Source organism: Pseudorca crassidens, chromosome 6 (assembly GCF_039906515.1).
Source record: "Pseudorca crassidens isolate mPseCra1 chromosome 6, mPseCra1.hap1, whole genome shotgun sequence".
Taxonomy (NCBI): Eukaryota; Metazoa; Chordata; class Mammalia; order Artiodactyla; family Delphinidae; genus Pseudorca; species Pseudorca crassidens.
Window position 1 is genome coordinate 56,882,189 of NC_090301.1, and position 132,812 is coordinate 57,015,000.

General features: G+C 36.2%; 1 protein-coding gene and 1 pseudogene across 2 annotated transcripts; both read left to right on the top strand.

The window, feature by feature from the left end:
* Positions 1-20,332: 20,332 nt before the first annotated feature.
* On the top strand, positions 20,333-103,280 carry LNPK (lunapark, ER junction formation factor). Of its 2 annotated transcripts, XM_067741471.1 has the most exons (14): positions 20,333-20,462; positions 26,075-26,164; positions 27,792-27,833; positions 28,611-28,798; positions 42,347-42,405; positions 49,257-49,297; positions 56,287-56,370; positions 56,453-56,504; positions 77,654-77,866; positions 91,928-92,033; positions 93,311-93,381; positions 94,279-94,449; positions 95,800-95,882; positions 101,706-101,849. In XM_067741471.1, exons 2-14 carry the CDS (start codon positions 26,138-26,140, stop codon positions 101,712-101,714), a joined length of 1,146 nt encoding a protein of 381 aa, XP_067597572.1. In that variant the 5' UTR covers positions 20,333-20,462; positions 26,075-26,137; the 3' UTR covers positions 101,715-101,849. The 2 variants fall into 2 exon arrangements, with proteins under 2 accessions (XP_067597572.1, XP_067597571.1); XM_067741470.1 differs by lacking the exon at positions 95,800-95,882 and having other exon boundaries at positions 101,706-103,280.
* Positions 103,281-116,751: 13,471 nt separating this feature from the next.
* LOC137226809 (protein cornichon homolog 1 pseudogene) lies at positions 116,752-121,430 on the top strand (annotated as a pseudogene).
* The last annotated feature ends 11,382 nt before the right edge of the window (positions 121,431-132,812 follow it).

A 132,812-nucleotide genomic window follows, 5' to 3' on the forward strand; every position in this document is an offset into this window, starting at 1 on the left:
TCTTTTATCTCTGGAAATCAAACCCATCACAAACGCAATTTAGTTTGAGGTCTTTAGGTCCAAAATAAAATATTCCAAGTAGCACAAAATGTTGCTACAATGCCTGCACTTAAAAACTAGTCTGAGGGACTTCCCTGGTGGCGCAGTGGTTAATAATCCGCTTGACAATGCAGGGGACACAGGTTCGAGCCCCAGTCTGGGAAGATCCCACATGCTGCAGAGCAACTAAGCCCGTGTGCCACAACTACTGAGCCCACGTCCCACAACTACTGAAGCCCACGCACCTAGAGCCTGTGCTCCGCAACAAGAGAAGCCACTGCGATGAGAAGCCCGCGCACAGCAAGGAAGAGTAGCCCCTGCTCTCTGCAACTAGAGAAAGCCTGCGCGCAGCAACGAAGACCCAACACAGCCAAAAATAAATAAATTAAAAAAACAAACAAACAAAAATAACCAGGCTGAGATACCTTGCAATGGAGGATATAATGGAATTGCTTCGGACTATTTTATTAACTTTGGCTTTGAGCCCCACAATCTGTACCCAGTAGTCAAATCAGGGTTTGAACATCTGAAAACTATATTTCCTTCATCCTTTCTCTAAATGCAATGCACAATTTATTTAATTTTAGGGGAATGGTGTTTTCCAGTTTTAATATACAGACTACAGTGACAGTAATTCAGAGATGGCCCAATCTTTGAAACCGCATTTTCTTTTCTTACTTAACTTTTCTATGTGACAAAAAGGGAAGCAGAAGTTGGGTATCTAAATAGAAACAAAAAGACAGTTTAAGTTACTCTCCTTCAGCTTACAAAAATACATTTACAACCTCTCAATAAAATTTTACTTTTAAAAGCCATTTAAATATTTGTTATCTTTTTCTGAGGAAAATAAGCGGATGCTTTTACATGTGGATCTTATTATGTGAAAACTGTCTAAACCTGCTATTGAACATAATCATATGAATTACGAACTGTGACTTTATTTCTTTTATAATCTTTGTAGTTTTTGCCGTTACTTTTACATGTCTATGTCTGGCATTATGTAACTTTGAAACTACGCCAAAAATATTTATTGTCGTATATCTGGTATTCTCATACTATGTGGCTGAGTTTGGTTTCCAAGCTGGGTAAAACTTATTAGCAGATATAGTTCTTGGCATTTGTTTGAAAAAAATCGTATGTAGTTTAGTACCCCTCCCCCCCCCCCCGCCCCCCGCCTGTAATACAACCTTTCGCACTCTTCAAAACATGTATGGAGTTGAAATTCCAGTGCTTGAGCTGTCTCTTTTTCCAACTTTGAGTAATTCTTCGGTTATAAAGCACATAAAATGGAACAAAATAACAGCAACAAAAGAAAACAGAAAATAAAAGAATGACTTTAACTGCAAACCAGGACATTTTGAAATACTTGTATGGATGGTCTCTGTAAAATATTTCCCTAGTGTGCAAATCCTAAGAAGCTGGGGAAGGGTCTGAATGATACAGTGAAGTGCTAGTACTTTGTTACATGAACTAACAATAGTGATAAAAAGCAAAATATGTAAGAATAGTTTTTTTAGGAATCTGCAGCTTGACTAGTAAAATTCTTTAAAGATGTATATTCAGTTCCTGCTCAGGCATAGCACAGTGTTCATGTAGTTCATTCTCAATACATCTTTGTCAACATAAATAAGCTATTAGTATTATTTAAGATGTTTTTAAGGTATTAAAGCATATTTTCTAAGAGAAGGTAAAGTCATGACTCATACAAATATAAACACATATCAAATATCTAATTTAATGCATTGATTAATGAGGGAACCAGTAGAATGTTATATGCGTTTCAAAGGAGAATTCAAAGAACCACATACATGTGGGCAGTATGGAAAGCTAAAATACATTTACATATGATGCAAAACTGATCTACGCATAGAGCAATAATCAACTGCATTCTACTGGATATAATTTATTTGCATTTCTAAGGACAAGAATCATTTGTATTATCCATTTTCTATAATTTACAGAGTAGTGTATAAGAATACTTGCACCATGTACTTTTGATGGTAAAGATTTTAGTATTTGAAATTTAATATAAATTATTCTGTATTTATATATTCATGAATTTTTTTTGGTCAACAAAATTTTTTTGAGTACCTATTATGTGTTAGGTATTGCATTTGATGCTGGAGATACAACAGTGATCCAAAGTAGCCCTCACAGATCTATAGTTTAGTGTAGGAGACAGCCATTAATCAAACAAGCACAAAAATAAATGTACAATTGTAACTGTGAGTAAAGCCACAGGGCCTCAGAGGAGTCTGCAGGGCTCCAAGAGGGTAAAATTTGTAGAATTTTACTTTAGCATCTCTAGTTCCTGATTTTTGTATTTATCAAAGGCAATATTTTAACTTAGAAACCTACTTAAAAAAAATTCTATCTTGCTGTGTTAATTACTCATACAAAACCTAGTAATTCTGCAACACACAAATGTCTCATATTTACATACTTTAATATTACTGTAAAAAATACTGTGCAACATAAACTTCTGTGTTAATTTATTAATTAAGATTATAGAAGAGAATCACAGTTGGTTACACTTAGTAAAGTCAAAACTAAATCAGCTAATCTTTTGCCAGTTGCTTCTTCTGCAGTCCTTCTGCCTCCCCATACCCAAAGGCCCGCACAGTTTTCCCTGTGGTTCAGCAACCAGTACCCTTGTTCAGAACAATTACATGCAATATTTTTGGGCCCCCAAAAGATGTCACTCTTCGGTGCTTTAGAATCCATGATATCTTGCATTTGGAAAGGCTCTAAGTACCTGTGGGTTACCCAGTGCTGAGGTGTCGCTGAGCACTTTCGTTGCCCATTCTCTCTATTAACTTAACTGTATTCCCTTTATCTTCAAAGATCCAATTAGAAGACTGCTTTTATGAAGCTTAATTTGATAATATACAAGATACAAATGCATGCACTTTTTGAACAAATTGTAGCTATCCACATCACAAAAGCTAAATTTATGTATATGAATGTACCCCTAGCAACAGAAATACACATTCTCATTTGTTTGTTTGTTTTTTTCCCACAGTAGTGGTGATAACTGCTAGCTAAATCATTCATACTTGTCCAAATACTCTTTTTGATCGTATGTGTGAAGCCACTGAAAATGATCCAGCACCTTTAACGCTTTACCTTGTGTCTTAGATTAGGTTTCCTAGAAGCAGATCATCAGATGAGGATTCATGTTCAAGTGATTTATTAAGAAAGTACTCTTGGGGGAAACCAAGAAGGGGATGTGGAAAGCAGGACAGGAAAGAGAAGACATCCAAGCAAGGATGAATCTCAGGCCAACTCCCATAGAGAGTAGCTTCAGCCTGTGCTTACATGGGAACTCTGAAATGTAAGTTATGCCTCAGAATCATCCTGACATCAGAGGGTAAGGGGGCTGGTCTTTCATACTCCTGCACTCATCAGTTCCCCCTGGGTGAGGTAGAGTGGGGGGAGGTAAATTCCTAGAACTTTCCAGTGCTCCTAGAGCATCTTCTGAGAAACAGTCCAGTGTTTGACATTGGAAGCAGAAACACATAAAGAGGTAAAACGGGATCTGAGGCTATTGGGGAGAAACATCGTGGAAAGAAGGGGTAGTTACGGAGTTTGGGATTGACATGTACACATTGCTATATTTAAAAAGGATAACCAACAAGGACCTACTGTATAGCACAGGGAACTCTGCTCAATGTTATGTGGCAGCCTGGATGGGAGGGGAGTCTGGGGGAGTATGGATACATGTACATGTATGGCTGAGTCGCTTTGCTGTGCACCTGAAACTATCACAACATTGTTAATCAGCTATACTCCAATATAAAAAAAAATATATATATATTTGCCTTGAAATATTTTTTATTAAATATAATCATGTATATGCATTGCATTGATAGGCAATTTTCCATTTTAATCGATTCTTTATTTTTTGAATTTGTTACAACTCAATGAAAATTTGAAAATATTTTCTTTTTCTCTTTGTCCTGGAAAATAAAAAATTCTTTATATTTAAAAAAAAAACCCAAATCTACATTTTAAAAATATTTATTTGGCTGCATCAGGTCTTCACTGCGTCACGTGGGATCTTTTGTTGCATTGAGCAGGCTCTTCATTGTGGCGCATGGGCTTCTTTTTAGTTGTGGTACGAGGGCTCCAGAGCGGGTGGGCTCGGTAGTTGCAGCCCTCGGTAGTTGCAGCACACGAGCTTAGTAGCCCCATGGCATGTGGGGTCTCAGTTCCCCGACCAGGGATCGAACTTGCATCTGCATTGGAAGGTGGATTCTTAACCACTGGACCACCAGGGAAGTCTCAACGTTGATAGTGTTTGCAACTCCCTATCTGGGCCCCCCGAAATCCATTCTCCTCTTCTTCATGGGCACATGGCTAGCCAGTCTCTCTTGCCAAGTGTGGCCCTGTAACTGTGTTCTCTTCATTGGAAAGGAGTGCAAGTGATGTGTGCCATTTCTGGGCCTGGGATAGCTTCATCCATACTGTCTTTCTCCTCTCTGCTGGCTGGAACTCTGGGTCACCCAGCTTATACTATAAAGATAGTGACAATGACCTAAGGTTTGATGACGCAACATGATGGAAGGACTGGCATCCCTGAATGGCTTTATGGAGCAGAACTTCTTGATGACAAAGCAGTCAGGGTGGACTGTTGGTAAGAAACAAACCTCTTCTTCAAACCACTGAATTATTGTTGGGTCTCTATCACAGCAGCCTAGCTTTTTTCTAATTCATACAAGGTGCTTTATTCTTATCATAGCGTTATATTATATTGCATTATAGATCCATTTTTAATTGCTTATTCTTGATTTCTTCTATTAGAATATATATTATATGAGAGCAGGAGATCTGCCTATCTTTTTCTTGCTGGCACAAAATATTCAATAGTACTTATTTAGTGAATAAACAAAAGTGTTGTTACCTTATCCTACAATAATTAAAAATTTAAAAACCACATTACAATTAAAGAACTTACTATAATGTTAAATTAGGGGTGATATAGAACAAATGGAAAGAGTTTAATGATGGGCTTCCCTGGTGGCACAGTGGTTAAGAATCTACCTGCTGATGCAGGGGACATGGGTTCGAGCCCTGGTCCAGGAAGATCCCACATGCCATGGAGCAACTAAGCCCCGTGCACCACAACTACTGAGCCTGTATTCTAGAGCCCGCCAGTCACAATGTGAGCCCACGTGCCACAACTACTGAAGCCCGCGTGCCTAGAGCCCGTGCTCCGCAACAAGAGAAGCCACCGCAATGACAAGCCTGCGCACCACAACGAAGCAACTAGAGAAAGCCCACGTGCAGCAATGAAGACCCAATGCAGCTAAAAATATTAAAAAATTTTAAAAAGAGTTTAATGAAAAGTAAGCCAAATGTTTAATGAGACAAAATAGTGATATAGAGATAAAATATTGATATATTAAAAATGGATAGAAGATAAATTGTGTAAACTTGAAAAAACAAGGCTGAAGGGCACCTTGTTAACTGTCTTTGCCTATTGGAAAGGTGATTATAAAGAGGTTGCTGACCAACAGTTTTCCATGTCTGCAGAGGAAAAACTAGCAGGAAAGAGCTTAAGCTAACCTGACAGTAATAGTGATTAAACATTAGAAAAGGCTCCAGAGTAATACTGTAGAATCTCTGTCCCTGGTGAATTTTAAGGACAAACCATCTGTCTTAGACATTTCAGGCAGAGCCTTGCAGGAAGAGAGAGGTCTGGATTAAATGACTCCGCAAGCTGGCTCCTTTTCAATTCCAGGAGTCTGTGCCACTATATAGGTTATCAGGGGATCTGGCAGTGACATCTTTCACTCCAGTGACCAGCCGGATTGATTAATTGGCATCTCTTATCTGTAACTTGAGAGAGCTATTTCTCTGGTTGAGGATGATTGGTTGGGTGGAAAGTAGGGAGTAAGAAGACTGATTCCCCCCTCCCAAAAAAAAGATATTAAAAATACTAAGTATTTCCATACTATCAATACAAACTAACTAGAAAAGTTCTAAGATTTTTGATACATTTCAAGTGCTAGATTTTACTTAGTAAGACTAACTTCTATAACAATGATTAAAAGATAATGGTAGGGCTTCCCTGGTGGCGCAGTGGTTGAGAGTCCGCCTGCCGATGCAGGGGACACAGGTTTGTGCCCCAGTCCGGGAAGATCCCACATGCTGCGAAGCGGCTGGGCCTGCGCGTCTGGAGCCTGTGCTCCTCAATGGGAGAGGCCACAACAGTGAGAGGCCTGCATACCGCAAAAAAAAAAAAGATAATGGTATACTACTACATATGAAATAGATAACTAATAAAGACCTACTGTATAGCACAGGGAACTCTACTCAATACTCTGTAATGACCTATATAGGAAAAGAATGTAAAAAAGAGTGGATATATGTATATGCATATAACTGATTCACTTTGCTATACAGCAGAAACTAACACAACATTGTAAATCAACTACACTCCGATAAAACTTTTAAAAAATTAAAAAAAGAAAGAGAATGGTTTAATGCCAACAGTGAAATGACATAGAACAGAGGGAAACATTACTATTGACATTCATCTATAATGTTTTTTTACATTGGTGTTACAACTTTAGCAACAATGTAAGAATGTTATTTATGGATACTGCATTAAAATTTATACTATACTTATGTTACTCATCAATAATCATGTTAGAAGGTCCCTAAAGACAAGCTTTCATTAGAAGAGGGATTTTCTAAGTCTTAGAAGTTTACTTTTTATTACTGAATAATATCACAGCTATTGTTTTGAAGGAAAACATTTTTTATTGGTTTTTGGGTGGTTTTTTTTTTTTGCATTTTGTCATGGAATTGTGAAAAGCAATTCAAATTGAGCATTTATATACTGTGGGGATTTCCAACTTTACTAATAGATAATCTCAGTGAAATTTCACATCTTTGTTACAATCCAAAGATAAAGTTTTGAATTCTTCCAGAAAAGGTGGAAAAACTCTGCTTTTATATTCTAAAGTGTTGTAATGTTTTTATTTATTTATCTATCTATCTATCTATTTATTTTAATGGTAGCTGTTATAAAGCTACAACTCAGTAGGAGGGTTTTTTATTTCTTTTCATTGAAAGGAAAAATATCTAGTCAAATTTGGAAGGAAATATTGACTACTCTTTACATAATGAGCCTTGAAAGTAAATGTTGCTCTTAAACACATGAAGTGATGATCCACCGCCCTCATAATTAGAAAAAATACAAAACTATGATGAGATACCATTTTTAAAAATTGAAGTATAGTTGATTTACAATGTTGTGAGATACAATTTTTTAAAACTATCATACTGTCAAAAAAAATTTTTTTTAAATGGCTTTCCAATCTGGCTTCAACCTTTTATTTTTTTAAAATTTATTTATTTATATTTGCTGTGTTGGGTCTTCGTTTCTGTGCGAGGGCTTTCTCTAGTTGTGGCAAGCACGGGCCACTCTTCATTGCAGTGCGCGGGCCTCTCACTGTCGCGGCCTCTCTTGTGGAGCACAGGTTCCAGACGCGCAGGCTCAGTAGTTATGGCTCACGGGCCTAGTTGCTCCGCGGCATGTGGGATCCTCCCAGACCAGGGCTCAAACACGTGTCCCCTGCATTGGCAGGCAGACTCTCAACCACTGCACCACCAGGGAAGCCCTTAGACTCTCCTTATACTTTCTACGTGGGCTATAATTATGGGTTATAATTAATATTTATAATATGAAAACACACCTCAAAACAATTTTAAAATATCACCCTATGTAAAGACCACAAGTTATTCTTTTCTCCTTCACCTTTAAAGTATGAGGTCCTTGAAGCCAGGGATCCTGTACTCTTTCACCTAGAAGGATAGAATGGGAAAAAATACACTTAAAAATTATTATTTTAATTATAAAAGTAATATGTGCCATGCATATTTCAAATTTGGTGGTTATGTTAGAATTGACCTTAAGCAGGTACCGATTTATACTTTCACCAACAGTGTATGAGAGTACACATTACAGAGTATATCTCAAGCAGACTATCTGAAGTGTTTTACTCCATCACCTCAGAGAAATAGTCATAAATAAATTTGGCTAAATAATTTAGATGGAAAATAAGAACAACTTACTGTATATAGGTAGAATTCCTAAAGGAAACATAAGATCTCTGAAGTACTCTGAAATGAGTCATGTTGCAAAAGGTTGAGAGTGAAATTTAAATAGCTTCAGTGTAGGAAAAAATGGAGTAGATCATTCTAGAGTGAGGTTATCTGTAATAGAAATTGATTTCCAAAACAGTAACCTACTTTTCAATAGAGCAAACAATATTTCTAAGGTAAAACAAAGATAATTTGTTCATAATCATCTATTGTGGAGGGCTAAGGTTTGATGCTAGAAAAATTAATACTGGAGGTATTGAAATATGGCATCTGTAAAAACAACTGAATATAAAGAGAATAATTTAAATGCTATGCATAGTTATAAAAAATAATCTTTCAAATTCTTCCATCAAGTTTTGATCACCAGTTCCAATGTGAGTCATATTGGAGCCTAACGCAAAGGAAAAATCAGTAGTACTGATCCCATCGTTAAAAAAATTTTTGATATTTTGTTCATTATGGATTTTTTTGCACTGATTTTTTAAAAAATATTGAATTTATATTGATTACTGAGTTTTTTGACACCTCCCTATAGTTTGGACCTAAGGCAAATGTCTCACTCACTTCATCCTAGTTCCAGTTCTTTTGATCACCCAAATAATAAAATAATGCTAAAAGAAGAGAAACAAATCATTTAAAGCCTCTCTTAAGCACCATTTTCTCAATGTTTCCAATATTCTATGCAGAGATATTAAAATGAGAAAAAATAGAATTGATGAAATTGCTAAATTAAAAAAAATTCTTACAAGTCAGCAATGTATATATATTTTATCTGTATTTTATATATGAAGAAATTGAGGCTCAAGGAAGTTAGTACTTTGGTTGTGACACACAAAGAATATGAAGCCCAGCCAAGATTGAAACCCTCTATCTGTCTTTTATCAGAACCCAAATTCTTTCCAATACACTGGGTTCTTTCTCAGGGAATTAATGACATTTGAATTAAGTCGTGAAAGAAGAGTAGAGATTTGCTAGGAGTAGAAGAAGAGATAAGACATTTCAGGCAGTTGGGGAAATTGTGGATAAAGCCTGGAAGTAATGTCCAGAGGCAGATTTACCAAGAAGCTAAGGAGGTTGATGTGTCATGACTCCTTGGAAGAAAATGTTAATAAAGCTTCTTGATAGGGACTCTAATGACGTGCTCCCCAAATTATTTATTTTCGCAAAATTTGCCCAAGTAAGATGTTTTAACTCCAACCAGTGAAGACTGCTGTGTCTTTCCTTTCTGGCTTTCCCTTCATCACACTTCCCCTTGTGTTAGGTGGCTTTGCAATTGCTTAGGCAGTTTTGGGATCCAGCTTAGAGGTAGTTGATTTGGAGATATGCTATTTTAGGTTTAGTGGGATATATTTACATGGTTCACAGCCACTCCTATGGTTATTGCTAAGCACTCAGGGTAAGAATAACCTCTCAGCATACTTCAATTGCCTGTTCTACCTGCTCACTTGGCATGGTGGTATGAAGGTGCAAGGCCAGAGGCTAACACAAGATGAGTGGTACCTGGATGGTGGGATCAGGCTGTTAGTGGAGGAGAAACAAGGTTTGCAACATATGGAGCTAGAAGATAGTCTGTGGAAAATTCTTTCAATCATCAGATGAGTAAAATTATAAGTGGAAAACTGAGTTCTCATGAAGAGAGTATCCTTTTGGAAGCAAAAAATTTAAACTGAAGATTCACAAAAGCTTCAAAATATCAAAAACTTTCTCATTAGCTTGGAATGTATACTAAAACTGCCAAAATCATGAAGAAAAGAAAGCATTCATTAGAGCCAAGAAAATTTAGATGATTAAAATGACAACAGAAGAGATAAAGATTATGAGAATCAGGGCACTCCCAAAGAGGAAATGAAAAAGTAGGAGAAATAGAAAATAGTCAAGCAAAATACAATCTGTATAGTCAACAAAGGTTCGCAGCAGTTTCATGTTGATGACTTCATTGACCTTAATAAGGACCATGGTCTTTTATTATGGCCCTATTGCAAAAAGTAATAATGTCATTCAGTACTTCAATTAAAGAAAATTTTTTCCTTCAAAATTGTGATTCCAATAACATTTATACAGAATCAAACAGAACATAAAATGGGCAAGAGAGATGTTTCTCAAAAAGATATTTTGAAAAAAAAAGTTTTAAATAGTCATACTCTTATGAGATTCTAGCTAGTTTATGCCAAGGCAAAAAAAAGATCATAAACATTGTTTTGTTTGTAAATTATTTTCAACAAGACAGACATTACTTACACGGGATGGGTTTTCAGACTAAATGAATATATCGAAAGCCCTCAAAAGCTGTGACTATTCTATGGAGCACAAGACAACTATCTTTTCTTAGATTACCCATAAATCAAAAAACAGCTGAGTAAGAACATTCCATATTATTTTGAAGAGCTGAAAAGAGTAGTTGAGGTTATTGCATTTTTAAGGGAACTTTCAGAGGTCATGATGAAACAATAATCATGATTCAATTAACAGAAATTTAATGGGAATCCTAGAAATAATTGTTAAATTTAATTAATTTTTGCATGAGAACTTGGAAAAATGCCCAAAATAGGAAAAAAAAGTAACAGTTTATGAAGAATGAATAGAAGTAATGGGAAAATATTTATATAATGGAAGGGTTAACAGATAAATAAACCAGAAACCAAATACTACTCCATTAGTTGGCCATTATTGTGCTCTACTGCTGTTATCGAAAACTCTACGTATAGTTTTAAATTTTTTCACTGACTGAAAACCAGCTTGTGGCTTTATCCAACAGTGTAAAATAACTTTTGGAAATAGTAACCTGTGGTTGAAAACATTCATGGAGTGTTGTCCAACAAAGGTGAGGAAAAGGGCTCCCAGCAGCCTTTAAAGAATGTTAATAAGTGTGCAGGATATACACCACATGCAGCTCATTCCTTTAATCTGGTAAGAGAAAAAGTTACTTCACAGTTGTTAACCACCTCGGCATTTTACAACAGTTATTTTCATTTCAGGTTCCTCTCACAAATGGAGTATTTTACATAAACATATCAACATGGATTAAAAAAAAAAGTCTAAGAGTAATATAATGGGTTATCCATTATAAAGCTGTTCAAGCTTTACAACATGGGTCAAGAATATTTTACAGACGCTAAAATATATTTTCAAAGATTTGGAAGAAAAACCCCAACACACAAGAAAAACCAAAAATCTTATTCAAAAAATTGACAACCAGCAAATACATCATTATAACTGTAATACAGAAAGACACTTTGAAGTGCTTCTATATTTAAGAAATTGCAATCACCTTATTTGAATTACATAAAGGGGACCATCTTTCTTCATCTTTAAATCTATTTATAAACAACTGAGAAAAAATTCAGATAAAAAATTAATGGAATATGAAACAAAAGTGGAAAAGGTAAGCAATTAAATTAATAGAAATTGTTCTGACATCAAGAAGAATTTGCAACAAAAAAGGTGTCAAATCATCACCAAAAGCAGGAATTCACTAAAGAAAGAGATACATTTCAAATAGAAGTGATGAATAGGTTCTTGGATTGTTTGATAATGCAATTAATGAGAGGAAGGGATCATATGAACACACTGGAAAACGATTTAAAACTCTTTTTGATTAGACACAAAATGATTACTTTGAAAAAAGTAATATAAAACTCATAATGTGCTATTACAACAAGGACATCAAGAATGAGTAATAACTGCTATTGATTCAAAGAATATTTTCAATTAATTACTGCACAAAGAAACATGAAAACCCTGACATCTTACAATGCCTATATGAAAAAACTAACAATCTGATAGTAATTTTCCCACACTTGACAGCCATTCTTAAGATTCATATATCGGGCTTCCCTGGTGGCGCAGCAGTTAAGAATCTGCCTGCCAATGAGGGGGCCTGGGTTCGAGCCCTGGTCCGGGAAGATCCCACATGCCGCAGAGCAACTAAGCCCATGAGCCACAACTACTGAGCCCGCGTGCCGCAACTACTGAAACCCATGTGCCTAGAGCCCATGTTCTGCAACAAGAGAAGCCACTGCAATAAGAAGCACGCGTACCGCAACAAAGAGTAGCCCCCACTCGCCGCAACTAGAGAAAGCCTGTGTGCAGCAACGAAGACCAACACAGCCAAAAATAAATAAATAAATAAATTTATTTAACAAAATAGTACCAAAACCATGAAATACTTAGATATAAATCTAACAAAAATATGCAGGATCTATATGCTGAAAACTTATAAAGTAATGATGAAAGAAATCAAAGAAGATCTAAATAGATGGAGAAATACTCTGTCCTTGGATTGGAAGACTCAATATTGTTAATATGCCAGTTTTCCTCAAAATAATATATATATTCAATGCAATCCCAATAAAAATTACAGCAAATTTTTTTCTAGAAATTGATACATTTACTTAAAACTTCATATAGAACTAGGATAGCCAAAACAATTTTTAAAAAGAGCAAAGTTGGAGGACTCACACCACCTCATTTACTTACTGTAAAGGTAGAGTAGTCAAGATGGTGTGGTAAACAGCAAAAATATAGAAAGAAGAGGGAAATAGACACACAAATATATAGTGAACTGATTCTTGACAGAAGTGCAAAGGCAATTCAATGAAAAAAGATAATCTTTTTAACAGTTGGTGCTGAAACTGACATCTATATGCAAAGAAAATTTTTAAAATAAACTTCAACTCGTATCTCACACATTATATATAAAATTAACTCACTATGGATCATAGACCTAAAAGCAAAACCTTAAAGCATAAAACTTGTTGATGAAAACTTAGGAGAAAATTTTTGTGATCTTGGGTTAGATAAAGATTTCTTAGATATGATACTAAAGGCACAACCCATAAAAGAAAAAAAATGATAAATTCCCTTCATTAAAATTAAGAACTCATGCCTTTTGCAAGACACTTAAGAGAATGAATAGACAGGCCACAGACTGGGAGAAATATTTGAAAGCCACATATCTGAAAAGGAATACCCAGAATTTATAAAGAATGCCCAAAACTCATTAGTAAAAAGACCATGTCATTTAAAGATGTGCAAATTTTTTGAACAGATAATTTCCTGAGTATGACCTGTTTGGTGAATGAAGAGAAAACTGTACCTGCTGTGTCCACAAAGGTAGCACATGGAGATGGTGTGGGCCCTGAATACACTGCACAGGAAGTTGGCCTTTATCTTGGAGAGAAATATTGGGTCTGATTTCAGTATTGCCATAGCATTGGGACTTTCCTAGAACACATGTATATATAAAGAAAACTACTGCTTTTGAATATATAGTCTAAAGTGAAGTTCCTTTTACATTATAGCTAAAAAATATTCTTAAGCTTTTAAGTTGTTCACAATTCAGCTGCATACAGAGTTGCACGGAATCTTACTTATATATACATATGTTATAGATGGAATAATTTGGCTTGAACAAGAAGTTTGGTTTAGTGTCTACTGTTTGGGAAAATTAGCTCTTAAACTTTATAAGAAATGAATTGTATAGTTAGGATTTCCAGTTGTCTAATTTCAGAGGTTTGTCAAGCAAATCAATCCTACGTTTTTTCTCATGTATTGGTTCATGCCTCACAGTGGCAAGTCTTTTCTTCTATCTTCATCTTCAGTTTTTTCTCCTTCCTCATTTCTTAGACCTTTGTCTTTCATTTCTCACATCTCTTTTTCATTCTTCCTTCAAGCTTTTGCAATCTTTTTTCAAATCCCTGGCATTTCTCAATTCTCTGTTTTTATGACATCTTTTTTTTTTTATACCCAGTCTCCCATTGGTGATCACTTGTAAATCATCATGACTTAATATTTTTCCTGTTAGCTACTGCCTACACATGTTTTACTAAGCTCCTCAGGTCAGAAAATTTGTCTTCCATATTTTATGCTTTGTAAAATCCCATGTACTCTTACGACTCCTATTAACAATAAATCTCAGTATGAATTAGCTAAAGCTACATCTTCCTTGTTTTATGTGTAAGCTTTACATGCATACAAGTGAAGACTCAAGTTTCATTAGCTCCCTGATTTGTCATGTGTGTCATTATTTTTCAGGTAGCATTAGAATGCCATCTTTTAGAATTACTGGGCAGCAAGCCAATAATTTATTTTAGCTTAGTTTATATATATATTTTTCCAGAACAAGCAAAGTTTTTTTTGTTTTTTTTTTTCATTTTAAGAAGGAAATGTTCCTTTCTTTTTCAGTAACTAGATTGAGCTCACATGGAACTATCTACATGCCAGGATACTTTGTGTTCTAATTTTAAATTATGCCTTTCAGACACAAATGGTCTCTGGAATTATGCATTATTTATGATAATGGATGAATCTTTAATGTTAGACTTGATAAATGTCAATCTTTATTTTCAGTTATTTCACAGCAATCTAGCCTTTATTTCTTCTTTCACTTTTTTATTTAGCATGCATTTGCTTCCAGAGCATGGGCTGGACGAATCTAAATGTGAAGTGAGCAAACAGGTTGAGGAGCTGCAGTGTTCCTTCTGCTGCACCGCAAGCTCTTGGCTTTTGTTGCTGTGCTTTCCCCGCCTTGTCGTCCCTCTCCTCCCAAGTAGTATCAATCTACGAAACCCAGCTTCAGAGGCAGCTGAGAGTAGCTTCAAGTGCCACCTTCAGTAGATACACGTGCATTTTTAGTCTGGATTCTAAAAGGTGAAGTGATCTCAGCTATAGGACTTGAGTAGTGTGACCTCCCTAGTATCATCCTACTTCGAGTAAAGGCTTACTTGATGAGTCAAAAAGATTTTTGCTTAATAAAAAGGTGTGTATTAATTTTCTTTTGCTGCCATAACACATTACTGAAACACTCGCATCTTAAAACAACACTCATTTATTATCTTGCAGTTCTGTAGATCAGAAATCCAGGCATGTTGTGGCTCATCTCGAGTAACGGCATGTGGTTAGCCTGGTGCGGGGCCCAGGCACGGCAGTATCTGCCTCCTGTGTCCCCCAAGGATGCACAAGCACAGCCTGGGGCTAGAAAGGTCACTCTAGAGGCTGGTTCTGGATGGAACCTGGTCCCCTCCTGGTCCACACGTGCGCCCTCCAACCTGAACATGCCCTTCAAGGCCCAGTCCCTGGAGCTCGGGGTTGCCTCTTTTACATCCGTAAAAGGCCTTCACAGCAGGACTATTGTTTTACTGGCTAACCAGGGGATGGGAATCTTGGAGGGCCATCTTTAGAATTCTACCTATTATAACGTATGAGACTCATATGATGAAAATGAAAAATGTTTTTGGAAAATACATGAGGACACTTGAACAAATGTAGAGTTATACAACATTCCAGAAAGGGAAGGCTCATGTGGAAGGATATTATTCTCCCTGAAATTAATACATACAGTTTAAGAAATTTTAATAAAAATCTATAGCGACATCCATATGGATGAATCTTAACTTTGATTAAAAACATTCAAGACGTGAAAAAACCTTACTCTATGATTCTATTTACATAGAGTTGAAAGACAGGCATAAGCTATATTGTTTGAGTAATTAGTCAATAAAACTATAAAGAAAAACAAGAAAGTGAATATGTTAATAATCATGACAGTGGTTATTAACCCTAGGTACTTGGGGGTTATAAGGGAAGGGGCACTTTGGGGCCTTTTGGGATGTTGATAATGTTCTACTTTCTGACCCAGTGGGGGTTACATGAGTGTTTAGGTTATATTCTGTTTAATGAACTATTCTGTGTGTTTGCTGTATTTCCCATCACAAAAAATAATTTTAGAGGCTTCCCTGGCAGTCCAGTGGTTGAGGCTCCACACTTCCACTGCAGAGAGTGTGGAGTGTGGGTTCGATCCCTGGTAAGGGAACTAATATCCCGCATGCCACGCGGCACAGCCAAAAAAAATTCTAATCTTCTCTTTTCCCCCCATACTTTCTGATTCTTCCTCTACATCTACAGTACCTCATAGAGAAATAGAGATGTTACAGTGACACTAACAATTCAGTCTTTAAAAACAAAACGCTTACAAAGTAGGTTCTTGAGAATAAAAAAAACTTTGCTGAGAGTGAAACATAGCATTTGAACGTATTTCTCTCCCAACCCTGGCCAGATTAGCTAAAAGAAACCTCTGAACTGGGAGGGGTATATGGAGCATGACACGCATAACACCTTCCCCTGGAAGGGAAGGATGAGGTTTGATAGGAGTGGCAGAAAAAGAGAGCATTGGAATAGGCTGAGCACCATTTCAATGGACAGGGCGGGAGGCCTGGGCTAGAAGCCAGGAAAGCTGTTATCATACCAGCCTGCCAGGGCTGCCTGCTGCCTACATTTGCATCATACAACAAAGGACACCAACTCTTCTCTGAACTGCCTGGTGGAGGGCCTAGGACACCTCTGCCATAGATGGTGAAATCTTGGACAACCTGGTACTGTACCATCTTCCTTTCTCCAGTCCTCCCATCCCTAGAGATTTTAGTCTGCAGGGCCCAAGAGTCTATATTTTAATAAGCACTTAGGATAACTCTCATGCAGGGGGCCTCTGGCACTGGAGTACCATTGCCCAGAGAAAATCACTGAGAGGAAGAATCACCGGTGGCACTTGTTAAAAATCCAAATTTTGAGGCTTCATACTAGACATGTATAATCAGAATCTAAAGGGTAGAAGCCTGAGAACTTGTTTTCTTCAAAATGAAGTCCCCAGGTAATTTGAAAGGAAGTTTGGGAAACAGCTCTAGAGACTTCTTTTTCTTTCGTTTTTCCACAATATTTATAATATTTGCATTTTGAAAAAATAAGTAGCTTGTGGAAAAGAACATATTACAAACCGTAAAATACTTTTTCTCCGGCCCAGACTTCTCCTCAGTGCTGCAGACCTATAGATGTTTACATGACATCTCTCCTTGAAGTCCCGAAAACATCTGAGACTCAACATGTTTCAACTGAAATCATCATCTTCCCCCAAATCCGACTCTCCTTCAGTGTTCCCCACACCTCAGTGAGCATTGTTATCCACCCACTGGGCCTGCCAGAAATCCCATCATTTCTGACTCCTTCCTCTCCCTCAATCCCCATTCATTCCACTCTGCCTTATCTAACTCCATTCCCAAGACCTCCTATTTCACTTCCTAAATCGTTCCATTTTCTGCACTCGTCTCCATCTCCTTGTGCCCATTCCAGTCCACTTGAACTACTTACTACCAATGCTAACCATGACCCATAGGTCCTAACTGGTCCAAGGCTGATCCTGTTCATGTTCCCACACTGCATCTGGAATGATCTTTTCAAAACACAGATCTGATCAGGTCATATCCCTTCCCCACTTTGCTCTGAAGAAAAAGATGAAGGTTCTCAGTATGGCCAACCAAGTTCTGCTTAGTTTGGTCTCCCTGCAAACTATGCTCTAGCCACAATGGCCTCCTTTCAGTCCCTCAGGTTTGCACTGTTCACTCCTGACAAAATACACGATGTTCCCTGTTTCCTTTTCTCCTTTCTTCAGTCTCTCAGCCTTCAGATCTCTCTTCCAGGAGACCTCCTCAAGCATGCCTTACCTAACTTTTCTGACCAGATCAGTGAGTGACCCTAATGTAAGCTCTCAGAGCACCTATCTCTTGCAACTTTCATTTATTTATCTAAATAAATGTGGCTCACTTATTTGTTGAATTAGACATTTTTGAATTCCTTTGCCTAGAATAGTTTGTTTCCTTGCTCATCTTCTCTCTTGTTTGATTTCACTTCCTTAGAACCTATTCCAGAACAATTTTTAGGATGAATATTTGGACTCAACTGAAGAACCACCTTCGTTGGCTTTCCCACATCCCCTCTGGCTCTTGTTGCCTAATGATTTTCCAATCTTTTGAAATTTGCCTCTACTACAACACTTAGTTACCTTATATTGTATTTTTTTTGTTGTTTTCTTGAAGGTTTCTCTCACTAGCATCAGTTGCTTTAGGACAGCTGTTTTACTTATCTCTGTATCCCTAGCACTTAACACAGGGTCTTGTCCTCAGTAAATATTTGGAATGACCGTTGTAGCTTGTAGTACAGCCATATAGTGCATATGCTGATTTCTCTGCTTCTAATGTCTTCCCTCACTGTGCCTACAAACTCTTACCACTTGGCAGAGGCAGTGTTAGCATTACCTTCAACGATATATGTATAATTTTTCTACTTTTCAGTTTCTTCATTTGAATACTGATACCTTAAAACGTTGCTGGGAGGATTAAAAAAGTTAATTATTTAATACTCTTCTCTCTCCCCTTGCCAGGCCAAATCTCTTCTCTTGTAGATCAATTACCTAGGGAATTTTGTCTCAGGATTAGGTTTTTGGAATCTCTTGCACCCAGTTAGCTCTTTCCTGTTTCCCTCTCCTGTTTTTGTCCCCTTTACAGTAGATCTTGATGGCTCAATTAAAACTAGAGAACAGGGACTTCCCTGGTGGCACAGGGGATAAGACTGCACTCCCAATGCAGGGGGCCTGGGTTCGATCCCTGGTCAGGGAACTAGATCTCTCATGCATGCCGCAAATAAGGAGCCTGCGTGCTGTAACTAAGGAGGATGTGAGCCGCAACTAAGATCTGGTGCAACCAAATAAATATTAAAAAACCCCAAAAAACTAGAGAACAAATCATTAGCAAGTAGAAAACATTTCTTCCTTGTTCTCTTAGGAAAAGAGATTGTCCTGAGGTGAGGAGATTCATCTGCAAAACTGCACAGGCCTTTTTTTTTTTTTTAACATATACATGTTATCTATTCTCTTTCAAATTCTTTTCACATTTAGGTTGTTATATAATATTGAGCAGAGTTCCCTGTGCTGTACAGTAGGTCCTTGTTGGTTATCCATTTTAAATATAGCAGTGTGTACATGTCAATCCCAAACTCCCTAGCTATCCCTCCCCCCCACCCGTCCCCCTGGTAACCATTAGTTTGGCCTCTAAGTCTTGCACAGGCCTTTTTTTTTTTTTTTTTTAAAAAAAAAAAAAAAACAACTTTGAAAAAGCAAAGGCTGAAAAAACAAAATGATTAAATTTCCATACCAGAATAGGTGAAATGTTTCTTTTCATTTTCTTTTAGATTTATAAAGTGTCTGACCCAGAGTACCAGAAAAAACTTTGGTTCCCTTCCCTTCTTTTACAAAGCTATAACTAAAGATTTTAGCAGTTAAGCAACTCTACAGTGAATTATGTGGTAGCTTCCAGTATAATAAATTATTCTTACCAACTAGATACTATGCTCACTTTCTTTTCTTACTTTACCTGTTTGGTTGTCAAAGTTTAAACGTAGCATATTAAAATGATTATACTCTTTAAAAACTATGGACACTTTTCATTATTTTAAAATGTGTATGTAACTAAATAAAATAGAAAAATGTTTGCACACAGGGGTAAAATGGGACAAAAGCTTTTACTGAGGTTTCTCTACCCTTCTCCAACATTACCTTGTGTGGTTCAAGTACCATTTGTTATTTAGACTTGTCATTCCCAGTTGACTAGGAGATTTAACACTCTTTAGCCAATGTTTCACATCTGAGGCAAATAAAACCTAGGTGGTTTATTCGTGGGCCTAGTACCAGGACCTGTGAAGGGAGTGTTCTTAAGGTAAGAGATAGAAAATTCAGCTTATGTTGTTATCCACAAGTTTGAAATCAACATCCTTGGACATTCGACGTTTACCACACAATGGTAAGCGCCCAGATATCAAATGACCCTTTTTGGCGTCCAAGAGTCATAAAAGCCTCAAGTACTCCTGGAGTCTAGGCTGAATTTCTCCACTGGCTTGTTTGGGAACCCGTCTCTTCTAAGCGGTGTAGCATTAACTTGCTCTGCTGCCGGTTGGATGGCAGCTGGTCGGGCACTCTTCAGGGCGGCCTCCTTTCCAAGTGCATCCATCTCCACCCAAGCGCACTCTTCTCTCCCGCGGCGTTCTAGGACCATCAGAACCAATTTCGGGGTTTTCTTTCGCCTGTAAGACTTGGCAGAACGGGCTCTAAAAGAAAAGAAGGAGGCAGAGGAGGAGTAAGAAGTAACTGTACTGGTAAGAGTCATAATAAATGACAGTCCACCTGTGAGACGCGAAGACGAGCACCTTATTTTGCCGCAGAAGCCACAGGGACAGAAGTCCTCGGGCCAACCGCCGGCCTCGCCCCTCAGCTGCCCGCCCCGGTCACGGTTACGTGACGGGGGAGCGCCGCGCGCCGGCTGCGGCGCCGATTGGCCGGCGGCGGGAGCGCGGGGTTTGATGGGAAGTTGGCTGAGCCCATCGCTCTGTCAGTGGCGGCTGCTGCCTGCTCCGGAGGCGGGCTGCGCTGTGGCGGCCGAAGCTGGCAGAGCTGGGCGCCAGCGCCGGGCTTTGCCCGCTTCTACTTGAAGGTAGAGGGGTCAAAATGAGGGCCGTTGGAAGGGTTCGGCAGAGGGGAGATGCGCTGAGCTTTTCCCTGGGAAATACGCTTCGGGTTCCCCCGCTTGCCTCTCCCGGGCGCCTCCGCCCCATGTCGAGTGGCCTACGAGCTCTGCGGCGGCGGCTAGTTGAGCTCCTGCCCGGCTGCGTGCTGATCCTGTCTCGCTCCCTGATCCCCTTGGTTTCCCAGCACAGTGGCAGGGATGGCTCTGGAGTGCTGGAGACCCCTTTCTGTTTCCCGAGGGGAGTTGGTTCCCCAGCCATTTCTCGGAGATTCGGGGCGGGGAAGGGGGGCAGTGACTGGGTTGAGCTGAGCATCGTCTCTTTGGCCCACCTCCCTGTTCGGTCGAAGGGTCAGAAAGTCCTGCACTAAGCCATCGCTTTGAGTGGGTTCTACCCTTGTCGTCTTTTGCTGAGTTGTGCGGAGGCGCCACGAGTTGGTGAGATCGGGAGGGACCGAAAACTGTCAGTGTCACGCTGCTCGGCCCAGGCGTGTGGGCGTGGATTGTATGCTGCTTAGAGAAGCCTCTCTTGGACTGTAGTCCTTTTTTGAGCAATGGTGGGGTGGAGGGAAGGGCCAGATTGCGTGGGTGTCATAGGCATGGCAGAAGGAGAAGAGCGAATCTAAACTACATCATAGTTTTAATTCTTGAATACAGTGTAAGGGGATTGAGAGAGAGTTGGGATTGGTGCACGCAGTTTTGCTGATGGTGCCCTCACTCTACTAAGTAAAATTTGTGACTCACTGAATTTTCCATGTTCCGCTTTTCCCAGTAGGCTTCTGGTTTGTGGTGCCTAGTGTCGACTTTCTTCTCCTTTCTCAGTGGCCTGGGTGTCACCATTGACAAAATTGTCACCACACAAAATTCAACAGCAGTTTGTGTGGATGTGAGTAAACTTGGTTTTAGGCATATGTTCAAACTGGCAGGGAATGCTAATCTCTTGTCTTCAACAGCCCCGTAGTTTCATTTTAGGAGGACTAAGTTGATTTTCAACACATTTTTTTAAACATTTAAAATTAGAATTTCAAGTTTCTCCGTCATCTGCTGGCATCAACCCATTGCTGTTAAAAACCTTAGTGTTTACATATTATTAACTTGAAAGAATAAAAAAAGGAAGAAATTATATGGCTTACAACAGGTATGATTTATAGGAGAAATCTTTACAATCAAATAGTCATTTTTTGGTAGTATTTAGTTCAGAATGAGTATTGACTTACCATGAAGACCAGAACTTAATCATTGTATAATAAAAGTGCTTTTAGAGATGTACTTATTTTCAGTAATTTTATTTTTGAGCAATAAATATGGTAGTTTGGGATATTTCAGAATTGTCTTTTCTGTTAGGATATTTGAAAGTTAGAGTTATAGAACAAACACTTTTAATCTCAAATTGAATTGTCCAGTGTGTTATAGAGGTACTGTTGATGGTGACAATAGTTTCTACTTAAGTTTGGAACTTGATAAACATAAAACTAAACTTCCTTTGCTGTTAAAGTTTATTTTAATGTAAGAGTCTTCAGAGTATTTTGTTTTATTTTTTATACTGGAGAAAATGAGAGCAATACAATTTCAGTTAAAATACAAACTAACTTTATTTTCCAATTTTAAAATTATGAAACAGTTTCTTTATAAGAAGTTAGAAAGAAATGTGTTCCATATGAGAAGTATTGCCGTACTACATGTGCTTTCTGGTAATAGTAGTAATAATGTCTATAATTTATTATACACTTATTATTTCATTACCAAGTGATATATAATTTCATTTAACTCATGCAGCAATTCTGTGAAGTGTAGATGTAGATATTTTCACCGCTTTACAAATGCTGAACTGAGGCTTAGAGAGTTTAGTTTATACAAGATCACGTAGCTAGTATGTGGTTGAGTCATATTTTGAATCAAGACCTTTTTTATTCCATTATTTCAATATGACTTGAAGTAAGCTCAAAATTTAAGAATAACACATCCCAAGATTTCAAATTCTGACACCTAAACCTGAGTGTGAATAGCAGTTAATAGAAAACATTCAAATAATATGGTGGGTGTTATTATTTAGTGAAAAACACATTAGATGCACCCAGCTCTTAAGGTCATGTCAGGTCCCATAGTGATAGCAGAGTGGAAAGAGACTCTTTATACACGTTCACGGAAGATTTCTTGGAACAGGCCACTTGAGATTGAACAATCTGTCCACTCAAGAGCAAGCAAATTGATTTATGCTTCAGAAAGAAATGCTAGTTATTTGATTCCCATGTATTTTCCATGTGTTGAAAGGAAGCAGAGATGGACTAGAAAAGGGCAGCAACCACAGCAGTAAAAACAACCATTTGTATCGAGAAATTAGTATGTGTCAGGCACTGTTGTAAGTACTTTAGAATACATTATGTTGTTTAAGCTTTTCAACATTTGAGAGGGTTCTTAACTATCGCTCTTTTGCAGATGAAGATAATGAGTAACTGAGAGGTTAATTTATTTATTTGCCCAAGGTTTCATAGTAATGGGCGACAGGAATTGGAGTTAAGATGTTCAGGTGGCAAGGAGGGAAAAAGTGTTTGGAAATAGAAGAGGTATGAAATTAAAGTTGTAGAGAAATAGTTGATTTATTTAATTTTGTTATGCTTTCGTATCTGTTGGAAAGTACTACTTATACATGTGTATTATAGTAAATCAGGCGTCCCTAACAAATACCAGAATTTGATAGAAAAAAAGTTGGGACAATGAGGGTTGATTGGCTTTTTGATTATGAACCTGAAAGGATGAATATGGCATTTAATGACTATTACCATAGTGTGTTGTTCTAGAGGACAAATTTAGAAGCACAGTTCTCTGCTGCAGGGATCTTATGTAATTTGTTTCATTAACATCAAAACAATTCTCCAAGCAAATAATTGATGTCAAAGTTGGTATTAATTGTAATATTATGCATACATTTCATATTACATGAATTTTAAAAGTGACGTGCAGTAAACAAGTAGAGGCAGTACTTGCAGACTTCTAGCACCAGTTCTGCCCCTAGCTGGACCTGCATGATTTTGGCATGTCATTTAGCTTCTCTTCCATGCAGATTTAAGCATTCAGATTTAAGCAAATGAAGGAATTGGGCTACATGATAAACTGTACTAACCCTGTGTCTTATGTTTATAACTTTCCACTTCAGTAGCTCTGTTTACCAGCTATTTGAGAATGTCTGAGGTGCTTTTATATGTTTTATATGTAAATATTCCAATCTAATCTACAGAAAAACTTAATTTCTGATTTTGAGTTATTAGAAGTAACTTGTTGCTTTTTTTTGCCTTTTTTATTGAGCTGTAATTGATTTACAATATCATATAAGTTTCAGGTGTATAACATAGTGATTTACAATTTTTAAAGATTATACTCCATTTATAGTTATAAATGTTGGCTGTATTCCCTGTGCTGTACAATATATCCTTGTAACTTATTTGTTTTATACATAGTAGTTTGTATCTCTTAAGCCACTACCGCTAACTTGTTGCTTTTTAAAAAATCAAAACTAAAATACTAGGTCTGGCTCTGTTACTTATTGTCTTTGGGAACTTAGCAAATTACTTCACTTCTGTAGACTCAGTTTTGCCATTTGTAAAATAGAGTGATGGTAGTATCTAAATGATAAAATTCATGAAAAGCATTTGTTTTAGGGCCTGCTAGAAGATTAAGTCCTTACCAAGTGTTTAAATGATATTATTGTTGTCATTACTTTCAAATATTAAAAATTCTGATTTGTGATAGCTATAAACTGTTTCAAACCAAAATGTGTAGGTCAGTTGTGTACAAAACACTGTGCTATACACCATACATAGTGGTGTATAGCACATGCATTCATCGTATACATGGGATAATGTATACTTTGAGAATATACAGGGCTTCCCTGGTGGCGCAGTGGTTGAGAGTCCGCCTGCCAATGCAGGGGACACGGCTTCGTGCCCCGGTCCGGGAAGATCCCACATGCCGCGGAGTGGCTGGGCCCGTGGGCCATGGCCGTTGAGCCTACGCGTCCGGAGCCTGTGCTCCGCAATGGGAGAGGCCACAACAGTGAGAGGCCTGCATACAGGGAAAAAAAAAAAAAAAGAAAATATACAAGTTAAGTGGTTCATCTGAATCTTCCCTTCCCAGCCACCTTTCTTGGTGATTTTTAGCATATTAAGGTTTTAAGATCTATTTAATGTCTTAACTCAGAAATTTATACTTTTATTCATTAAAGTTCCTGGATTTCCTACAACCACACTTTAGAAATTTGAATACCGATTTACTATTGAAGGATTAATAATATTTAGATTGCAACTTAAATGTGGCTTATAACATTGATTACATTTATAAACTTCAGAAGTTTTCAGTACAGATTATAGGTATTTCTGTTGGTAAAAATCACTTTGTGTGTTTCATAATTAGACTTTTTGTTACTTCTCTAACCAAGAAAGTCAAGATAGGCATGCCTGATGCTAATTCCAACCTAAAAATAGTATTGCAGAGTGAATGTACTTACTTTGTACTGGCATTATTTTGTGATTACATTTATGAGTTTAAAAAAATGTAAGAATTATGGCCTAACTTTTTTTAGGTGGAAATGAAGCAGTTTTATACATTGGTAGTATATAACTGTAACCTAGTAAAACTATGTAAGTTTGAAAATATACTTTCACTATTTCAGTTTAAAAGAATTAAAAATTATATAACTATTGACTGGTAAATTGATTTAGGATATAATATTGCTGATACATTTTTATATGTATGGTAATATTTAATACATTTGAGAGTCATAGAAAAACAACTAAAAAAAGGGGATATGAGATACAGCTAGCTGACATGACAGTTTAACTTGAGGGACGTAGACACAATTTCAGAAAGAAATGTTTATTTGGGTGTTGAACGGTAGTGAACAGACCGGAAGTCTGAAGATAGAGTGGCTTTGGGTAATGTTTCTTCTGAGCTATTGGGTGAATCACTAAACTTCTTTCCACTTAATTTTCTTGTCTGTAAAATGGTAATAATAAAGGCTATCCTGTGAAAAGTGGTAGTATTATTAACTTTAATATACAGAAAAGAAAATTATGGCTCAGAAACATTAAATGGTATGCTCCCTGTCACAGGTAACCTTATAACCCTTATTTTCTTACTCAAAATCCTGTTGGCTTTCTATTATTGTAAGGTGATATTATTCTAAACATTGTAGAGCACCCCTAATTCCAAATAACTAGTTTAGTTGGGAGACAGCTGAATGATAGAAATGTAGTACAGCAGAATTTTTCTTAGAAGAACAATATAGGGGACCTACTTTAAGGAACAGAAAATTGCAAAGTGGTATGAATATACACTTTTAAAACGCCTTGCTACTTAAAAAGTCTTTCCAGCTTTATTTTCACTTTTAAATATGTTTTGGCTTGGAAGAAAGGAATTTTTAAAAGGTGAGCTGTCTGCAAGACTGTTTGAATTAAAATTCCACATAAGTGGAGTACAAATAAATTAATATTTTATAGTATTTTTGGGTAGTATTGCAACATCTAAATTTTATAGTGAATATGCTGTATATTTAACTTAAATTTTAAAAATAATTGCTTTATTTCTAGCTGTGAATTCCTTTGGACAACTGATGATATTTATCATTGTGCCCAGTTTCTACAAATAAAAAAATGGGTGGATTATTTTCTCGATGGAGGGTAAGTTACTTTTCTTTACAGCCAGTTCTTAGTCTAATATAAAAGTGTCACATAAAGCTATTTGTAAGGGTCTCCTTTGTGGTGTAGACTTGAGTAGTGGTTTAATATTATCCCTAACTCTATTTAATTTTTTTCTTTCTTCTCTTATGAGTTATTTTTTTATTTGGACTTTAATGGTTCTACTTGCTATATAGGTGTCTGATGTCTCTGTTTAACAGAATTATTTCACGTTGACCTATGAATTATTTTTATTTCTCTGTTTATACATTTGTGTACAAATGGTTATCTTTTCTTGTTTTCATACTGCCTAAATTTCAGTCTTACTTGAAAGATAGTTGAAATTAAGTATTCTATACAATATGTTTTTATAGGCTATATCTTTTTGCTTAAAGCTTGTCACAAATATTTACTAAAGTCACACTAGGTATACTTTTAGGAATTAATAGGTTAAACAAAATTAAAAATATAGTTTGATTTTATTGGCTAAGTCTTTAGAGGAAGTATCTCAAATTTAGAGCTGTAAAATATAAAATATTCTGGTCAATGCTCTTCTCTAATATAAGAGGAGGTAATGTAGTCTAGGACAACTACTTTGCTTATTTTTTGACTCCTTTTTACCATAACAATGGAGTCTAGCAATACTTGGTACACAATTTAGTTTTTGACCTATTGCTGGAGATGCTTTGTTTTGGATTGGCATTACATTGACACCCTCCACCCCCCTTTAAAACCTTATTAAAGTTATGCCTGAGAATCAAATTTATCTATTCTTCCTTTGTCTTTCTTGTTAGGTTGAACCATATGAAACTGCCAGTTTTGACTACATAAACAGCAATTGCATATGGTTCAACCTAATATTAACAACTCCTGTTGGCCCTACAATGAATTGATAATCATTACCCTCTTAGATGGTTGAGTATATAATTGGTAATTACTTTTTTCAAATGTTGTATGAGGCGTTTTGGCTGGGTTTTATTCTAGGTGATATAAAAAATATCTTTGACAAACAAGCTCTGCAATAGTGAAGTATTCTTAGATGCCCTTTAAAAATCTGATATTCAGAAAAGTACTTTAGGAATTCAGAATGAAGGTAGCCTATTGATTTTCGACCTCCAGAGTCCTAAGTGAACTTTTAGCAATAGTAAATCAGACCATATTTAGTCTTGAATTTTTAAATAGAATTTATAATTATAATAATTTAATAGAATTATTATAGAATTAATAATTTATAATAACTTAATAGAATTCTTTTGAATAATCATATCTAAGAAAATTTTTCTTGGAGGAAAATTTAAACAAATTTTCTCTTAGTAAAAGTATGTTTTATTGGGGTTGGTTAAGGATGGTAAAAATTGAGCTATCAGAGTTGAAAGTACTTCTAGGACTAAAAATTTAAGTTAAGTAGGTACATCTTATTTCTTTAGTCTTGTGTAATTTTGTTTATAGTTATAATTTTTATTTAAGTCTAAATCTCATTTGTAAAAAGACAGGAATACATATTGCTTAATAACATTGAAAAAACTTAATTTTGGATTAAAATGTTCTTGTATGATTATATAAGTCAAAGTGTTTCTAAGTTAGCGATAACAGGTTTTAATGCTGTCTCTTATTTCTGTTTCTATAACAGACAAAACCTTCAACTGTAGAGGTTCTGGAAAATATAGATAAGGTATGTTCTTTGGCTCTGGGGTGTTTTAATTCATTTTAGGTGTTACATAAATATTATTTTAGTACATATTACTTTGGAGACTAGATCTGGTATGGGAATTTAGAGGTGATATAGAGTAAGCCTGAGAACTTCAATGTTAAAATCCAAAGTCTATCAGTGACCTAAGAAGTCTGTGTCAGGTAATAGTGAATGTTAGAATGAAATTTGATCTACAGCATGGTGTAAATCAATGTTACAGATAGGACAAAGTAGATCATAAAATAGTCTGCAACTATTTGTATCAGTTTGCAAACTTCACAGCTTTTTATACTTTCTATCATAAAAAAATGGTTATTCTTTGAGAATATTGAGAGTGATGAATGGATTGAAAGAATCTAGTATGGGTCACTGTTTCAATTTTTATTAATTCTTTTTATAGTCAGAGTTTTTTTTTTAGGGCTTATACAGGGAGAATTATTACTTGTTTGATTTAACAAAGACTATTGATGCCAATTTTATACCTCTGATCTTTGCTAATTTGATAGGTTATCAAACATTATTTTTAAATATCTTAATTTTTAATTTAAAAAAGATTTGTCAAATCATAATAGACATTTTTCATATGTTTTAACTTCATTTTTAATTTTCTTTTTCATATTATGTTCTGTTTAAAATATTAAAGTATTATATTTCATTGAATTTTTAAGAGTTCTTTATAACCTCTCGTAAAAATTTTTTTACCATTTTAATTTCTTTATGAATTTGATTTAATAATACATAATAACTTTCTCTTCACAGGAAATTCAAGCATTGGAAGAATTTAGGGAAAAAAATCAGAGATTACAAAAATTATGGGTTGGAAGATTAATTCTCTACTCTTCAATTCTCTATCTGTTTACATGTTTAATTGTATACTTATGGTACCTTCCCGATGAATTTACAGCAAGACTTGCCATGACACTCCCATTTTTTGCTTTCCCATTAATGTAAGTAAAATGTTCTTTTTGTTGACTTTTCCTCTTCCTGACTAGATAGTTTTAATATAGTCAGTTTCTTTTTATTATGAAATAATAATGTTGCAGAGTGAATACATTTGCATTTTTTGCAGTTTGAAAACTGTTTCTTTAAAAAGTAGAACAATTGTTTTAAACCTTTATTTATAATCCAACATACTTGAAGAATATGACCCAGTGACATTAGTAATAATGGCTCTGTACGGTAATCTTTTGTGATTCTCTAACACATGTTCATGCTCCCTAGGAGTATTGGGCATGGAGTAGGCATTTCAGATTGTGGGTAGTGGCAAGTGAGGAAGGACTTGTAAAACAAAAAGAACATCTGCCCCATGTTGAATGTATTCCATTCATCCCACCCTTCCCCTCTTTTTAGTAACTGCTATAAAGCAATTGACCCTTACTACAGAAATATTTTGTAATACAGCACTTTACGGGAGGTGTGAATTGAGATTAGAATGATTGCGAATTTTGAGAGAAAGTTGAATGAAAAATTTGTTCATTCAATCAACAAACATTTATAGGTACCAATTGTGTGCATGTTGGATTATAATGGTGTTTGGTACACAAAAATACAGAACCTTTGACTGTAGATCTTAGACTGCATACATTAAATTAAGTAATAAGTATAATGAATATTATAATGGGTCCTTAACACAGTCTGGAGTGGACATGGGAGTCAGGGAAGGGCCTTTGTATTCTTTACTGCTGTTGCCACAAATTTAGTGACTTAACACCCATTTATTGTATCACAGGTGTGTAGGTCAGAAGTCCAGGTAGTTTGACTGGGTTTTTTGCTTAGGGTCTTGCAGGCTTAAATCATAGTTATTAGTTGGCCTGGAGTCTCTGAGGGTGGAGAATCTGCTTCCAGGCTCAAACAGGGTGTTGGCTGACTTCTGCTGTATCTCTCTGATTTCCTATTTTGCCCTTGGTTGAGAGAAACCTCTGTTTTTAAGGGCTTAACTGATGGTATTAGACCCACCAGGATAATCTAGGTTAATCTGCCTATCTTAAAATCAACTGAGTAGTAATTATATCTGTAAAGTCCCTTCATAGTAGTACCTAGATTACTGTTTGATAATATAACCAGAGAATGGAAATCCTGGGGAGAGAGAGGGGGATATCTTTAGAATTCTGCCTACCACAGTCTTCCTGAGGAAGTGGTTTTTGAGTTTGAGACCTGAAGGATGAGTTATATGTAGCAAGGGTGGTGTGACATGGTAGGTAGTGTTTTAGGCAGAAGGAAGAGCATATTTGAAGACTCTGAAGGAGGATAGAGCATGGTAGGTTTAAAGAATTGAAAGAAGGCCAAAGACTGGATTATGGAGAAAAGTCTGGATAGTTAGACAAAGGATATTTCTTGTGGGCCTTATAGTCCATGATAAGGATTTTAGGTTTTAATCTAAGAATAGTGGGAAGCCACTGAAGATTTTTAAGGAGTATGACATGATCATATCATTATCTTGAAGATACCACTGAGGCTACAGCATGGAGAGTAAATTAGAGGGGAGTAAGAATGGATCCGGAGCAGCAAGTTAGAAGGTTATTGTAGTTGTCTAGGGGAGAAACGATTGATGGTGATTTGCACTTGAGTGGTGGTAGCAGCATTGAAGAGAAACAGATGGGCTGAATGAAGTGGATGGGTTGAAGAGATTTAAGAGGTAGAATTGAGGTAATATGGAGAGGCTCTTGGTGATTGGTTAAATGTGGGGTGAAGAGAAAGAATTGCGTCAAGGATAAAATTCAAGGTTCATGGCTTGGGAAATTTGGTTGATGGTAGCATCATTCATCTAAATAGGGAACAACATGAGGAGGAGCAGGTAGTTGACCCAGTGAGACCAAAATACCTATGGTCTATCCAGATAGAGCTGCCAAGTGGGATGGTTAAGTATGACTATGAAGCTCAGGAGAGAAATTTGAATGGGAGATATAAATTTAGGATTTGGCAGCTTATAAATATTAGTCAAAGCCATCATCTGTTCATTCAGTAAATATTTGGCACCTGCAATGTGTTAGGTTTTGGGCTAGCCTGTTGTGATTGAGAAAGTAGGGAGCTTATATTCAGTTGGGATTGGACAGACAAAAAACGAGACAAGTAAACAAACATAGTTAATTTAGAGAGAGATAAGTGCAATGAAGAAAATAAACAGGTGATGTGATAGAGAAGAATAGGATGCTTTAGGATGGTCCTGGAAGGCCTATTTTGAGGACGTATTTGAATTGAGAACTAAAGTATGAGAAAGAACCAGTATGGAAAGAGTTGGAATATATGGAAGAGTATTTATATATACAGTGTGTAATAGCACATATATCCATAGAGAGATATAGGAAAGGATTATCCTCAAAATAATAATGGTAATTTTCTCAGGTGTTGGAATTTTAAGTAGTCGTTTCTTTCCACATGCTTTTTTTTGGTATTGTTAGAATTTTTTCCATCAGTGTGTTCTTCAAATTAAAAAAAAAAAATTCCAAGAAGAAAGAACGGAAAATGCAAAGTCTGTGAAGTAGGAGAGAGAGTGACTTATGCGAGGGTCAAAAACATAGGTATATCTGGAGTGTGTGATGGAGAGGAAGAGTGATGCAAGGTGAGCTTGAACAATCTACGTCATGGAGGGTCACAGAGAGGAGTCTGAATTTTATTTTGGGTGAAATGGAAAGAGTGTAAAGGTTTTAGTAGAAGAATGGCATGATGAGATCTAAGAAGATCATGTGTGATGTTTTATGGAGATGGAGTAAGAGGAGGACAAGAATAGAAACCGGGAGATCAGCTAGGAGGCTGTTGTAGAAGTTTAATAAAAAATGAAGACGGATTGGACTGCCCAGTGGCAGAAGAGATGAACAGATGATTTGGAAATATTTTGGAAGTAAAACTGAGACAACTTGATGGGAGGAAATGGAAGGTAAGGGAAAAGGAGGAATCAGGGTGATGCTTAGGTTTTTTGGTTTGACATTGGTGGGTGGGGTAGGATCTTTTTCATTGGGACTACTATAGTAAACATTTTTGGTTTAGTCTTTAGGAACTCCTGGTGCTGATACAATTTTAACTTTGTATGTAGGTAAAGAGCCAAAAATCAAGTACATGCATATTACAAAATAATTGTCTCTGCCATTTAAAAAATGTTTCTTCTCTTTTGAAATCTTTTGGAATGCTTCTTATCCCAGGTGTAGTCTCAGATTTCATAATGCAGAGCCCCTTTCCCTTGTTAACCTTCTATTTTTTTTTTATGAAAAGAAGGGAGAAAAATTTAGAAAGGGAATAAGTGTGAGATGTTTAGTTGATTTAAATGTCTTTAAATACTTAAAAAAACTCCATTTGACATCCATTTCCATATAAAAATTGATTTTCTGATTATAGAAGATTTTAATCTAGTTGTAAAAGAATACCTGACAGGGAACTCTCTGTGCTAATTCTAATGCCTAAGCACAGATTGTGATTGGCTATTGTGACTCAGAAGATTTTTTCGTTTGTTTTTTTGCACATAAATCATATACTAATTGTTTTTAAAAGTATAAAAAACTGGGGCTTCCCTGGTGGCGCAGTGGTTGAGAGTTCGCCTGCCGACGCAGGGTACACGGGTTCGTGCCCTGGTCCGGGAAGATCCCACATGCCGCGGAGCGGCTGAGCCCGTGAGCCATGGCCGCTGAGCCTGCGCGTCCGGAGCCTGTGCTCCGCAACGGGAGAGGCCACAGCAGTGAGAGGCCCGTGTACCGCAAAAAAAAAAAAAAAAAAAGTAAAAAAACTTAGTTTCTTTAAAAATGTTTTTTATTTCTTCAGTTTGATCTTTCCACTCTTTTGAGTGTGAAGCTTTGTTATCCTTACTGTGTCCTTCTGCCTGTTCTGCATCATCTGCATCTAGTATTTCTTGGCTTGTTAAGCTTCAGAGCCATTTCTCACTTTGTCTCATTCACATCTGTGACCTGGTTCTCAACTGCTGCAGTTTCTATTTCAGTGAGCTGTTGTTCACTTTTGGAAGCATAGACCAGTTATCCAACAAAGAATAGAATTGTCCTTCTGATTGATGACAATCAAAAAAGCATGAAATAGAATACAACAACATGAGAGTGGATGTTGTGGTGAACAGAAAGAAGACTTACCACAGGACATTGCCTTTTGTGTGTAATGTGAGCTCTCGCTCAAGCTTACCGCTGGACTTTTTTTCTTTGGAAACAAAGTTTTGATGTCTAGACCAGGGTTTGCTTAAAGAAATGGAGGCAGAAGGAGCAAGAAAAGGTATTGCTTTACTCATCACTGTCTACATTAATTATAAAGTTTAGAAATCTACCTGACAATGACAAAAAGCGACTGTTGTCTCTGCATTCCCAGTTTCCCAAATGCTTTTACTGGCAGAGAGGTCATGGATTCAGGACTGAGCATATATTGCCTAATCATAACTATTCCCAAATTATCTTTTTTGGTAGAATATCAATACCTGAGAAGATTTGAGATTTTATTTTGTCTTCTTTTTAGGATGTAATAGGGAGGAACTTGGTGAGATTCCAGTCTATTGGTTTTCTGCTTTTCAGATTTGATAATATATTTATATCTCTCTGATCTTTTCAGCTGTTACTGAAACTGAAATTATGGTGAACTGATTTCATAGGAATTATTAAGATTGTGCTCCATAGTGAGGGAAGGTTTGGTTTACATTAAATTTTTGTATTTCTGCATTATGCTGGCAGATAGGCATTATCTTGGGAGTTGGCTCATTTTCTAAGAAGGAACAACCATAGACTTTGTCTCTACCCTTAACTGACTCTGCAAGCAATCTTACAAACTTTTATTCCTGGATACCTTATTCTTACAAATAATAACTTTCTAGAAATTCCATTCTCTATAAGGTCATTTCAGAGACCAATTAGCATAAAATGTTAACCTTCCCAGAGGGTTTGGCCATATTTTCTTTCCGTGTGTATGTGTGTTTTCCTCTTAAAATGAGATTTGAGGGGAAAAAATTTAAGCAAAGGAACTGAGGAAGGTGGTTTTGTCTCCTGTTTCCTTCCTCCTGTTTTTTGTTTTCTTGCTTTTCTACTTGAATTGAAAGCCGTTTGAGGTTAGAGCTTTGACTTTATACAATTTTTTTTTTTTTTTCTGCACTATGCAGCATGTGGGATCTTAGTTCCCAACCAGGGATTGAACCTGGGCCCCCTTCATTGGAAGGCAGAGTCTTAACCACTGGACTGTCAGGGAATGCCTCCTTCCCACTTCCCCTCCTCCCAACCAGTTTGTGGTATATATTTCCTCAATCCAGCTAGGCAGCTAACAGACATAATTTGTAGCCTTTTCAGGAAAGTTAAAAGTTTGTTTCATGGCACTCTAATAAATACAAAGTATCTCCCATCAACTATAGTTGGCTCTTAAAGGAGAAGATATCTGAACATCTCTTGATATTTACTCAAGGGGAATATTTACTCTTAGTTTTTGTAGGTAAGAAAATCATTTTGCAAGCATCCCTTTTATAATATTCATATTAAAATATAGATATTCACTTGATATAATTCTGTACTTAAAAAATTATGTACTGAGACATAATTAAGAGACAAATCCTATTCTTGGATGGGAAGACAAATCCTATTCTGAGATGAGTTCTCCCTAAATTAATCTAAAAATGTGTGATCACAATAAAAATACTAACAATACTTTAAAAATCTTGGCACACTTATTCCATAATTTTTAATGGAAAAATAAGCACATAAGAATAGTCTTGAAAAGTCTAAAAAAGGAGCAGAATGAGAAGCAGAGGTCTACCAGGCATCAAATGCATTGTAAAACTTCATTAATTAAAAGTTTGATAGTGTCTAAATAGAGACACAGACCAAAGGAAGAGATACAAGAATACAGAAATAAATCCCAAAAGGAATTTTTATTATATATGGTTTTTATGTATGATAAAGATAGCATTTCAAATCATTGGGGGAAAACAGTATTGAGTTATATCTCTCCTCCACCCAAATAATAAAAATAAATACATAAAGCTTGTTCCTTATACCAAAATAAATCATTGTTACTTGTCTAAATGTGAAGGTAATTCTCCCTAAAGCCTTTGATGGTTAAATAAACTGACAAAATTGTCAACATAGTTATAAATATTGAGACCTGTAATCTTTTCATTTTTAGCTTTATATATTGTTAAGTCTCATCTTAAAAACATTTCAATAAATTGGATTGGGCTTGTATAGTTGTTGGAAAGAAAGCACTTAAATTTGGCAGAAAGGACGAAATAAGTAAAAATTCCTTTTTATATGAAGGTTGGTGAAAAATCATCAGAGGTTTATGGAATGTTAATCCTTTAGTAAAAGTGAGGAAGGTTTTATTATATTGATTGAGTTTTAGGTCTTCTGCTACATTTTAACTTTTAGCATTTTTAACTTTAGTACAGTAAAAACACTTAGTATTAAGGATTTAAAATGTTTACTGAATCTAAAGTATGATTCTGTTTTATTGAGGCTCCAGTTATTCCTGTTAGAACACCTTTATAATTTTATAGTGCAAGTCACTGGATAATATTTAACAGAAATTCATGCTGTACTTACATTTCACATGGCATCAGTTTCATTCAGAAAAGAACAACAGGAATGATTACATGAATGTGAGTTAGGGTATTTAGTATGTCTTAGAACTGATAGTATATATGAACTTATCGATTTTCTATACTAATTTTGTATTCAACTATAATAATTGTTTTATTGTTTCTAGTAAGTTTTTTAGTTGATTCTTTGAGAGTTTCTAAGTATGCAATCATATTATTTGTAAATAGCAATAATTTTACCACCTCCTTTCAGATTTTTTGACTCCTTTCAGATTTTTTTTCCCTCTTTGGTAATTGTATTGGCTAATACTTTCAGGACAATGTTAAGTTACAGAGAAAATAGTCAACATCCTTAACTTGTTCCTTGGGAATGCTTCTAATGTTTCCCCATTGGGCATTATCCTGACTTTTGGATTGAGACAGATATATATATATATATTTTTTTTGAGACAGATATATTTTATGTTGAGGAATCTTCTAGCTATTTATATTTTATTTAGTTTTTTTTTTTTAAATCAAGAATTTTGAATTTTGTTAAATGCTGTTTCATCATCTATGGAGATAGCCATGTGATTTTTCATCTTACATCTCTTGATAATGATAGATTATATTAAATATTGAAATCAAATGTTGAAATCTTGAATTCTAGGAAAATTTCTACTTTCTTAGTTGTAGTCATTTTATAAGAACATCAGGAAGCTTTCCTTTCTTTTTTAATGCTCTGGAACAGTTTAAATAGTACTAGCATTATCTGTCCTTTACAGGTTTAGTAGTATTCCATTTGAAATCTTTTGGGCTTGGTGTTTTTTATAGAGGGTAGCTCTTAACAACTTCTAAAATTCAATAGCAGTTCATTTTTTAGGCTTTCTCTCTCTTCCAAGGTTAGTTTTGTTAACCATTCTACAGTTTTAAAGTGTATTTGCATAGTGTTGTAATAGCAGTAATCATTGTCTCATTGATTTTTAAAATTTTCTTTGTAGCTATGATTATTGCTTCCTTATTATTTCTTATTTTGTATATTTGTAATTCTTTTCTGATTGTTTTTATTAGCTGTTTCTTCCAAAGAACCAGCTTAAAAAATTACTTCTTTTTATTACTTCTTTTTTTTTTCCATAGGCTTACTTTATTCTTGTAACTCAAAATGGATGCTTTAATGTATTTATTTTCATTCTTATTTCGTAACACAATACACCACACATGTATTTGAGGCCATGGTATTTTTCTGACTGCTTTAGTTTTATCCCACAAGTCTTGATAGGTAGTGATATGTATTTACTTTGGTTATTTTTAAAACTTCATTACATTTTTTAAAAGTTTTTTTTTAAGTTTTTATAATCTAAGAGTTATTTCCAGGTGGCAATGTGTGTTTGTATGTTTGTTTTTTTGGCTTAGTTACTATTTCTAGTTTTATTATATTGCTTTCAGAGAATGTTGTTTAATAATATTTCTACTTCTTTGGTTTTATTGAGACCTGTTTTGGTGGCATGCTATTTGATCAGTTGCTGTGTTTCATGAACACTTGAAGATATATATATATATATTTTTTTTTTCAGAGTTTAATATTATCATTGTAAACTACCTTACTGTGTTATATAGGTCTTCTGTATCCTAATAATAGTGTATTTCTACTTCTCCCTGTATTTCCTTTAGTTTTGCTTTATGAATGTTACGCTTTTCTATTTGATGAGTAAATATTCTTGTAATATCTTCATTGTAGGCACATCCTTTAAAAAATACTTTTTATCTTGAAATAATTATAGATTCACAGGAAATTGGAAAAAACAGATGTACAAGCAGGTCCTGTGTACCCTTCACCTAGCCTTCCCCAGTGGTAACATCTTGCATGACTACAGTTAAATATCACAACAGGAAATAGACACTGGTTCAATTCATAGAGCATATTCAGATTTCACTAGTTTTACATATACTCATTTGTGTGTATGTGTTTTATATTTCTATGCAGTTTTATCATATGTGTAGCTTCATGTAAGTACCCCACAATTTAGATCCAGAATTGTTCACAGAGTTCCTTTTTGCTACCCCTTTGCAGTCATACCAACCCTCTTCCACATGCCCCATTCCTAACCCCTTCCACCCCATCTGTTTTCCATCTCTATAATTTTATTTCAAGAATGTTATAAAATGGGATCACATAGTATGTAACCTTTTGAAGTTGGCTTTTTAAACTCAGCATATTCTTGAGATACATCCAAGATGTTAAGTGTAACAGTAATTACTTTTTATTGCTGAGTAGTATTTCATGGCATTAATGTAGCACAGTTTGTTTACCCATACACCTGTTAAAGGACATTAGGATGGTTTCCAGTTTCTGACTCTAACAAATGAGACTGCCATGAATATTTGTGTACAGGTTTTTGTCTGAATGTAAGTTTTTACTTCTCTGGGGTATATGCCCAAGAGTGTAATTTCTGAGGCGCTTGTAAGTACATGTTTGCTTTTATAAGAAACTGCTAAACCTTTTTTCAGAGTAGAGGTACCATTTTATATTTCCACTAGTGATGTTTGAGTGATCTTGTTTCTCTGCATCCTTGGCAACATTTGGTATTATCACTATTTTGTGATTTGATCATTCTGATAGGTGTGTATTGATAGCTCATTGTGGTTTTAATTTACATTTTCCTGATGGCTGTGATGCTGAACATCTTTTCATGTGCTTATTTTCCATCTGTATCTTTTCTTCATTGAAATGTCTGTTCAGGTCTGCTGTCTAATTTTCTAATTGGATAATTAGTCTTTTTACTGTTGAGTTTTGAGAGTTCTTTATATATTGTAGATACAAGTTCTTTGCTGGATATATGGTTTGCAGATATTTTTTTTCAGTCTGTAATTTGGGTTTTCATCCTTATAAAGGGTTTTTCACAGAGCCAAATTTATTATTTAAATTTTTCCTTTTATGGATTGTGCTTTTGTTGTTAAGAACCTCTCTGTATCTATAGGTCCTGAAGACTTTCTTCTTTGTTTTTTGCTATGCTTTTTTCCTTCTAACATTTTACATTTAAGTTCATAAGCCATTTTGAGCCAATTTTTTATGTAAGATGTGAGGTTCACATTGAGATCCATCCTTCCTTCCTTCCTTCCTTCCTTTCTTCCTTCCTTTCTTCCTCCCTCCCCCCCTCCCTCTCTCCCTCTCTCTCTCTCTCCCTCCCTCCCTCCCTCTCTCTCTTTCTTTCTTTCTTCTGCCTGTGGATGTGCAGTTGCTCCAGCTCTATTTGTTGGAAAGAAACTGCATCCTTTCTAATACTATAAAATGACCTTCTTTTTCTAGTTTAAAGCTTTTTTTGGTGCGGGTGTAGTCTTGAATTCAGTCTTGTGGCATATTAAGATCACAACCTTTATTTTGTGTGTATTTGCCTACTATATTTTTTGCCCATTGTTTTATTTTCAACCTTCAAAAACAGTTTTAGGTGTCAGTTTACATTATAGGGTTGGTTTTTATTTTATGATCCAGTCTGAAAGTCTTTTTCTTTTGCTCTAGTGAGTTTAGCTCATTTACATTCATTGAGGTGAAAGATGTTGGTCTAAGTTTTGAAACTAATTTTCTATTTTGCTTTTGGTTTTTATACCTTAAATAGAAAATCTCTACCTATGTGGTATGTTTACTTTGCTTTGTCCCAGTTATTTGTAAGAGGTTTATGTGAGAGTATAGAGGCAAGTCTTCCTACATTTAGGCTATCTAGAATTTTCCTTACGATCCAGGATTTAGTATGTTAGTTTGTTCAGCTTTTATCCTTCTCCAGCCAACAGGGTTAGGCAACTGTGTATAAAATTTTTCATAGTACAAAACTTTTCTCCCCTGCTGCCATAGAAACAGAATATTCTTTGTAAATAGGGCATTTCTGAGTGATTTCTCTTTAAGCCCTGCCTTTTCTGTTTCATTGTTGGAACCAAACTTAGGAGTTTCTGCCTGTAGCATGTGTATCTTATTCTCACTGTAATAAACATGAGTTTTAGGCTTTACACTTTGAGAAGTTTATCTTCCTACCTTTTAGTGAGATAAGCAGTTTTCCTTCTCTGCTTTTACTCTTTTGAGCCCCTGCATGATCTCCATTGTTTTGGAGAACACTTCCACATATTTTGAGGGTTGAGTTTTAGCTTATCTTAATTTTATCAGAAAAGGGATTTGTGTTTTTGTTTTTGTCTCCTTGCTGTTTGGATGATTTCTACGAAGAGAAGGGGGAAATGGAGATTATGCCAGTATTCTCAAAGTAGGAGTCAATAGTAATATCTTTAATATCTTCACAAAACATGTTGCTGTATTTTCATAAATTATATTTAATTATTGGGAGAGCAACATCTTTGTTGGGATAAGTAGAACACATATTCCTGAAGTACTTTAATTCTTTTCCTAAATTTTATTTTGAAGAATTATGTAAAAGAATTTCATTTAATTTAGCCTTAAGGAATAACTAACTCTATTATATTCTACCTTTTCAAGGCTTGACACTTAGAAATGTGTATTATTTGATAGCTCATTTTCTCCACCAGTAGTTCTGATAAAAACCAAAAGAAGAATTTGTTATCCACAAAGGGAAGTTAGTGAGTTTTATTGTGAAGTAAAGGAGTATATTTCCATTCTCGTACTTTTTACACTTTGAAAATTATATATGCTTTAAAAAAATATACCATTTAAGAAAATTTACTGATTTTCTTCAGAATTTTAGTCATTATCTCTGCAACTCCTTCTCTTGTGTTCTCAGTTTTCTTTCCCTATACTTTTTTTCCTAAATCATCTCTCTCAGCTTGCCACTGTTTCAGGGGGCTTGCAATGGGGAAATATTATGGGACTTTTCTACTGTTGAAGGAGCATTTAGGGTTGTGAGCTGTATGTTTAACCTCTTTTCTCATCTCCCTTCCCTTGATAAGGACAATACCCAGTGTCTTTTTTTTAGTGCTTAGATAGTTGTCCAAGTACCATGTAGGAATCTGGTACTGGTTATTTTGGTATTTTCATATCATAAAAATAAATCATCACCATGTAAAAACATGTAGGGGCTTCACTGGTGGTGCAATGGTTAAGAACCCGCCTGCCAATGCCGGGGACATGGGTTGGAGCCCTGGTCCAGGAAGATCCCACATGCCAAGGAGCAACTAAGCCTGTGCGCCACAACTACTGAGCCTGCACTCTAGAACCCATGAGCCACAACTACTGAGTCCATGCACCACAACTACTGAAGCCCGTGTGCCTAGAGCCTGTGCTCCACAGCAAGAGGAGCCACTGCAATGAGAAGCCCGCGCACCACAACAAAGAGTAGCCCCCACTCACCGCAACTAGAGAAAGCCCGTGTGCAGCAACGAAGACCCAATGCAGCCAAAAATAAATAAATAAACAAACAAACAACCCCCAAAACATGTACAAGTTATCTATTACTATATAACAAGTTGCCCCAGAGCTTAGTAGCTGAAAACAACAAATGTTTATTCTCTCTCACAGTTCTTCAGGGACAGAATATGGGAGCAGCTTAGCTGATGTTTCTGGCCCAGGGTCTTTTTTCATATGTAAATTGCAGTTAAGCTATTGGCTGCGCCTGTAGTCATCTCAAGGCTTACCTAAGGCTGGAGAATTTACTTCTAAGCTCACACATGCAGTTGTTGGCAGGCATCAGTTCCTCACTGGCTGTTTGCCAGAGACCTCGGTTCCTCACCAAATGGGCTTTTCTATGGAGTTCCCTGAATGTCCTCATGTCATAGCAGCTTCTCTCAGAGCGAGTAATCCAAGAGAGAGAAAGAAAGCAAGCGGAAGAAGAGGCCTGAGATGGAAACTGCATATTTTTATAACCTAATCTTGAAGTGACATGCTATTGGTCACACAGACCAACACTGGTGAGAGAGAACTACATAAAGTTATGAATACCAGGAGACAGGGTTCACTGGTGATGACCTTGCAGGCTAATTCCTAAGAATGGCAATGATATATTTCAGAGTGAAGAACTAATTTTCATACCTATTATCTGAATTTGCATTTAGATACAATGTATTTCTTTTATAAAATGATGGATAATGTTTGTATACTTATTCGGCCATGCTCTATGGAGAAGGGATTTTTGTTTTATTTACCTTGAATTTAAGAGATGACCTGGACAAGTTTGTGATTAGGATCCTTCTTTGATTTTCTTTTAATTCTTTTAGTATCATTTGACGACTTACTAATGCAAGGCCTAAAGAATTACCTTCATAAAATCTTTGAAAGGCGATGTTTAGCTAAAGTTACTTATCAGTTATTTACTTGATGGTAAGATTTTATTTTTTCTCCAGATAGCTTATCCTATTTAGTAGAGAAGATCCCTCTAATATTAAATAACAGGGAAAGGGCTTCCCTGGTGGCGCAGTGGTTGAGAGTCCGCCTGCCGATGCAGGGGACACAGGTTCGTGCCCCGGTCCGGGAAGAACCCACATGCTGCGGAGCGGCTGGGCCTGTGAGCCATGGCGGCTGAGCCTGCGTGTCCGGAGCCTGTGCTCCGCAACGGGAGAGGCCACAACAGTGAGAGGCCCACGTACCGCAAAAAAAATAAATAAATAACAGGGAAGGAGTAGCAACTTACATTTGTATAATGGTTTGGATTTGTAAAACATGTTTTTCCCTAACGTATGGGAATAAAGTTTTAGAGTTGATGCTTACCTAGTAAGAAGGAATTTTTTAATTTGTTCTTAATCTTTTGGAGGATTCATAGACTCCTTTGAGAATGATGAGGGTAATGGTGTCTCCAGAGAAATGCATTTATGCACACAAAGGCAATTTCACAATTTGGAGGGACCCTCAGGAGGTCCATGGATTTTAGATTGAGAACTCCTTTGAAAGCACAGATAAACTTCTGGTGGATTTTGAAAGAAAGGAGTGCTTTTTGCTTTTCAAAATACAAAGGGATACAATGTCCCTAACTCTAATTGGAAATGTGTGTTTGTTTTCATTTTATGTGGCTTCTAATTCATGTATCCTAATGATGGTTTTTGTTTTTGAATTTTGCTTGTTCTATAGCATCTGGAGCATAAGAACGGTGCTTATTTTCTTCTTTTCCAAGAGAACAGAAAGAAATAGTAAGTTTAATTTTGAAGTTTTTATAAATACATTAAAAAACCCATCTTATGGTACATTAGTTTGTAATTGAATAACAGGTTGTGAAATGGTATATTGAAATGACAACGTGGTAAATATTGAAGAGCTGTTTAAAGTATAAGAAAGGTTATGAATGATCAAACTGGTTCTGTTTTTCAGTTGTGTTATTTCTGTCTTGTCCATTTAGAATTTTTTTTTTACACAATACATAAAACAATTCATTTCTTTAAATGAAGAGAAATTATATTTATTAAATTATCTTTATAGAAAACATGTTATTATGGAGTAAAATATAGTTAAACATCTTTTGATTTATTCTATTAATTGCATCATTCTCTTCAGGCTCACAGCCCCTAGGCTTTTGTTTTTATTGTATGTAAATACAATATGTATGTAAATTATGACAATTTTCCTGTATTCTGTGTATGTGCAGATTTTAAAGACATTCAGGTCTTAAAACTATGAGTTATAATTAACCCAAGATATGCAAATTTCATTTTAAATGAACTTTACATGTGATTTTTTTTTCTTGTTTTAACTTTTCATTATAGAATATTTCAAGCATATACAAAAGTAGACTGAATAGTATAATGAACACTCATATTACCTATCACACAACCTAAACAATCATCAACTCCTGGTCAATCTTATTTCATTTTTACCCCTACCCACTTCTCCATCTCTGTTATTTTGAAGTATATCCCAGATATATCTCTCCATAATGTACTTAAAAAATGTGTAAACAATGTACATTATTATACTTAAAAAAGAATTCTTAAAATTATAAAATATTAAATATAAAAATAATAAATTTCCAGTTATCTTACAAATGTCATTTGCTTTAAAAAATATTTTGTTTGTTTGACTCAGGATCCAAATAAGGTTTACACAGATACATGACTTTCAAACTGCCCTCCTCATGTATAACTTATCTTTGACCTAGTTAAGATTCTGTGATCTAGACCGATGACCATCCCTTTTAGACACCCTTGACTCCTTTGCCTCTCTTTCCCATTCTGCTTGTCTGGCAAACCATACCTTGTTTAAATACAGTTATATGCTTAATCTGTGACTGGAGAAACCATATCCTGGTTAAAAACATTTATGTGCTTAGTCTATATCTGCAACAGGAAAACTAAATTTGTTAGAGGAAAATCATACAACATGCTGACTAGACTCACTTTAAATCTATGATTGCAAATACCAAATGTACACTCAACACTGCTACACAACCCTATTATAGTTCCCTAGTAAATTTACTTTTTTCTCTTTGAGAGTATTATTTGACACTGTATTTCTCCTCAAATCACTAATACCCACCACCATACCAAAACCCCAAAACCAAAACCAAACCAAACCAAAATAAAGCCAACCAACCAAATAAAAATTCAGAAGCCACAAATAAACAAAACTTCACAAAATCTACCAGGCCACTCTGACCTGATAGTCTCACTTCATGAAGAAAACAGATGTAAACAGGTGAGCGCTATCTCCACCACCAAAAACATAGAGTTTGCCCCATCTGTTACTCAGTATGCTGTCATCCATCATGGTAATTTGGAAGACCGACCTTGATCCCATCTCTGGCAAAGCCTTTCATTTATGCTCTGGATTCTAGATACTCTGACCATCTCATGAACTTTGCTCTTATAGTTATCCCTACCTGCATCTCTTTTGCATTATCTATTTGTATTGGCTTGTCCCTATTTGGCATATAATCCTCTCAATACAATCATCTGGGGGAAAAATCCCATCCTGACTCCGTATTCCCTTTAATTTACAATGCATTTCTCCCTCCCCTTCAAAGTTCTCTCATTTTTACCTCCAAAATTATCTTGAATATGACCACTTATAACTTTCTTTACTACTACTACAATTCTAATTCAGGTCATCTAACTCATCATCATCTGTTGCTGGCACTATTGCAGTGGTTTCCTAACTAGTCTATTTTTAAGGTATAAATCAGATCTTGTATCTCTCCTACTTAAATTCTTCTAGTGGCTTCCCATTGCAACCAGAGTAAAATCTGACCTTAACCCCAACTTTCTGGCTTATGTCTATTTCTCTAACTTCATCTCTTTCCACTCTCCTTTTTTCACCTTTGCTCCAGCCACACTAGCCATCTTTTTGTCCTACAAATAAGGTTAAGTCCTCTGAACCTCAGTTTGCTAGTTTATAAACTAGAAACAAATATTTGTTTTGGCAAGACTGTTATGAGTTTTAACTGATAATATTATGTGTGAAAGCATATAAAAATTGTAAAGTGTTACATACATGTGGGCTGATGGTACTGATTTTTCTTTTCCAATTCCTGTTATTTTTTATTTTTCTTGCCTTTAAAATTTTACTTGCCTTGTTTAATGGGTTAGGACCCAGTATAATATTGAGTTGAAGTGGGAATAGCAGGTATCTTTGTCTAGCACCTGATTTTGGTGCAAAAGCTTTTAATTTTTACCATTAAGTATGATGTTTGCTGTGGTTTTAAAAAATATTGATACTTTTAATCAGATTAGAGAAATTAAGCTTATGGCATTGTTTCCGGTGATATTTAGTAATATAGTAGATGCCGGGAAGACAGGAAGAAGTTTAAAACAAATATGATCTTGGACCTCATGGAACGAACAAAATAGTGAAAAATGTAAGAAAATTTATTTTAAAAGAGCCCTTGGAAACACTTCTCTAAGGAAAATGTATGAATATTTTGACTTGCAAGTAGGCACATTAGGACATGCTTATTATATAAAGGAGTTTTTTTGCTTTAAATTTTTATTTTACAGATCCTTTCATTTAAAAAATTGTACGAATTCATTTGCATAGGTATTGCATGTAGATAAAATAGACTTCATAAGAGATTGTCTTGCAGTTTTACACTTCTTTTTAGCATAAGTTTAGGTACCATATGTATATATATTTATGTGTGTGTGTGTGTATATATATATATATATTTTTTTTTAAGTCTGAAGCTACTGATCATGTCTTGCTTTTTGTTCTCTGTTAGTTGTATTTCCTTTGTTTTACAAGTTGGACCTAGTATAGATTCAAGTAAGGATTGGCAAACTACAGCCTGTGAGCTAAGTCCTGCCCACCACCTTGTACATCTCATGAGCTAACTAACAATGGTTTTTACATTTTTAAATTATTGAAAAAATTCAAAGAGTAATATTTCGTGACATGTTAAATTTGAATGAAGTTCACATTTCTGTTTTATTGGAACACAGCCACGTCCGTTCATTTATATGTTATCTGTAGCTGCTTTCATTCAATAATGGCAGAATTGAGTAGTTGTGACAGACTGTATGGTGCTCTCAACATTTCAGCCTATTGTAGGATGCACAACAAATCACAGCGACACTGTTATAACTTGACAGCATTTCACGTGCCATGTATATTGCTGTATTGTGACTATTTTATTTATTATTACCAGTGTACACTCATTATGTAAAAACAAGAAGAGAAAATTGGACTTTGAATGTTGCACTTTTTTTTTTTTTTTTTTAACGGTACGCGGTCCTCTCCCGTTGCGGAGCACAGGCTCCGGATGCGCAGGCTCAGCGGCCATGGCTCACGGGCCCAGCCGCTCCGCGGCATGTGGGATCTTCCCGGACCGGGGCACGAAGCCGTGTCCCCTGCATCGGCAGGCGGACTCTCAACCACTGTGCCACCAGGGAAGCCCTGAATGTTGCACTTTTAAGGCGCAATGGATTGTGGACTATTTTATTACCAAAACACAAAGCATTGTGCTTATTATGCAATGCCATTATAAATGTACTAAAAGAATACAAATATACATAGACTATCATGCTAAGTACTCATCATGATACTCCCAATGCACAGAAAAGCAATGTTAGAAAAATTAGAACCTTTTTTTTTTTTTTTTTTTGCGGTGTGCGGGCCTCTCACTGTTGTGGCCTCTCCTGCTGTGGAGCACAGGCTCCGGACACGCAGGCTCAGTGGCCATGGCTCACGGGCCCAGCCGCTCCGCGGCATGTGGGATCCTCCTGGACCGGGGCACGAACCCGTGTCCCCTGCATCGTCAGGCGGACTCCCAACCACTGCGCCACCAGGGAAGCCCCTAGAAAATTTTAAATGGAATATCTCATCATAGCAGAATTTCTTCATAAAAATAAAAAGTGAAAATGGAACTTCAAAGTAAGTTTCTGAGTGGCTTATTTGTGAAGCAAAGAAAGCTATTTACCAATGGTGAGTTAATTAAATTGTGTAATTGCAGCAGCTGAAAAAATGTGTTTAGAGAAAATACTTGCTTGGCTAGTAGGCTTTTTAGCAAGAACAATTGCTTGAAGAATTAAGAACACTGGAAGCAACATAATTAACTTAAAAACAAGATCATTTAAAAAAAATTATTTCAAGTGATTGTCATTGGCTCTTTTTTTTTGTTTTTTGGCCATGCTGCGAGGCTTGCAGGATCTTAGTTCCCTGACCAGGGCTTGAACACGGGCCGCCACAGTGAAAGTGCCGAGTCCTAACCACTGGAGTGCCAGGGAATTCCCTGTCATTGACTCTTGATGAGTTGACAGATGTTACTGATACAGCTCAATTGTAATTTATTTCAGAAGTCAGTACTGAACTTGAAATGACTGAAGAATTAGCCTCTGTGAACAGTCTGTGTAGAACACTCTGGGAGAGAATATTTTTAAAGAAGTTGAAAAAACACTAATTTAGTACAACCTGAAGTGGAATCTACTGAGATGTATTTACAACTATTGGTGGTAAAAATATGTGTGAAGCAGAAAGAGGCTTAGTGGATTAATTTACAAAGCTCATGAAACTGTAAGGTGTTTAAATTCTGTGATTATCCACTGTGTTATTCAACAGCAATGGACTTAATCATCATCAATTATGTGAACTTTTATCAGAAATACAAGCAGTTGGATGGATTAGTAGTAGTAGTAAACTTTTATTGTGATGTTTTGAGCTCAGAGCCAAGACTAAAATGTTTCTGAATGAGAAGAACCACCTTCAACCATTATGAATGAACTGGCTTTGGAAATTAGATTTTGCTGCAGACTTGATAATGGTTCTTAATGAATTCAACCTAAGAGTACGAGACAAAACAGTCCTTATATGTGAAACCTATACTGCTATAAAGTGATTTAGAAAAGCAAATAACAATTTGCTTTTGATGACGAAAGGTAATTTTTTAAAAAGTGCTATGAGAAGTTAAGAAACAAGATCTCCATTCCCACCCCGATTTGCAGCAGATACATTATCTGAGCTCAAACTGCGATTCCAGCAGTGTTTTTCAGACCTCATGCAAGTACAAAGGAAATTTCCGTATTTCAAAATCCATTTAACTGGAAGTGATTAATTTGCAATGACATGATAAAAGGCAAATATCAAGAGAAGAATCTAAAGAATTTTATAAATGCCTTTCACACAATGAATATGCTCAATTAAAATCATGTGATTGTGGATTGATTTCAATATTTAGCAGCAGCTATCTGTGAAAAAATTTTTCAAAAATAAAATGTGTGAAATCTCATTACAGATAAACTAACAGATTGACATTTGTGATCAATTTTGAGGATGGGGGACACTAATTTTGAATCTCAATTAAGTGAAATGTTATCCCCCACCTACCCCTCCAGATTCCATTCTTTTCATTGGTAGACCTATGTTACAAAAAATTGAACTCAATTATTATTATATTTGAATTATGTCAATGAAAGTTTTGTGGAAATTTGTTTACTCCTTTAAAAGTGCTCACCTAATTTTGCCTTTTGGCCCATAAAGCCTAAAATATTTACTGTCTGGCCCTTTATAGAAAAAGTTTGCTGATCTCTGCATTAAAGGTTAGATATTTGGCTTGGTCTTATCTAACTAAAGATGACTATTCTCTTTAAAGAGGTCAGCAGTTTTTTTCCCCTTTCAGTAATTAGTCTGCTAGAACACTTTGAAAAAAATATATAGTAAAATCATCTTTTCATAAGTTTGTATTTCTTTGGATTTTTACGTAAATAGTATTATTTGAATTGGGTATTCAGATGTTTGCTACTCCAGAACTTCAATGAAAAGATAATTTTATTTGTAAATTTAATTAAACATTAAGAACAATTATTTGAATTCTATTTGGTAAAATGTTTAAATCAAGTTATAAGTCTTCTTTCCATCTGGAATAGTATTCTTATTTATACTAGTTCAGTATTTCTAGAGAAAAACTAGAAATCTAAAATAAATTTGTAAAGCAGATATTGACATTCATAAATTATATCCTTTGAAACGATTCTTTATGTTCCACCAATGCAACCTAACTAAACAGGCAAATCTTGGAAAAGTTTAATTTTGAAAAGTAATTGTATCCTCTTCCTTTCCAAGTCCCTCTTCAGGTATATAATACTATAGATTTTCAAAGGTTTCTTTATTAGTGCTCAATATCTTGAAGATCAAATAACTTAATAAAATATGTACTTCTTTATTCATAAATAAAGAGAACATTTTTATTACCAATGTATAAAAATAATTGGTTTTAATTTTGTAAATTAATGTGGGTGGGATGTTGAAGGAGAAATAATAAAAAGTAATATTTCTGAAAACATTTAAAAAATATGTATCTTTTAAAATTTGGAAACGTGTTTTATTCTATGTAAAGTCCATTTTTCCACTCCTGAGCTTGTAATATCTAATATAAGCAAACATATAAAATATATATGGGTAAAAATTGAGATGACTTCTGTCTGTACACATCTGTGAGAAATTCTAAAATGAGACTGTTTTCTTGCAGTTCCTTAATGTATATCATTTGACATGATTTTTTTTCTTGTATCTTAAGTATCTTAATATCTGATTTAGTTTTGGTTTAAATCTTGTTTTCTAGATGAAGCATTGGATGATTTAAAATCCCAGAAGAAAAAAATAGTAAGTTAACTTTTATTTAAGTTAATTTATATAAAACTAATAAATTCAGAACTGAATAATTAATGTTTATATGTTGTAAGTAATGACTCTCCAAGGAACAAGTATGTTTTTAGATAACAGTTTAATGGTGAAGCTAAGTTATGAATATTTTTGCTAGTTAATAATGATCGACAGGAAAAAGTAGTTAGATGAACTTTTGAGAGTCTGAATGTCTATGTCAGTTGGAAGCTGAGAAGTAAGTAAATGAATCATTTTGGAGGACTAAATGAGGCAGAGTGGTAAAAAGTGGGTATCCAGATTTATTATTAGGGCCAAAAAAAGACCAAACATCATATGTCAGTTCTCAGATTTTCTTGACATAATAAAGCAAGGAGGCTCGGTGCTTTGTGACAGCCTGGAGGGGTGGGATAGGGAGGGTGGGAGGGAGGGAGACGCAAGAGGGAAGAGATATGGGAACATATGTATATGTGTAACTGATTCACTTTGTTATAAAGCAGAAACTAACACACCATTGTAAAGCAATTATACCCCAATAAAGATGTTAAAAAAAATAAATAAAATAAAGCGAGGAGAGAGGGAATCAAGAAGATTGGTTGTAAAAAACAAATTTAACATGCAAAAAAAAAAAGGCCAAAGAAAACTGGGGAGAGAGAAAGAGAGTATTTTTTCTTTGGTTTCTTTCATTTTCTATCAGCAGTTCTGATCACATGGGTGTCTGTTGTGGGGCCAGTTAAATGCATCCTTCAGATGGGTTGGAAAGAGGAGGATCAAGAGAGAGGAAGGACTCTAGATATTTAGAGGTTGATATGTAATAGTTTTTTTTTTTTTTTTTTTTTTGCGGTACGTGGGCCTCTCACTGTTGTGGCCTCTCCCATTGCGGAGCACAGGCTCCGGACAGGCAGGCTCAGCGGCCATGACTCACAGGCCCAGCCGCTCCATGGCATGTGGGATCTTCCCGGACCGGGGCACGAACCCGTGTCCCCAGCATCGGCAGACGGACTCTCAACCACTGCGCCACCAGGGAAGCCCTGTAATAGTTTTTAATAAGTGGGTTGAACTTGGTGTTTGGCTTGAATTTACATATACTTTTTTCATGTAATTATTTTTGAAGTATAAGAATGATAATTGATAGGAGTATCATGTTATATGGAAACTTAATGAAATTTGATCAGATGCAAAATCAATTTAATGTATTTTAGTCTAACATAATGAGTAACAATTATGGATGAAACTAATAAAAATTATGAAGGTTAAGATTAATGTTAAAAATTGTTCTGTGAATTGGTAAGAAAAGACACTGGTCCTGAGGGATTTAAGTACCTGAAAAATAAAGAAACCTTAATTCTGAAAGGATTCCTTATCTTTTTTATTTGATGCCTCTTCAGTATTCTGTGAGGTATTTATCAAAATTGCATTGAGGGCTTCCCTGGTGGCGCAGTGGTTGAGAGTCTGCCTGCCCATGCAGGGGACACGGGTTCGTGCCCCGGTCCAGGAAGATCCCACATGCTGTGGAGCAGCTAGGCCTGTGAGCCATGGCCGCTGGGCCTGCGCGTCCGGAGCCTGTGCTCCGCAATGGGAGAGGCCACAACAGTGAGAGGCCTGCGTACTGAAAAAAAAAAAAAAAAAAAAAATTGTATTGATACTTTTGATGGTCCTAAATTGAAACGTAGAAATGTTTCCATTGTATCTTATTATATTTCTGGCATTCTACACATTATGGAACAGCCAGAAATTCAAAGTGAGGAAATACTGATGGTTCTCAATAATATAGAAGTTGTGATGTGATTGGTTTGGTTTGCTGATGTGATAAAAAAAAGAAGAGCTGGTAGCCAAGCCTTACTTGTTGTACCAAAATGGAGAAATATTGATTAAAGTAGAAAAGACAAGGAGGAAGACAAAAGAAAAAAGAGAGAGAAAAAAAGAAGAAAATAAAAAAATTCTAAGTGATGAGAAGCTAATTCAATGTCAGTGGCATCACATGAACAGAAAACAGAATCTTAGAGAACATATGATTGTTGAAGAACTCTCAGTAGAGTAACAGAACAGACTTAGAAAATTCTTTGACAGGACAAACCAAGCTATTTACTTCTTTAATAGCCCTTGATGGAATCACAACATAAACGCTGCTCCATCTAGGTCTGACAGTTGGGAAACTCAGTTCAAGGTTCAATAGTTTTGTACATCTAAATGGTTCATGAGACATCAATATTACAGAATACTTCAGTATGGCATTTCTCTTGCAATGGATAATTAAAGAAAAATAAGTTGGATGCTTTAACTCATTTTGTTAATTAGGGAACACAATTTGCATTGACTTGATTGCTTCTGGTTTCAGTACTGTTGCTGTTGCTAACTAGTCCCTTGCCTTTATTGCTCAAGCCCTTAACAGAGCTGCTTTGTTTGAGTTATACTTTGTTTAGAACAATAGGTGTTAAGGGTGAATTTGTAAGGAGTACAATGCTAGCTAATGATTGTACTGGTAATGAGAGGAAAAAGAAGGGACATTACTTTTGAGCAAAAGCAAAATGTAATCAAAACTGATTTTGTTCCTTGATGTTTAACTCTACATTTATACCTTTAAAAATGCTGGCAGGAAGAATAGCCATTAGTTTAAAAGTACCCAACTCCTAACCCTTCTCTTTCACTAAAAAAATGAATGTAAATTGTATTTACTACTTGAGGTGTTATTAAAGGTGGTTTCCTCAGGTATGCCTCTCTTTAATCTGGATAGATTTGTAATGTAATTTGTAATTTGTCAAAGTGTAATTTGTAACAATAAACATGAATTATCAATTAATTAAAATTACTTAGAAAGGAAAATGAGTGACACCGTTTTAAATGTTTTAAAACAATGTTTTAAATCTGAGAACTTAATGTAAGTATTTACTTACTAAAATAAAGCTAGGAATTAATCTTTAGTTACCTAAAAAACCTCCCAAGTCTGGTTGAGTACGTTTTGCCACTCACATTTTTTTTTTTAACTTTTAGTTTAAAACATGTCACTATTCAATAGATAATCGCTTTGTATCCATGAGCATCCCATCAAAACAGTTCAAAATCAAAATCCATCAAAACTCGAGTCAAAATGACCTCTTTAAGTGGCTTCATGAAAATGCTGTGCTTTTTTCAGAATAGTACAGGTGTTTCTATGTGGTAATTCCTTTCTGGCATTTCTCAGGCAATTTATATTTTTCCAAGTCCTGAGGAAAATCGGTTGAGAAATTGGGAACCTGGGAAAGAATTATTATAATTCTCTGAGAATTAAAACTTAACAATCACTACAAATGTTACTGGTTCAAAAGAATCCACTAGTGTCAGTTGAAAGCAAGAGCAAGAAATGCTGGCATGCTGAGCTGTAGGTTAATGTGGACATTTTAGGCAACAGGACAGGAGCACATAGAGGAGAAGTGGCACAATCTAATTAGTCTTGCTTTTGTGGCCATAAGTCTGTTTTATGGGCCCTGTCTCTTATTAATGGTGACTTATTCTTACAAATAAATGTTAATAAGTTTATATATATAGAATACTGTATACAAAATCCTGTGAGTGATATTCCATGAAATAAATTTTGGAAGCAAAATAAGTCCTTAAATTGGCAATTTTAGCATGTGATTCTGTGTGGGGCTGTTAACCTCACTAGAAGTTTCATGTTACATTTTTATATTACCCAGTAATATCTGCTGGTGTTTTCCAGTGTTTGAATATTCACTGTAGGCTACAGATCTTTGTAAATACTTTAACAGAAGAAATGCTGAGAGAGATGTTACTGTTATTGTAGAATACTCCTATATAAAGTCAGAAAATGATTTAAAATCTGAATTAGTAAAAACAATATTGATTTCAACAGCAAAACAAAATCAGGATAAGCAGACAGTATTTTCATCATTTTAAAAATATGAGTTTAAATAATGCAACATGTACCCTAAAGCTGTGAATTGAAGATTCTTTTAATAATTTGACCAAAGTCAGTACAAAACACAAGACATTTTTCTACATCGGAATATTTGTTATGAAACAAGGATAAAGAGTATTGGATAGGGCAATTAATGCTTTGTGTGTTTTAAAATTTTATTTCAAGAGTTACAATTTAAATATTGTATAATTATCTTTCAAAATTAAAAAAATTGACATTTATTTTGTGTTAGTGTTCCCTTCTTTTAGTATCTTCTATGATGAAATTCTATATCAGGTAGAAATAATTTTTATATGTTCTCAAAATATATAATCTTGCCAAAATAATGTTGATTCATAATAAATAAGCAACCATGTGTTTATTATTCTTTTTAATTTTTATTTCTTTAATTTTAATTAATTTATTTTATTTTTAAAATTTTGGCTGTGTTGGGTGTTCGTTGCTGCACACTAGCTTTCTCTAGTTGCGGCGAGCAGGGGCTACTCTTTTGGTGCGCGGGCTTCTCATTGCGGTGGCTTCTCTTGTTGCAGAGCACGGGCTCTAGGCGCGTGGGCTCCAGTTGTTGCAGCATGCGGGCTCAGTAGTTATGGCGCACGGGCTTAGTTGCTCTGTGGCATGTGGGATCTTCCCGGACCAGGGCTCGAACCTGCATTGGCAGGTGGGTTCTTAACCACTGCACCACTAGGGAAGCCCCTATTATTCTCTTTTTTAAATAAAAAACTTTTAAACTTTTAGTATACTCATGTCACAGAAAAACAATTCACTCTTTGTTACATCATTCATTATTATTTGAAATATGTAAAATATTAGGAAGAATACAGAGTAATTTGTAATTTAGGGAATTCTGAGAATTCAATTTCTCATTCCTGAATCCTGATATTAATACGGTGGGTATTTGAAAACGCTGCTTGTTTCAGATCCACTCTGAATAACTGAGGTATCATTGAAGATTATGCGTTTTTGTGTTAGGTACTGGTATAGACTCTCCTACATTATTTAAATTGCATAACAGTGCTACGAGAAAGTGTTAATGTTTCTGCTCTACAAAAGGAGAAACTGAGGCTAACAGACTTGCTCAGTCTTTCTACAGCTAATTAACAATGGAGATGTACTTTGAACCCAGATCTTTTCTGATGTCATGGTTTCAAGTTTGTATTCTTCCCACTGATCAGATGTCTCCCTATTTATAAAACAAATTATTCACTTAAAATGTAGTAGGAATATATGTGTTAATTAAGCTATTACGTGAAAAAAGAATTTTTCAAAGTAAATGCAAAAGAAAAAGAGAATGGATTTGTATCTTTTGCTTTTTAAAATGTTTTTATTTAAGATACTTTACATGTACATAGACATAAACATGAATACTTGCTGAATGATGTACTAGGAATGGCAGTCATTTAATAAAATGGCATTTCAGTTTTGACTTTTGTGTATTGTTTTAAAGATCACAGTTGTATCTAATCTTCTTTTTAAACCTACCAATAGTCTTACTCTAGAATTGTGCTGTACAAGTCAGTAGCCACTAGACCCATGTAACTTTTCAAGTTTACATTATTTAAAGTGGAATAAAAGTAGCTACAGTTGGGTTCCTCAGTTGCACAAGCAATATTTTAAGTGATCATTTATCACATATGGCATTGTAGCTACTCTATTGTGCAGATATAAACCACTTCCATCATTACAGGTAGTTCTATTGTTACAGCACTGGTCTGGACCATCAAAAATTAATTTGTAGAGATCAGGGATTCAGTTCTTTGCTGTTTCATGTAGATTATGTTGATTTGGGGATAGATTCTATCATGCCCTCTCTCTGTCCCCATCCCAAGTTTTTCCCCAACCCTAAAGTAGTAATGTTACAAACATTTTCTTTACATCAGAAATTTAAACTTGCTTGTTTGAGAATTTATCATAATTTTGAAATAGTTAGAAAAATATTTTAGTTTCACTAAACCAAGATTAGTAAATCATTCATCTAAGCACTTCTTAAGTGTTACATTGAGATTTTAATGAGGAATCTATTAACTATTGTGGCAGCATATTTTAAATTGTATTTTAATTTGGTAAATGTTCTCTGCTTTGCATTTTAAAATAAATGTCCTTTGGAATAAACATGACATTTAATGAATCTAAGTGGTCACTAAGAAGGAAAAGGTCCTCTTCCAAGTTTTGCAAAAGCATTTTTATTCTATATATTAACTATTCGTCATAACTGTGACTGTCTTGTACTAAAGTTAAACTTTTTCTGATATTGGGCTGTAACTGCTAAAATGATACTTTACTAGTGATTACTTTTTAAATTAAACCCACATATTAAGCCATAAAGTGACTTGAGTGCATTGTAAATAAAATTCTATAATAATGAAGTGCTTTAATTACAGTCCCTAGTGTGAGCATAGAACTCAGTAAAATCTTTACTTAAATTCTTATTATGTTCAGTTTTTCCCTCTAAAGTTGTTTGAATCTAAGTAAAAAATGGGGAGCTTCAGCTTTTAAAGTCATTTGAGCAAATTCCATGAGAGAGCATGGCTGTTCTCCCAGTTAAGTGAGTTTTCACTGCATTTTGCAGCAAGCTAATTGCTTCTGCTAATAAATAATCTAAAATCGATGCTGACAGCAGTTAATTGGCACAGAGATTTTATTTTGTAAAGCTCTTGGCTAACGACCTTCTTTAAATTAATAGCATTAAGTACTAGGAGGAAATAAATCTGAGGAATTGCCTGTCATTTGCTTGTCATGTCTAATAACTTCCAATAATGATGGCTGATAGATTTTTGCACATTCCATTATTGAAGTTGGTGCATGTAATTATTCTCCTCATTATATGTAAACAATTAGCAATATTTGGTATTTCCTTGCAGTAAAGCTGTTAAATACAAGTAACATATTAGAGGTTAGAAGCCATTTTAAAATCTGGATTTTAATTATTTGAATGTGGAAGTCTTTCATGCTATCTGGGTATATTATGTGCTGTTTATTTTAAGCCTTTCAGTTGAATACTTTTTGAATAGGACTTATAAAAGTAAGTAGTGCATGTGTGTTTTAAAATGTGACAACTTGTGGAAATTTTTGTTTGCAGCTTGAAGAAGTCATGGAAAAAGAAACTTATAAAACAGCTAAATTAATTCTTGAAAGGTTTGATCCAGACTCAAAGAAAGCAAAGGTAAGGCTGTAATATCACTACTATTTTATTTTAAATTGCACATTGTAGTAGGTCACTGTAATAACATTATTGTATTTGACAGGAGTTGGAGCCGCCATCTGCTGGAGCAACTATAACTGCAAGACCTGGACAAGGTAAATAACTTTGTAGAAACTCCTGCTGCTGTTGGAAAGATCCATATTTATCCAAGTGAGTTCAAAAGTGTGATAGAGGTGTGAAAAACTTATGTAGGATGCTTTTATGTTAATTCGTATTTGGTAATTTGGGATATGACTTAAAATAGATGGCAATAAGTTTATTTCATTTTGATTTTATAGAAATATGTTGATGAGTAAAGATGTTATTATCTTTTGAGATTAAATATATAATTAGTTTTAATCTTTTGAAATTTAAGTGATTTCACCAATATTTTGTAAGTTTTTTTCCCCCCTTTAAATAAGAGTCTCCTGGAATATCTGCTATTATGAAAATTCTTACATTTTTATGATTTATTTTTTGAGGAATTTAATGAAGATTTTTGTCAAACTTGAATTCCTTCTAAAGTAACACTGTTAGAAAGAAAAAAAATGTAATTTAGAAATGAGAAAAAAATTGAATTACTGCTATATAATAACATTAACTCTTTCTTTTTGAGGTTATATTGCCAGATTACTAGTGAAACCATTACTATTATGTTATTATTTTAAGTGGTTACATAAAGTATGCCCAAGACTGGCATGTGAAAAGATATTTTTGAGTTTGCATTGGCTTCCTTTTTTGTTCTCTTCTCTAGAGTATAATAAAATAACAGGCATACCTCAGATATTGCAGGTTTGGTTCCAGACCACCCCAATAAAGTGAATATCGCAATAAAGTGAGTCACACACACTTTTTGGTTTCCCAGTGTGTATTAAAGTTATGTTTACACTATACTGTAGTCTATTAAGTGTGTAATAGCATTATGTCTAAAAAAATGTACATACCTTAATTAAAAAATACTTTATTGCTAAAAAATGCTAACCATCATCTGACAATGCAGGGTTGCCATAAACCTTCAATTTGTAAAATTCATTTTGTGAAAAAACTCAGTATTCCCAAAGTACAATAAAATGAAGCAAATAAAACAAGGTATGCCTGTAGTTTGTAAGGCTTTTGTTGCTATATGGAATATACTTACAAAATTTAACTTCTACTCTTATAAATCATCGGAATTGGAGCCTGGTTTTTAAAGTTAGGGTGACATTTAGAACTTAGAGAAGTCAGTTCTTTTATAAATATCCACAAAGACCATGGGTACTAAATAAGCCATAGTAGTTTTAGGTATTCTAATTGGCGGAGGTATGTGGGAAGAATCCCACTGTTTCCCATCTTTTATAAGTAGGATTCTGGTTTATAGAAATATTAGCCTGCTCTTTTGATAAATGTAAAAGTCTATCAAAAGTTATGTAAAAGTTTAAATATGATTAAAATAAATTAGTCATAGAGAATTCCCTGGAGGTCCAGTGATTAGGACTCTGCCCTTCCAACTGCACGGGGTGCGAGTTCAACCCCTGGTCAGAGAACTAAGATCCCACAAGCCACGCTGTGCTTCCGAAAAAAAGAAAATTAGTCATAGATATTTGCAATGTAACACCTACTTTCATAATCAGTTTAAATTTTTCTATAATTTATACTTCTTACTAGTAATTATAAAATTTTTTTTTGGCCTGAAGGCCAGGTTACTATACTTTCTACTTGTATGACTGGTAGTAACTTTTCAAAAGTGCTTCTTGAATAACCTTAGTGAATATATTTTTAAAATGTGATATTTTGCAGAAAGCTGTTGCTGTTACTTTAACAAAAATCTGTTCTCTCTTATTAAAAAAGAACAGATGTATGATGCCCTTTATTGACATTCTTAAGCATTTATTAATATTAGGCAACATTAGTTCCTTTAAGAATCTAAACTTATCTCTCCTTAGAAACTTTTGAAGCCCCAATTTTTTTCTTCTGCTGTCATATTGTAACTATAGAAAAACCACTTCTGGTCTCTCTACTTTGGATTCCTGCAGCACTGCTTTTGGATATTCTTTTAGGGAGAATCAACATTTAGCTATAATATAAATGAATCATTCACTTCAAAGAATGTATTAAATAACTCTTATGTGTAGACATCATGGGGAATAAAGAGATGAATGTAATATGGTTTTTGACCTTAAGAAGCTTATAACCTATTTTTTTTTAATATTTCTTCTGGGGTACACTATTCTAGTATTCCTAACTTTTCTGGGTCTGTAAATATTAATTGCTATTTGGAATTTTTTCCCCTATTTAAAAAAATTCTAAACTGTATCTCAACTTTATTCTACTTTTTGAGAATTATAATTTAGTTCCTTGTTTAATTTGATCTTGTTATTATAGGTAAATTCGTCATACATTTTATTTATGTTTAAGTTCTGTGTTTCTGTGAGTTTAAAATTGTCTTTATTTCTTTGCTTTGAACCATTGTTAGTCCGTCAGTCCCTCCCTCCCTCCCTCCCTCCCTTCCTTCCTTCCTTCCTTCCTCACTCACTCCCTTTCTCCCCAACACCTTCTTCTCTCCCTCCCCCTTTCTTTCCTTTTTGTTTCTTTCACCTATTTCTGAACTTAAATAAAAGAAAAGGGAAAAAAATACTAAAGGATGTATGTATGTACATATGTGGCTCTCCAAACTGAATCTAATTGTGGTGTCCTTATTTTACTAGCTCTCTTGCATGTTTTCTGAACCAGAACTTGGAATCATGTGTAGTAGATAGCTTTCTTTTATTTTTTATTATTTACGTGTTAATGATATATATTACACTAAGAATGATTATAAAATTTGAGAATAGTATTCTTTGATTTGCTTAGGTTTAGCTCTAAAAGGAGTATAATATTTACTGAACATAATACTAACCTGACTGCCAGCCTCTCACGGCCACCCCACCCCCACCAATTTTTTATCTCTTGTGTTTTTCTTTATTTTTTTAAAAAATTATTGAAGTGTAGTTGACATACAATATTGGTTTCAGGTGTACAACATAGTGATTCAACATTTACATGCATTACAAAATGATCTCCACAATAAGTATAGTAACCATTTGTCACCATACAAAGTTATTATAATATTATTGACTATATTCCCCATGCTGTACACTATATTATATCCCCTTAACTTATTTTTTGTGTCACTGGAAGTTTGTACCTTTTAATCCCCTTCATCTATTTCATCCATTCCCCAACTCCCCTCCCCTCTGGCAGCTACCAGTTTGTTCTCGGTATCTGTGAGTCTGTTTCTGTTTTGTTTTGTTTGTTCCTTTGTTTTGGTTTTTGGATTCCACATATAAGTGAAATCATTTGGTTTTTGTCTTTCTTTGCCTGACTTATTTCACTTAGCAAAATACCCTCTAGGTCTATCCATGTTGTTGCATATGGCAAGATTTCATTCTGTTTTATGGCTGAGTAATACTCCATTGTATACATGAATACGTACCACATCTTCTTTACCTATCTATGGGTGGACACTTGCTATAGTAAATAATGCTGAAATGAACACAGGGGTGCATATATCTTTTCAAATTAGTATTTTTGTTTTCTTCAGATAGAAACCCAGGAGTGGAATTGCTGGATCTTCTGGTAGTTCTATTTTCATTATTTGACCCAGCTCCATACTGTTTTCCATCGTGGCCGTACCAATTTACATTCCCACCAACAATGTATGAGGGTTCCTTTTTTCTCCTTGCCAACACTTGTTACTTGTTGTCTTTTTGGTAATGGCCATTCTGACAGGTGTGAGGTGATATCTCACTGTGATTTTGTTTTGCATTTCCCTGATAGTTAGTGATATTGAGCATCTTTTCATGTGTCTGTTGGTCATCTGTATGTCTTTTTTGGAAAAATGTCTATTCAAGTCCTCTGCCTATTGTTTAATCAGATTGCTTGGTTTTTTTGATATTGAGTTGTGTATGTTCTTTGGATATTTTGGATATTAACCCCTTATTCGATATATCATCCGCAAATATCTTTTCCCACTCAGTATGTTGCCTTTGTGTTTTGTTGTTGGTTTCCTTCTCTGTGCAAAAGCTTTTTAGTTTGATTAGTCCCATTTGTTTATTCTTGCTTTTGTTTCTTTTGCCTGAGGAGATAGATCCAAAAAGACATTGCTAAGACTAATGTCAAGCGTTTGTTGCCTATGTTTTCTTCTAGGGGTTTTATAGTTTTAGGTTTTGCACTTAAGACTTTAACCCATTTTGAGTTTATTTTTGTATATGGTATTTAATACTTTTGCACGTAGCTGTCCAATTTTCCCAACACTTTATTGAAGAGACTGTCTTTCTCCACTTTATATTTTTGCCTCCTTTGTCATACATTAATTGACTATAAGCATGGGCTTATTTCTGGGCTGTGTTCTGTTCCATTGATCAATGTGACTGTTTTTGTGCTAGTACAATACTATTCTGATTACTATAGCTTTGTAGTATAGTTTGAACTCTGGGAGCACAGTAACTCTGGCTTTGTTCTTCTTTGGATATTTGCAGTCTTTTGTGGTTCCTACCAGTTTTAGGATTATTTGTTCTAGTTCTGTTAAAAACGCCATTGGTATTTTGATAGGGATTGCACTGAATTTGTTGATTGCTTTGGATAGTATGGACATTTTAACAGTATTAATTCTTTCAACCCATGATCATGGTATATCTTTCCATTTATTTGTGTCATTATCAGTTTCTTTCATCAGTGTCTTATAGTTTTCAGAGTATAGGTCTTTCACCTTCTTGGTTAAATTTATTCCTAGCTATTTTATTCTTTTTGATGCAATTATAAATGGGATTGTTTTCTCTTTTTTTCCCCTTTATGCTAATTATTAGTGAATAGAAATGAAACAGATTTCTGTATGTTAATTTTGTATCCTTCAACTTTCCTGAATTCATTAATGAGTTCTAAAAGTTTTCTGGTGATGTCTTTAGGGTTTTTTATATACAATATCATGTTATCTGCAAATAGTGACAGTGACTTCTTCCTTTCCAATTTGGATGCTTTTTTCTTTTTTTTTTAATAGAGCAAGTCAGTAGAGCAACTGCTCCTAATCTCTTTATTTTTATTTATTATTGTTTTTTTTGAACTTTATTTTATTTATTTCTTTATACAGCAGGTTCTTATTAGTCATCAGTTTTATACTCATCAGTGTATACATGTCAATCCCAATTTCCCAGTTCATCACACCACCCCCCCACCCCCCGGCCACGTTCCCCCCATGGTGTCCATACGTTTGTTCTATGCATCTGTGTCTCAATTTCTTCCCTGCAAACCAGTTCATCTGTACCATTTTTCTAGGTTCCACATATATGCGTTAATATACGATATTTGTTTTTCTCTTTCTGACTTACTTCACTCTGTATGACAGTCTCTAGTTCCATCCACGTCTCTACAAATGACTCAATTTCGTTCCTTTTTATGGCTGAGTAATATTCCATTGTATATATGTACCACATCTTCTTTATCCATTCATCTGTCGATGGGCATTTAGGTTGCTTCCATGTCCTGGCTATTAAAAATAGTGCTGCAATGAACATTGGGGTGTGTGTGTCTTTTTGAATTATGGTTTTCTCTGGGTATACTCCCAGTAGTGGGATTGCTGGGTCATATGGTAATTCTATTTTTAGTTTTTTAAGGAACCTCCATACTGTTCTCCATAGTGACTGTATCAATTTATATTCCTACCAACAGTGCAAGAGGGTTCCCTTTTCTCCACACCCTCTCCAGCATTTGTTGTTTGTAGATTTCCTGATGATGCCCGTTCTAACTAGTGTGAGGTGATAAATCATTGTAGTTTTGATTTGCATTTCTCTAATAATTAGTGATGTTGAGCACCTTTTCATGTGCTTCTTGGCCATCTGTATGTGTTCTTTGGAGAAATGTCTATTTAGGTCTTTTGCCCATTTTTTTTTTTTTTTGCGGTACACGGACCTCTCACTTTTGTGGCCTCTCCTGTTGCAGAGCACAGGCTCCGGACACGCAGGCTCAGCAACCATGGCTCACAGGCCTGGCCGCTCCGTGGCATGTGGAATCTTCCTGGACCGGAGCGTGAACCTGTGTCCCCTGCATCGGCAGGCGGACTCTCAACCACTGTGCCACCAGAGAAGCCGTTCTGCCCATTTTTTGATGGGATTGTTTGTCTTTTTAATATTGAGTTGCATGAGCTGTTTATATATTTTGGAGATTAATCCTTTGTCCATTGATTTGTTTTCAAATATTTTCTCCCATTCTGAGGGTTGTCTTTTCATCATGTTTGTAGCTTCCTTTGCTGTGTAAAAACTTCTAAGTTTCATTAGGTCCCATTTGTTTATTTTTGTTTTTATTTCCATTACTCTAGGAGGTGGATCAGAAAAGATCTTGCTGTGATTTATGTCAAAGAGTGTTCTTCCTATGTTTTCCTGTAAGAGTTTTATACTGTCCAGTCTTACATTTAGGTCTCTAATCCACTTTGAGTTTATTTTTGTATATGGTGTTAAGGACTGTTCTAATTTCATTCTTTTACATGTAGCTGTCCAGTTTTCCCAGCACCACTTACTGAAGAGACTGTCTTTTCTCCATTGTATATTCTTGCCTCCTTTATCAAAAATAAGGTGACTATATGTGTGTGGGTTTATCTCTGGGCTTTCTATCCTGTTCCATTTGTCTTTATTTCTGTTTTTGTGCCAGTACCATATTATCTTGATTACTGTAGCTTTGCAGTATAGTCTGAAGTCCGGAAGCCTGATTCCTCCAGCTCCGTTTTTTTTCCCTCAAGATTGCTTTGGCTATTCGGGGTCTTTTGTTTCTCCATACAGATTTTAAGATTTTTTGTTCTAGTTCTGTAAAAAATGCCATTGGTAATTTGATAGGGATTGCATTGAATCTGTAGATTGCATTGGATAGTATAGTCATTTTCACAGTATTGGTTCTTCCAATCCAAGAACATGTATATCTCTCCATCTGTTTGTTTCATCTTTAATTTCTTTCATCAGTGTCTCATAGTTTTCTGCATACAGGTCTTTGTCTCCCTAGGTATGTTTATTCCTAGGTATTTTATTCTTTTCGGTGCAATGGTAAACGGGAGTGTTTCCTTAATTTCCCTTTCAGATTTTTCATCATTAGTGTGTAGGAATGCAAGAGATTTCTGTGCATTAATTTTGTATCCTGCAACTTTACCAAATTCATTGATTAGCTCTAGTAGTTTTCTGGTGGCATCTTTACAATTCTCTATGTATAGTATCATGTCATCTGCAAAGAGTGACAGTGTTACTTCTTCTTTTCCAATTTGTATTCCTTTTATTTATTTTTCTTCTCTGATTGCCATGGCTAGGACTTCCAAAACTATGTTGAATAATAGTGGTGAGAATGGACATTCTTGTCTTGTTCCTGATCTTAGAGGAAATGCTTTCAGTTTTTCACCATCAAGAATGATGTTTGGGGCTTCCCTGGTGGCGCAGTGGTTGGGAGTCCGCCTGCCATTGCAAGGGACATGGGTTCGTGCCCCGGTCCAGGAAGATCCCACGTGCTGCGGAGCAGGTGGGCCCGTGAGCCATGGCCGCTGAGCCTGCGCGTCCGGAGCCTGTGCTCTGCAACGGGAGAGGCCACAAGAGTGAGAGGCCCACGTACCGAAAAAGAAAAAAAGAATGATGTTTGCTGTGGGTTTGTCATATGTGGCCGTATTATGTTGAGGTAAGTTCCCTCTGTGCCCACTTTCTGGAAAGTTTTTATCATAAATGGGTGTTGAATTTTGTCAAAAGCTTTTTCTGCATCTATTGAGATGATCATACGGTTTTTCTTCTTCAGTTTGTTAATATGGTGTAGCACATTGATTGATTTGTGTATATTGAAGAATCCTTGCATCCCTGGGATAAATCCCACTTGATCATGGTGTATGAGCCTTTTAATGTGTTGTTGGATTCTGTTTGCTAGTATTTTGTTAAGGATTTTTGCATCTGTGTTCATCAGTGATATTGGTCTGTAATTTTCTTCTTTTGTAGTATCTTTTTCTGGTTTTAGTATCAGGTTGATGATGGTGGCCTCATAGAATGAGTTTGGGAGTGTTCCTTCCTCTGCAAATTTTTGGAAGAGTTTGAAAAGGATGGGTGTTAGCCCTTCTCTAAATGTTTGATAGAATTCACCTGTGAAGCCATCTGGTCCTGGACTTTTGTTTGTTGGAAGATTTTATATCACAGTTTCAATTTCATTACTTGTGATTGGTCTGTTCATATTTTCTATTTCTTCCTGGTTCAGTCTTGGAAGGTTATACCTTTCTAAGGATTTGTCCATTTCTTCCAGGTTGTCCATTTTATTGGCATAGAGTTGCTTGTAGTAGTCTCTTAGGATGCTTTGTACTTCTGTGGTGTCTGTTGTAACTTCATTTTTATTTCTAATTTTTTTGATTTGAGTCCTCTCTTTTTCGTGATGAGTCTGGCTAATGGTTTATCAATTTTGTTTATCTTCTCAAAGAACCAGCTTTATTGATATTTGCTATTGTTTTCTTTGTTTCTATTTTATTAATTTCTGCTTTGATTGTTATGATTTCTTTCCTTCTACTAAGTTTGGGTTTTGTTTGTTCTTCTTTCCCTAGTTCTTTTAGGTGTAAGGTTAGATTGTTTATTTGAAATATTTGTTGTTTCTTGAGGTAGGATTGTATTGCTATAAACTTCCCTCTTAGAACTGTTTTTGCTGCATTCCATAGGTTTTGGATCATCGTGTTTCCATTGTCATTTGTCTCTAGGTATTTATTGATTTCCTCTCTGATTTCTTCAGTGATCTCTTGGTTATTTAGTAACGTATTGTGTAGCCTCCATGTGTTTGTGTTTTTTACGTTTTTTTCCCTGTAACTGATTTCTAATCTCATAGCATTGTGGTCAGAAAAGATGCGTAATATGATTTCAGTTTTCTTAAGTTTACCGAGGCTTGGTTTGTGACCCAAGATGTGATCTGTCCTGGAGAATGTTCCATGCGTACTTGAGAAGAAAGTGTAATCTGCTGTTTTTGGATGGAATGTCCTATAAATATCAATTAAATCTATCTGGTCTATTGTGTTATTTAAAGCTTGTGTTTCCTTAATAATTTTCTGTTTGGATGATCTGTCCATTGATGTAAGTGAGGTGTTAAAGTCCCCCATTATTATTGTGTTACTGTTGATTTTCTCTTTTATAGCTGTTAGCAGTTGCCTTATGTATTGAGGTGCTCCTATGTTGGGTGCATATATATTTATAATTGTTATATCTTCTTCTTGGATTTATCCCTTGATCATTATGTAGTGTCCTTGTCTCTTGTAACATTTTTAATTTAAAGTCTATTTTATCTGATATGAGTATCGCTACTCCAGCTTTCTTTTGATTTCCATTTGCATGAAATATCTTTTTTCCATCCCCTCACTTTCAATCTGTATGTGTCTCTAGGTCTGAAGTGGGTCTCTTGTAGACAGCATATATATGCGTCTTGTTTTTGTATCCATTCAGTGAGCCTGTGTCTTTTGGTTGGAGCATTTGATCCATTCACATTTAAGGTAATTATTGATATGTATGTTCCTATTACCATTTTCTTAATTGTTTTGGGTTTGTTTTTGTAGGTCCTTTCCTTCTCTTGTGTTTCCCACTTAGAGAAGTTCCTTTAGCATTTATTGTAGAGCTGGTTTGGTAGCTGAATTCTCTTAGCTTTTGCTTGTCTGTAAAGCTTTTGATTTCTCCATCGAATCTGAATGAGATCCTTGCAGGGTAGAGTAATCTGGTTGTAGGTTCTTCCCTGTCATCACTTTAAATATGTCATTCCACTCCCTTCTGGCTTATAGAGTTTCCGCTGAGAAATTAACTGTTCACCTTTTGGGAGTTCCCTTGTATGTTATTTGTTGCTTTTCCCTTGTTGCTTTCAACAATTTTTCTTTGTCTTTAATTTTTGCCAATTTGATTACTATGTGTCTTGGTGTGTGTCTTCCTTGGGTTTATCCTGTATGGGACTCTCTGCACTTCCTGGACTTGGGTGGCTATTTCCTTTCCCATGTTAGGGAAGTTTTCGACTATAATCTCTTCAAATATTTTCTTGGGTCCTTTCTCTCTCTCTTCTCCTTCTGAGACCCCTATAATGCGAATGTTGTTGCATTTAATGTTGTCTCAGAAGTCTCATAGGCTGTCTTCATTTCTTTTCATTCTTTTTTCTTTATTCTGTTCTGCAGCAGTGAATTCCACCATTCTGTCTTGCAGGTCATTTATCCATTTTTCTGCCTCAGTTATTCTGCTATTGATTCCTTCTAGTGTATTTTTCATTTCAGTTATTGTATTGTTCATCTCTGTTTGTTTGTTCTTTAATTCTTCTAGGTCTTTGTTAAACATTTCTTGCATCTTTTGAGTCTGCCTCTATTCTTTTTCTGAGGTCCTTGATCATCTTCACTATCATTATTCTGAATTCTTTTTCTGGAAGGTTGCCTATCTCCACTTCATTTAGTTGTTTTTCTGGAGTTTTATCTTGTTCCTTCATCTGGTACATAGCCCTCTGCCTTTTCATCTTGTCTATCTTTCTGTGAATGTGGTTTTTGTTCCACAGGCTGCAGGATTGTAATTCTTCTTGCTTCTGCTGTCTTTCCTCTCCTAATCTCTTTATTTTTAAACCAGGATTTTTCTAGTCTATAACACCCTGCTAGTGTTGGGTGGTCTCCTGCAGAGGCGGGAGGTGGCTGTGTCTCACCTTGAGGACAAGTTCACTAGCAGCAGCCTGGATGCTTTTTATTTCTTTTTCTTGTCTGCTTGCTGTGGCTAGGCCTTCCAATACATGTTGTAAGTGTGATGAGAGTGGGCATTTTTGTCTTATTCCTGATCTTAGAGGCAAAGCTTTCAGCTTTCTCTGTTGAGTCTTAGCTCTGGGTTTGTCATATATGGAATTTATTATGTTGAGGTATGTTCCCACTATACCCACTTTGTTGAGAGTTTTTATCATAAATGGATGTTGGGTTTTGTCAAATGCTTTTTCTACATGTATTGAAATAATCAGGATTTTTATCTTTCGTCTTGTTAACATGGTGTGTCAGATTAATTGATCTGTGGATACTGAACCATCCTTGCATCCTTGGTTTAAACCCCACTTGGTCATGGTTTATGATCCTTCTAATGTATTGTTCAATTTGGTTGCTAGTATTCTTTTTTTTAATTAATTATTTTTTGACTGCATTGGGTCTTTGTTGCTGCATGCAGGCTTTCTCTAGTTGCGTTGAGTGGGGGCTACTCTTCGTTGTGGTGCATGGGCTTCTCATTACAGTGGCTCCTCTTCTTGCAGAGCACAGGCTCTAGGTGCGTGGGCTTCAGTAGTTGTGGCGCATGGGCCAGTAGTTGTGGCTCGCAGGCTCTGGAGCGCAGGCTCAGTAGTTGTTGCGCACGGGCTTAGTTGCTCCGCGGCATGTGGGACCTTCCCGGACCAGGGATTGAACCTGTGTCCCCTGCATTGACAGGTGGATTCTTAACCACTGCACCACCAGGGAAGTCCTGGTCTTGATTTTTTGATCCATTCAGCCATCCATTGTCTTTTGATTAAAGCACTTTGTCCATTTACATTTAAAGTAATTATTAATAGGTATGTATTCATTTCCATTCTGTTTATTGTTTTCTGGTTGTTTTTGTAGTTCTTCTTTGTTTCTTTCTTCTTCTCTTGCTTTCTTCCCTTATGATTTGATGAATATCTTTAATGTTATGTTTGGATTCCTTTGTTTTGTGTGTGTGTTTTTGTTTTAGGTACTATGAGGTTCATATATAATGACCTGTGTATATAGCTGTTTTAAGTTGATGATCTTGTTTTAAGTTCAAACACTTTCTAAAAGCCCTACATGTTTAGCCCCCCCCATCATGTTTTATGTTTTGAATTTACATCCTTTTAGTTTGCGTATCCCTTAACTACATAGATATAGATGATTTTACTACTTTTGCCTTTCATCATTTCTACTAGCTTTATAAGTGATTGATCCACTACTTTCACTATATTTTTGTCTGTAGTGGTGAGATTGTTTCCTCAGAATTTTCTTACTTCTAGTTGTGGCTTTTTCTTTTCCACTTAGAGAAGTCCCTTTAACATTTCTCGTAAGGTCGGTTTAGTGGTGATGAACTCCTCTAGCTTTTGCTGTGTATAAAACTACCTCTCCTTCAATTCTGAATGATAACCTTGATGGGTAGAGTATTCTTGGTTGTTTCTTTTTTTCTCCAGTACTTTAAATATATTGTGCCGCTCCCTTTTGGCCTGCAAAGTTTCTGCTGAAAAGTCAGCTGATGGTCTTAGGGGGGCTCTCTTATGTATAACTAGTTGTTTTTCTCTGCTGCTTTTAAGATTCTCTCCTTATCTTTCTCTTTTGACATTTTAAGTATAATGTGTCTTGATGTGGACCTCTTTGGGTTCGTCTTGTTCGGGACTGTCTGTGCTTCCAGGACCTGGATGTCTGTTTCCTTCCTCACATTGGGGAAGTTTTCAGCTATTATTTCTTGAGATAACTTCTCTGTCCCTTTCTCTCTCTCTCTTCCTTCTGGAATTCATGTAATGTGAATGTTAGTATGCTTGATGTTGTCCCAGAGGTCCCTTAAACTATTCTCTTTTTTCTGAGTTCTTTTTCTTTTTTCTGTTCAGTTTGGGTGATTTCCACTACTCTGTCTTTCAGATCACTAGTCTATTCTTCTGTATCATCTAATCTTCCATTGATTCCCTCTAGTGTGTTTTTCATCTCAGTTATTGTATTTTTCAGCTCTGATTTTTTAAAGTATTTTCTTACTCTGCTGAAGTTTGCGCTGTGGTCATCCATTCTTCTCCTGAGTTTCATGAGCATCTTTATGATCATTACCTTGAACTCTTTATCAGATAGATTGTTTATCTCCATTTCATTTAGTTTCTGAGATTGGTCTTGTTCTTTCATTTGGAACATACTTTTCTGTCTTCTCACTTTGCCTAATTCTCTGTGTTTATTTCTTTGTATTAGGTAGGCCCGTTACATTTCCTGATCTTGGAGAAGCGGTCTTATGTAGGTGGTGTCCTGTGGGGCCCAGGCACATTCTCTCTTCTGTGCACCAGAGCCAGATGCTTCAGGGGTGTAACCTGTGTGGGCTGTGTGCGCCTTTCTCTTGTTGCGGGGCTAACTGCCGTGGGTTTGCTGGTATGTGGGTTGGCCCCTGGGCCCAGCTGGCTGAGAGGACCTGCTTTGTGCTATTACAGGGGATACATTGGTGGGCGGTGCAGGCCCCCCAGCACATCGGGCTGTGAGGCCTGGTGGCAGGCAACTGATGTGAGCACACTGGTAGGCGAGGCAGGCCCCTGGTGCTAATAGGCTCGAGGGAGGATTCCAGAGCATGCCTGCCAGTTCTGGTGTCATCTAGGTAATATGAGATCACATTAGTGGCTGCTGCCAACATCTGAGTCCCCAAGGGGAGTCCCAGCGGGAGGCTTTCTAAGATCGGCAAGTAGGTCTGACCCTGGCACCTTTCACACTGCTGCCTTTCTGCTTGAATTAAGATTGAGTGAGTTTTTGCCTGCACTCTTTAAGAGCAGTCTCTGTTTCCTACAGCCCTCTGGCTCTCCAAAATGTGAACCCTGCTGGTTTTCAAAGTCAGACATTTTGGGGGCTCATTTTGATGAAGGACCCCTGGGCTGGGGAGCCCAGTGTGGGGATTGGACTCCTCAGTCCTTGGGGAGGACCTCCTTTTTAAGGTTTTAATTGGTATATGGGAATAAATTTGACTTTTATATACTAATTTCTGATTTATTCATTTGTTTTTGTTTTTTCCAGTAAATGTTTATTGAGTATGTGCTGTCAGGTATTGTTTCAGGCCCTGAGGTTATAGTAGTAAAACAAAAGAGACAAAAAAAAAAATCTCCCTTTGTGCATGTTGTGGGGGTAGACAATTTTATCTATCAGTTTATCTGTATAGTGTTAGATGGAGGAAAATGAAGAAAGGGTGATGTATAGGGACTGTCTTGAGTGAGGGTGGGTTGAAGCGTTAAATAGGGTTGTCAGGGAAGGCCACATTGATAAGGTGACCTTTGATCAAAGTCATGAAAGAGGTGAGGGAATGAGTCATGCAGATATCTGAGGGAAGTACATTCCAGACAGAAGGATCAGTAAGTGCAGAGATTGAGTAGAGAGTATGCCGAGATTACTCTAGAAATAGCGTGGAGGCCAATATGGCTGGACTGGATTGAACAATGGGGAGAATAGTAGGAGAGACAGTAAGAGAGGTAGCAAAGGATCATATCATGTGGGTCTTGTAGAATGTAGACCACTGTAAGAACTTCAGTTTTCAATTTTTAAAAAATTTTGTTTTTTGTTTTGAGCAGAGGATTGACATGATTTAAATTATGTTTTAAAAGGAAGGTGACTGTGTTGAGGCTGCAAAGGAAGCAAAGGTGGAAGCAGGGAAAGTACTTAGGAAGCTCTTGCAGTTATCTAGGAAAGCACTGATGGTGGCTTGAACCTTTGTTTAGTAACATAAGAGGTGGTTTAAGATTCTGCATATATTTTAAAGTTGGAACCTAAAAGATTTCCTGATGGATTGGATATTGGGTCAGAGACGGAGGACTCAGAAGTGACTTTCAGGATTTTGGCCTGAGTAACTGGGAAGATAGAGTTTCCAGTTATTGAGATGGTAGAAATTACAAGAGGAGCACTTTTTGGATGGGGTTTCAGGTGAGGTGGTGAAGAACAGGGTTTGATTTTTGGATATGTATGTTTGAGATGCCTATTAGACAGATGTCCAAGTGGGGATTCTAAGGACGTAGTTGAATATGAGTCTGGCAAACAGGAATTATGTGGATTGGAGATATAAATTTGGGTGTCATCAGTATTTGGATGGTATCTACTAAAACCATGAAACTGGATGAGATTATCAAGGATGTAAATGTGGAGAAAGAAGAGAAAAGGACCAAGGCCACCCTAGGGTACTCTAACATTAAGATATTTGGAGTAATGAAGAAGAACCAGAAAAAGAAAGTGAGAAGAAGTGGTCAGTGAGATAGGAAATCCCAAGAGTGTGTGGTGTCCTGGACACTAATTGAAGTTTCTGGGTCATGGTCATCTGTGACACATACTGCTGCCAAGTAAGTTGAGGGTCGAAAATTGACCATAGGTTTTAGCAATGTTGAAGAACTTGGTGACCTTGAGAAGAATAGTTTTGGTAGAGGAATGGAGTAAAAACCTGTTTAGAGTAGATTTAAGAAAGTAAGGGAGTAGAGAAGTGGTAGACAATGAGAAGAGGCAGTTCTTTTGAGTAAAGGGAATTGAGAAAATGGGTAGCTGGAGGGGGAAGCATTTTGTGTGTATGAGTGAGCAGGATGTATGAAAGAAATGATAGCATGTGCATGTTTATGTGCTACTGGGAATGGCCTAGAAGACATGGAATAATTGATGACGGAGAGAGTGGGGACAATTGATGGAGAACCATCCATGAGGAGGCAAGAAAGGATGGGATTTAGTGTACAAGTGCATCTTGTACTAGTGAAATTAACAAAAGGAAAGTCAGTTATATCCTGCCACAGCTAAGTTTGAAATCAAAAAGTATTGAAAAAAAGTTAATGGTCCTAGCAAATGGATTACAACTTCTTATTTAAGTAGGTTTTTAGAGTTTACTCGCTTGTGTTCCATGGCAGATATGGAAGATTAAAGTAGAAGTCATGAATCTTTTTTGCTCTTGATAGTAAATGAAATGATACTTCATACTTTGCTGTTTTGGGGGATGTACATTTGATAAAGAAAATCTGCGAAAACATAAAATAGCAAATGCACTTTTTTGGGTGTTCTTACGTGTTATAGCTATACTGTTGTAGTTATCTATTGTATTACAAACCACTCCAAAACTCAGTGGCTTAAAACAGCATTCATTTGTTTTGCTCATGAATTTACAATTTCGGCAGAGTTTGGTAGAAACATCTCATCTCTACCCCACATGGGTTGGAGCTACCTGATTGGGGATGGAGGATCTACTACCAGGATGGCTTACTCACATGACTGACAGATTGGTGCTGGCCACTGGTTCCTTTCCACATGGACCTCTCTAATGGAGCCACTTGGACTTGCTTCTAATGTGGTGCTGGGTTCTAAGAGTAAGCCACCCAAAAGACAGAGTAGTTTTGAAAGCTGGCACACCTATATTCTCTTGGTCAAACAGCAGTATTACAGATTCAAGGGAGGGGACATAGGCATTCTCCTTCTCCCAGTTGAATGGAGGTGACTCAAATAATTGTGGACTCTTATTTTAAAACTGTCACATATACCTTAATACAGGTAACAAAGGCATTTCTATCCCCATCCATTTTTCTGTGTTCATATTAAATGCCAACATTACCATGAAACCTTTCTTCATCCCATCACTGATTTTAATATCCCCCTTCCTGAACCCTTCATGGTACTTTGTTGTGTCCTTTTTTTGTGGCATTTACCTTGTATTAGTGTATGTTATAATTTTGTATTATCTTTGCTTGTCACCTTTATATTGCAACTCTGAATTCCACTCAGTAGTGCTTTACTCATAGTGGTTGCTTAATAAGTGTGTTGTCAAAAGAAATAAAAGGAAACTTTTTTTAAGAATTCATAAATTTTGTTTAAATGTTGCAAAAAAGTGATTAACCAAATGAGACCTTGGTGAACTGCAAGGTGCAGGTTGTTTAAAATTGAGAGAGGTAGGAGACAAACTAGAGTAGGAATAAGTCATCAAGGTGATGAAGAAAAATGTTTCGATAAATTAAGAGTACATTTTGCTTAATAGTTCTTTAAAAAGCAGAGCAACAAAAAAGTAAACTCAACTAAAGGCTGGCAAGTGGTGTATGTTATTAGAAAATTTTCTGCTTGAAGATAGCTTTTTTGTATGGTCTCCTGAAATTAGCTGAAATTCTCAATGTAGCAGGCAACAAAAATTCAGTTGATTAACAGTCTTATTCCATGTACAGCCTTACTTATTCTTGCATGTAACATAACATATTTATATTTTCTGGGGATGAGGACATGGATGTGTTTGGGAGGCCTTTATTCTGCCTACTGTACCACATAAGTTGGGTAATAGGCAGTTGGAAGTTCGTTATTAAAGTGCAGGAGGAACATAAATTTGTTTCATAGACTTTATTAAGCTCATACTCTGTGCCAGTACCTTGCCACATCCTGGGGCTATAAAGATGCAGTTCCTGTCTATTAGCTCTTGGTTAAAAAAGTTATGTATATGTAAATAATCTTAACATACCAAGGACCACGGTGAAGGTCGTCACGAATCACAATGCATATGTTTTAATAACAATTTGCTTTGAGAACATGGTGGGAAAGGACTCTTCAGGTCTACTCTAAGGTACCAAGAAGAGACCTTGGTACCTTGAGGGACTGCAAATAGTGCCATATGCCTGAAAAAGGGGGGTAGGGTTTATGTGAGGGAGGGATAATTATGAAGGATTTTGTATGCAGCATTACAGAGTTTGAGACTTTATCTTATATGCAACATAGGAACCACTGGAGGCTTTGCATTTTAGAAAGAACAGCTTTTGTTTGTTTGGTTTTGGTTTTTTCTTTTTTGTAACATGGAGAATGGATTGGAGAGAGCAAGGCTGAACACATGGGTATCAATTAGGATACCAACTAATATAGGTAAGAGACAAGGGCCTACACTAGATAGCTTATTGCAAAGAAGTTGAAAAGGGAAGAGATTTAAGAGATAATTCAGATTTAAGAATAGATTGATAGGACTTGATGGCTATTAGATTTGGAAAGTGTGGAGTTGAAGGAGGAGTAAAGATTTTTAGCTTGAGCAACTGGTTAGATGTTAGTGTTATAAGCAAGATAAGGAACATAAGAATCAGAGTAGTAGGTTTGTGTTGAAGATAATGACTTTGCTTTTGGATCTGTTGAGTGAGAGTTAAATCCAGGTGATATGGTTTATAGGTAGTTAATTATTTCAAATGGAGCTTAGAAAAAAGTTGAGGTTATAGATACAGATTAGGAGTCATTGGGAAGCATAGGTGATATTTATTGAAACCATGGGATCGAGTGAAATTGTCCAGGGAGAGAAAATAGAGTAAGAGGACCTATAAGAACAGCTGTCCCCAACCTTTTTGGCACCAGGGACAGGTTTCGTGGAAGACAATTTTTCCACAGACCGGGGTAGGATAGGGGGTCGGGGTATGGTTCAGGCGGTAACGCAAGCGATGGGGAGCGGCAGATGAAGCTTCACTCGCTCGCCCGCCACTCACCTCCTGCTGTGCGGCCCGGTTCCTAACAGGCCGTGGACCGATACTGGTCTGCGACCCTGTGGTTGGGGACCCCTGTATAAGAACATTAACATTTAAGTGTAGATGGAGAAAGAGGAGCCCAGGAAAAAGAAGAAATGATCAAAGTTAAAAGCAGAACTAAACTGGCATCTAGAAAGCTGAAGTGTAAGTAGGGATGATATCCATTGTCATATTCTGCAAAGGGTCAAGTAAGTAGAAGACAGATGAGGCCCTTGTTCTTTGTAACAACCATGGAGGTAAGTATTCTCATTATGTGAGGAAGCTGAACTGAGAGATGTCAACTTGGAAAAGGCTGCATGCAGATCTAATAAACAGGGTGGAGCTAAAATTTAAATCAAGACAGTTTGATTTCAGAATCTATGCTTTTAACAACTATCTTATTTTATTATTTTAAACTTTTTTCTTCCTTTTGTTTATCATAAAATAGTAGTTTTTAATCTCATTTTGAGTCTGCTTCATTTTGAATTTAAAATTGTAGACATGTCCTCATATTTGGTATTTTTATTGGTATTATTTTTATTGATTGATCATTGATAAGGATGTTAAAACATCCTCTGGCCAAGAGGTGGCTTTATGGGACAGCCCTTATACTTAATCAGACTGACATAGAATGCTTGATAAATCTTCTTGGGGGATGGTATTTTACATTTAAATGTGGGAAATGTTCAATATAACCGATATGACTACTTTGTTGAGTACTAGAAACTTTTTAAGAGAATTATAATACAAAGCATTTGTAAGTGCCATGTAGCTAAAAGTAGATAAATCTTACATATTTTAAATTGAGACTACCAGAATATTCCATAACACTTTACCAAATATAGATTTGGTATTGTATTGCTAGCTATTTTCAACCATTGTCATGGTAACTCTTTGTTACCTGCTTTTCTTTTGTAAACATTGAAACTTTTTCTCCCTTTCCTGACTCTTCTGTATCAGTTTTCCCTTTTGTCTGCCTAATTTTAGATTTAGAAATTATTAAGCCACATCTCTTTTATGGAATGCTAGATATGGTGTTCTTTGTTAAATAGTTAGTTATAGACCTTACCTTTCAGTAGCATATGAGTGATGTTAAAAAAAAGAGTGCCTTAGTTAATTTTCACTGGGTAAATGAACACTCAGAGGATGCAGTCTCAAGTCTTTGTTCAAGAAGTGAAAGGATAATAGTAACTTTTAAGATAGTCTAATAAATGTTAAGCATTTATTTATCTGGAAGAAAAATGTAACTCTTGAGTTATGTTTTACCTACCTAAAAATCTGCTAAAGAAATGATTTACAATATTTGATGCCTTGTTTTTTTAAATTAATTCCAGTGACCAGATCTTTATATGATTTCATTGATCTCAGTACCTTTTGCAGCATTTAATGGCTTTTCTTATGTGTAACCATCTTTTAAGGTGTTCCTGTGAATAAAAGATAATTAAGTGACCAGCTAATTTGCAGGAGTTATTAAGATACACTTAGTCTACGTAAAATCTGAAGTTTTCTATAAACTGTAAGGAAAATAGCCAAATATAAGGGCAGTTCCATTTATATAATGATGACATGCTTGTAATTTATTGTTGCAGTGGCTAGGTTAGAGATTAAATTAAGAACCAATGGAAAATTAGTTGGTCCCACTAATTACAGATAAATGGTGATTTGAAATACTTAGCTGTATGAAAACACTGTCATCTGAAATATGTATTCAATAAATGTGAACTATCAACTTACAGATATTATCTTATTTAATTCTCATAACAATTCTGAGTTAGGATATTATTATCCTAATTTTACAGATAAAGAGACAGAGACTTAGTGAAGTTAGCCCATCTGTGGTCTTGTAGCTGCAGCCAGGATTCTAACCAAACCTTTTTGACCGCAGGGCCCAGGTTCTTAACTAGTAGACTAGATTATAGTAAACTGAAATCTGATGCTCAAGCTGTACTTTTGATTGCAATGAACTTTTCATGAAAATCTTTAACTGTCAAATAGAGTCCAAATCTAAACTATTTTGCTTCTGGAGGTATGCATTTTTTACCAGTCATGCCAATTAAAATTTAACTTCTTTAATTTTAGCCTACAGTTTCAGGATTTGTGATAATTTAAGGTGATATGTAGAATTAAAAAGCTAGAAGTGCATCTTTATTTGAGCTCTTACCATCGACATTCAAGTAAGATATTGGTGGGTATGGGGAATGACAGAATTGAATTTTATGTTATCGAGTAGGCAGGGGATCATGAAACTTTCTGTAAAGCACCGGATAGTAAATATAGTAAATGGCTTTGGGAGCCGTATGGTCTCTGTTGTAACTACGCAACTCTTCTAAAGTAGCCATAGACAGTATGTAAACAACAGCGTTACTGTGTTTCAGAAAGAGGCAGCAGCCTGGATTTGGCACATTTGTCCACTTCTTGTAATTTTTGCAAGAAAAAGATAAGATTTGTTTATGATAATATATTGTTTATGCAGAGTGGAAGTTTTCCTTTGTAAACTGTATTGGCAAAAAAAGTTTACCCAAAAAGATAGCAATAGTATAAAGGAGAATGGGAAGCTAATGGTACCTAATAGTAAAGAATACTTTTTCAGCATTTCTATGACTACTTTAATTACCTCATAAATACTTGATAATTACAGAATATACTTATTTACTCATTTCTTAGCATTACCATTTTTTTATCTTGAAAAAACAATTCTACAGTTTTCACTGGTGTTTTCACTAATTCTGATAAACTTTCTTTATCATAACTTGGGAAGGATTATTGTAAAAAGGTATGATGCATAACTGGGTGACGATTTTATTTTATTTGAATTTATTTTGAAAAATAATATCAGCAGGTAGACTTAGATCAAGGCTTGTTGTGTAAATATATACATGTAGTTGAATTGTAGGTTCAGAAGTGGAGTACTCTACAGCCAGCTTTCAGTGTCACATTTTATAGATTGCTTATTACAAGTAGTTTTGACCCTACAGATGCCTTCTAGTGCCACAAAACATTATTAAGTGTAAGTCATTTGTGATATTGACTAATGGTGGTATGTTGGATGTTGAACCTAATACATACTTTTTATTCTTATTCTCAGAGATTCGTCAGCGACCTGCAGCTCAAAGAAACCTTTCTCCAGCACCAGCAGGCTCTAGCCAGGGCTCTCCCTGCAAAGTTCCAGTATCTCCTGGACCACCAAAGGACACTTCGGCCCCTGGTGGACCCCCAGAAAGAACTGTTATTCCAGCCCTATCGTCAAATGTGTTACCAAGACGTTTTGGATCCCCTGCCACTTCAGTGCCTGGAATGGGTAAACAGAGCACTTAATGTTATTTACAGTTTATATTGTTTTCTCTGGTTACCAATAAAACGGACCATTTTCAGACAGTATGGAAATGGCATTTCATTTGGAAATAGCAGAGCAGTTATCTGATTAAGCAGGAGTTCCATATTCAATTAGCCATAACTCTTTACAGCTGGCACCTTGTGATACTGAAACCTATTTCTTGAGCTCATTTAACTGTTATGGCTTCTTTGTTTAAATGGCAATAAACTTTGTAGTATTCTGTAGTCAACAGTATAGCATATCTTTTTATATTCAGCTTTAGAATGGTCCCAGATTTATATAAAATGACGATAGAAGAGAACATTTTTGGAATATATTCGTGCTTTTTGCTAGCCCCTTCATATATATTTTTAAATATGACAATTACTTAACATATTTCAGGAAGAATATTCATGCATTGTGGTGTATAATACTACTAATGTTAATGTGGGCTTGGTAGATTTTTCTTTTTTTAAGCCATAGAACCTTAGTATCTTCTGACAGATACTTTAACATAAAGTTCTATTGAATTAATAACAATAATTCAATAGAATTACTACTATTACCCTTTACTAGTATTTCATTTCTTTGGACTCTCTTTTTCAGTGCTGTAGATCTCTAGGGGAAGACCCCATTTTTGGAGTGTAATAGATTATATTACCCTGCAGCTTTCTTTTGGAGTGTGATTGGGACACGGAAGTCCACTATATCAGCAGATCACATTAGGTTATGTAGATTTCCATGTCTGATTATTGAATATGATAGTAAATTATTTATTTTATTTTAGAATATTTAATTTTAATTTAGATTACTTTCATATTTCATGACTAATTACATATAATTTATAATGATTTTGAGGCTAGTTAGTAGTTGATATCAGGTATTCAGGGCACTTATGTAATAAAATCAATAAGCAATCTAAATGTTACTAATGCAGTAGACTTTTTTTCCTGCTTTTTCTTCAAAAAAAGCAGCATAAGATTTTAGAAAACTAGAAAACTATTAATTTATAAATACATTAAGAAAGCTAGCTACAAATGAAATGAATACAAAACATAACTTTTAATTATTGGTTATTGAAAAAATACTTTTAAACTTGACATATAATGATGTCACTCAAGGCAGCCATATATTTTGTGAAGTTGAGTAAATTAAAGTGATTGAAAATTATTCATCTTTCAGTTGTTATCTAGTTGATCCAAGATACCCATATTTGTAAAGTAAAGCTCTCAGTTGTTTAATGAAAGAACATTTTTTGTGAGAATGCATGAGTTATATACATTTGTATAACTAGTTTTAAAGAAATTAAAGTTTAGCAATTTATATAAAATAATAAAAATTACATACTAGCACATGTAAGAACAGGATTATAGCAGGAGCAATGGCCTACCATTTCATGATCATGTAAATATAACATATTTTACTGAAGTTTTTAATTAGTTTCTGTGTAAAAGACTTTGTATTTAAGTTGTACATTGCCAAACGTATGAATGAGTTAAGTGATTTCTTACAGCGAAGATTAATAATTCATATTTTCATTATGCCATATTTGTGGAAGAGAATCAATTTAATGTGTATTACCACAGGGCTCCCATATGTTTGGAAATTAATAACCAGCAGGTACTTGATAATTTGCCAAGCTGTGTAAAAATGACCAGTACTCCTACAATGATTGCTCTTGATGTTTTTATTAATTACTGTTACCCATAACAGCATGAGTACAAAGATGTGTTATTTTAAAAGTTATTAGTATGCAAGGGAGTTAAGATAGTTTTATGAAATCTGTTGTTTTATTTATCCAGATTCCTTTCTGGACATTTTCATTTTAAACATGTAGAAGTAAAATACTCCAGCAAAAGTTAAGTTGGCTTAAATGCTTTCAAAATCTAATTTGGCATGTTTATTCAAGTTGAAAATTTGGTAATGAGGGATGACACTTAATGTCTACATTCAAGTTAATGTTTTGATGATAATGATTGAATGTTGTTAGTACGACTATACCAATAACTGATGAAATCTGAAAAATGTACTTGATTTGTAATACTAAAAACTTATTCTAGAACCTAAATTTCATTTACTAGCTATAATTCTACATCATTTGCCTTTTTAAAGATGGTAACAACCTTTAGATTTGTGATTATTTACAAAGCAAATCTCTTTCTTATCTTTTAACATATTAATATCATATTACTGCCCTAAAGCCATTTTTTAATGCTTTAAAGTATTTGTCACAGCCATTTTGAAAACCCTTTATGCATGTATTGCAGGGTTTATTCCAACAAGACCGCATTTTGTTTCAAAGTCTTCTACGAGGTCTCCACGTAACCTCCATTGCTGCCTATCTTACTCTTATCTGGCCTTGTTTTACAAAGGCAAACATCACATCTCATTTATTTTATTCTCTCACTTTCTTCTCAGTGCCTTCTGTGTAGTCTCTCAGTTCAGAGTATCTCCTGCACACAGTTCGGTTTCAGTTTTCAGAGACTGTGAACAATTCATAAAGTTTGAATGTGCAATCTTTGTTTTTGTTGCTACTGTTTTTATATGATGTAATCATTAACTAAATTCTGGGTTATTCCTCCACTCCCCATTCTCCATTCATCTCCTCTGATACTGGCTAATTTATTACATGAACACAATGTATCTCTTTATTTATTTAGATCTTCTCTAGTTTCTCTCAACAATGTTTTGCAGTGTTCAGTATATAGGTTTTGCACCTTTTGGGGTTAAACGTACATCTAATTTTTTCATGTTTTTATCATATTTTAAATGATATTTTATTAACTATTTCCATTGTTCATTGCTAACATATATAGAAATAGAGTTGATTTTTGTATATTGATCTTGTATCCTGTAATATTGCTAAACTCACTTGTTAGTGCTGATAGCTTTTTTTTCTTATAGATTCCATAGTATTTTCTACATAGGCTGTCAGATTGTAAGTAAGGACAATTTTACTTCTTCTTTTAAAATCTGGATTCCTTTCATTTCTTTTTCTTGCCTTATTATACTACCTAGAACCTTTAGTGCAGTGTTAAATAGAAGTGGTGAGAGCAGACATCCTTGCCTTATTGCTGATCTTAGGAGGAGAGCATTTACTTTTTCTTCATTCAGCCTGATGTAAGCTATAGGGTTTTTTTTTTAATAGATACCCTTTGTCAGATTGAGGAAGTACTCTTCCAATGCTAGTTACAAAGGTTTTTATCAGTAAAAGATGATGGATTTTGTCAAATGCTTTTTCTGCATCTATTGAGATGCTCATGTAGGGTTTTAGTTTGTTTTTTTGTTTTAACATCACTGTTTTAACATTCACTGTTTCATATGGTGAAATACACTGATTGATTTTTTTAAAATAAATTTATTTATTTATTTTTGGCTGCGTTGGGTCTTTGTTGCTGTGCGTGGGCTTTCTCTAGTTGCGGCAAGCGAGGGCTACTCTTCATTGCAGTGTATGGGCTTCTCATTGTGGTGGTTTCTCTTGCTGCGGAGCACAGGCTCTAGGCACAGGGGCTTTAGTAGTTGTGGCATGCAGGCTCTAGAGTGCAGGCTCAGTAGTTGTGGCACATGGGCTTAGTTGCTCTGTGGCATGTGGGATCTTCCCAGACCAGGGATCGAATCCATGTCCCCTCCATTGGCAGGTGGATTCTTAATCACTGCTCCACCAGGGAAGTCCCTGATTGTTTTTTGTTTGTTTGTTTGTTTTGTTTTTTGCAGTACGCGGGCCTCTCACTGCCGTGGCCTCTCCCGTCATGGAGCACAGGCTCCGGACGTGCAGGCTCAGCGGCCATGGCCCACGGGCCCAGCCGCTCCACGGCATGCGGGATCCTCCCGGACTGGAGCACGAACCCGTGCCCCCTGCATCGGCAAACAGACTCCCAACCACTGCGCCACCAGGGAAGCCCCCTTATTGGTTTTTTTAACATTGATTTTTAGATGTTAAACCACTAGCTTTCCTGAGGTAAATTTCACTTGGTCATGATGTTTTATTATTTTATATATATTGTTGGGTTCAATTTGCTAAAATTTCGTTAGAAATATTTACATCAATTTTCCTTAGGGATATTGGTCTGTAGTTTTGTTTTTGTTTTTTCTTGTAATTTTTTTTTCTGGTTTTGCTATCAGAGTAATGCTGGCCTCACTATGAGAAGGTATTTTCTCATCTTTAATTTTATGGACAAGTTTGTGTAGAAATGGTATTATTTCTTTCTTCGAATTTTATTTTTTAATAGAGCAGGTTCTATTAGTTACCTGTTTTATACATATTAGTGTGTATATGTCAATCCCAATCTCCCAATTCATCACACCCCCCTCCCACACACCGGCTTTCCCCCCTTGGTGTCCATACATTTGTTCTGTACATTTGTGTCTCTATTTCTGCCATGCAAACCAGTTCATCTGTACCATTTTGCTAGATTCCACATACATACGTTAATATACGATACTTGTTTTTCTTTTTCTGACTTACTTCACTCTGTATAACAGTCTCTAGGTCCATCCACGTCTCTACAAATGACCAAATTTTGTTCCTTTTTATGGCTGATATTCCATTCTGTATATGTACCACATCTTCTTTATCCATTTGTCTGTCAGTGGGCATTTAGGTACTTCCATGACCTGGCTATTGTAAATAGTGCTGCAGTGAACATTGGGGTGCATGTATCTTTTTGAGTTATGGTTTTCTCTGGGTATATGCCCAATAGTGGGATTGCTGGGTCATATGGTAATTCTGTTTTTAGTTTTTTAAGGAACCTCCGTACTGTTCTCCATAGTGGCTGTATCGATTTACATTCCCACCAGCAGTGCAAGAGGGTTCCCTTTTCTCCACACCCTCTCCAGCATTTGTTGTTTGTAGATTTTCTGATGATGCCCATTCTAACTAGTGTGAGGTGATACCTCATTGTAGTTTTGATTTGCATTTCTCTAATAATTAGTGATGTTGAGCAGCTTTTCATGTGCTACTTGGCCATCTGTATGTCATCTTTGGAGAAATGTCTATCTGGTCTTTTGCCCATTTTTTTATTGGGTTGTTTGTTTTTTGTAATATTGAGCTGCATGAGCTGTTTATATATTTTGGAGATTAATCCTTTGTCTGTTGATTCGTTTGCAAATATTTTCTCCCATTCTGAAGGTTGTCTTTTCATCTTGTTTTGTAGTTTCCTTTGCTTTGCAAAAACTTTTAAGTTTCGTTAAGTCCCATTTGTGTATTTTTGTTTTTATTTCCATTACTCTAGGAGGTGGATCAAAAAAGATCTTGCTGTGATTTATGTCATAGAGTATTCTTCCTATGTTTTCCTGTAAGAGTTTTATAGTCTCTGGTCTTATATTGAGGTCTCTAATCCATTTTGAGTTTATCTTTGTGTATGGTGTTAAGGAGTATTCTAATTTCATTCTTTTACATGTAGCTGTCTTGTTTTCCCAGCACCACTTATTGAAGAGACTGTCTTTTCTCCATTGTATATTCCTGCCTTCTTTATCAAAAATAAGGTGACCATATGTGCGTGGGGTTTATCTCTGGGCTTTCTATCTTGTTCCATTGATCTATGTTTCTGTTTTTGTGCCAGTACCATATTGTCTTGATTACTGTAGCTTTGTAGTATAGTCTGAAGTCAGGGAGTCTGATTCCTCCAGCTCCGTTTTATTCCCTCATGACTGCTTTGGCTATTCGGGGTCTTTTGTGTCTCCGTACAAATTTTAAGATGATTTATTCTTGTTCTGTAAAAAATGCCATTGGTAATTTGATAGGGATTTCATTGAATATGTAGATGGCTTTGAGGAATATAGTCATTTTCACAATATTGATTCTTCCAATCCAAAAACATAGTATATCTCTCCATCTGTTTGTATCATCTTTAATTTCTTTCATCAGTGTCTTATAGTTTTCTGCATACAGGTCTTTTGTCTCCCTAGGTAGGTTTATTCCTAGGTATTTTATTCTTTTTGTTGTAGTGGTAAATGGGAGTGTTTCCTTAATTTCTCTTTCAGATTTTCCATCATTAGTATATAGGAATGCAAGAGATTTCTGTGCATTAACTTTGTATCCTGCAACTTTATGAAATTCATTGATTAGCTCTAGGAGTTTTCTGGTGGCATCTTTAGGATTCTCTAGGTATAGTATCATGTCATCTTCAAACAGTGACACTTTTACTTCTTCTTTTCCAGTTTGTATTCCTTTTATTTCTTTTTCTTCTCTGGTTTCCATAGCTAGGACTTCCAAAACTATGTTGAATGATAGTGGCAAGAGTGGACATCCTTGTCTTGTTCCTGATCTTAAAGGAAATGCTTTCAGTTTTTCACCATTGAGAATGATGTTTGCTGTGGGTTTGTTGTATACGGCCTTTATTATGTTGAGGTAAGTTCCCTCTGTGCCCACTTTCTGGAGAGTTTTTATCATAAATGGGTGTTGAATTTTGTCGAAAGCATTCTCTGCATCTATTGCAATGATCATATGGTTTTTATTCTTCAATTTGTTAATATGGTGTATCACATTGATTGATTTGCGTATATTGAAGAATCCTTGCATTCTTTGGGTAAACCCCAGTTGATCATGGTGTATGATCCTTTTAATGTGCTATTGGATTCTGTTTGCTAGTATTTTGTTTGAGGATTTTTGCATCTATGCTTATCGTTGATATTGGCCTGTAGTTTTCTTTCCTTGTGACATCTTTGTCTGGTTTTGGTATCAGGGTGATGGTGGCCTCATAGAATGAGTTTGGGAGTGTTCCTTCCTCTGAAAATTTTTGGAAGAGTTTGAGAAGGATGGGTGTTAGCTCTTCTCTAAATGTTTGATAGAACTCACCTGTGAAGCCATCTGGTCCTGGACTTTTGTTTGTTGGAAGATTTTATATCACAGTTTCAATTTCATTACTTGTGATTGGTCTGTTCATATTTTCTATTTCTTCCTGGTTCAGTCTTGGAAGGTTATACCTTTTTAAGAATTTGTCAGTTTCTTCCCGGTTGTCCATTTTATTGGCACAGAGTTGCTTATAGTTGTCTCTTAGGATGCTTTGTATTTCTGCAGTGTCTGTTGTAACTTCTCCTTTTTCATTTCTAATTTTATTGATTTGAGTCCTCTCCCTCTTTTGCTTGATGAGTCTGGCTAATGGTTTATCAATTTTGTTTATCTTCTCAAAGAATGAGCTTTTAGTTTTATTGATCTTTGCTGTTGTTTTCTTTGTTTCTATATCATTTATTTCTGCTCTGATCTTTATGATTTCTTTCCTTGTAGTAACTGTGGGTTTTGTTTGTTCTTCTTACTCTAGTTACTTTAGTTGTAAGGTTAGATTGTTTATTTGAGATTTTTCTTGTTTCTTGAGGGAGCATTGTATTGCTATAACCTTCCCTCTTAGAACTGCTTTTGCTGCATGCCATAGGTTTTGGATCATCGTGTTTTCATTATCATTTGTCTCTAGGTATTTTTTGATTTTCTCTTTGATTTCTTCAGTGATCTCTTGGTTATTTAGTAATGTATTGTTACTCCATGTGTCTGTGTTTTTTATGTTTTTTCCCCTTTAATTGATTTCTAATCTCATAGCGTTGTGGTCAGAAAAGATACTTGATATAATTCCAATTTTCTTAAATTTACCAAGGCTTGATTTGTGACCCAAGATGTGATCTATCCTGGAGAATGTTCCATGTGCATTTGAGAAGAAAGTGTAATCTGCTGTTTTTGGATGGAATGTCCTATAAATATCAATTAAATCTATCTGGTCTATTATGTCATTTAAAGCTTGTGTTTCCTTATTAATTTTTTGTCTGGATGATCTTTCCTTTGGTGTAAATAAGGTGTTAAAGTCCCCCACTATTATTGTGTTATTGTCGATTTCCTCTTTTATAGCTGTTAGCATTTGCCTTATATATTGAGGTGCTCCTATGTTGGGTGCATATACATTTATAATTGTTATATCTTCTTCTTGGATTGATCCCTTTCGTAGTGTCCTTCCTTGTCTCTTGTAACATTCTTTATTTAAAGTCTATTTTATCTGATATGAGTATCGCTACTACAGCTTTCTTTTGATTTCCATTTGCATTGAATATCTTTTTCCATCCCCTCGCTTTCAGTCTGTTTGTGTCCCTAGGTCTGAAGTGGGTCTCTTGTAGACAGCATATATACGGGTCTTGTTTTTGTGTCCCTTCAGCAAGCCTGTGTCTTTTGGTTGGAACATTTAATCCATTCACATTTAAGGTAATTATTGATATGTATGTTCCTATTACCATTTTCTTAATTGTTTTGGGTTTGTTTTTGTAGGTCCTTTTCTTCTCTTGTGTTTCCCACTTAGGCAAGTTCCTCTGGCATTTGTTTTAGCTCTGGTTTGGTGGTGCTGAACTCTCTTAGCTTTTGCTTGTCTGTAAAGTTTTTGATTTCTCAGTTGAATCTGAATGAGATCCTTGCCTGATAGAATAATCTTTGTTGTAGGTTCTTCCCTTTAATCACTTTAAATACATCATGCCACTGCCTTCTGGCTTGTAGGGTTTCTGCTGAGAAATCAGCTGTTAACCTTATGGGAGTTCCCTTGTATGTTATTTGTCATTTTTGCCTTGTTGCTTTTAAGAATTTTTCTTTGTCTTTAGTTTTTGTCAATTTGATTACTATGTGTATTGGCATGTTTCTCCTTGGATTTTTCCTGTATGGGACTCTCTGCACTTCCTGGACATGGGTGGCTATTTCCTTTCCCATTTTAGTGACGTTTCCAACTGTAATCTCTTCAGATATTTTTTCGCATCCTTTCTCTCTCTCTTCTTTTTCTGGGACCCCTATAATGCGAGTATTGGTGTGTTTAATGTTGTCCCAGGGGGTCCCTTAGGCTGTCTTCATTTCTTTTCATTTTTTTTTCTTTATTCTGTTCTGTGGCAGTGAATTCCACCATTCTCTCTTCCAGGTCACTTATCTGTTCTTCTGCCTCAGTTATTCTGCTATTGATTCCTTCCATTGTATTTTTCATTTCAGTTATTGTATTGTTCATCTCTGTTTGTTTGTTCTTTAATTATTCTAGGTCTTTGTTAAACATTTCTTTCATCTTCTGAGTCTTTGCCTCCATTCTTTTTCTGAGGTCCTGGATCATCTTCGCTATCATTATTCTGAATTATTTTTCTGGATGGTTGCCTATCTCCACTTTATTTAATTGTTTTTCTGGGGTTTTATTTTGTTCCTTCATCTGGTACATAGTCCTCTGCCTTTTCATTTTGTCTTTCTGTGAATTTGGTTTTTGTTCCACAGGCTGCAGGACTGTAGTTCTTCTTGCTTCTTCTGTCTGTCCTGTGGTCTGGTATTATTTCTTAATAATAAATTAAAATTTTACAGATTAAAGTACCTGGGCTTGGTGTTTTCTTTGTGGAAGGTTTTTTTTTGCAACTAAAAATTCAGTTTTTTAAAGGGAAAACTACAGACTAATATCCCTCATGAACATGGATGCAAAAATTCTTAACAAAATTTTAACAAATTAAATAGTTATCTAATTGTTGTTGAGTGAGTTGTGGTAGTTTGGTAGTCTTTCGAGGAATTTATTTCATCTAACTTATAGAATTTATTGGCATAAAGTTATTCGTAATATACCCTTCTTATTCTTTTAATATCTTTACTATCTCGATTTATGTCATTTGTCTCATTTTGTTTTTTATAAATTTATTTATTTATTTATTCATTTATTTATTTTTGGCTGCATTGCGTCTTCGTTGCTATGCACAAGCTTTCTCTAGTTGCAGCAAGTGGGGGCTGCTCTTCGTTGCAGTGTGAAGGCTCCTCACTGCAGTGGCTTTCTTGTTGTGTAGCATGGGCTTTTAGGTGCCTGGGCTTCGGTAGTTGTGGCACATGGGCTCAGTAGTTTTGGCTCGCGTGCTCTAGACCGCAGGCTCAGTAGTTGGGACTCACGAGCTTAGTTGCTTCTTGGCATGTGGGATCTTCCTGGTTCAGGACTCGAACCTGTGGCCCCTGCATTGTCAGATGGATTCATAACCACTGCGCCACCAGGGAAGTCTGTCTCATTCTTAACGTTAGTATTTTGTATCTTCCTTTTTTTTTTCCCTGATTAGTCTGGCTAGAGGTTTATCAATGCAATTGGTCTTCTGAAAGAGCTAGCTTTTCTCTATTATTTTTGTATTTCCTCTTTTATTAATTCCCTCTCTGATCTTTATTATTTCCTTTATTCTGTTTACTTCAGGTTTCATTTGCTGTTTCCTTTGTGGTTCTTAAGGTGGAAGCTGAATTCATGGATTTTAGGCCTATCCTGTTTTGTAGGTGTTTAGTGGTATAGTGTTTAGTGTTATAAATTTTCCTCTAAGTATTGCTTTAGGTGCATGTCATAAATTTGACATGTTTTTTTGTTTGTTTTCATTCAGTTAAAAATGCTTTCTAATTTCTTTTTTGATTTTTCTTTAAAGCCTGGATTTTTTATATGTCTATTATTTAGTCTCCAAAAATTTGGATATTTTCATGATGTCTTTTTGTTGCTGGTTTCTAATTTAATTCTGTTATCAGAAAACATACTTTGTATTATTGAACCTTCTTAAATGTATTGAGACTTGTTTTATACCTCATACTATCATTTGTCTTGGTGTATGTTTTATGTTCACTTGAAAGGAATATATATTCTGTTCCTGTTGGGTAGAATGGCTATAAATGTCAATTAGGTCAAGTTGGTAGTAGATAGTATTCTATGTCATCAATGATTTTCTGTCTGTTTGTTCTGTCAATTATTGAGAGAATGCTGTTGAAATCTCTGACTATAATTGTGTCTTTGTTTCTTTTTGTAGTTCTGTTAGTTTTTGAAACTCTGTTATGATGCACGTATATGTTTAGGATTATTATGTCTTCTTGATGAATTGACTCCTTGTCATTATGAAATTACCCTTTTTATCCCTGATTATATTCTTTGCTCCTGAATCTACTCTGATTGCTATTAATACAAGTGCTCCAGGTTTCTTTTAATTAGTGTTAGTGTATTTATATATTTTTCCTGTCATTTACTTTTAACCTGTTTGTGTCCTTATATTTAAAATGGGGTTTTTGTAAGCGGCATCTATTGGGTCTTGCTTTTTTATCCATTCTGACAATATTTGCCTTATGGTGAGGATGTTCAGGCCACATAAATTTAATGTAATGATTAGTATGTTTAGGTTTGAGTTTAAATCTTTTATTGTGCTATTTTTTTTCCTATTTGTCCCATCTGTTCTGCTACCTTTCTCCTGTTTTCTGCCTTCTTGTGGGTTGAGTGTCTTTTATGATTCCATTTAATTCTTTTTGTTGCCTTATCAGCTATACTGCTTTTTTGTTTTTGTTATTTTAGCAGGTATTTTAGAGTTTGCAGTATGTATTTTTAATTTGTCATAGTTCATCTCAAGTAATATGATACCCGTTCTCACATAGTTTACGAATCAAGCTACAGTGTACTTATGTTTCTCTTCTTCTGGCCTTTGTGCTATTGTTGTCATACATTTTGCTTATATATGTATTATAAACCCCAGAAGAAATTACAGATATCCCCCACATTTTGAAAGTTCACTTTACACCACTTTGCTTTTATGAAAGACCTACATTAGTACCTGTTTTCACTAACTGAAAGAAATCGGAAGACGGTTTTCGCTTTTACAAAAAAAGGTGGAAAGCAAAAATAGCGTTTAGCGTTTGTTTTGCAGTGAGCTGTTATAGAGGCAGCGCACATCCTGAGCAGCAAGAGTGGCACCGCCAAGCTACTTCCCTGGGAACTACACTCAGCATCTCAGCATCAAGCCGCCATAGCTTTGAACTTTGTCTGTGAACATCTGTGTTTTATCTCAATTTATTTTGTGCATCCATTAGCAAGATGTATCCTAAGGTAATTGCTTCTTCACTTTATGCCATTTTGGCTTACAAAAGCTTTCATGGGAAATTTTGGACAGGAAGGGAAATCACGTATTACTTTTTCGTTAAGCCACTGATTATTTTTTAAAGTGATTTAAATAGTAAATTTTATGTATTTACCCACATGGTAACCATTTCAGGTACTCCTCTTTCTTTTGTGTAGATCCAGCTTTCTGTCTGATGTCATTTTTCTTCTGCCTGAAGGATTTCTTTTAACATTTCTTGTAGTACAGTTCTGCTAGTGATGAATTCTTTCAGTTTTGTATGTCCAAAAAACGCCTTCATTTTGCCTTCATTTTTAAAAGATGTTTTCATTAATACAGAGTTCTAATTTGATAGTTTTTCTTTCAGAACTTTAAAGATACTGTTTCACTGTCTTCTGGCTTGCTTATATTCTGATGAGAAATCTGTCATTCTTATCTCTGTTTCTCTGTATATAATGTATCTTTTTCTGACTGCTTTTTTTTTTTTTCCGGTACGCGGGCCTCTCACTGTTGTGGCCTCTCCCATTGCGGAGCACCGGCTCCAGACACAAAGGCCCAGCGGCCATGGCTCACGGGCCCAGCCGCTCCGCGGCATGTGGGATCTTCCTGGACCAGGGCACGAACCCATGTCCCCTGCATCGGCAGGTGGACTCTCAACCACTGCGCCACAGCTGACTGCTTTTAAGATTTTCCCTCTATCACTGGTTTTAAGCAGTTTGAGTATGCTGTGCCTTGGCACAATATTATTTATATTTCTTGTGCTTAGGGCTTGTTGATATTCTTGGGTCTGTGTGTTTGTTTACAGTTTTCGTCCAATTTGGAAAAGCTTTATGCATTATTTCTTCTAATATATTTTTCTTTCCCTCTCTCTCCTCTTCTAAACTTCAGTTATATGTATACTAGGTGCTTGAAGTTGTTCCACGGCTCACTGATGATTTGTTCACTTAAAAATCTTTTTAGACTTTGTGTTTCATTTTGTATGGTTTCTGTTGCTCTGTCTTGAAGTTTACTAATTTTTTCTTGTAATGTCCAAACTGCTATTCATTTCATCTGTGGATTTTTAAATCAAGATATTATAGATTTCACCTGTAGAGATTCAATTTGGATCTTTTAAATTTTTTTCATGTCTCTACTTAACATATTAAGTCTTTCCTCTGGATTCTCAAGCATATGGAATATAGTCATAATAAGTGTTTTAGTATATTTGTCTATTAATGGTGTCATCTTTGTCATTTCTGGGTCACTTTTGATTGATTTTTCTCATATGGGTTGTATTTTCCTGCTAATTTGCATGTCTAATAATTTTTTATCTGATGTCAGGCATTGTAGATCTAACCTTATTGGGTACAGGATGTTTTCATATTCCTATACAAAGCTCCTCTGAATACTTACCCGATGACCTGTGAGTTATGAAGTTTTCCACCCTGGCTGGTGGGAACATGTGATATTTTTGATCCCATGTGAGCACTGGTAGCTTTAGTATTTTGGGGCAGTTATTTCTCTGTCCTCAGGTAGTCTTCCTCATAGGCATCCTGGGCAGATCTTTGGTGTTCTTGCTCTGTGCATTCTCTCCTCTCTGGTACTCTTTCCAGTGAACTCAACCTGTCTTGGCCTCCCCAGAGTTCCAGCTTTATCTCCTCAACTCAAGGAGACTGATGAACTTCACCTGGATTTACCCTGCCTGAGTTGCTACCTGGAAACTCTCTCCAGGCAACAGGTTGGGGGCAGTTGGCTGTTGGGAGTTGGCAGTGGGCTCATCTTAATTTGCTTTTTGTCTTTCAGGGATCTTTATCTTACATTGCCTGATATCCAGTGTCTTTAAGACCATTGCATCATATATTTTACACAGTATTTTAGTTGTTTTAGGTGGGAAGATTAAATCTGACCCTGGTTATTCTATTGTGGTACAAAGTGGAAGTCCCCTAGTTTATTATTACATAAACTTTTAAGAGTCTGAGCATTTTAAAAATTAATTTGTACAGAACTCAACATAGCTTTATTCCTTAATAGATTATGTTCCTGGTTCTAATATAGCACATGTATAAATATATTTTTTGTAGTGCAGTATTTTCAATGAAAATTTGAACACAGAGGTTAATAACAATATTATTTTTGTTTTGTTAAAATCATTTAAAAGTTCTGACAAGCATAGGTAGTTTTTGGCAACTGAATTAAAGTTTAAATGTATTTTATACATATAAGTTATATATATATTTATTTATTTACTAGGTCTTCATCCTCCTGGTCCACCTTTAGCAAGACCTATTCTGCCCCGAGAACGAGGTGCTCTGGATAGAATTGTTGAATATTTAGTTGGTGATGGTCCACAGAACAGGTAATGTTTACTAGGGTGGTAGAAAAATGAAAATGAAGAAAAGCTTATTGGTTAGGGTATGTGTGTGTGCACATGCACTAGATGTTCTACAACTTTGTGGTTCTTGTTTCCTGATTTTAGAACGTAATGGAGTATTTTATAGCCCTGCGAAAGAGTACATATTCAATTATTTTTCAGTAGTAGCTTAAAGTATCTAGATAAAACATTTAAAAATGTATTATATATAACAGAAAAAATATTGTAACTCTGCTATGTTATAACCATACTATAAGGTAATTTTTAGAGAAATTGAATCATTTCATTGACTCTTTTGAACTTGAAGAGCATGTAAATAGTGAAAAGTTGGTAGGTTGTAAGAAATGGAGTTTTACAATTGTGAGTACTGGACTTGATGGTGATAATTTTAATAACAGTGAGGATAATTTCATGTATTTGGCACTTACAGTTCCAAAATGCTTTTCCAGGTATTATCTTAATTAATCCTTATAATAACTCTAGGATTATAGGTATGATGTGAGCAGAGCAATTGTCATAGTATAGACTTTTAAGTAATTCTTAGGATATTCTTAGAGTAGATATTTGACAAGGTTATTGGTTAATATTATCGTTTTAATAAAGGGAGTAGAATTTAATGTTAATGTAAAAAATTATATGTTATTCAAAACAGATAGAATGTTGTTTGATAGGGCCAAGTATTTGTTAAGTACATATGCAGAGAACAGAGAGATTACATAAGTAGAAAATGCAGAAGATGTTTAAGTGTAACTGGGATAGATAGAGGAATCATGATGTATAGAAATTAACCTTTGGACTGGACTAAACAAGATTAAATTAATTTCTTTACTACAAGACATCTCAGAGGTTTTAATAATACTCACTGTGAATCTCTAAGAGGTTTCATCTTTTCCAGTCTTAATCTGACCACAGATTTGGGGTCGGTCATCCCCAGGAATATATGTTAGAAAACATTAAAATTTAAGTGTTCTGTTATCAAATATGTTTCTGCTTACTTAGTAAGAATATTTTCATTTGAGTGTTTCTTAGTTTATTTTTAATTTGATGTATAAATTGTATTTTAAAATAGTTGAAATTTTGACTGTTAGCATGTGTAAAGAGTATTGTTTATTGTTTTATAAGTAATATCTAATCTACTATGACATGTTTAGCTATATTAAATGCTATGTACTGTGTACTTCAGCTGTGATGGCTAAAGTAGCCTCTCCCATGGGTTTTATCTGCATTTGTAACTTTTCTATTCATTTTTCCTTTTGGTGTAGGTATGCCCTTATATGTCAGCAGTGTTTTTCTCACAATGGCATGGCTTTGAAAGAAGAATTTGAATACATTGGTAAGAATTATTTGGCAGTTAGATTTAAATGTTTTAAATATTTCATTCTATGCCAATTCCCATGTAATGCCATTTTATTTTAGGTACTACTCTTTATATGTTGTTCAGGCATATTGTAGAACACAGAGCAAAGTAGGAAAGACAACTCAGGTTTTTTTCTTCGTACAGTATACAGTTGTTCTTTTTTTTTTTTTTTTTTTTTGCCATGCGGTACGGCATGTGAGATCTTAGTTCCCCAACCAGGGATCGAACCCACTTCCCCTGCATTGGAAGCACGGAGTCTTAACTACTGGACCGTCAGGGAAGTCCCTAGGCCAGTTCTTAAACTTCACTGTGCATCAGAATCACATGAAGAGCTTTTAAAAATTGTGATGCCCGGGTCCCACCTACAAATAATCTGCTTTAATTGATCTGGGGTGGGGTCCAGGAATCAGCATTTTTTTTAAAGCTCCTCAGAATATTTTTATGTGCAGCTACTAGTACTTAAAAATATTGAACTAAATTAATTATGCTTCTCAAATATGACATACTACATTTTTTGGGTCAAGTGAGCAAAATTCTGGATTTTAAGATACCTAATTATTCCGGTGACTAGAAATATAACTTCTGTAACACATTTAGATCATTATTAATATTGTTTTGCTATTAGTTAACCTGCTATGTAATTTATTACCTTTTCTGCTTTAAATTGATATTATAATTTTAATAATTAGAAAGTATGCTTTAAAATAAACTTTGCCATAATATTATTAAAACCACGAGTAATTTCACAAGAGCTAAGTAACTTTTGAAGGTTTCTTTGACTGCTTGTAAAAGTAATCTTGAGAGTTACTTGATTAGTCCTTAAAATTTCTTTTGTTTTATGATTTTTGTTTTGTTTTTTTAAATTCTCTGCAGCTTTTCGTTGTGCCTACTGTTTTTTCTTGAATCCTGCAAGAAAAACCAGACCCCAGGCTCCAAGACTTCCAGAGTTTAGTTTTGAGAAGGGGCAGACTTTGGAAGGCTCAAGCACAGTTGGTTCCTTGCCCTCAGGAAGTGTGATTTCATCAGAGAACCAGATCAGTGAAGGTATGACTATGTTAATTAAAAAGTTTTGTCTCTTAATAATGTTTTAGACAAGAATGGATCAGATTTTGCAGCATGCGTATATCAGCTGTTGTTCTGATACTGTGGCCTCCCGTGCAACTGGTATGATGTGTTTCAGTTTTTTTTTTTTTTTTTTTTTTTTTGCGGTACGCGGGCCTCTCTCTGTTGTGGCCTCTCCCGTTGCGGAGCAACAGGCTCCGGACGCGCAGGTTCAGCGGCCATGGCTCACGGGCGCAGCCGCTCCGCGGCATGTGGGATCTTCCCAGACCGGGGCACGAACCCGTGTTCCCTGCATCGGCAGGTGGACTCTCAACACTGCGCCACCAGGGAAGCCCAAAACAACCTTATTTTAGAGAAACTGAAGTTATCAAGATTCATTGAGTTTTAGAACTTATCTTTTAATTCTGTTTTAGGAATTCTTGAGGAAATTTCATGAAAAAATGGAAAAGATGAGATGGAAAATCTGACTATTAATGGCCAGCTATTTCTTGTTATTAATATTGAGTGAGGAGCTGCTTGTTAAGCAGCTCTGAATTATGAAGATTGCTAAAATTATGACAAAGGCCCTGATATTTTGGTGCTTTACCTGGTACAGAAAAAAAAATGCATATGGGAAGTTTAGTTCACATAGTTTAAGTAGTAGTTAGTATGCATCTTTTTAACTTCTTGAAATTATCAGTTATATATATTTGATTTCTTTATAAAAATCACTGAGTAGTAGAAAAAGTGCTTGAACGGAGAATAATATATGAGGCAGTGAATTTTCGCATATCTAAAGTTTAGTATGAAACTTTGAGTATCTTTTTTTTTTTTTTTTTAACTTCGAAGAATGGACCTAAAATATGTGTGTTGACTTGGGCTTGGCTTTTGGCTTACTAACAAATATCAAAATGAATTAGAATACAGATAGCCATGACAAGAGGCCTGTGTACTTCCAACACTGAATCAGTGCATTCGTCTTCTCCAAGTCTGCAACATCGACTCCAAACACAATATCAGATTTTTTCTTTTGCTTAAGTCATGCTCTGAGCTGCATGCTGTCACATGCAAATCATCTGCTTTGCCATTGCAAGCCTCTTGGAACTGAAAATTAAAGAATTCCGTACTGAAGATGCCTAGAGGAAAAATTGGAGTACTTTCCATGAGTAACCTTGCTTATGAAAGCTAAAGTGAATATTTGAAAGCCAATAGTTGGGACAAAAGAAAAGAAAAAACAGCCAACAAAATAGATATCTTGATAATGAGTCCCATACTTTATATCTTCTGCTAAGGTCAAGATGCACAGTTAGCAAAACAACACCCAGCTATACCTTTCCTTCTCATCTAATCTAGGAGGAGCAATACCCCAGATGTCTAATTTTCTGTCAGAAATCTCCGGAATGAAGTCTAACTGGCTCAGAGTCAACCCTAATAAGGTAACGTTAATAGGTGAAGACATTGAGGCAGGGTCTGATAGTTCCACAGTGCTAGAAACTGAAGAGATTCCATTTGGTTAAGATAGTCTGTAGAGTAGTAACTTCTTCATTCTCCTGTTTGGATTCATCAAAATGGCTATTATGAGCACCTTTTTACTTCTTTGGCTTTCCAGAAGTCTGAAAATTTTTTCGAAGACTCCTGTCTCAACACTGTTGATATACAGTTATCAATTCCAAGCTGGATTCTATTAGTAAACGACAGGAAGTATTTCTGATGAACGGATGAAGCTGCATTCATTTGAACGCTGGTAGCATACCTTTATGATTAAATTGAACTATGAAGTAAGGAGCATATCATCTCAATCAGCTACTCTCTCTGCTGACAGCCAATGTGATTAAGGGCTTAGATTGCTGATTTCTACACTTTTGACGTAGAAACTTGAGGTCTGAAAGAAAAACTTTCCTGTTTTAATATTTATATATTTTTAAAGTATTGAAATAGCTCCTTGAAATTGCATTACTGAATTTACAGATGGAACCAAAAGGTAACTTTCTTCCATCTGAATTTTTTTTCAAAAAATATTCCACAACCATTTATATAAATCTAGAGTTAATAGAAGAAACCTTTTTTTTTTTTTCAATTTATGATGCAAGACTTTGAAATTAAGTTTTATCTTGATCCTGCTACTGGAAGATTTTGCGTTTAGGATGAGGCACAAGGCTTTTGAAATTTTTGGACCACTCTTTAGAACAACATATGAAACCTTGGAAAGTTTTCATCAAAGAAGGAGACCTAGAAGAAATTCCTCCCATTAATTGCTCATTTGAATTCCTAGTATTTTTTCTAGAACTGTGTATACAGATGCTTTGGTAATAGACTACTAGAGAAAGCAAGATATTAGGATTGTCATTTTATCTAAAAGCATACTAGATGTGGTATGCCAAACTAATGAACTGGTTTTTGGTTCCTCGGTTTCTTTTACTGTGAAATGAATAGTACAGTAATATTTGAGTCTCTGCTAAGCCATGTTAAAGTGGGTTTATCAGTTTTGTTTTTTTCAAAAGTGTATTTTCCAAAATAACTGATACATAGCATTCTTTTTGTTAGATATGGTAATAATTAGAGTACAAGGTTTCTACACTTTTAGTATTTTAGTAAAGTGATTTGGAGTTAGCATGTTTGAAAAATGTTAATATCGTTTTCATTGTTCAGTTATATTTGGCTAGATCTTATGTAATTATTTTAGTAGAACATAGCTTTTATTCAACCTGAAATAACTTGCTAATAATAAAACTCATGGCATCTAATCAGTACTATCAAAAATAGTGATTAAAATTTATATAAGGTGAAATTTATCTTGATAATCTGATTTCTACTTTTCCTTTCTTTTAAGCAATATACTGTTACCATTAGGTTATGTTGAACTAGGGAAAATTCTGTTTTTAGTATTGCTTATTATGATGCTCTAGGAAATTGAACTATTTGATAATATAAATTTTATTGAATTCTGTGTATTTATCAGATCAAAAAAACTTATACCTTTATTTATATTTAGCTATGTATAGCTTACTCAAGATGTAAACTTGCCTGTAGTATGATTTTGCATGTTTGTTTTAGACATATAGATCTTTTAGCCTTTTGATTGCTTTTTCTAAAACACCTTCACCTAATAGTTTTACATTATTACTTAATAATGACATTCTAAAGTCTCATCTAATGGATTTGTTCACCAATGGTAAATAATTACACAACATTCTGTGTGTTAAAGATAAGCTGTTTTTTCATAGGTGGTTATCATTTATTTGAATTTTGTTCGTTGAACCATTGAGTTTAGTTTTGGGATGAAATTCATGTCTTTGATCCTTAAATATAAGTTGGCCATTTTTCTTAAGGCAGAAAAATCTTGCAAAAACTGTTTGTTTAAAATCTGTGAGTTCAAAGACAAATTGGCCATCTTAATTTAACCAATTTCCTTTGGGTAAGTTTTATAGTCTATGCATATAGTAGGTACTGATGTGTTAGCAAGGCAAAAAAAAAATTTTTAAGTTATTGTAAAGAGGAATAAGAAGTAAGAATCTAAATCACTAAAATATGAGGGGTTTTGGAAGGCATAATCTAAATAGAATCATGTATTTTGCTGTGGAAGTTATGTGTTTCTTTTGGAGACATATGAAATTGTTTTGCTAGACCATTCTTTAATTTTCTTAGAAAGTTATTCTTTTAAGAGCTAGAATAAAAACCTAAAGGTAAGGTGATCTTCTTAGATGTTTTTGCATTTGTGTGGTTTACAGGTGAGGCAGTGGTATTCACTGTACAGTTACACTCAGTTTTACGAGTTTGAGCTCTGTCTAGCTGAACTGAAGCTTTGCCCAGACAAGTGGAAGCCAGTTGTTACAATTTTGTGGAAAAAGCTTCTCTCTCAAGGATATTGGGGTGGGAGTTGGGCAGGGGTAGGAGTCAGGTAAGGAGCAAATCCCTTGGGTAATTTTTGTTTTATCACATTGTGATCTATTGTTTTCTTGGCATTACAGATATCAAAGGTGATTTTTAAAATTTTCTTACAGATTGAATTAGGTCATTCATATAACTTGCATCAATTTTAGTCTTAACTGGTGCTACACAGGGAGAGAGTAGGCCTGTTTTATTAGTGTGAACATAAAAGCTGGTTTCTCTTTTGGTATTTTATGCCCAAATATTGACATATACTATAATGTATTTTATACCACCAAGCTATTTTAAACTTCACAGAAAAAATTCACTGTTTTTATTAGAATAGGCAAATGATAACCCCCCACACAGAAATAAAGTAAGTACTTTTGGAATATATTTAATAAACTTGTTATAAAGCTCTGTGGTTTAGTTATTAAATTGATATGTAATTAATTCTCTGTTAATCTTGCACACCTAGTTTACTTCAAGCTTATTGGGATGACCTCTCACAAAATGGCATTGGCATCCAGACACTGAATATCTATGTCATTTAGACTAGCTGATAGCTGCATTATAGATACTATGACACATACCAAATTTTTGTAGTGTTAACTGCTATTAAAATTACTTTTCTAAAAATTAACCTGGGGGAAGAAAAGTAGTCATTACTAGGCTTTTTGATTGTTCTCCAGCCCTACTCATCATTTCACCAGTTTTTAGTCCTCTATATATTTTTTGAAATACAGTGCAGTATTGATGAGCAAGTTTTGTATATAATGCTATTTTCTAATTATGACAGCACATGGTATTTCTTAGAATTCACCTCTATAGACATTAAAAAGTTAAGTATTATAGTTCTTCTCTTTGTATTAACTACTTCTTTAAGATCCCAGAATTTTTAAATTAAATCGGATTTGACTGGGGATGTATCTGTTTCTGAAAATAGTTACATCACAGAGCTTTAATACGATAAATCATGAACTTTGATACCTCTCCTGTTTTTTGTTTTGTTTTGTTTTTTGTGGTATGCGGGCCTCTCACTGCTGTGGCCTCTCCCGCTACGGAGCACAGGCTCTGGACGCGCAGGCTCAGCGGCCATGGCTCACGGGCCCAGCCTCTCTGCGGCATGTGGGATCATCCCGGACTGGGGCACGAACCTGTGTCCCCTGCCTCTGCAGGCGGACTCTCAACCACTGCGCCACCAGGGAAGCCCATCCTCTCCTGTTTTAAGTTTAGTACTGAGGCAATCTGTCAAACAGAATATGACAAACTATGTGGGCCTATGTTCACTTAAGCATGTTTATTGATGAGTCCTGAACTTTGAGCTTTTTGTTTTTTCATTTCATGTGACTTTATTGGAGGGCTTACTAAATTATAACCACTTGTAAAGTTCTTGGCAAGTAAGTATTGCTCTATGGCCAGAGAGTTGTGGAAAACCATGACTCTTAAAATTCTACTCTGGATAAATATGTGAAAGTAGAATTACAAATGGTTAGTGACTCCTGAAATTTTCCACTGAAGAGCTTGCTTGCCCTTATAGCAGAAATGATCTGTACATGTCCATAGAGTTTCATTTCACTTTCTGCTTTTTCTTTGAGCGCTGGAACATTCAAGTAACACAACTCAAATGACCTACTGCTTTTCTGCTTTGGATTTTTGTAAGATTCCAAGTGGTGCAGCAGTGCCATTATAAGTTCCTTTTAAGATAAAACTAGCATTTTTGTGACATGTGAACATTCCTCACTACTTTTTGTGAGCATGTGAAATTTTCATACAGTAAAACCTCATTAACTTGGATGTCCCTAACTATGCAATTTTGGCCTTTTGTTCTATATATAAAAAGAGAGAGGGCTTCCCTGGTGGCGCAGTGGTTGAGAGTCCGCCTGCCGATGCAGGGGACACGGGTTCGTGCCCCGGTCTGGGAGGATCCCACATGCCGCGGAGCGGCTGGGCCCGTGAGCCATGGCCGCTGAGCCTGCGCGTCCGGAGCCTGTGCTCCGCAACGGGAGAGGCCACAACAGTGAGAGGCCCGAGTACTGCAAAAAAAAAAAGAGAAAGAGATTGTAATTAATTCTGTAAATGCGTCTAAGATTATCTGTTTTAAATATAATTTAAAAAATATTTTTCGACTCTTGGCATAGAGTTTGTGATATATAGATAATTTGTATTTATTAAAACTGATATGATAAAACCATGAATTTGTAAGACCTCCATGTCAATATGTGTGCGTATAGCACATAATTTCTTTGTAAAACTATTAATTTTATTTAGCAAAATTCTGGCCTGTACTGTGTAAGGAACAAAACTAGAACTCTTTACTAGTGTAGACTGACCTTTCCTCCAGATTTTTTGAATCAGTAACATTTGTAGTTTATTGCAAGGGATCTTCTGTGATGGTGTGAAAATCGGCTTATTTGCTTAGCCAATGTAGTTTAACTATATTTCTCCTAACAATAATATTAGTTGCTGTTTATTACACAAACACAACAAAGAAACACCTCAAAGTTAGGTTTTTATCTTTGATTTGGAAATTGGGTGGCTCGAAGCTTTCTGCTCCTGTCATTCCCTTTCCTATCCCTTTCTATAAACTTTGAAGAATTAAAGTTGTTATTATTGTTATTATTAAATTATTATTAAGAGATTTGAATTTAATGAAACTCAAAAGAGAGTTTGAAGGGAGTAAGTTTTCAGGTAGGAACCAAGACCTTACTTGCCCTCCGCTGTGGAGACAGGGGCAAAAGACCCTTCCCTTTCTCTCCCTAGCATTCAAGGTGTGTAGCATATTCTGACCCAGAGGTTTAAATCCTGAGGACTTGTCTTGCAGAGGGATGAGGGAAGATTTGTCATGCCTTTGGAAAAGGTGGATCCAGACCTCCCCAGTCATGGATAATAGAGATGTAAATCAGTGTGGGAAGTCACACCACATACACACACACAAAGGTACACATTTACACATTGGTCACAGCGTTGCCTGGACGCAAGGGAGACCAGTTCCTTCCGGAAACATAATCTGGGAGTTAATACATTTGCTTTTTTTGCTGGGATGTTGTCTTATAGCACATAATTCTGTTGGGACTTTGATATATTTGGACATTCAACTTTCAAATCCATCTTGAAGTTCTTAAATATTATGAAAGTTCATATATATCATGAACTATGGGTCTTTAGGTAAAAGTATGTTTATGGGTTTGTTTCCCCCGAATTTTTTTTTTCCTTCATTCATACCAATTCATATATGGTATGCTGTAGGGAGTTAAGTGCATATTTTTTAAGATTTTAAGGATAATGTTAGACCATTCTACTGTTTCTTAGTCCATGTTTGCATGTGCTTATCTTATTTAGTAGTTGTAACATTTGGGTATACCTAAAGTCTTGACTCTTTATCTTTTCAGAATCTTTAGAAGAACAAGACGTTCTAGATAACAGTACAGAGCAGACAGATGACAAAATATCGGATACAGAGCAGACAGACCCAGTGATTGAACAAGCATCTGACACAGAGAAACCAGAGGAGAAGCAAGAAGAGACCGAGAATGAGGAAACCTCAATGAATAAAGCCAAATCAACAGTTCCCAGAGCTGATGCTATTCCTAATCCTGAACTAAGTGGAGAATCTTCGACAATGTAGTAAATGCTTCCACGTGCCTTCAACTGGATATTTGTAGTCTTGTTGATGTCAGTTATTGCTTCCTTAGGTGGTGCTTTCTTTTTATTTTCCCCCTCTAAAGACATGCTTGATGTCATCTGAATTTCAGATTGCCTAGCTATTTCAGTATGTCAAAGTTATGTCTACTGGCTATTAAAATTAAAAGCAAGTGATATCAGTAAAGTAAAATCCTTTTTAATGTATAAAACCCACACTGTTTAGACAGGTTTTAGGTATTTTTTTCCATTCTAAATGTAAACAAATATGATAGCAGTTTTGTTTTTTATTTGTGACCTGTAAATACTATCCATTTTGACATAGGAAGAACTTTGGTTAGGAATAAGTTCTAATAGCGTTTGTTTTAAGGAATGAAACTCAATTAAGATTTTTAATACTACATCATTAAAATGGATAGAATTTTAACTCTTGAGATATTTTCCAGGGGGTAAAATGTCTATTTAGGCATTTATATTAAGAGCTATGAAAGTTATTACAGTAACAATATAGGCATTGGTATGAATTCCCAGTAAGAATGCAGTCGAACAGTCAAGTGCAGTGTTACTTTTGATGTCTCTTTTTTTGCACCTGGGCCAGAGGTACCTGATATTTATAATTAGCTTATGTTTACATATTAACATATAGGAACTATCTCTGCACTTAACTGTACTTAAATTTTGAGCATTATTTATATTTGTAAAATAATGATGATATTATAAGTGAATTTTGTGCTCTATTGTGTATTTTGTTAAGGAAAATAAAGATGATGTGTCAGCAATTTTTTTGTTAAATACCTAGACTTCTTCAGACAGCATCTTCGTGGCTGACGTGGCTACCTGAAAAGTCTTAGGAGGAAAAGCTCACAATTCAATAAATCAATAGATTCTGTTAAGAGCAAATTATGATCTTTTTATTCAGACTTGTTGCCTTTCAAATTCAGAGAAATAGTGACATTTAGAGGTTCTAATCAGAGGTTAGATTTTTCTGATTCATGAGATCCTTAGGCCATTTGTAGTTTTTAATTTTGAGAGACATAGTTTTGTGAGAATAGGCAGTTAATTATAGTAGTTCATTGGATTTAATATGTGTATTAAGGATTAACTGGGAAATTTTTTTGACCCAGAATAGTAATACTTGTACTTTAAGTACAGTGTTGTTATTTTTTCTCTCTTGCTTTTATCCCTCTTCTCTATTATTAAAAAAAATTGAAATCAAGTTATGCCAAAGGGAGGAATATATAGGAATGGTGTATATGGCAAGTATTTCTAAGTTGTACACAGTTTATTAAAAATTTAATAAAATACCATTTGTTATCATTTAAAAATTCATCTTTATGATTTAATATCTTATATCTGATAGGTATTTTTAAGGAACCTAAATCTGTTAATAGTCTGAGGCATCATGGTATAGTGACCAGAGTTTTCAAGATTAAAGGACTGGGCTTAAATTCCAGCTCTTCAGTCTTGGGCAAGTCAGCTGATCTCTCTGAGACTGTTTTTTCATCTGTAAAATTGGAAGAATAATACCTACTTTTTCAGGTATGGGGACAATTAAAAATAATTTATGTAGTGTGCCTAGCTCACTGCCTGATAATTAATAGATATTAAGTAAATGGTAGCATTTTATACTATTGATATCCTTGTGAAATATGGAAGGGCTATAAATTCTTCCTCTTGCAGATAAGGAAATGAAAAAACAATATGCACATATAATTCAGCTGTTCAAAATCAAGCCTAAGTTTTCTGCATCAGCTTTTCTTTATCATATACATGTATATAAATGCATAGGTTAAGGAAATAGGAACCTGAAACTGTGGAATATAATACTACAGAATATAGACAGTCTCTCTTTTTTTTTTTTTTGATGAAGCCCATCAGATTTTTTGTGCGTTATTGGCCCATAATACTTTAGTAACACCTTGCTGAGTCTACTTGTTATAAAACATTCAAATTCTGATGTACATTACTAGAAAATGAGGAATACCTCAGAGAAATATAATTTAATGATAGAATTAAGCAGATATTATGAGAAGTATCTATGGAAGAAGGTTAAAAGGTAAATTAATGCAACAGGTAACATACTGTAATTGTATAGTACCCTTTAAAATAGAAAAGTTTATCCTGACATTCTAATAAACAGCTAATGGTTGAAAGAGTGGTAAAATGTCCTATTTCTGATTATTAAGACTAGTATAAATGAGGAAAAGCAAACTAATAAGTGCCGTTAGTTAGAGTGATCTTAACTTCCCTACTTACTAATGCTCAACAGGTCATCATCTAACTTTTTCTCACTATACCCTCAGCATAATCTACAGTCATGACCTGGCTTCTCTCTCCTTGGCTCTTCTACCATTATGCTGCAGTCTCAGGGCCTCTTTCAGTTCTCTGACCAAGCTAAACCCTTTCCCATCTTAGGTCTCAGCTTAAATGTTCTTTCTTCAGAGAGATGCCCTCCTAAGCTCCGCATCTAAAGCTGGCCTCTGCCTTTTACTCTGTCATGTTACTTTATTATCATAATGTGTAAGTATTTTATCTGTTTACTAGTTCACTGTATCTCTTCAAGACTTAGAGTCTGTGTGTGCAAGGCTCTTGTCTTATTTACCTCTGTTTCTCCAGGGCCTAGCACAATGTTTGACACATTTATTATGTGAATGAGTAACTTTGTTGCTAAATCCAGTGAAAACTCTCAGTCCTTAACTTATTCCACTGCTTGGCAGTATTGATGCCGTTGAGTACTTCCTTTAGTTTGAAACACTTTTTTTCTTTTGGCTTTTGACTTCTCACACTATTGTTCTTATTCCTCTGGCCCCTTTCTCTCAGTGTCCTTTGCAGGCTTCTCTTCCCCTGCCCATCCTTTAAATGTTGGTGTTTCATACTTTTTACCTTGTCAGCATTTCTTCACTCTATGTCTTCTCTCTTTAGAGGTTCTGGTCAACCCCAATGGATTTTAATTACCATCTGTCTCTCTCATTCTCAGATCTTCACCCTTGATCTGTTTCCTTCACTTTAGAGTGATATATTCACCTGCCTGTTGAAATGTCTTTCTCAATCAATTTATTAAAAAACAAACACTTCAAACTTTCTGTGTTTCTCATCTCATCAAATAGTGCCACTATTCAAGCCAGAAACTAGAATCTGTTCACTCATTCCTTTACCCTTTTTCCTGTACCTTAACTGTCAGTTTCTGTATCCTAAACATCTTTCAGTTATATTCTCATTTCTCCATCCCATTAACATTACTTAATGATAGTAAACATTTGCATTCTAACTATGTGCCAGTCAACATGCCAACTGTTGTATGAGTATTATTTTTATTTGTTCTTTGGCAAGAATCCTGTGAGGATTTTTTCCTCTGGATTATAGATGAGAAAACAGGTGTAGGGAGTAAGCAGCTTGGTAAGTGGAAAATCTGGGGTTTGAATGCAGGCAAATGACTTGAGAAGTCTTACTTCTTATTACTGTTGTACTGCCTTCTAATTCAAGCCTCCTTCGTCTCAAAATTGTCACTTAACTGGTTTTCTCGTCTCCAGTCTTGCCCACAGCTATCTATTCTGTGCACTGTAGCCTGAAAGAGTTTTCACAATTGGAAAACAAATCATGTCATACCATTGCTTAAACCCTTTAATTATTCCTCATTGTTCTTGGAATGGGGTCCAAACTTACCATATGGCCCACAAAGCCTGTGTAATTTTGCTCCTAGTTAACTCTGGCATTTCTCACCACAGCTACTGCCACTGTTCCTCTCCCCTTATTCCCCCATGCTTTTAATGTAGCTATACCGTTTTCTGTGGTTTGCATATGCAGTGTTTTTTTCTCTAATCCCCCAGTCTCCTGGTACTCTTTCTCTGCCTGGGGTATCTTCCCACTCACATAGATATGGGGACACTCAGTAAGTAGTTGTTGAATTCAATTGAAATAGTTCCAGTTAGAACCCAAGTTTAGAAATTTTGCTAATTATTGTTATTAAGCTTTGCCCTTTATTCTTGTAATTGGTGTTTCTCATTGTATGCATTAGACACAGTCACTACTGTTTGGTGAACATAATTGAATCAGAAGAGCTACCGTTTCATGAGGTGGGGGGGAAAGATTCTAATTATATAATGATTTTTTCATTAAATATTGTATGCTGAGTGTTGGAAATACTAAATGACTTATACAAAGTCATAGGGAGAGCTAGCACCTAAGCCAAGTCAGAACTCAGATCTCAGCTCTTAATGTAGGATGCTTTATATTAAACCACCATTTTTATACATTTTACACACCATTTATATACAATCAATATTGGTGTTAGAGATTAAGATTATTTAAAATATGTAACATGTTTACTTCTATTTCCAGCTGACAGTAACTACTTAACTATCTTAAAACTTTTTCCTTATTTTTTTTCCTATACCACTTTACAGTATTACCCTACAGTATTACCTCTTGGCTTGTGTGCAGATCAGTTAGCGGAAGGGTCGAAGAATGAGGATAATTTATGGAATTATGGTAGCTATTTTGAAACAATTATGGAGAACAGAGCTGCTTTAGAAAATTGAAAGAAAAATAATGTGGTAAGTCATCTAGTATAACTTCAATTCATTGTAAAAATTATAGAAGGGATTTAGATATAGTTTATGAACTCCCAAAGAGCTATTAAAAATAATAAAAGTACTTATGTAAAGATAGACCAAGATATAGTTGTGAATCAATGATCTGCTAAATCTTACAATTTGTAATTTGACTTGTTTCAAAGTTATTAAAGACCTAAATATATTAACTCTACCAAGTTAATAAGTAAAATGTGGACATAAAACAAACATTTTGTGTTGTTGCTGTTACTGCAAACAATTTTAATACAAGAAACTAGTGTCTTATTTTTAAACAATTCAGTGATAGAGCTTCAGTTTCTGTCTTGATTAAAACCAGTTGAGATAATCACACAACAACATGGTCAGAGCTGAAGAGGAACAGCTGCTAAAAAACAGGAGCCCCAGTCAGTCTCTGTTCATGGTCACTGGTCAGTTGACTTTATTATGCATAAAAAAAGATGGAAGCCAATGAGACTGGTTAGCAAGTTTGCTGGTGACCTCCTTTGATTAATGTCCACAGATTCAGGCTCTGAGTTTGGAAAGATAAACATAAATATAGAAAAGTACATTTATGAGAATATAATCATAATAAAAATTAAAATGAGTACAGAATTAAACCTTATTAAATTGTATCAATCCATAAACTATTTATTTGTCTAATTTCTTTCCTCCTTAGAAACTAATCTACATTTTCTACTTTAATACTATTTAAAAATTCCTTTAAAAAAATTGTTGCATTTATTGGATAGTAGATATCCCTCCAGTTACCTTTATCAGTTTGCCTTTGTATGAAACTTAGATTCCATTTAATTTCCCATTCTTTCTCCTTCAAAGGTCCTGTTATATGTAGTTTAATTTATACTACTCATGTAGTTTTAGGAGAAGAAAATACTATCCACTTATATAGTTCTGTATTATTTGATGTTTTTTAAAACCTAGAGTTTCTGCTTTATGCATTTTTCTCTTTTTAAAAAGATATTTATGCCTTCCTTTTTTCTTTGGCAACACAACTGATAGAATCTGGAAGCACTCTGAGAAGATTAAAAAGAGTTCTCAAAAATCTCCCTCATAAATTAGTTTTTTAAGTTCTTATTCCAGGATTATATGAGAATAGGCCAAATCTTCAACTGCCAAAGCCTTTTACCAGATCCCTGGCACTTGATTTAGGAAATGTGGGAAAAATCATTTATTTTTGTGGAAATAAATATTTCTATCTGATTTTGAAGGATAAAGAAAGTGGGGAATTAAATGAACATTTTTTTGAATACCTATTCTTGGTCAGGCACTGTGCTCTGGGTACTTTCATATACATTCCCTTACAGTCTGTGTGAGACTATGAGCTATGTGAGAGGATGGAATCCTGTCAAGCAGGGATTAAATTAATTTCCCAAAATCACTTAGTTTATGGATATTTTAAATGGAACTGGAACCTAGGATCTTTAAGTCTTGTCCTTTTCGTTACTACCTACGAGCCCTCTACTTCTTTTTCTTTGGTAGCTGAAAGAAATAGACCCAGGCTCCTGGGTTTCTCATTTTTGTGATAACTCAGTTGTTACTTCTTCAGGGCAATCTTCTCTTAGCCTAACACTTGTCAGACTTTCCACTCACACACACCCTCCCCTTGAAATTCTTTCATAATATTATCTTTTGCACCAGACTATGAACTCCTTGAAGGCAAGGACATGTCTGGTTTTGCTTATTATATTCCTAGTGCCTGGTGTATAGAAGAGATAATAAATTATCTGTTGAATGGTAGTATGCGTGCATGTACACACACACACAATGGGAAATAGCACTGCAGTCTTAATGCAGATTTTATAGTGTGAAGAATTTTGCAAATCTCAAATTATTTGAATTATTGAGAAGGGAAAGGGCCAGAAAGCTTGTTTCTCGCAATTTAGGAAAATTCCAATTGACACTTTTGCCTTTTTTTTTTAATACACTGTCCACATTGCTGTTGGAGTTTTCTAAAACACAGACTTTAAATATTATCGTAAGGCTCCTTTGTGTATGGCCAACTCCTTAGGTGGCTTGTAAGCATGACTTCAGAATCTAAATCACTTTTCTGGGCTCGTCTCTCACTATTCTCCCTCACGCTCTGACCACAGGTGAGTCTTTCATACCTCTGAGAGATACCCTGCACTGATCTTGCATGATGCTACTCTTGTCAACTCTCATTTCTTTAAGAACTAACTCTGTCTGTAATCTGAGTGATTTCCTCAGCCTTCCTAAGCAGTCACTTGCCTTTTGTTCCCATTGTACTTTATATACCAGGTGTAACTTGTAGTCTCCTGATGTTTGCCTCCCTCACTTGATTGTAAACACTGAAGAAAGGCCATGTTTTCTCAGTTTTTATTTTCTCACTTTCTCTTCAAACAAAACAGCACAAATTAAAACAAAACTAAAACCTGGCATGGTCTCTGCTACATGTACGTTTAGAGAGTGGGTTTCTATAAGTGATAGACCTGAGTTGATCAGCACTAGTGGTTGGTGTGCTACTTCCTTCTGAAACTCCTACAAATATAATAATTGGGGCTAGAAAATGAGAAGGACTGGCTCAAGATATAAGAAAATGGAAACTGTGAGCACACTGAGGGTGGGGAGGATTCATTTGTTTTGAATTCTTAATGCCTGATACAGATGCTCAGTAACTGTGAATGAACAGACCTGAAGAAGGCCTAAGAACTGGTGTGCTGGGGGGGGACCACAGTGTCAGAGCTCTTCCTTGACTCATGTGAGTCCATTATTTGGGTATGATTTCTAAATTGTATGTATAATTTGTGTTCTTTAGCAAACTCCCATTCTTGAAGATCCCTATACTCCCCCCACCCCTGATCCCATATTTTACTTACCTGTGGAATGGGGTTTTTAAAAATACCCTGTTTTGGGCTTCCCTGGTGGCGCAGTGGTTGAGAGTCCGCCTACCGATGCAGGGAACACGGGTTTCTACCCCGGTCCGGGAGGATCCCACATGCCGCGGAGCGGCTGGGCCCGTGAGCCATGGCTGCTGAGCCTGCGCGTCCGGAGCCTGTGCTCCGCAACAGGAGAGGCCACGATAGTGAGAGGCCCGCGTACCGCAAAAAACAAAATTTTTTTTTAAAAAAATAAAAATACCTTGTTTTTATGTTTATTTTTATTCATTATCTCATTTCTGACCATTTAATGTTGCAACTGACATTAAGTTAGGAATTTTCTGGATTAAGTTGCTGCTTTTTGGACATTGGTGGAGCCTGGACACACACACACACACACGCACACACACACGCACACACGCACTCTCTATATACATATATATATAAGTTAAGAATATTTCCTCTTTCAATGTATAAGGTATAGGAATTCAGACCTTAAAATTGAGTACTTTCGTCAAAAAATCATTAAAGGCAAAGTTTGCAGTACATGGCAAGTATAATTAAAACTTACATTAGTGTGGTATATTTTATGAATTATAGTCAGCTATGTTATTTTTTTCTGAAAGTGAGAAAGGCTATTTGTGCCTTATTGTCTATAGCAAGAATTCTAAAGGCTTGGCCTACCTGCCAAGAGTTGACATATTTTATTAAATTATAGTGGTATGCTTAAAAAAAAATCTTTTCCTAGGAACAAGAAGGAATCAAATTTTGGCGTGAATTTGTATTCTCAGTTATGAGTGTTCATACAGCCAAAGAATACATGAGTTTTCAGTATAGGATGTTGTGAATTTTATAAAATAATCTAACCTGAGAATTGGCTGAAATAAAATTGATATGCTTGAAACATGTTTTGGGTGGACGTTGTGTATTCTTTTCAGAATGATTTTTTTTTTCTTTTGGTTTTTGAAGACCTGGATTCTTTTTGTATGTTTGTATGATCTTTCTTCTCTTCAATAAGGCAGTCTCCTGTAGTTGGGCTTGATGGAATTAAATGGCGTTATATTTATTTAAAGACAGCCACAATCCTTACTGAAGAGTGGGGAGTCTTCCTTCCCTGCTGCCTGATGCCCCACCCTGCCACACCTCCTCCCCTCCCCCAAACAGCAAAGGCAAGAGCAGCAGCTGTTCAGGTTTTAGGAGATTCTGATAAGACCAATTTCTCCTATCAGCAAACAATTGTAAGCAATAGTTTGAAGCAAGCATGAATGTTCAGCACTCCTTTTAGGTCAGGATGGCACAGGACTACTAAATTGGACAGTAGTGTTGTGTGTTTGGAGCAGGAAGAGGAGAAGGGGAGCAGATGACTTGCCTTCTAATGAAGAAGTGGAATTCAGGGCTACTGTGTTGCAGATGAGTAAAAAGAGGTATGGCAGCCAACACTTCTGTTTTTAACAGTGTCTCCAATAGACATGTAAACAATTCAATTTGTGCATTATAGGTTTTATTGTCTTTAAAGGGTGATTTATGTCCTTATCTCTGCATCATTGTACACAAGATACTGCCCTCTATCAGAGGGCCTGTGCTAAGTTTTTAGACCTTTGTCTTCATTAGTACAGCAATTTTAGCTTGTGATCATTGTACTAGACCTCACTGATAAGCTAAGACACTGCGAGGTTCATGGTGCTGATATCTAACCTCGCCACTGGCTTCTTGACCCTTCTGCTTCCGAAACATGGGTCATTTTTTTTTTTTTAAACCCAAGGTAGAACTTCATCAATTTTTCACACACATTGTGGGCAGTTTAAAGGTTGGTCAGAATCAAATATTGTGCTTTCAGATTTGATAATGTATGAGTACAGAAGGATGACCTTTGATACATGGTCATACATCAACATGACATGAGCAGTAAATGCAGCAATTACCTTTACTACATTGAAATGGTGCTTTAGTTTTCATCTTCAGAGCAATTATTGCAAAAACAACAAAAATACATTTAAGTTCTTATTATAACATTTGTAAAGTTCAGTGTCTTTTGAAAACAGTCGTAATTTATGCACTTATTTTCAACATGAGCTTGGTTTTCATAAGATGCAATAGTTCACTATCAAAAGATGTTGTTGACATGATAACAATAGGCAGGTTTGTTGTAAAGCTACTTTGTGTTTTATAAATAGGTTATTTTTCAAAAGGATTAAATGCTGGTTCTGTACAAGAGTTTTACCATTTGTAGTTTAAAATGTATTGAAGTCTGTGCCCAGTGGTCATCTAAAGGAATATTTAGTGATGATACGGATCTTTGTGATCACACACAGCTGCATGTAGCTTCTCCCACTGTCTAAGGGATTGTTGCCCCTGGGTGTTTATATATTCATTTCTCCTTTGATGAGTGCCTTCTGTGTGTCAGGCACTGGAGATATAAAACGAGTGAGACATGGACCCTACTCTCAGGGAGTTCATAGTCTACTAGGTGGTTATTCTAATAGGTCAGTTCTATCTTAGGAAGTCCAAGATGAAAAAGCAGTAAGTTGACTTAGTTAAGTCCTAAGTGAAACGTACATGGGACTTAAAAAGTCAGGAGACCAGGCTTGCATTTTGACTCTGCCACTTTCCAGCAGGATGACCTTGTGGGGAAGTTAGGTAACCTCTCTGAACCTTGGTTTCCTTGACCATAGAAAATGATATGTAGTACACAGAGCTGCTGTGAAAAGTAAATACGGAAAGTCTAGGCCAAGTCTGGACTAGAATGGGAAACTTCCTTGTCTACTTTCCATCCTCCCTTTATCTCCCTTTACACCTCTCAGCCTGTTTACTATTTCTCTATAAATTCTTCTCTTTCTGGCATAGAGGTTAACAGGAATTCAGGGAGTCCAAGGACCTCTGGAAATTTTCTGCAGAATTTTATATGTGTGCATGCACATTTTTCCATGAAGAGAATACATAGCTCTCATCTAATTTTCAAAGGGGACCATGAGTCAGTAGAGCAGGAACTCGTAGCTCTCTTCTAGGAGAATAGCTAACTATCAAAGATACCAGTTAACATTACTGTAATATTTAAATTAATGATGTTAAAAAAAACACAATTGACGGGCTTCCCTGGTGGCACAGTGGTTGAGAGTCCCTCTGCCGATGCAGGGACGCGGGTTCGTGCCCGGTCTGGGAGGATCCCACGTGCCGCGGAGCGGCTGGGCCCGTGAGCCATGGCCGCTGAGCCTGCGCGTCCAGAGCCTGTGCTCCGCAAAGGGAGAGGCTGCAGCAGTGAGGGGCTCGCGTACCAAAACAACAACAACAACAACAACAAAACCCACAATCGAATCTCAAGTACCTTTTCTTTGGGCATTAAAGAACCCATCAAATTATCCCCATGGCCAGAAGCTATATGCCAGGTACAAAGCAGCAATGGCTACAGCAGTGGCAAAATTAGTATAAAAAAGGAACTATAGTTTAGTGTGTGGGTCTTGAGTGTTTTTAGATTGCTGATAGCTTTATCAGTGATCACTTTTAGACAGGAGAATTGCTTAAAACTCGACAGTGTTAGTGAGATTAGTGAGACTGCATTTTGAAAATAAGGTAGGGGTATTGTAAGGAATCCCAAAGTATCTTACTGGATTTTGATGTTATAAATGTTAAAAGTCTCACCACCCTCCCCCCAACCCCCTACTTGTTCCCTCCCCATAACCCAGGAACTTCTGCTCATGCAATGATGTCATAAAATTAGTTTTTTTCACCAATACTTGTCTATTTCTCTCTTGGTTTTTAATATAAGAAATCTAAAGCACAATGATAAAAAGTTTAGAAGCTATTTCACTGCATTCTATCATTGTAATGCATTAACTGCTTTCTCTTCCTTAGGTTCCCTTTTAGTCTTTAGTCCTTTTAGCTTACATGCTTTATAAATTGATAGGTACACAGTTGTATTCTTAAACCAAACTGTGTCTGAGCAAGGTGGTCTGTGTGGGGTCCCACTTGCCTCCTTTAGCTTCTCTCACGTGAACTGTCATCGAAATCGTGAGTCAATTACTGACCATTCCGTAGCACCTGAAGCCATGGGCATCTGGTCACTGGGAAGAGGTTTGAACCCTTAACTTTTATAAACCACGAAGCAGCTGTCAAGTGGTAATGAGTTTTTTTCCCTTACACTCAGGCAAACGCAGGCTGAACGCTTGAATGCCTGGTCTCCCTCCTTGCCCTAGTATCTCCTCTTCCATTTCTCCTTCAGAATATACCTTAAGTTTGAGTTTGTACATTTGCCTTGTAGGTCTAAACCTGTTGCATTGTAAAATGAAGTTCATCACAGAATTATTTATGATAATGAAAACATAGATGATCAAAATGCTCAGAAGTGGGTGAGTATTTAAATAATGCATTTAAATATTTTTGAAGTATTTTTAATAATGTGAGAAAATGCTGAATATTTAATATTAAGAGAAAAGTGGATATGAGGTTACGTGGTATATATAGTCTGGTCTCATATACAAGGATGTGGAGATAAATCTATATATAAATATAGATCTATCTACAAATATATAGATATATGAGAGAGAAGAGTTTATAAAAATATAATAATATAACAAATGTTATAAAAATATAAGAAATTTTAACTAATTATAGTTGGGTTGTAGTATATGTGTTACTTTGTTTTTTCACCTTTTCCCCCTGTACTTTGAATATCAAGAATGTGCATTACTTTTTAGCAAGTCTAATTTTTAAAGTAAAAAATTAAAAATCTAGAATAATGAGCTACAACAAATCACTGTGTTACAGAAAGATTTCTAAATTCAAATTAATAGTTCAGTTATTTCCAAATTCAGAACATTTTCGTATATGCAAAGTCTTGGGAAAGAGTTCAACTTCAAAAGGCAGAGAAAAAAACGACTTTATCTGGGCAGTAAAAATATAGAGGGACTCCCCTGGTGGTGCAGTGGTTAAGAATCTGCCTGCCAATGCAGGGGACACAGGTTCAAGCCCTGGTCCAGGAAGATCCCACATGCCATCGAACAACTAAGCCCGTGCGCCACAACTACTGAGCCTACGCTTGAGAGCCTGCGAGCCACAACTAGTGAAGCTCGCACACCTAGAGCCCGTGCTCCGCAGCAAGAGAAGCCACTGCAATGAGAAGCCCGCGCACCACAAAGAAGAGTAGCCCCTGCTCGCTGCAACTAGAAAAAGCCTGTGCGCAGGAACGAAGATCCAATGCAGGCATAAATGAATGAATGAATAAATGAAAAAATAAAAATATAGAGACCTCTGTTACTTTGGAATAAAGAATAGAAATGAATGCTTTATGAAAAATATGGACTTAAAACTTAGGAAGGAATCTGAGAAACTCAGATAATTTTTTTCTTCCAGCAGCTTAAATAAAATACTCTCAGCCTGTAGATTTTTATGAAAGCCCCTGTTCATTTACATACTTTCTCCACCTTCCTTTCTTTGCACATAGGCATAATAGCTCATTAATTCCTTTAATTAAGAGGAATGAATCAAAGGTTTTTGTCTTCTAATAAGCAGTTGCTTCGTTTTATGCAATATAGCACCATAATCTTTGATCTTCCCTTAATATATTTCTTTGGAAATCTCACAAGTTGTCGAGACGAGAGTTAAATAATTTCCTAAATCTGCATCTGATAAACATTTAGAAATAATCACAGTACAGTATGCAGTAATGTATCTTAGTGCAGATTGCTCTGGGATTGTCATATGATAGCAATCATAGCAAAATCTGACCCAAGCTTCCCAAACTGAGAATTTGTGGCAATTTGTGATAGAGATGAGAATGAATTTCATGATTTAGAAAATTAGATAGGTAAATTTAGGACTTTGTAGAAATATTTACTTCATGGGTAGTTATTTTAAATGTCTATTTATGTAGGCTAGTGTACATGGAGGCCCCCCTGACATGCTGGTTTCCTACTGGGGAAACCATAGTTGACTAAATACTTAATATATACCCAACCTGCTGTAAGACATATACACAGTGTCATTAGAAGAATTCTTTGAAATAGAAAATTATTTATCTCTGTTCTTTAGGTAAGGAAACTGAAGTTCCAGGAAATTCAATCACGCATGTAAGGTCACACAGCTGGTAAGTGGGAAGGGCAGTATTTGAACCTAGGTTGATCCATAAATGTTTCATTGTATCACACCACCTCCAGTCTTATCCATTTGTTCAAGTTGACTTTTTACCAGCAATACTCTCTTTACTTTATATACTTTAAAGTGATTAAAATATCCTGTAAAAATGTTCCATAGTAATATTCTGAAGGAAATCTTGAAGAGTCCCTTTGGTAAGACTCACTTCTTGTGTTGCCCAGATTTTGTGAAACAGTATTGGAGATGTTACTATTATTTTAGAAGCTAAAAAGGAATATGGTACTGCTTGCTGGCTCCTCCTCCACTTAGTAAGGAGCAGTGCGCATCCTTTCCGCTTTCACTGTTAGCTGTGTCTCTTCTGTGCTACCATACAGAGTTGACTTGATTTGTGACAACAGCAGAAAAGGTGATTATAAGTTGCTCAGTACATAAATTACCTTTCTATTCTTGGTACTAAGTGAATTTCTAAAACCAACATCTAAATTCTTTGATTCTGTGCCATTAAAAAATTTGTCTTTCCAATGAGATTTTTACTGAAAGTACTGAAAAATATCTAATATTTCTTGTCTATCAAAATGCTTTTCTGAGTACATGTCAAATGCTGGTTTGGTTTATACAAAGGATGCAGATTTCTTCCTGGATTGCACTTTCACTGAGGGACTAATTGTCTCTTATGTACCTTCAGCTCTCCACTTAGAACAGTTCTTGGCAAACAGTACATTCTCCATGCGTGTTTGTTGAATTGGAATTGTTTCTAGCAGGACACTGTGCCCCTGATATAGATGCTTATCTTCTCTGAAATTTAAGATTTTTGAATGAAACGAAGAAACCTTGATTTTGGATTTCTTTGTGCATCTAAGGAGGGAAGGGTACGGACTGCTGCTGTCCACAGCTCCCGTGCCCTTGGGCTTTACCTAGAGGTCTAGGCATTGATGACCAGCAGCCTTTCTCCACTTAACCTTTGGTTACAGGCACCGGCCCCACAAAGGTCCTCACACTAGTCAGCTGCCTTGTCTGGCCCCTCTCCCCTTCCTTCCTCTCCTATCCTTCCTCTGTGATCATCCTGTGCTCACCCAGCACCTGCATCCCCAGTACTTTGCATGTTCTTCTATTGAATTTGGGGTTGGTATCAACCTTTCTCCTAGTCCTTTATGGCTTTTGCATGTAGTTTTCATGACTTTTGATTCTTATGTGTAATTCATGCATTGGGATGGCTCTATTCACAAAGAATATGCGTTCTACACAAACTTCTACTAACACATGTTGCTGTCAAACATTATCGCCAGATGTTTGGAAAGGCAAGTAAGGAAGTAGTTCAGGGCTGTGAGACTCAGGCCCTCCCAGAAAAGTGATGAGGGACTGGGATGTCCTATTGCTTCCAGTCACTTCAACAGCCCCCGCCTCTCCTGATGCCTCCCAAGAGTGTTCTGAGGCCACCTCCGTCAGTTTTCACAGGATATGGCATCTTTCCTAGCAGACTAGGGAGTTCTGGTTTTCATGCTGTGCTCCACAGATCCCCTAGACTCCACAGGTCCTTCTGTCATTCCTCAAACATTTGACTCAACTTCTAATGCAGATGTGTAGTGACTTTAAAGAATGTACACACAATGTATTTTATAACAAATTTTAACACTGGAGGCCACTAAGTTGTGTTCTCACTGATGGATTGATTTCACAGTGCATAAATTTTATGAATTAGAATTTATAAAATAAATTCATTTGTAACCTAGATGTTGGCTGTCTCTGTGAGCAGTCTCTAATCTCACTCCTTGCTGTTCAGACCTGAGCTCTGTGTCTGTTCTTCTTTCAGACCGCAGGCCCTCTCTTCTCTCCTCTGGGTTATTGTAACAGGCACTCATCCACTTGCTTCATAATCCATTCCCAGGAGCAGCCAAAGTAAGCCTGTTCATAGGGTCTGATGACTCCTCTACTCAAAAACCCTCCCATAGTTTCTCATCTTTTGTTGTTCTTCTTGTTGTTGTTGGGGGTTTTTCCAGGTTAATTGAGATATAATTGACACATAACATTGTGTAAGTTTAAGATGTACAACGTGTTGATTTTATATAATTATAAATTGTAAAATGGTTACCACCATAGTATTGGCTACCCCTCCATCCTATCACATGGTTACCATTTCTCTTTGTGGTGAGAAAGTTAAGATCTACTCTCTTAGCAATGTTCTAGTATATGATACAGTATTATTAGCTACAACCACCATGCTGTGTATTAGATCCCCCAAATTGTTAATCTTATAACTGGAAGTTTGTAACCTTTGACCAATACCTCCCCATTTCTCCCACCCCCCCCCCCAATCCCTGGTAACAACCACTCTACTCTCTATTCCTCTGAGTTCATCTTTTTAAGACTCCACATACAAGTGATATCATACAGTATTTGTCTTTCTCTGGCTTATTTCACTTAGCACAATGCCCTCAGAGTCCATTCATGTTGTTGTAAAGGGCAGGATTTCTTCTTTTTTATGCTTGGATAATATTCCATTGTGTATATATCACATCTTCTTTTTCCATTCATCTGTTGACAGACATTTAAGTCCATAGTTTAGATTCACAGTTCTCCATATTATTTAGAGTAAAAGCCCAAGACATTGCAATGTCTTATAAAGTCCTACACTATCCACCCTCACCCCCTGCTTGACGTTCCTGTTCTTATTATTCCATCTCTCTTTGCCCTCACTGGCCTCCTTGGCCTTCCTCTAACATGCCAGCCATACTCCTGCCTCAGAGCCTTTTCTCTTAATTGCCCCTCTGCCTTAAACATTTTTGCTTAGCTGGATCCCCCATCCCCAGGTCTTTACTCAAATATCAACTTGCCTTACCTAACCTGACAACACCTTCCTTAAAATATCCCTCCATTCCCTTTCCTGCTTTTTTCCTCTGTTAAAATTGTCTAAAACTTCTCTATTATCACTAATATTCAATAGCAATATTATCACCATCTAACGTGCATATATTTTGCATCTTTGTTTATTGCACCCTTTCCCCCTGTAGAAAGTAATCCATGTTGCCAGAAATTTCTGAAAGTTTTGTTCCCTGCTGTACTCCCAGTACACAGCAGTTGGTAGGTTATCAACAAATATTTGAATTCTCCGGAAATAATCCATGAGCCCCAGAACATTAGTAAATAGACTAGATTTTTCTGGGACTTTTGCAGGGGAGATGGACAAGGTGGTTTATGTCCAAGGGGAGATTCTCCTTTCAATTATTCCTTTCCTAAGAATAGAGACCAAATTGTTTTGACTTAAGAGAGCTGCTCTCCCAGTGCCTTGGACATTACTATAAACAGTTCCTTTTTAGGTCAGTACAACATTTAATCAATCAGATTAAGTTATAATGTTTATGAGGATCTGAGAGTGAGATGTGCCATAATGCAAAAGTCAAGTGGATTTTGGAGGAAAATAGATTTATGAAAATTCTTTTTACTATTACCTGAATGCAATGATCTAGATAAGCTAAGTAAGTAACTCTGTTTCTTTTCCTATTTTTCCTAACCCCCAACCACCAACTGCCTCCCCCCTCATCTCCATCCCCATCCCCCAATCGATGAAGTAAAGCCAAACTTATTGTCCAAATGGTGGATTACCCAAGCCGTTTGCTTTTCCTCACGCCCTTTCTGTTTATAGACTTCTGGCCAATTCTATTGTTCCCCACCTGGAATGACAATATGAAAAGAATTAAGGCAATTAATGTTATCACTTATGGTAAAAGTTGGGTGAGGAAGAAAAGAACAATTATTGGCTAAAAGGAAATTTGAAGGGTCCATATGGATTGTCCCTCCATGTGTTTTGTTAGCATGTATAATTGATAACAATACTAATGCGTTAAAAATGATGTTCTTGGGCTTCCCTAGTGGTGCAGTGGTTGAGAGTCCACCTGCCGATGCAGGGGACATGGGTTCGTGCCCCGGTCCGGGAACATCCCACATGCCGTGGAGCGACTGGGCCCGTGAGCCATGGCCGCTGAGCCTGCGCATCTGGAGCCTGTGCTCCGCAACGGGAGAGGCCACAACGGTGAGAGGCCCGTGTACCGCAAAAAAAAAAAAAAGATATTTACTTCCCAGTTTGCATTTTTAGCTCACATGTATTTCATTAACACACATGAGCAAGAGCAATACACACATAGCAACAAATGAGCTTTCTTTACCAGCCATTGTGCAAAGTTAACGAGTGGCTATTTTTAAGGCTGATCTACTAGTATATGTAAATGTAAACACCTCTGTATGCAGTGGTGACATCTTTAAGTAATTGAAAGCTCAGCATGAAAATTGTGTCCAGCCTTAAGATCATTCTCAGTTAAAAGGTTAATCCTTTTAATAGTTAAATAGGCTGCCCTCTCAGATATATCTCAGAGAAGAGAATTTATTATATAAGGTATAATCTCATTGGGTATGCAAGGTAAATAACCTCATTAAGACTGGAATGTGAAGGAGATACACTACTATTCAAATAGGGCAAAAGGGGGCCAACAAGTTAAAACAAAAGGCAGTTATGGAAAGTCAAGCACTGCTTTTATTTTGTGTTTCATATTTTGTGCTGAATAAGCAGATTAAAAGGGTGAGCTGCTTAGCTTCGAGAAGAGCCTAAAGAAAAGAGGCCTGCCCCGGCCACGGCGTTCAAGTTCGCGACCTTCTGCTACATGCTGGCGCCGCTGCACTCATCTTCTCCACCATTTGGCATATTATAGCATTTGATGAGCTGAAGACTGATTACAGGAATCCTATAGACCAGTGTAATACCCTGAATCCTCTTGTCCTTCCAGAGTACCTCATCCACGCTTTCTTCTGTGTCATGTTTCTTTGTGCAGCAGAGTGGTTACACTGGGTCTCAATATGCCCCTCTTGGCATATCATATTTGGAGGTATATGAGTAGACCAGTGATGAGTGGACCAGGACTCTATGACCCTACAACCATCATGAATGCAGATATTCTAGCATATTGTCAGAAAGAAAGAAAGAAGAATGGTGCAAATTAGCTTTTCATCTTCTAGCATTTTTTTACTACCTATATGGCATGATCTATGTTTTGGTGAGCTCTTAGAACAACACTCAGAAGAACTGGTCTGGTTAAGTGCACGCAAAAAGCCATCAAACGAAGGGATTCTATCCAGCAAGATCCTGTTTCCAAGAGTAGCCTATGGAATCTGATCAGTTACTTTAAAAAATGTCTCCTTATTTTTTAAATGTTTCCACATTTTTTGCTTGTGGAAAGACTGTTTTCATATGTTATACTCAGATAAAGAATTTAAATGGAATGACGTATAAATTAATATGAAATGATACCTCTGGTGTTGACAGGTTTGAACTTGCACTCCTTAAGGAACAGCCAAAATCCCTTGAATGACTGCATTAATTACTGACTGTCCTTAGTCCATTGGAAGCTTTTGTTTATAGAAGTTGTAGGGCTCATTTTGGTTTTATTGAAATGCCATTTAATTAAAAATTAGCTGTAGATATCAGGTGCTTCTGATGAATTGAAAATATATATCTGACCTGTGGAAACTTCATGGGTTTCCTCATCTATCATGTAGGTGATTATATATGGATGCATTAAAAAAATGAGTGGGATTTTTTTTCCTTTGACTTGAAATATTATCCCTGTATATTGCATGAATGAGAGATTTCCCGTATTTCCACCAGAGTAATATACTTGCTTTAATTCTTTTTTTTTTTTTTTTTACTTGCTTTAATTCTTAAGCATAAGTGAACATGATACAAAAATATATGCTGACTTACTTGTGAAGAATGCATTGAAAGCTATTTTAAATGTGTTTTGATTTGTAAGACATCACTTATTAAGAAACTGGTTATTATACTTAGTGTTCTAATCTGGTGGTAAAGATATTCTTAAGAGTTTGCAAGTACTTTAGATTTTCAAAACTGAATGAGAGAGAACATTGTATAACCATCCTGCTGTTCCTTTAGTGCAATACAATAAAACTCTGAAATTAAGACTTAAAAAAAAAAAAAAGAAAAGAGGCCTGGATAAATCCTTTTGGTGAAAAGCAACAGATTAGAGTATAGACTGTTGGTCATGCATTAGTTGAATAATCTCAAAGAGTGGAAATTTTGATTTCCACGAGTGTGTCTTCAAAGGGCTATAAACAAAGTGATCCTTCCTGGATCTAAAACCCTGATAGACCTTGGACACTTGTTTCCCCAAAGCATGGGTACCCCTGATGGCTGACTTGATTAACTATCCTCTCATTTGACTAAGCTCCCTTGTTACGTTGGAATTTCAAAATCATTACACTATGCAAAATTCCTCTTCCACGTAAGGTATTGGGCAATGGTCTCCTACCAATTAGTATCTACATTTATTGTCATCCACATCTATTTCATCTACTGTTATTGTCGTTTATGTATCATAAAAAAAATTAAATTGCTCTTGCGCCTCCAAAATTGAATAATCCTAAAATGGAAGAGCTAGATGGGGCTTGGAGGTTATTTGGTTCAGGCTTCTGCCTCTAGATGGTTAAAGAAGTAATGCATAGGATTCTCAGATGTCTTCTATGTTCTCAGAAAATACCATGTCAACACTTGGATGACAGCTTTTCCAGGGGAGTCTGTAGCATGTTTCTGTAACAGGAATTAGCTCTTATGCAACTGGTAATTAGGAGAATGAGGCCAGTATAACTCAGAAGTCATGTTGGTCTTAGATGATTTTCCTCAGATCATTAATGTTTTGCATCAGCAAACAACAGCAGCTGAATGCAGCAAGCTAGAAGAACACAGAATATAGAACCTACAGCCAAACTAAGTTAAAGAGAAGACCAACCTGTGAACAGTGTGGCCATGTGCTTTGTCTTAGAAGTGCTGAGTGTGTGGTTCTCTCTGATCTTTGGGTATTTGGAACTTGTCTTCTCAAATCAGTAGCCTCTATCTTTCATTTCATCCCTTCCATCAAGCTGTCTTCTCTCCCTCTCCCTCTCTCTCTCTCTTTTTATTGTGGTGAAATATACATCTTTTTTTCTAAAAAAGGTAAAAATTAGGGCTTCCCTGGTGGCGCAGTGGTTGAGAATCTGCCTGCCGATGCAGGGGACACGAGTTCGTGCCCCGGTCTGGGAAGATCCCACATGCCGTGGAGCGGCTGGGCCTGTGAGCCATGGCCACTGAGCCTGCGTGTCCGGAGCCTGTGCTCCGCAACGGGAGAGGCCACAACAGTGAGAGGCCCGCGTACGACAACAACAACAAAAAAGGTAAAAATTCCTGTGTTTGCAGTAGTCTTTTAAATTAGTAAGTTAACGACTTTTTTAAAAAAAACTGAAAATATTTTTATTAGGTTTATTATTCTCTGTGTTGGTGTTTTCATTATAAAGTTGCCTAAGTTTTGAGTGGTTTGCTACTTTTTTTTCCCTATAAATCCTGTGATTTTGCAGAATGCAAGTATCATTTGAAACACATATATATCTTATAGTAGAAGAGCTTGTATTTCATTTTCTTAATGCATGTTGCATGACTCTTATAACTGATCATGTTCAGGGTTTGTCCTAGGAAACTAAACTAAGGTTGGAGCAGGATTATCTATAAAGAACGTAACAGGAGGAAGTTCCAAGATCAGCCAGGAGACTTGCTGAAGTTTTTGTGGGTTTATTAGTGTCAAAGTTCAGAAGTCTCACAACCTATCAGTCTTGGTGCAATGTTCTTATTCCTCAACCTCTTCTACTTCCAGTGAATGAGATATAAAATGCTGCCTAAGCTTATAGTGGTGACTTCTCTGAACTTTCCCACAACCAGTAAAAATAATTTTTGTGTCAAGAATATAGTTTGTTCAGTATACAATGAAGCCTCTTTCTAAACCTTTTTCAGTTACATAAGAATTCTGTATTTTCAGGTGGGTGTTTTATTTTCTGCTCTCTTCTCTGCCCCCCACACAGCACTCAGGACTTGCTCTGTCCTGCAATGCTCTTGCTCGTTACTGATTGGGCAGATTACATGGACGTGATCTCATGGGTCCTATTCCAATTCAATGAGCAAGCATATAGTCTTACTACATGTAGGGAACCCTGCTAATGAGTTCCTGTTAACTCTCCCAGATCAGAAATTGTTGTCTTATCAGAGACCTTCTAGAGGCAATGCCTTAAGCCAAGACAGCAACAGGACAGAATAGGGACTCAAGTATTCCTTAAGTGTCTCTTAAATCTCTTCAGGGACCAACCCTGATATTTTCCTGGATGACCTATTCTCTATGGTGTCTGCAGACAAGCTAGGATCCAGGGGAAGAAAGGTGTGGAGCTGATGGGCATCCATACCACAGAAGCTACCTTTATTTGATAACTGGTTTCATCCAAGATGTTAGTTTAATGACAGGTGTGTGGTAGGTGTGTATGTGTTCAATTATTCCACAAAAGACTGTGAAAACTTCAGTGTCTCAACAACTAAATTTCTCTGTGCACAAAGCCACAGGGCTGGCCTGGCGTAGTGAAATTCCCATGAAATTGAATTGATCCTCAAATTATTGCTTAAATGATAGGACAGTTAGAACTTAAGAGCATATTAATACTAATGGGAATTCTTTAGCTAATGCTGTGAGACCAGTTGCGAACTGCACTAGGCAAGCTACAAAAAAAAAGCCATTATGGTCTTCTTTTCATTGATGCATGATTTGTTTTATTTAAAACCTTTGAGGCTTAAAGTTTTTATACCATGCTCTATGAATAGAAGTGTAATGAGGTTGAAAACCAAAATAGTGCTCACCACTATTAGAAAAAGAAAAAGGAAAAAGAAGCTTTAGCTGAATGCTGCCCATTTGAATCTCTTTTTCTAAAAATCCAATTTAATTTTTTATTTCTTGTCTCATTAACCCCAAGATTTAGAAAATAGAATGCTACTTGAGTAAAATAAGAGTGACAATGCAAAATATTTTTAAAGGGCTTAGTTTTTCTATTGATCTTCTCTTAAACATTTTAAAATTAAAATGTTCTTACATTATAAAGCTATTTTGCAATATGTGTGTGATTTATTCCTAAGTTTGAATCTACCTGAATTAAGCATATACTGAGCTTTTATTTATTCTTTGAAAATATAGTAGATAAAAAGCCTAAGTGTTTCTGATATTATGTTTTGTCATCTCCAGCGAAGAAGATTGAAATCTTGAGAAACAATTTTCTGAAGAAATGAAATCGTATGCCCTCCTGAACCCTTGGGGGAAAATAGCCTCTCTGTTTGCTCAGAATATGAAACAGTAAAACAGTGCAAGTAAAATGGACAGCCATGCCATGCATGTCACATTTCTATTTGTATTGTTTGAAATGATGTTTTAAAAAGATTTTCTGGGGTTTTATTTATTTGTTTAAGAAATAACTAGTACAAATAATATAGAATCTTGCTGATGTAAGGATTTCCAAATCAGATGTATTTATTTTCTGGGAAATGTGAGAGATTGCTTTGTAACCCTTGTGATCTATAACACAGAGAATATATAAAAAAAGGAAGATTTTGGAAGTATGAAGACAATCCTCCAGGATCTTTGTCTCCCGGACCATTAGGGGAGTTCTCAGTAGGCTCAGTGGCCTCATAGGGTAGGCAAAAGAATAACTTATAGAGGAAGGAAACTTTTTAAAAGGCAAAATATGAAAATAATATATCTTAACTGCTATATTTTTCAAAGAGAAAATTATCACATTTAGAGGGAAGAATTTAGAGTGAAGAATTGTCCCTTCTCATCCCCCAAGGTAATAAATGTCCCCCTTGGGCTTGATGATAGTCCAGATAATTCAGTATTGTTGAGGTTGGAATGGAAGATTCTGTAAAATCCAAAGTAATCTTCTTTTTAAAACAAGTTTGCAGAATACATCCGAACACTTTTGGTGACACATCTCTTGTCAGATCTTGGGCTTAGGGGGAGGAGATTTTTCCTTCTCATTTATGAATCTGATTAGATAAACCATAAAAGTAAGATTTAAAAATTTTATTTTGCAGTTAAACTATATTATAAAATTATAACAGTATATAACTGAGCAAAATCACTTGTCAGAAGCAGTTTGTCAATAATGAATGAAAAAAATCTATCTCCATATTTATATTCAAGTGTTATTTCTGATGCCAAGTAGTTTTCTAAGCTGGATTACTCACCTTAATCAATAACCTTGGCTCCAAATATTTTGGCTCATTCCAAAGGACTAGACCTGCCTCCAAAGATAAATATTTGGTACCATTAAGAATATTTAGAGGAACTTCCCTGGTGGCACAGTGGTTAAGAATCCGCCTGCCAATGTAGGAGACACGGGTTTGAGCCCTGGTCCAGGAAGATCCCACATGCCGTGGAGCAACTAAGCCGTGCGCCACAACTACTGAAGCCCGTGCGCCCTAGAGCCCGTGCTCTGCAACAAGAGAAGCCACTGCAATGAGAAGCCTGCACACCACAACAAAGAGTAGCCCCTGCTCGCCGCAACTAGAGAAAGCCTGCGTGCAGCAACGAAGACCCAACACAGCCAAAAATAAATAAATAAGTAAGTAAAAAAAAAAAAAAGAAAAGAATATTTAGAGCATAGGTGGTAAGCTGTGAAGGCCATCCCCCAAATGGAGTTCCAATGCTGCTTTGAGACATGGCAGCCTCAGAGACCAAGTGTGTGGTCCTAGGTTGATGGCTTTAAATGAAAAAGCACACATTTGGGCTTTAGACTCTGGTATATTTATTTAAAAATCAGTTGCTTTACTGTGGAGTCATAACTTGTGTACCATTTGACTTAGAAATGCATCTCTTCCAGATTCTTTGTGTACTCGGGAAACTGTTGGGAGGTGCCATGTTTTAAAGCACATAGGATCCCCTAGCCCTAAAATTTCTGGCGTCAGAGAAGAGGGATGGTCTCGATAAGTGTGGGTGAAGCTGAATCACTTGATAGCATGAACTAAGGTATCTGTTGCCAATCTCTACCTTTAAGAAAGTGTCCCTTGGTCAAACTTTTTCCACTATGTATATATCAATGATATTTTACATAGTGATACAGCAGCCCTTGCTTGCAGGTTGTTTATAAAGAGTTTCTGAGTATTTTTATGGAAATTAATTCTTTATGCTTGTGTTATTCAGGACCTTTTTGATTGCAAGTGGCAGAATTCCAGCTGGTTTAAGAAAGAGGTGAGTGTTTTGGAAGGCTACAGTTTTATCTTATATGACCTAAATTCAGGTCGGGGGGATACGTGGCTAGACCTTAGGGAAAATAGGATCTGGACATTCAAATGCCCTCAGAATTCCTGCTCTCTCCAACTCTCAGCTGTGTTTCTTTCTGCCTGTTGGTTTTGCCCTCAACTGCTGTAGATCACGTGGCTGAGAACACATGGCCGATGATGCCAAGTCTTGTATCTCACGGCTCCGGGCACTAGATTGGCCAACTCCCACTTCTCAGTTTTAGTTCAGTCAAGACCAGATAGGCACACCTCTAGATCCATCAGTGGTAGCTAAATATCTCATGTAAGATCATGGCAGCCTCCACTGGGATCACATGGTTGAAAAGAAAGGGGGTGGGGAGACAAGTTCTCAAGACAAGGGAGGTTTGGAGCAGAAAACATGATAGCAGTCCATCACAATTTCCAGCCTAAACTGTAAGAGCCCCAGGGACACAGGTGGAAGTGTCTCAAGTAGAATGTTCTGAGGGCTCAATTCATGTTTGAAACTGGCTGCCTGCTGGATAACTTTTAGGGCTTGAAAAATATAGCTGTTCCGACTATAGAATTGGTAAGAGTAAATCTCCCACATTTCCTTGACCTCACCACATGGGCTATCTGTGGTGACACTGCAGTTGAGGATGTGGGCTCTGGAGCCAGACACCCTGCGTTGAAATCCTCCCTTCTGGCTCTGTGACCTTGGGCAAGTTACTTAACCCCCTGTATCTCAATTTCCTCATCTGTTAAATGGAGATAGTACCTTCATCCGAAGGATATCTAAAGATTCAATGAGGTTTCAATATCTGTACCTGACAAATAGTTGAGTGTAAAGAGTTAGATGTTATTCTTCTTCTTCTCATACTTACATAATTAGAAAAAGAAACAACAGGAAGAATGGTCTGTGTGTCTTTGCATGTGCTGCTCCTTCTGCTGGGATGGCCCTTTTCCTACTCTCTCAACATGCAAACCTCTAACTGAGCTAAAACTCCAGCTTCTCTCCTCTGGTTGCTCAAAGTGTCCTAAAGGCAGAAAACACGGACACACTATTGTGGGGTTGCTGATGCTGCTCTTTCCATGTCCCGTGAGAACTTTGAGAGTATGGACTGTTTCATTTCCATTATTTTAGAGTTTAGCAGATGAGAGAAGAACACTTTTTGGTGGGATTACTAAAAACATGCACATTTCAATTTTCTGTTGTTGGTGTTGCCTCTGCCATTCTTCCTGGCATTTCTTCCTTCAATTCTTGTCTTATTGAAATCCTACCAACCCTTCAAATCGCAGTTCAAATGCTGTATTTGGAGTCAGGCAGCCAGGTCTCTGCAATCTCTTAACACACTTTCCCCAGTCACATAGCACTGTTGTGTATCGTACATGTTGGTTTACCTAAAAATACACAAGACATAGAGATTTTGTTCTTATAGTTGCATAAGGAAACGGTGTAGTCAAATAAATGTACCTCTTTGCTTATGGGTAGACTATATGTAGTCAACCCTGGCTTTCCAAGAATCAGCTTAATATATTTTGGCCATGGCTCACGGGCCTGGCCGCTCCGCGGCATGTGGGATCTTCCTGGACCGGGGCACGAACCCGTCTCCCCTGCATCAGCAGGCGGACTCTCAACCACTGCGCCACCAGGGAAGCCCCAGCTTAATATATTTTTAAACATAGCTTTGTGCCTTATACCCAGGAAAGAGTCCTTTTATTTCCTAAATTCTTATACTTAATTTTAAAAGTTGTTATCACATTCTTGGTAAAAACTGAGCCTATTAAAGTATTTATTCCGTCATAAGATAAATTGGGAATTGATTCCTGATTCCATTAGCTTTTAATTTAACTCAAACTGTTAACCATAGAGAAGCCAAATAATCTTAAGAAGCCAAAAGAACATTTGCAAACTGGAAGAAGAAATATGTGGGATTTATGCTATTTCCTAGTAGGTGTCAGTGATAAGATAAAAAGTAGCAATCAGTTTTTGGAAAAAGACGAGCTGCCTCTTTTGTTTTTGTTTTTTATTTTTTAATTCTTTTTCAAATTCTTTTCCCATTTAGGTTATTACAGAATATTGAGCAGAGTTCCCTGTGCTATACAGTAAGTCCTTGTTGGTTATCTATTTTAAATATAACAATGCATACATGTCAATCCCAGACTCCCAATCTATCCCTCCCCCCATCCTTCCCCCCGGTAACCATAAATTCATTCTCTAAGTTTGCGAGTCTGTTTTGTAAATAAGTTCATTTGTATCATTTTTTTAGATTCTGCATATAAGCGATATCATATGATATTTTTCTTTCTCTGACTTACTTCATTTAGTATCATACCAGATGCCTGTTTTGGAACTGTGAATTACAACTGAGGATAGCCGTTGTCCTAGGTCCCCTGCATTGTGAATAATTATGGACAGAAGTATTCACAATATCAAGTTGTATAAAAGTGCTTGTCTGCACTTTTTATGGTTCAGGTGGTCATTTTGTTCCAAGAGGAGGTGCCATATTGGATGGAGATGGGAACAACTTGGAATTGTTTCTAGCTCCAGCTTGAGTCCCTTGTCCATAAACACAGAGGACATAATACCTGTGTTGGTTAGGATCCAAAGGCATGAGATCTGGGAGTGTGTGTCTGGGAGCCCCAATATCCTTTCTGTTTCATTGTTGGCAAGCCTTTATTTTTCCACCCCACAAATAGCAAGTATTCATTCGTGGGATATTTTATTTAGGTATTCATTAGTATTAAAAAACAATGTGCTGAGCTTCCCTGGTGGCGCAGTGGTTGAGAGTCCGCCTGCCGATGCAGGGGACACGGCTTCGTGCCCCGGTCCGGGAAGATCCCACATGCCGCGGAGCAGCTGGGCCTGTGAGCCATTGCCGCTGAGCCTGTGCGTCCGGAGCCTGTGCTCTGCAACGGGAGAGGCCGCAACTGTGAGAGGCCCACGTACCGCAAAAAAACCCCCACAAAAAACATACAAAAAACCCACAGTATCTTAAGCCACTATTTCTGTTGGCTGGCTTCTAAATAGGTCACCATGGCTTTGTCTTCAACAGTCCAACAGAACAGCCTGAAACGTTTTAAAATGCAGGGATGCTGTGTCAAGTAACTTGCTAGACTGGTCTTTTTTCCCCTGGTGACCTGATGGATTTCCAGAGCTGATCCTTTCATCTGATTACATCTCCCAGCCTCCATCTGAAGACTTCCTGTCACCTGTTTTTCTCTTTCCAATTCTCTCCTCACTCTCTCTTCCCCTCCAGCATCTCTTCTTCACTAGCAGTTTCCTATTAGCCCAGAGACTCAGGCTTTTGACATCCCCAAAGAATCTTTCCTGCATCCCACCTCTCTTACACTTACCTCATTCCTTCCTCTTCCCAGCCAAGTAGCTGAAAAAGAAAAGTCTATTCCTGATGCCTCCACTTTAACTCCAGAGTCTGGCTTCTATCTCCAGCATTTACTGCAACTACCCTTTCAAAAGTCACAGATGTTCAGCTAATGTCCAGCTCAATGGCCTTTCTCTACTGCCCCACTCCACTAGGCACTGTTGACACTAGGCACTCCACCCCCAACTGGTCCTTCGGCAAATTCACTTTCCTTATTCAAGATCACTGCTAGTTCTGGCCTCCTTTCTCAGTCCCCTTCAATGGCCGGCCTTCCTCTGCCCCACCCACTATTAGTGGTCGACACTGCTGTTGGCCCTTTTCTTGCTTCTTTATACTTTTTTTTACTGGTGAACTCAATCATCCCCATGGTTTTAGCTATAGCGTATACCCACATTCTGATAACTCCAAATTTCGTATTCCTGGAACTGAGGTGGTCATAAACGACATCTGATCCCATAACATTTTATTTCCAACTATTCATTCCCTGTATCACTATCAGTTATCTTTAAAAATTTTAATTCTAATTATGTCATTTCTCTGCTTAAGATTCTCCAGTGCCTCCTCACCATGCACAGGATAAAGGCCAAATCACACACATGGCACAGGCATGTAAAGTGCTTCCCAATCCCTACTTAAGCTTCAGTCACCCCAAACGCCAGGCTATCCTTGAACCCTCTGGGTCCTGGATGCCTCTAGGCCTCTGCTCCAGCTCATCCCTCTCCCTGATCTTCTCCTTCTTGGTTTGATGCTTGAGGACTCCTTATTTCTAAGGTCCAAGTTAATTTCAACTCCTCTGTGAAGCTTTCTCTGATTCTCCCTTCCCCGAAGCCTAGGATAGAATGAACCCACTCCTCTATCGTGCTTTTCTCGCACTTGATTTATACTCTGTAGAGACAGTATATTGTCATTATTAATGTGTCTGTTTCCTGCTAGAATGTAAGGGCCCTGAAGGTAGGGATAATATCTCATTCATTTATCCATCTTATGTCCTTATTTCCTAACACAGTCTGGCATATACAAATGCTCAATAAATGTGTACTGATTGATGAGTGACTAACTTGACTAAACCAGTTGATGATTTTGGTGAAGTGTAGCCCCTGCCTATAATTATATTATGTCATATATCAAAGAGCACAAATAATAAGATAACTTCCCTCAAAGTTATAATCACCCTGATATTTTCCCAATTATCTAATCCCAGTGTTCTTGTGATTGTTATCAGCAATGAAGCATCTACAAGTACTGTTCATTTGATGATGACAGTTTTTGAAAACAATTTTCAGTCTTTTCCAATTTTCATCCCTTAGCATCAACTCCCTACCTTTTTGTCCACCAATGTTAGCTCTTTGTTATTTCTGGTCATGTGGCTTTGCCTGTTTCCATGGACAGTTTTGTGAATGAGAACAGGTCCCACAACTGATCTTGTCATTTGGGAAATCAATAACTAGAAACTGCTGAACCACTAGGAACAGAGTAAGAGTTGCTGGTACGTGACCTGAACAGCATTGGCCTATTAGCCTGGCTCTAGTTTGTCTGGCTAAAGCCACTGGGGTCATGAAGATTGTCTTGTTTATAGAACCCTCCAGGAAGGAGATGTCACTTCCTCTATCCATACTATTTCTTTCTTTATTAGCCTCTCTCTCTCCCTGTTCTGCCATCTTGTTCCATAAAGGATTTAAGGTAGCTTCTTTGGTACCTAAATATATCCAGGTAACATACATTAGAAGTAAATTTTAAAAGTTACTCTCTGTGAGAAAGAGAAATTGTTGGAAATAAAATGGAACCAAGAATGAGGCTAATTCCAAAGTGCTTATTACAAATACCTAAATACTTCCTAGAGACAATATATTTAGTATTTCCAATCTGACTTTGAGCTTTCCTGCTGCTAGTGAGAAGAGAAAAAATTTGATAAGCTATGTAATTCATGATACCTATAAGAAAAAGCAAAACCAATTTCCCCACACAGCTATTCTTTGTGCTGAGACCTAAAAGACGTCTCATGAAGAGGATATTGGGTAAAATACACTGACTGATATCCTTAATTACATCTTTATCATAGATGAATATTTGCCTTTCTTTTAAAAATGACATTTGCAGGGTGGAGTGTGATATGATTATTCAGTTTGAGCATCATTTCAGGCAATGGTACTTTTGTGAACTAGTCAGAATTCGATTTGGATGCGCTGTAATTTGGGCTTTTCTTCCTGGACCTCCAGTGGATTTTCCTGAAGTAGGCTAAATTGAGGCCGTTTCAGTACATTGTACAAAGAGGATCAGGAACTGCGTTTGCTAACTTTAAAATTTGCAATGGGTAGGATAACTTCATACATTAAATAATGCACACATGTAACCAGGCTGCCTACCTAGTTTAGGTGGAATGGCTCATGCTTCTTGCCTTAGGAACAGTAGATGGCAAAGAACAGGAGTGATGGAGTGAGGGAGAAGGCGGTACGATGCACTCTCTCATTTTTCCTTAAATACCACAATGGAATATGTCCCTAAAATGTCTGTCCTCAGCCCAGAAGGGACACTATACCTTCCTGCTGGCCATCAGAGGGTTCTTCTGCTCTCCATGTCACCACTCACTCTTGTCTCCTGTCCTTCATGAGCCAAACCACAAAGACCAGCCCTGGGGAACTGCCTGGTCCCTCTTGTGTTTCTTGTTCTTACCTCCTTCATCCAACTCCTGGCCTTTGTCCCAAAGCTGTCTGCAGTTCTCACCAGCACTGAGTGGGGGCACCTCACCTGTCCAGTTCCCCTCATTTGTGCCTGTGCTAACCTGGCCTGGCCCAGTTTTCACTGTGACGCTGCCTACCCTGTTCACCGATATCAGGAACTGAATCAAAATGTTCACATACCAGATGAA

Bases quoted from the DNA above. Each gene is read 5' to 3' on its own strand.
- LNPK (XM_067741470.1), top strand. From the start codon at position 26,138: ATGGGTGGATTATTTTCTCGATGGAGG. The intron at 27,834-28,610 runs GTATGTTCTTTG...TTCTCTTCACAG, and splicing joins TTCTGGAAAATATAGATAAG to GAAATTCAAGCATTGGAAGA. The intron at 49,298-56,286 runs GTAAGTTAACTT...TTTTGTTTGCAG, and splicing joins AATCCCAGAAGAAAAAAATA to CTTGAAGAAGTCATGGAAAA.